This window comes from Hylobates moloch, unplaced genomic scaffold, assembly GCF_009828535.3.
Source record: "Hylobates moloch isolate HMO894 unplaced genomic scaffold, HMol_V3 SCAFFOLD_11, whole genome shotgun sequence".
Classification (NCBI taxonomy): Eukaryota; Metazoa; Chordata; class Mammalia; order Primates; family Hylobatidae; genus Hylobates; species Hylobates moloch.
Window position 1 is genome coordinate 46420071 of NW_026652286.1, and position 144179 is coordinate 46564249.

Consider the following 144179-nt stretch of genomic DNA (forward strand, 5'->3'; position numbering starts at 1 on the left):
CTAGGCTATATGGTATAGCTTATTGCTCCCAGGCTACAAACCTGTACAGTATGTTGCTGTACTGAATACCGTAGGGGTCTGTAACACAATTGTAAGCATTTGGATATCTAAACATATCTCAATATAGAAAAGGTACAACTTTTGGTATAAAAATTATGATATAAAAATTATAAAATGGCACACCTGTATAGTGCACTTACCATGAACGGAGCTTGCAGGACTGAAAGCAGCTCTGAGTCAGTGAGTGAGTGGTGAGTGAATGGGAAGGTCTAGGACACTACTGTACACTACTGTAGACTTTATAAGCACCGTACACATTAGCCTAGGCCTACACTGGGTCAGGATCATCAAGACATCACTCAGTCATAGGAATTTTTCAGCCCCATTATAATGTTATGGGACCACCATTGTATATGCTGTTCTTTTACTGAAACATCTTTATGCAGCACATGACTGTATTATATTTACTACGTATACATAATATAATATGTTACAAATATTACATATAATGGACCTAATATTTTAGAATCATAATATATATAACTTGCCCTCCAATGATTTAGCAAAATACCACGTGCATGTCTACAAATATTTGTTATTATGTATATATAGAAACATATATATTACATAGTTAAATGAATAGCAAAGGACAAAGCAAATGGAGGAAAATGTTAATAGTGGGTGGATCTGGGTAAAGAATATATGAATGGCTGGGTAAAGAATATATGAATGGCTCACATCTGTAATCCCAGCACTTTGGGAGGCTGAGGCGAGTGGATCACCTGAGGTCAGGAGTTCAAGACCAGCTTGGCCAACATAGTGAAACCCTGTCACTACTAAAAATACAAAAATTAGCCAGGCATGGTGGCAGGCGCCTGTAATCCCAGCTACTTGGGAGGCTGAGGCAGGAGAAATGCTTGAACCTGGGAGGTGGAGGTTGCAGTGAGCCAGGATCACACATTACACTCCAGCCTGGGTGACGAGCGAAATCTGTCTCAAAAAAAAAAAACTACATATATATGAAATACATATATGTGGGCGTTGTTTGCACTATTTTTATTTGTGTAACTTTGACATTATTTTTTCTTTTCTTTCTTTCTTTTTTTTTTGAGACTGGATCCTGCTCTGTTGCCCAGGCTGGAGTGACGTGGCACGATCATGGCTCGCTGCAGCCTTGACCTCCTGGGTTCAAATGATCCTTCCACCTCAGCCTCCTGAGTAGCTGGGACCACAGGTGCCCGCCACCATACCTGGCTAATTTTTTAATTATTTCTAGAGACAGGGTCTTGCCATGTTGCCCAGGCTGGTCTTGTGTTCCTAGGCTCGAGCAATCCTCCTGCTTCAGCCTCCTAAAGTGCTGGGATTACAGGTATGAGCCACCACACCCAGCTGTGAAATTATTTCAAAATAAAAAAGTTTAAAAGAAAAACCTCCACTGTATAAGAAATACACATTTCTTCATTATCAACAAAAAATCTAGCCAAGTGTAGTGGCTCATACCTCTAATCCCAGCATTTTGGGAGGCCGAGGTAGGGGGATCACTTTATCCCAGGAGTTTGACACCAGCCTGGGCAACATGGCAAGACCCTGTCTACAAAACGACAACAAAATTTTTTTTTTTTAGTTAGCTGGGCATGGTGGCTCATGTCTGTAGTCCTAGCTACTTGGGAGGGTGAGGCAGGAGAATCCCTTGAGGCCAGAAGTTCCAGGCTGCAGTGAGCCTTGACTGTGCCACTGCATTCCAGCCTGGGCAACAGAACAGGACCCTGTCTCTAAAAAGAGAAAAAAAAAATTTAATTAAAAGACTGGAATTTCTCATTCTGTTAGGGCAGCAAGAATTTGAATTTTCATTAATATCTGGAATTTTCCTCCCCACCCAGGCCTTATCTGGCACTTGGAAAACAGGAAGGGTCTGTAGCTCGAGTTCATTAAGGTTTCTGCAGGCATCTGCATTGTCCAGAGCCGTAGTGGTCACTGACACTGGAAGTCTCACAGCTTTCTCCCTGCATGCCATTTGTAAGCAATTACCAGGAAACTTAGTTGAGGCTAGGAACCCCAAAGCCTCTGTCTAGGTTTGCCACATAGCCATCCCCTCTAAAATCTTGCCCATTCCTTGAAATGCTACCACCAGGCAGAGCTCAGGGCCTCTCTCTCTCATTACCTGCCTACTTTAAGACTTTAAATCTTGACAAAAACCTATCATTCTGCTCTGTGATTGCTCTGAAAAGAGAAGTATTTTCTTATTGCTAACAAACATATTTGTCATAAACTCTAGTGAACTCTATTAAAAAGAGAGAGCCCAGAAAGGAAGTATCTCACATGCAATTTTCTTCTTTTAGCCCTCTTACATAAAAACCTCTGAGGCAAGGGGATACAACAAGAACAACAAATAAAAAGATGGTTATCTTTGTGAAAGGGGGGATGGAGGCAGAACATACCCAGGAATATAGTGAAGCAAGGCAAAGAACTCAAGGCACAAAATGTGAGGAAGCCTTTGCGCTTAGGTTTGTGAAGTGTAGGGTTGGCACCTGAGAGTCGGTGCCTCATTGCATTTTTTAACACTTCACTGAGATATAAATCACATACTATACAATTCAACCACCTATTTATTTATTTATTAATTATTATTATTATTATTATTTTTTACTGCTCCTTGCAGAGCAGGGCTAACTCATAGGCAGTGTGCCCAGAGCCTGCCCAGTTCAACCATTTAAAATATACAATTCAATAGTTTTTGTTACATTCACAGATATGTACAAACATCACTATAGTCAATTAAAACGTTCATCACCTCCAAAAAAAACCCCGTACCCTTTAGCCGTCAGCCACCTATCACCCTATCTCCCCACTCCCAGGCCTGAGCAACCTCTAATCTACTTTGTGTCTCTGTGGATTACCCTGTTGTGAACATTTCATCTAAAGGGAATTATATCATATGTGGTCTTTTGTGACTGGTTTCTTTCACTTAACATGATTTCAGGGCTCATCTGTGTTGTAGCATATACTTCATTTTTTTTTTTACAGCTGAATAATATATTCCAGTGTATGCATATGCCATATTTGTTGATCCGTCCGTTGGTGGACATTTGAGTCATCTCTGTCTTTTGACTATTGTGAATAATGCTTCTATAAACATTCTTGTATAATTTTTTGTATAAAATGTTTTTGGCCGGGTGTGGTGGCTCATGCCTGTAATCCCAGCACTTTGGGAGGACAAGGCAGGAGGATAACTTCAGGTCAGGAGTAAGAGACCAGCCTGGCCAAAATGGTGAAACTCCGTTTCTACTAAAAATACAAAATTTATCCGGGTGTGGTGGAGCATACCTGTAAGCCCAGCTACTCGGGAGGCTGAAGCAGGAGAATGGCTCAAACCCGGGAGGCAGAGGTTGCAGTGAGCCGAAATGGCACCACTGCACTCCAGCCTGGGCAACAGAGTGAGGGAGACTCCATCTCAAAAAACAACAAAAAAGTTTTCATTTCTTGTCAGTATACGCCTAAGAATGGATTTGTTGGATCATATGGTAACTCTATGTTTAACCATTTAAAGAACTGTCAGATTGTTTTTCAAAGTGACTGTACCATTTTACATTCCCTCCAGCAGTGTACGAGGCTTCCAATTTTTCCACAGATTTGCCAATGCTTGTTATTATCCGACTTTTTTATTCTAGCCATTTTAGTGAGTGTGAAGTGGTATCTCGTTGTGGTTTTGATTTGAATTTCCCTGATGACTAAAGATGTTGAGTATCTTTTCATGTGCTTATTGGCTACTTCTATATCTTCCTTTGAGAAGGAAATTAATATATTTTGTCCACTTGTGATTGGTTATTTGTCTCTTATTGAGTTTAAATGTTCTTTATATTTCTGGATATATGTCCCTGATATAGATCAGATACATGACTTGCGAATGCTTGTCCTCCGTGAATAGAGATTGTTTTATTTCTTCCTTTCCAATCTGGTTGCCTTTGACTTCTTTTTCTTGCCTACTGGCTCTGGCTAGAACCTTCAGTACAGTGTTGAATAGAAGTGACAAGAGCAGACATTCTTGTCTTGTTCCTGATTTTAGGGGGAAAGTATTCAATCTTCCACCATTAAGTATATGTTAACTGTGGGGTTTTTTGTAGATGCTCTCATCAGATTGATGAAGTTCCCTTCTGTTTCTAGCTTGTTGAGTGTATTTATTGTGAGTGTTGGATTTTGTCAAATGCTTTCCCATATGTATTGAGATGATCATAGGAGTTTTTTCATTGTATTGGTATGATATAATTAATTACTAATTTTGGGAAATTAAACCAGACTTGCATCCCACTTGGTCATGGTGTACCATTGTTTTCATATGTTTCTGGATTTAGTTGCTAGTATTTTGTTGAGGATTTATTTGTTCATACTCAATAGAGATATTGGTTTATAGTTATCTTGTTTGTGATATATTAGTCTGGTTTTGATATCAGAGTAATACTGGTCTCACAAAATGAGTCTGGAAGTGTTTCCTTCTCCCTCAATTTTTGGAAGAGTTTGTGAAGAACTGACATTAATTCTTCCTTAAATGTTTAGTAGAATTCAGCAGTAAAGCTATCTGGACCTGGACTTTTCTTTGTGGGTAGTTTTCTCATTATTAATTGAATCTCTTCATGTGTTATAGATCTCTTCATTTGTCTATAGCCAATTTCAGTAGTTTGTGTCCTTGTAGGAATTTGTCCATTTAATCTAAATTATCTAATTTGTTGTCATACAATTGTTTACAGTGTTCCTTTATAATCCTTTTTATTTCTGTAAGGTGAGTAGTAATGTCCTATTTCATTTTTTATTTCAGTAATTTGAGTCTTCTCTCTTTTTCTTGGTCAGTCTAGCTAAAGTTTTATCATTTTTGTCAATCTTTCAAAGAACCAACTTTAGGTTTCATTGATTTTCTCTACTGCTTTTCTATTTTTTAATCTCATTAATTTATACTCTAATCATTATTATTTCTTTTATTCCAGTTTACTAATTCTCTTTCCAGCAGCATATAAGTGACTAAACTGACCCCTTGGTTTTGTTTGTGTGCATGTGTATATTCCAATGAAACTTTATTGGCAAAAGCAGGTGGCAGGCCAGATTTGTCCCATGGGCCACAGCTTGCCCATTCCTGATCCAGAGTAATGGTTTCCAACTCAGGATGCACATCTTTTAAAGGCATCAACTGCTGGGCTTCACTCCCTAAGATTGTGATTTAACTGATCTGGGTTGGAGCGTGGTCATCAGTGGGATTTTTTTGTTTGTGCTTGGTTTTTGTTTTAAGCTTTCCCATGGGTTTCCAATGTGCAGCCAAAGCTGAGAGCCATTGATTTAGAGCAGGGATCTGACATTTGGGTTGTTTGTCTTTAAATCAACAGAATTTTATTATCTTGGAGTTCTGGAGGCCAGAAGTTCAACGTTAAGGTGTCAGCAAGGCCAAACTTCTTTGAAGCCTATGGGGAAAATCTTTCTTTGCCTCTTCCAGTTTCTGATAGCTCCAAGTGTTCCTTAGCTTGTAGCTGCATAACTCCAATCTCTGCCTCTATCTTCACATGACCCTCTTCTCCTCCAACTCAGAAATGGCCAAGTGGAAGAGGTGCATAGGGCAAGGTGTGGGAGCACGGGTGGCGTGGAGCTTCCGTGGTTTCTTAGGGCACACCACCCTCCTAGCAGCTCAATGTGTTCCACCAATCCAGAAGCTTTACTTTTGGGTTTTTAATTAAGGTTATTGTATTTTCTATTTCTAGAATTATTTTAGATTCATTTGTAAATTTACTACAGTACTTTTCATAGTTTCCTATTCTCTACAGAGATCTTCAAACTTGTCTTTCACATTTTAAACCTATAGCCAGCCTCGTTGTTTGAAATCTAAAATCATTATTAGTCTCTTTCCCTTGTCTAATGTTTTTGCTAGCTCCTGCTCTGCAGTCTGGTTTCTTTGCCAACCGTGTGTGTGTGTGTGTGTGTGTGTGTGTGTGTGTGTGTGATGGACATTGTATTTGAAAAAATATTTGTGGGAATAAATTTAGACTTGCAGTAAAAGTTCTGCAGAGAGGATTTGCATTTGCTTCTCTTTATAGAGAAAGTTCTTTTCTCTAGAGAGGAATTGCCAAATACCTAGTATTTCAACTACTTTAAGGCTTGAAATTATCTGGTGCTTGGGTGACCCTATGTTGGCTGTAATTCTATGTAAAATATTTCTCTTCTAGTTTATAGTTTACTTGGATTGCATAGCTCTTTGGAGTTCCAATATTGTGAGAAGTTTCTCCTGTTAGACTCTCAAGCTTACACGGACCTTAGCTTTGCTTTCTGTCTTGCCTGTGACAGTTTTAAAATTAAGGTTCAAAATTTTCAAGATCGGCAAATACTCTCAGGGCAAAAGCCACATCTTGCACAGTTACATCTTTGGGATAACATTTTCCTTTCACTTTTGGCCTGGTAATTTTTTACTGACTTGTCATTTCTTCTTTGTGATTTAAAAGAAGGTTAAAAATAATAACTGACTTTTATTATTTAGTTTTAACAAGAAGGTTAATACAAATAACCTCATCTGCCATTTTGGGAACACTATACTATTTTGATAATCATCTTATGGCTGTAAAATATTATGTCAAGTTGATCTACCATGGTACTTTTTAAAAAATTATTCTCATTTATAGGTTTCTTAGCTTGTCTCTATTTTTCCTATGTAAATAGCAATAACATCGAACACCTTTGTGAATAAAGCCATTTTTGCCTTCTGCAGTATTCCATACCTAAATTCTTTAGAGTACAACTGCTGAGCAATGTACTATAAATGTTTACAGGGTTTGATTTCTAAGGGTTGAACTAATGTCTTATGAATCAAATTGCATGATCTTAATCTTTTTAGTTCCGTCATAGTAATATTAATATTTTTAAAGACCAAGTCCAATAAACTAGTCTTGGTCACCTGATTAAGCAGTTCTCAAGCAGAAGATGAACCTTTATGAGTTTTCTTTTAAAATATTAACTCTTTTATGTAAATTATTTAAGTTCAATTTAATGTGGCAAATACTTGTATGTCTGTCGTGTTACATCTTTCTAGGTGTTTCAGATTCAGGATAAACAAGATAGACAAGCCTTGTTCCTGCCCTTAAGAAGCCCAGGACAAGGAATACAGACAAATAACACATTATTGAAATGCACTGATAAGTGCTTTTCATAGATAATACTATGGAATTACAGAGGAGGGGCACTTAATCCAGACTGGGAGGGGCATAAAATGTATCCTTGAAGAAATCATAGCTAAACTTGGTAAGTCTTGAGTTTAGGTGACCTGCGTTCTCCAACTTTGTTCTTATTTTTCAAGATTCTTTGGGTTTTCTAGGTGCTTTGCGTTTCCATATAAATTTTAGAATAAACTTGTTAATTTCTACCGAAAAAAAGCCCGCTAGGATTATGATTGAGATTATGTTAACTCCCTAGATCAATTTAGAAATAATTGACATCTTTAGAATACTGAGTTTTCCAATCCATGAAAATGATCTGTCTCTCTAATTTAAGAAGATTTTTAATTTCTCTCAGCAATGTTAATGTAGGTTTCAGTGCAGAGGTCTTATAAGTCTTCGGCGTATTCCTAAACATTTTGTTTTTTTATGCACATGTAAATAGTTTTATTTTTATAGTTTAGCTTGGAACTGAAGAACAAATAGGAGTTAGGAATATGGCATGCTAGGCAAAGGAAACAAAACAAGAAGGATATTTGTGTGCTGAGAGCTCAATATTACAAATGTCTGCTACAAACCTCTTTTATCATGCTGACATGGAAGAAATATTGCTGAGGTGAGTAACAAAAACAACAAAGAAGGCATATTCTTCTTTTTGAATTCCAGGGTCTACAACCATACATCTAATAATATTATCTAGTAATATCTATTAGATCGATATGATTATCTAATAATAGAGCAATAATATCTAATAAGTTGCTAAGTTAGTTTAAGCCCTTTTGGGGCAGAATAAAGTTGGAGAATTTACACCATCTGACTTCAAGACTTATAAATATGCAGCAATTCAGTGTGCAGTATTAGTATTAGGATAGACAAATAGATCAATGGACTATTTCTGCGGGCGCAGAAATAGACCCACATTCATTTGATTTTCAACAAAAGTATCAAAGCAAGCCAATGAGAAATGGAAAATTCCTTCGACATATGATATTGGAAAAACAGAATATACATCTGGAAAAATATCAACCTCAACCTCTATCTTACACCAAATATAAAAATTAATTTTAGCCTGGGCTCAGTGGCTCAGGTAATCCTAGAACTTTGGGAGGCCAAGGCAGGAGGATCACTTGAGGCCAGGAGTTCAAGACCATCCTGGGCAACATTGCAGGACACTCTCTACAAAAAAATCTAAAAATATATATATATATTAGCTGGGCCTGGTGGTGCACCTGTAGTCCTAGCTACTCAGGAGGCTGAGGCAGGAGGATTGCTTGAGCCCAGGAGTTTCAGGCTGCAGTGAGCTATGATTGATTGTGCCACTGTACTCCAGCCTGGGTGACAGAGTAAGATCTCGTTTCTAAAAAAAATAAATAAATAAAATAAAATAAAATAATAAAGTTATACAGCTTCTAGAAGACAACCAAGTAGAATATATTTGCAACTTGGGAATAGGTAAAGATTTCTTAGGATAGAGAAAGCATTAATCACAAAAATATAAAATTGATAAATTAATTGTCATCAAAATTAACAACTTCTGCTTATCAAAAGACAGTCTTAAGAATCTAATTTGGTAAGCTATAGGTTAGGAGAAATTGTTTTCAAAATATATATCTGATAAAGAGGTAGTATCCAGAATATATATAGAATTCCTATAACACAATAATAAAAAGACAAAAACGAACCCAAAAAATCTACCATTTTTTAAACTGCAAATGACAACACAAACTTAATCTAGCTTAAGTAGAAAATTGAATTTTGGTACAACAATGTGAATGTACTTAATGCCACTGAACTATACACTTATTTTCAAATATCTATTTTTATATATAATTCAAAATTTAAAAAATTAAATGTCTTGGCATATGTACCTGAGAAAGGCAGGAGTGGAGCTAGCTTCAGGGACCCCTGGATCCTGACATTTTCAGCTCCACTTCTGTTTCCTCCCAACCTCCCTTACTTATTTTTCAAAATAAGACAGTTGTGACTACATAGAGCTCTAGGCAAACATCACCCCAGTTAGCAACCCCAAAAAGAAAGACAAGATTTATCTCTCTGCTTCAGTAGATATAAATTTCAAGGAATAATTGGCCCAGATCGGGTTATGAGCCCACTACCCCTAAGGCCATGCCAGGAGGGTAATATGTTGAACCACCCCATAAAAATCACATAAAATGGATAGTTAAGGAACCGTTCCCCAAAGGAAGAGCAGGGTTCTGTTACTGGGAGATGAAGAAAAGGGATGCTAAACAACCAACCAAACAGGTCGCTTTAATAATGATTTGTTATCTATTCCTTGACTTTAAACAAATTCTTTACCATCTGCCAGTCATTTTTCTCAATTCTTTGTGAAAAAATAAAAAAAAGATCATTTATGGCCGGGCGCTGTGGCTCAAGCCTGTAATCCCAGCACTTTGGGAGGCCGAGGCGGGTGGATCACGAGGTCAGGAGATCGAGACCATCCTGGCTAACACGGTGAAACCCCGTCTCTACTAAAAAATACAAAAAAATTAGCCGGGCGTGTTGGTGGGCGCCTGTGGTCCCAGCTACTCGGGAGGCTGAGGCAGGAGAATGGCGTGAACCCAGGAGGTGGAGGTTGCGGTGAGCCGAGATCGCGCCACCGCACTCCAGCCTGGGGGACAGAGAAAGACTCCGTCTCAAAAAAAAAAAAAAAAGATCATTTATTTATTCAGCAACTTCATATTGTGCACCTACCGTTGTGCTACGCACTGTTCTAGGGATGAGAGAGAAGAATGGTAAATAGATCAAAGTCCTGGTACTCTTGTAGCATGAATGATTTTCCCACTTATAAAAGCAGTATTTACCAGCTCCACATCTTGGCATTTCCAAACATCACCAGTAAAGAAACTTTTTTTCTCTGTTGAAAGAAAAAGTTAAGTCTGCTACATTTGGAAGGTCAAAAATAACCTTTCACTTTTAGGGATAAAGTATTCTGTACCTAGAACCACTTAATATATGTGTGTCATTCTAAGCTTTGATTTCTCCAGTTTTTGTTCATTTTCTTTTCTCTTTCTCTCTCTCTCTTTTTTTTTTTTTTTTTGAGACAGAGTCTTGCTCTGGAGTGGTGGGATCACGGCTCACTGCAACCTCCGCCTCCTGGGTTCAAGGGATTCTCCTGCCTCAGCCTCTCTAGTAGCTGGGATTACAGGCACCCGCCACCACACCCGGCTAATTTTTGTATTTTTAGTAGAGACGAGGTTTCACCATCTTGGCCAGGCAGCACTGGAACTCCTGACCTCGTGATCCACCTACCTTGGCCTCCCAAAGTGCTGGGATTACAGTCGTGAGCCACTGCGCCCAGCCCATTTTCTTTTCTGCATACCTGATAGCTCATTTTGAAATTGTTGCTTTCTATTTTATTAAATGTCTGTGTTTGTGGATGCTAGATGACTATACTATGCTGTTGTAGGGTGTCTTGCTTTCCTATAATTCTTGTGTGTTTGTGTGTGTGTTCTATTTATTCAATAAAAGAACTAGTAGCCTGTAGTCAATTTTCTATCCCTAATAGTTTTTCATTTTCTGATGAAATACAAGATCCCTTTTTTATTATAATGTGTATAAGGCATGGCATATTGTAGACAAAGGGAAATTGAATCTGCTGGAGCCAGCTCTTGGTGAGAAACTATGATTTTATGATGATGTTATATCCTCAGCTATATGCTGGAAATTTTCTAGGATTAGAAGAAAATGACTCATTCTGGACTCACAACAAGGAAAAAACTACATTATTTGGTAAGGTGAGGACTAAAAGATATGATTTTTTGTGGATTTTATTGTTAAAAACACTATGCAAATCATAACTTGGAACAAGTTATAATATACTCATATATACATAGATATGGGTATAGATATAGATAGTATTTATATACATATGAGTTTTATCTTTACTTTTTCTGCCCACCCTTTAGTTAGGAATATTAGTGAGGAGTGAAATGGCCAAAAGTATGTATCAATCTTCATAGCATTCAGCTGCATGTGACTAAAACAAAACTAAGCGGCTTAACAAAGAGAGGTTCATTTTCTTTTCCAAATAACAAGAAGTCCCAGGGAAGGCAGACCAAGCGCAGGTAGTCAAAGACGTCATCAAGCACCCAGCCTCCTTTTATCTTTCTGCTCTTTCTTCCTTAACGTGGTTCTCACCCTCATAGTCAAAAGATGAGGGTGAGAACGTTCCACATTGTACCTGAATTCTAGGCAAGAGGAAGGGGGAAGGGCAAAGGGCAAAAAGTTCACTTCAGCCAAGTCTGCCTGTGCCCCTTCTTAAAATGAGGAAAGCAACTGCCGCTTTCCCACGCTCCGCCCCGCTCTGCACCCCCAGTAGACTTTTTCTTACATCTCACTGGCCAGAACTGTGTCCTATAACCACTCCTGGGAAATCAAGTTTTTGGCTGCATATGCTATTGCCTTGAGCAAAACAGAAGTTCTGATGGTAAGAAAAACAGGAATAATGGATATTAGGTAGGTAATTAGCAGAGCTGCCACGGGTGGCAATAGGGGGAAAAATGCAGCTCAAGAGCTAGAAAATACAAACCATATAGTGTATAATTAAGAATTTATCATAGTAACTTATTTAGGAACTATGGCATGTATCCCATAAAGTTACTGAGCATATCTGCATAATTTATCCAACACTTAGATCAGTGCCTAGCCTGGTCCTGTTGCAAGCACAGCAGTAGATTTCAGTCCAGCAGTGGAAGCCCTGATCAATTACCTTCTCTAGAGTCGAAAGTCTTTGAGGTGTATTCTCAAGGCTGACACAGCATCCAGAACTCCATATTCTCCTTTCTTTCTTCCTACAGTTATGGCTGTTCCTATTTTCACTGCTGACGTTTCTTCTATCAGCCCCTTATTTAAATGTTGGTATTTTTTGGTTCTTTCTGAAGCGCCACCACCCCGCAACGGCTTTTTATTTTTTTATTTTTATTTTTTGAGACGGAGTCTCGCTGTGTCACCCAGGCTGGAGTACAGTGGCGCAATCTCGGCTCACTGCAACCTCCACCTCCCTGGTTCAAGCAATTCCCTTGCCTCAGCCTCCCAAGTAGCTGGGACTACAGGTGCCCGCCACCACGCCCGGCTCATTTTTTTGTATTTTAGTAGAGACAGGGTTTCACCATGTTGGCCAGACTGGTCTCGAATTCCTGACCTCAGGCAATTTGCCCGCTTCAGCCTCCCGAAGTGCTGGGATTACAGGTGTGAGCCACCGCCCCCGGCCTGAAGCCCCTTTCTTAATCTTCACTTAGTCCTTGCCAATTTATTATAGTCCAGTGGCTTCAACTATGAATTAATTTATGATGTTTCTCAAACCATAATACCACTTTGTCTTCTGACCTCCCAACCTTATTAGCTGTTTTCACTTGGATATCTCATAGAGAAGTATTAGGTATTATTTTTAAAATTTTTTAAATTTTATTTTTAAGTATTTATTTATTTATTTATTTAAAGACCGGGTTATGAGACTGGCTATCGTTTGTATTTTTGGTAGGGGTGGGATTTCAGTATGTTGCCCAGGCTGGTCTCGAACTCCTGGGCTCAAGCAGTCTGCCTGTCTCGGCCTCCCAAAGTGCTGTGATTACAGGCATGAGCCACCACACCCAGCCAATATTAGGTATTCTGACTCCATTATTCTAATACTACCATTTTTACACCTCTGTTTCAATGCTAAGGACATGCTAAGTATAAACAGTTTCATCAAAATTAGGTCAATATTGATGATGAAGAAAAGGCTTTATGGAGTAACATCTATCTAATTATTTAATGCCATGATAAATTTTGTGTTTTAAACTATTTCCTTCAAATTTCCCCTTTTATTTTTTAAAAATTATATTTGAAATAAGTTCCTCTGTCTTTACACTTTACAACATAGATTTGATTCATTGATCATATTTTGTTCATATCAAATGGACAAGAAGTCCATTCTGCATCACTATTGTGCACTTTCTTTTGTGGTCAGTATTTTCACAAAATCTGTTTTTTTTCTGGAGTAGTTTTTAAATTTTTTTTTATTTTTGAGAAACAAGTTGCAAGGAAAAAATAGGGAGAGAGAAAACTATAAATCGAAAGAGACTTAAGAAACATGTTAACCAAATGCAATCTGTGGATCTTGTTTGATCTTGATTTGAACAAATCTACCATCAAAGAAAATTATGAGACAATCTGGGAAATTTGAACACTGACAGAATATTTAAGGATATTAATGAGTTACTAATTTTTGGTATGATAATGGTATTTCATTATATTTGTAAAAGAAATATGAGGTCTTGGATTTGCTTCAAAATATTCTGGAGGTAGGAAGAGTGGGTGTGCATACAGGTGAAACAAAATGGCCTTGAGTTAGTAATTGTCGAAACTAAGAGACAAGTACATGGGACATCATAACATTAGTTTCTGTACTTTTGAATATTTTGAATTTTTCCATAATAAAACGTGAGATACATAAGTAAGTCCTGTGAAGCAGATTTGTTTCTCTAAAAATTACAAATTTTACCATGTGCAATTTTAGCCATCAGTTTTATTTGGTGTTATTTCTTTTTTAAAAATATTTATTTTATTAATTAATTAGTTTATTTATCTTGAGACAGAGTCTCACTCTGTCGCCCAGGCTGGAGCACAGTGGTGCAATCTTGGCTCACTGCAACCTCCACCTCCAGGGTTCAAGCGATTCTCCTGTCTCAGCCTCCTAAGTAGCTGGGATCACAGGCATGCACCACCACGCATGGCTAATTTTTGTATTTTTGGTAGAGACAGGGTTTCACCATGTTAGGCTGGTCTCAAACTCCTAACCTCAAGTGATCCACCTGCCTCGGTCTCCCAAAGTGCTGGGATTGCAGGTATGAGCCACCACACCCAGCCTTATTTGGTGTTATTTCTATCAGTAATGTTTCTTACAAATAGGATAGAAAACTGATCATTTGTATTCATTTATTAGCTATCCATGAAAACCTTGTGAGAAATTTTGTTAGGATGTTTCAGCTGCAAGTAACAACCAACCTTAACTCAATTGGTTTCAACCATAGAGGAATGCACTACTTCCCATAACAAGAAGTTCCACATTGGGACCACACCACTCCAGGATTGATTCATTCAATGGCTCAGAAATCTGCCATCCTCAGGACCCAGTGATGTCCAACGACTGAAGAGGATTGTGTGTCTCTACTTATTAGCTTGAGAAACCTTGCCAGAAGTCCTTGGATGCTTTCTACTCACATCTATTTTCCCAAATTAGATATATGGCTATTTAATCCCTGGCAAGGTGAATGAGTGCCTTAGATCAGTCCCAATTCCCTTCTGTAGGCCTGAAGCTAGAGAGACTTAGCAGGAAGATGGAACTTACCCAAAAGTAGAGCTCTGCCAGCATGGGAAAAAGGAAAAGTGCCTGCAACAGGAAAAACAACAAAGAGAGAGAGGTGGAGAGGAACACACCAAAGAAAGAGAGAGAGCCCACAGTATCCTAAGCTCCTGAATGCACTGTGACATCCAGATGTCCTGGGGAAAACATAAACACATCATACAGCACCCACAGGAACCTCAAGAGACTGGAGTTAATAAAGAGATTAAAGAGATTAACAGGGGCTCAATTTTTTCTTTCTTTCTTTTTTTTGCGGGGGTAGGGGGTTAGGGGACTGAGTCTCACTCTGTCGCCCAGGCTGGAGTGCAGTGGCGCGATCTTGGCTCACTGCAACCTCCACCTCCCTGGTTCAAGCAATTCTCCTGCCTCAGCCTCCCGAGCAGCTGGGATTACAGGCGCATGCCACCAGGCCTGGCCAATTTTTTTCTATTTTTTTTGGTAGAGATGGAGTTTCACCATGTTAGCCAGAGTAGTATCGAACTCCTGACCTCAGGCAATCAGCCCACCTCGGCCTCCCAAAGTACTGGGATTACAGGCGTGAGCCACTGCACCCAGCCCTCAATTCTTATATTCGAGTGCATGAACTTTTATGTTAGAAGCAATAATAATCTGGCCTGATGAAGTACCTTTCCAAATAATTGATATAAAATCTGTCCCAAGAGTATAGTCCATTCTCTTTACAATATTTGCTCATTAAACAATTGGAGAAATTGTTTCTATGTTTGATCTCAATCATGGCAAAGTAAGCAAGGATGGATCTCTATGGACAACCTGCTTTTATGCAAAGCAGCCTTCTTATGAAGAAATGGGGGCTGGGTGTGGTGGCTCATGCCTGCAATCCCAGCACATTGGGAGGCCAAACTACCTACCAAGATGTGATGTAGGTAGTTTATCCTTGTTTCTCTTGAGTCCAGAAGTTTGAGACCGGCCTGGGCAGCATAGGTAGACCTCGTCTCTAGAAAACATTTAAAAATTAGATGGGCATGGTGGCAAGCACTTGTGGTCTCAGCTACTCAGGAGGCTGAGGGGGAGGAATGCTTGAGCCCAGGAGGTTGAGGCTGCAGTGAGCTGTGATCATGCCACTGCATTCCAGACTGGGAAACAGAGTGAGACTTTATTTCAAATAAATAAATAAATAAAATAAAAAAGAAATGGAATATTATTTGTCTGAAGTGATTGGAATTTAATTAAATTATTTTGTAAGTCACTTTTGAAGTTTTTTTTTTCCATAAGGTCTTTAAAAACTTGAGGCAATTAAAGCAGGCAACCTTAAAGGCTGCCAAGAAGCCTCTTTAAAACACGTTGAGCCGGTTTTTCTCTACCTTTTTAAACTAAGCATGTTAAACCGTTAAAGCTAACCACAAAGACTGTTGCTAATTTATTACATGTTTTCAAGATGAAAAGAAATGTGGTCTCAGCCAGTTATCTGGGGATAATCCAAGTTTGCATCTAGCCTTGCTATGTATTTTTTTTCTTTGTACCTGTCTTTTAGTTACCATGACAGCTGAGAGGTCATGGGGGAGAAAAGATGTTTTGACTGCTGGATTGAGGGCAGGAGGAAGGTTTGGGAGGGTTTACAAACATGAAGTGGCTGAGTAGATTCAGGTCAGGGAACAATGAGAGCCAGGGGCTATGTGGATGTCTTTATGCTGAGCATTAGCTGTAGAGAAGACAGGCCTGATGCTAAGAAATAGATCACAATGCAGAGTACACGAGTAAGGTTGGAGAACCCAAAGGCCAGTGGGGCAGAAAAGTTTTGTGTAGACACAGTGTCCCCCACTCTCACCCACTACAGATTCTGTGCAGCTGTCCACAGAGTATGAGTGCTGGATCCATCCAGTCCATCAGCCAGGCATGGACTGGTGACCAACCCATATGTTCACCGGCCCCACTCCCTATTGTCAGGGTGTCTTGAGTAGAGCACAACCACTTCAACAAGTGGCCTTAATAGGTCCTGTCTGAAGGGCAGAAGCTAGCCGACTCCCCAGCTCATGGAGCAGCCAAGGGGTATTGGGGTACACAGTCTCCTATGGTGACCCTGGGGATAGGTACTGACAATTGGCAAGCCAAAACTAATTTAGAAAAGGGCTGTTGTTGCCCAAGTTGGAACTGGCCTAATTTGAAACATGCTAGTAGTGACTAGGCCTTATACAGGATGCCCTTCTAAGCAGTCTGCTGTGTCCAGTTCTGCTCTGGGAACAGCCATATTCTGCCTTAGGATCCAGCTGCCAGCCATAAGCAGAATTTTAGAACTGATTCTGGTTTCTACCTGTCACAGATGCAGAACTACTCCCTCATATTTTATTTTTTACTTTTTGAATTTTAAAAAATATTTTCATATTTTAAAAATATGTTTGTACGTGTTACTTTTTATCTGTTGTAATACTGACTTGAAGTAGGGATAGGGCAACGTACTTGTCCCCCCAAATAAGAATTGGAAAATTTTACTGCTTAAAATGGATGATGACTCATTTGACCCTCAGGAACTGTTTCCTAATGAATCACTGACTTGAATTATGTCATTTATTTATTCTGTCTCTCCTTTTGTGTTAGTTCCCTGGCCTCATGTTGGTGAAAAGGGAGTTTGGTGATGTGTAACCTTTAAAAAGTGCATTTATTACACATTTCCCAGCACCATGTAATTTGAGCATTGTGATTCTGGCTTTTTATTATGTCTCTTTTGTGCTTATTTTCAGTTTTTTTTTTTTATTCCTGTATGTTCTGCAATCTCTCTTTACTAAATGCTTGAATTACAAGTATATGCAAAAAAAGGTGGCTTTTATGACTTGCTAAGGCAAGGATGTTGTGTTCCGGATTTATAATTATAGCATTGGGGGAAAATATTTTATTTCAAAAAGACGAAATTGGTTCTACTTCAAAAGAGTTTCAGTTAATTAAATGTAGGATGGTGAAAAGCCTAAAGGGTAGTCCTTTGATCCTGTAGTACTTTTATTTAGCTATTAATTAGATATATTTTCTTGTGCTCATGGCCTTACCTATTAATACTTAGTTTTTAAATAGTCAAACAAAAATGGATGTGCATGTTGGGCTGCCTTTATTGTGTTTCATTGTTTCCTTTAGCTACATTATGGGCTATTTAAAGTAATTTCATATTTGCTGATACAGTATTGATCATTCGCATTTATGGCACAGTTCATACGCAAATATTTCGCATCTTGGAGTAGCACCTGGTCATCTGTTCTCCTGCCCCCTCCCCTGCAAACTATCTCCTTTCTCTCATAACAGCTCTACTGTTTACATATTTCACATGCTGTCTTTGATAAAAATTCATTCATTTACTTCCTAAACATCGATATGTCCAAGGCACAATTGAATTTATTGAAAGAAATGTAAAAAATAACATTACATGATATTATGTTTTATAATTTAAAAAATGTTTAATAGACAGGGTGTTGCTCTGTTGCCCAGGCTGGAGTGCAGTGGTTCTATCCTAGCTCACTGCAGCCTTGGACTCCTGAGCTCAAGTGATCCTCCCACTTTAGCCTCCCAAAGTGCTGGGATTACAGGTGTGAGCCACTGTGTCAGCCTTAAAGAAACTATTTTTTACAATGTATGGTAGGTGGGAAGTAGTCAGGGAGGAGGTAGGATTCATTTGAGATGAACCTAGATGGGCAGGATATTGCCAGAAAATTGAGACGGAAGAGATTCTGTATACAGAGATGTGATGTAAGTAGTTTATCCTTGTTTCTCCCACCTTATCCTCTCTTCATTCAAAGCTTATTCCTACCACATCTCCTTATTCTCTACCTGAATGAATATAAGTTTCATAAGGGTAGGCCGGGCGCGGTGGCTCACGCCTGTAATCCCAGTACTTTGGGAGGCCGAGGCGGGCGGATCACGAGGTCAGGAGATCGAGACCATCCTGGCTAACACAGTGAAACCCCGTCTCTACTAAAAAAATACAAAAAATTAGCCGGGCGAGGTGGCGGGCGCCTGTAGTCCCAGCTACTCTGGAGGCTGAGGCAGGAGAATGGCGTGAACCCCGGGGGGTGGAGCCTGCAGTGAGCCGAGATCGCGCCACTGCACTCCAGCCTGGGCGACAGCGAGACTCTGTCTCAAAAAAAAAAAAAAAAAAAGTTTCATAAGGGTAGGGGTCTTTAATCTATGTTGTTCACTGCTGCATACTCAGGACCAATAATGCCTGGCACATGGTTGATGCTTAAGTATTGTGAGTTGTTGAATTAATAAACATGTGAATGAAATGATAATTACCTGTAAGGTTTGGGGTCTCTAGCCTTCTAAAATGTCAATTAGCTCATTATTTCCCTCAAACCTTAGCCAATACAATTTATTAACAAATTTAAAATTGTTTTAATTTTAATTCATATTTTAAAAATTGCAGATGACGTTGCACATCATACTATATGTCTTTCAGCCATGCTTTTAGTTTTTTATTGTTATTAACTTTCTGTTCATGTCTTTTCCCATTTTTATATCAGTAATTTGTCTCATTGATTTGTAAGTCCCCTTTAAATATTAAGGAAATCAACTTTTGTCTGTCTTATATATAGCAAATATTATTTCCAGTTTGTTATTTATACTTTGACTTCATTTATTGTATTACTTACTGTGTGTTATTTTTAATTTTTATGAAGTCATCTATATAAATATTTTATTTTATTTTTTGAGTTTCTCTTTGATTATTTAAGAACGGTTAGGCTGGGTGTGGTGGCTCACGCCTGTAATCCTAGCACTTTGGGAGGTCAAGGCGGGTGGATCACAATGTCAGGAGTTCAAGACCAGCTTGGCCAAGATGGTGAAACCCTGTCTCTACTAAAAATACAAAAATTAGCTGGGCTTGGTGGTGGGCACCTGTAATCCCAGCTACTCAGGAGGCTGAGGCAGAGAATTGTTTGAACCTGGGAGGCGAAAGTTACAGTGAGCTGAGATCGCGGCCACTGCACTGCAGTCTGGGCAACAGAGTGAGACTCTGTCTCAAAAAAAAAAAAAGAAATGAAAAAGAAAAATTTTCCCATGCTGTCTCCTAGCTTTAATTAGTTTGCTTTCTTACTTACATATATGTCTTAGATCTATTTAGGACAGAGAATATTTATTAAATGATCCATCTTTTGTCACTAATTTAAAATGTCATTTTTATCAGATACTCAACTTTGGATCCATAACTGGTCTTTCTTTTCCATTCATGTGTCTGAAACAACATGCTTAGAATACTGTAGCTTTCTTATATACTGTTTTTGTGGGGTAGTGTATGTATAGTTCTATGCAATGTAATCTCATGTATAGATTTGTGTAACCACCATTACAATCAAGATACAGGACTATTTCCTCACCACAGAGGAACTTCCTAGTGCTACCCCTCTGAATTCACACCTTCACCCTGTCCTGTTCCTGACAAGTACTAATTTGTTCTCCATATCTATAGTTTTGTCACTTTGAGAATGTTACTAAGTGGAGTCATACAATGAATAATAGTCTTTTGAAACTGGCTTTCTTCAATAAGCATAATGCCCTTGATGTCCATCTAGGCTGTTGTGTGTATTGCAAGTTTTTTCCTTTTTATTTCTGAGTAATGGTTCACAGAATGGATGTGCTGGAGTTTATCCATTCACCAGCTGAAGGACATTTGGGTTATTTTCAGGTTTTTGCTATTACAAACAAAGCTTCTACGAACATTCCTTGAGGAATGTTGTTTTTCCTAAGTACAAAGTATTGGATTAAATATAATCCTTCGTTTATGGTACACTGTCATCATTGGATCCATGCAGTGCCATCTTACTCATTTTTTTCATTTATCTGTACTAATAAATGAACACCTATGAATCCACCACCTAAGCCAAGAACAAATAACTCACATCTTTCTTTGTTCTCCATCCCTATCCCATCACTTTGCCTTTCTCTCAAAGACACCTACCCTCTTGAATTGTGTTCTTATCATTCCTTTTGGGGATGGGGTGTTTTTATCACATTCATTGTTAGCTTTACAAAAATACTTTAATAATCTGTATTACCTTCTGGGATTTGCTTTGCTGCTAAAGTTTTGTTGCTTGTGACTTAATTTTCTTCCTGTGTAATATTCCATTGTGTGAACACAGTAAGAAAATTTAGATTGTTTTTAGTTTTTGCAATATGATTGGTGCTGTTCTGAACATTCTTTAAGTGTTTCCAGGTACATATATGCTAAGCTTTCTTTGGGTGTATATCTAGGAGTGGAATTGCTAGATCAGAGAGGATGCAAATATTCAATTTCATGAGATAATATCACACAATTTAACAAAGTAGCTGTTCCAATTTATACTCCCTCAGCAATGTGTCAGAGCGTCCTTTGATTCATATTTTCTTTAATGCTTGCTTTTGTTGACATCTTACCTTTTACCATTTGAAAAGATAAAAAATGGCATATCATTGAGATCTCAATTTGCATTTTTCCAATTTCCAGTGAGGTTTATTGTATTTTCATATGTTTATTAGCCTTATGTGTTTCTTCTGTGATATGTTTGATTATGTCTATCGTACCTTTCACTATTGTACTATTTCCTTATTAATTGGTAAGAGTTCTTTATATATCCTCGACATTTGTAGGATCTTTCAGTCTGTTGCTTGGCTTTTCACTTTCTTTAAGGTGCAATCTTGGTTCTTAACCTCAGAACATACACAATGTATTTAACCACTCTCCTACAGATGGATGTTTTTACTGCTTCCAATATTTTACCATTATAACAATGGGACCTTAGATACTCTTGTATCTATATTTTTGGGAACATGTGAGAGTATCTACAGGAAAAACCCCTAGAAATAGAGTTAATGCTGACAAGGGGTATGTGCATTTTAAGTTTTGACAGATACTGTCAAATTGCTCTCCCTAGGAGCTGTGCTTATATTCCTACCAACTGTGAGAGTGCCTCTTACCCTACATTCTCTCCAACATTGTAAAAAATGGTCATCTCGATTTGCATTTCTTTTATAGTCAGTGAAGATGAGTTAAAAGCCCTTTGACATATTTTTATACTGTTATGATATAAAGTTGTATGCAGGAAAAATAAATAATGTTGGAACAGGTGCGTCGGTCTTTTATCTGCAGGGTGAATATACAACCTTTGTGTAGATTTTTGTTTATTGTTCTTTATTTTGGGCCTATAAAATGTAAAGATGGACGATGATGATTAGAGGATTTTCATAAGATCATCGGCTTTGGCGCAAATCCAAGCACATTATGCAGGTAGTTTTAAGAAGCCTTTGAACTCATGTTTTTTTCCTTCTATCAAGCATATATATATTATAATGTATCAGGTAGAATAATGGCCTTCCAAAGATGTCCATATCTTAATTCCTGGAGCCTGTGAATATGTTCCCTTACATGCGAAAAGGGACTTTGCAGATGTGATCAAGTTTAGGATCTTCAGATAAGGAGCATTATCCTAGATCATCCAAGTGGCACCAGTGTAATCACAAGGGTCATTAACAGCAGAAGAGAGAGGAAGAAGAGGTCAGAGAATGAAATATAATGATGGGAGCTGGGCCAGAGTGATGTGCTATGAGAACATATCATTGCTGGCTTTAGAGAGAGAAGAAGGGCCCATGAGCCAAGGAAATCAGGAAGCCTCTAGAACTCGGAAAAAGCAAGGAAGTGGATTCTCCCCTGGATCCTTAAGAAGGACTTCATCCCTCCTGACACCTTGATTTTGACTCTGTGAGACCCATTTTGAACTTCTGACCTCCAGGCATAAGATAATAAATTTGTATTGCGTGAAGTTATTGAGTTCATGGTAATTTGTTACAGCAGCAATGCACAACTAAAACATACAGAAAATAAATAATATAAGCAAAATAAAGAAAATTAAAACTTTATGTGGTCCTTTCACTCAGAGAAGTATTATCAGTATTTTGGTATGTATCTATGGTTTTGTGCTTTTTTTTTTTTTTTTTTTTTTTGAGACAGAGTCTTGCTCTATCACCCAGGCTGGAGTGCAGTGGCGTGATCTCGGTTCACTGCAAACTTGGCCTCCTGAATTCAAGCAATTCTTCTGCCTCAGCCTCCCGAATAGCTGGGACTATAGGCGCATGCCACCACGTCTGGCTAATTTATATATTTTTCTAGTAGAAACGGGGTTTTACCATATTGGCCAGGCTGGTCTCGAACTCCTGACCTTGTGATCCACCTGCCTTGGCCCCCCAAAGTGCTGGGATTACAGGTGTGAGCCACCACACCTGGCCAGTTTTGTGTATTTTTAAATTACACAAATAGTTTTATGCTTTATGCTCTTTTTGTAACTTGCTTGCCTCAGTCAAAATTACATTTATGGGATATCTTTATGTTGATAATGTAGCTCTAGTTCGTTTATTTAAAATTATGTATAATATTTCATGATAAGAATTCACCATGTGCAGCTGCTGGGAACCTGAAGTACTGGGTAGGTGCAGGCTGAACAGACAGGGCTCTGGATGGGTTCCCAAGCAGTGAGGAGAGATGGATCAAAACTACAGACCAATGATTCAGGCCTGGGGAGAGAAGGAAAATAGTATCAAGACAGCATCATTAGGTGACATTATAGAAAATGGCACAGTAGGGTGCTCAAAGAATTGGTGCTTCCACTGAAACAAACATAAGCTATCAAAGACTGACAGAATCAACTTTTTGGGGACCCTGAAATATCCAAAACTTACAGCAACCAGGGGAAGGCTTAATAAGGAAAAGGGCAGTTGACTTTTGGTGAGGGAGCACTATGGTTTTTTTTTTTTTTTTTTTTTTTTTGAGACAGTGTCTTGCTCTGTCGCCCAGGTTGGAGTGCAGTGGCATGATCTCGGCTCCCTGCAACCTCCACTACCCGGGTTCAAGTGATTCTTGTGCCTCAGCCTCCTCAGTAGCTGGGACTATAGGCATGCATGACCATGCCCAGCTAATTTTTTGTATTTTTAGTAGAGACAGGGTTTTGCCATTTTGGCTAGGCGGGTCTCGAACTCTTGACCACAGGTGATCTGCCTGCCTCAGCCTCCCAAAGTGCTGGGATGACCATGCATTCCCAGGATCATGTGCATGCACAGCCAGGCATGGTGGCAGGCACCTCTAATCCCAGCTACTTGGGAGGCTGAGGCAGTAGAATGGCTTGAACCCAGGAGGTGGAAGTTGCAGTGAGCTGAGATCACATCATCGCACTCCAGCCTGGGCAACAAGAGCAAGACTCTGTCTCAAAAAAGAAAGAAAAAGCAAAGAAAAGGCCTTAGAGGATCATAGGCTTGGCACCTCTGGAAGATCTGTGGGCTCCATGCATACAGGAAGTAAAGGCAAAGGCAGACCTGTAGGTGGCCTGGCGTAGGAGTGAAAAAATGTCCCCACTCACAACCAAGCTGCAAAGACCAGAAAAGTCGTATTTTTTTCTCTTTTTGGCTCCGAGTACTTAAGGAAATCTTTGTTAGATCATTTCACTAAGCACTGAGATAATGGAACAGAGGCTTTGGTAACTACACATGACAAGGAATACACTCTTTCCCAAAACAGTTTTAAAGCATCATTAAATAAATGGATGGCTACAGTCCTCAACAATTAACAACAGCAAACTTGGGGAAAGGGGAATATCTGAATTCCAGAGTCACCACATTAATCACATTATATTATTCAAATGATCAGTTTTGTGTGTGGGTTTTTTGTTTTGTTCTGTTTTGTTTTTTTGAGTCAGAGTCTTGCTTTGTCATCCCGGCTAGAGTGCAGTGGTGCCATCTCAGCTCACTGCAACCTCTGCCTCCCAGATTCAAGCAATTCTCATGCCTCAGCCTCCTGAGCAGCTGGGACTACAGGCGTGTGCCACCATACCCAGCTAATTTTTGTATTTTTTGTAGAGATGAGGTTTCGCCATGTTGACCAGGCTGGTCTTGAATTCCTGGCCTTAAGTAACTAAGTTCCCTCAGCCTCCCAAAGTGCTGGGATTACAGGCATGAGCAACCACACCCAGCTGCAAACGCTCAGTTTTCAACAAAAAATTACAAGACATGCAAAGATAAATCAAAGAGTGGCCCATTTAAAGGAACGAAATAGTTAGACAGAAACTCTCCCCGAAGAAGCCCAGACATTGGACTTAGTAGACAAAGACTTGAAATCAACTGTCTTAAATATGGTCAAAGAGCTAAGGGAAACCATGGACAAAGAATGAAAGGAAGCTGGGCACGGTGGCTCATGCCTGTAATCCCAGCACTTTGGGAGGCCGAGGTGGGTGGATCACGAGGTCAGGAGATAAAGACCATCCTGGCCAACATGGTGAAACCCCGTCTCTACTAAAAAAACAAAAATTAGCTAGGCATGGTGGCGTGCACCTGTAGTCCCAGCTACTCAGGAGGCTGAGGCAGGAGAATCGCACCACTGCACTCCAGCTTGGCTATAGAGCTAGATTCTGTCTCAAAAAAGAAAAAAAAAAAAAAAGAATGAAAGGAGGCCAGGAAAACAATGTGTGAACAAAATAAGAATAGCAATAAAAAAAAAGAGTCATAAAAAGGAACCAAATGGAAATTTTAGAGCTGAAAAGTATAATAACTGAGGGTAAAACTTATTAGAGGGGTTCAACAGCAGATTTGAGCAGGTAGAATACTCAGTGAATTTAAGAGGACAGTTAAAATTATCCTATTTGAGGCACCGAAAAAATTAACCTCAAGGTATCCAGTCCTTTATTGATAGACACTCACACTGTTTCCAACTTTTCCCTAATAATAAGCTATGTTACATTGAACATCCTTGTGCACCTTGGGCATATATGCAAGAGTTGCCTTAGGACAATGGTTCTTAACCTTGGCAGCATATTAGAGATTAAAATTTAAACACCTGATTCACATTTCCAAGAGATTCTGGTTTAATTGGTCTGAAGTGGAATCTGAATTTTTTTTTTTTTGAGGCAGGATCTTGCTCTGTTGCCCAGACTAGAGTGCAGTGGTGAGATCATAGCTCACTGTAGCCTCCAACTCCTGGGCTCAAGCAAAATCCTCTTGCCTCAGCGTTCCAAGTAGCTGGGATTAGAGGCAAGAGTCACTGCACCTGGCTATCAGTATGTTTTTTAAAAATTTCTTTCAGGCAACTGAGAACCACTCAATTGGGTATATATGTAGATGTGGGATGATCAGGTCACAGGATAGGCATGTCTTCACTTTGCTAATACTGATAAATTGTCCTTCAAAATAGTTGTATCAATATACACTCCCAATGACAACATATCAGAGTTCCCATTTCTCCACATTCTCACCAACACTCTGTGTTTTATTACTTGCCAATTTGGATGAGTGCCAAATTGTATGTCATTTTTGTTTTAATTTGTATTTTCCTGGTTTTTAATGATGTTGAGCATTTTTTTCCTATATTTATTGGTCTTTGGGGTTCCCTCTTCTGTGAACTGCCTTTTTAAAAACATCTCTTGTCCATTTCATAATTGTCATTTATCTTTTTCTCGTTGATTTGAAGGAATTATTTATATATTCCGGATATAATCTTTATTGCTTTGTTGGTGGCAAATATCTTTTCCCAATTTATGACTTATCTTTTCGCTTGGTATTTGTATCATACAGAAGATTTCAGTTTAATATAATCAGAATTAGGAGTCTTTTCCTTTTGGTTTGTGCACTGTGTTTTCTTTTAAAAAATACTCTCTTAATTCTAATGTCATAAAGACATTTTTAATATTTTTGTTAGAATATTATAATAATGACTCCAACGAATCACAGCAACCTGTATGCACATTCTTATGTAGTTCCCGCCCACATTGACTCTGGACTTGGCTAAATGAACTCTGTGACCTGCTCTGGCCGAACCAACATTGATGTAAATTGATGTAAGCAGAGATTTGAAAAGTGCTTGTGCATTGAAACTTGCATCTTGCATCACAGCCACCTTCAGGCTTGCCTGCTGGAGATGGTGGCCTAGTGAATGGCCAGCACCAGCTGCCAGACATGTGAATGAGGCTATCGTAGACCTCTCTGGTCAAGCTGATCCTCCCAGTGACTGCAGCATGGTGAAAACACTGTAAGCAGCACCCAGCTCAAATTTCTGACCACAGAATTGAGAGCAAATAAAATGGTTGTTTTAGCCACTAAGTTATGGGGTTGTTTGTTACAGAGCAATAGGTAAATAATACAATTTTCTTTTTTTTAGAAAAGAAACACTTCTTCTAAAGTTTTGCTTCTCAGACTTGGATTTATAATTCATCTGCAATTTATTTTTGAGTATGGTAAGAGACAGGGGTCTTATATATATTATATATGTATAAATTTCATATTTTTCATAAGAGTAGCCTATTTTTCTAGCACCATTTATTAAATAATCAATTTTTCCATTTGAAATGCTTTTTTTTTTTTTTTTTTTGAGACAGGGTCTTACCCTGTCACCCAGGCCGGGAATATAGCGGGACGATCTTGGCTCACTGCAACCGCTGCTTCCCCAGTTCAAGTGATTTTCCTGCCTCAGCCTCCTGTGTAGCTGAGATTACATCGTGTGCCACCAGGCCTGACTAATTTTTGTTTTTTGTTTTAGCAGAGATGGGGTTTCACCATGTTGGCCAGGCTCGTCTCAAACTCCTGACCTCAAGCGATATGCTCGCCTTGGCCTCCCAAAGTGTTGGGATTACAGGCGTAAGCCACTGCACCCGGCCTGAAATACTACTTTTATTAAACAGCTAGTTCTAACACGTCTTGGTCTTTTTCTGGGTTCTTTGTTTTATTACTTATTTAGCTATCTTTGCACCAATACCACATTGCTTCACATATTACGGCTTTATACAGTTTTCATATCTAATAGGAAACTTACTAATATGCCCATCCAATATGTCTTCTTTTCTCCCTTCTTCTTGATTAATGGAGTATCAGTTTTGTTTGGTGTAGCAGTGTCTTCAGCTCCAGGCAATGGATCATGATCGGACTAACCTAGGGGTCAGCAAACTATGGTGCATTGGCCAAACCCATTTTACTCCTGTTTTTGTGCGACCCATGAGCTAAGAATTGTTTCTAAATTTTTAGATGTTAAAAAAAAAAGAAAAATAGGATGTGAAAATTATGTGAAGTTAATATTTTAGTATCCATGATAAAGTTTTATTGTAATGCAGCTACATTCGTTTACATACTGTCTATAGCTGTTTTCATACTAAAATGAGAATTGAGTAGTTGTGATAGAGACTGTATGACTCTCGAAGCCTAAAATATTTACTACTTGGCTATTTACAGAAAAAATTTGCCAGTTCTTGGTCTATGCCAACCTTATATGCAGTTAGATGACAATGCACATAGAAGATTCTTCCAGAGGACACATTCAAGGGCTGCCAGATTGGCTAACCAGAGAACTTAGCCCAGCAGGATTTAATGTCTTCTTTGAACCGATGATTTACATATTTTCCATTTTTCCCTTTCTCAAATGGGAACTTTTACTGCGATTATCCTGTTCCTTCTCTGCTACAGTACATTGGGTGTGTTGGGAGCAGATAATTATCTTCTAGCCTTAGGTTGCTGGACCACAGGATCCATATTCAGACCTAGTATAAAGGATTGCACATCACTCAGAGATCTTTCACTTCAGGCTGGTTTATTTTTATGTAAAGTGTACATAGGAGAAGAAGAGTGTGTTTGGATGATTGGTTGCCAAAGAAGTCAACTGGCAGTTAGTGTTAGTTGCTACACAATGCTGATTCCCTCTGACAGAACTCTGTGTTCTGGGCAGTACTGCCTGTCTGGATAATGAATTGTCTAAGTCAATCGTGAAATCTGCCTCTCTCTTATCCCCTCCCTCCCTCCCTTCTTTCCTTCCTTCCTTCCTTTCCCTTCCTTCCTTCCTTCCTTCCTTCCTTCCTTCCTTCCTTCCTTCCTTCCTTCCTTCCTTCCTTTTTTTTTTTTTTTTTTAACAGAGTCTTGCTCTGTCACCCAGGCTGGAGTGCAGTGGCATGATTTCAGCTCACTGCAACCTCTGCCTCCTGGGTTCAAGAGATTCTCCTGCCTCAGCCTCCTGAGTAGCTGGGACTACAGGCACATGCCACCATGCCTGGCTAATTTTTTTATTTTTATTAGAGACGGGGTTTCACTCTGTTAGCCAGGATGGTCTCAAACTCCTGACCTTGTGATCCGCCTGCCTCGACCTCCCAAAGTGCTGGGATTACAGGCGTGAGCCACTGCACCCGGCCCACTCTTTTTTTCTGCTAGGGAAGTCTTATAATCTCATTCTAGCCAATGCAAATATGTAAATCAATGGGGTTTGCTGTGTTCCAATAAAACTTTACTTACAAAAACAGGTGGCAGACCTGATTTGGCCCATGAGCCATAGTCTACCAATCTCTTCCATAGAATACATAAGAAGAAAGTGGGTAATGGGGGGCTAATAGTCTCTGACATGGTATCTAATATGCATTGCTTTAAACTTTATAAGCAGTTAAACACACTTTTGTTAAATTTAGCCAATTGTACAATTTGGTCACTCGGTAAATGGTCAATATGCAAGTCAATTTGTGATCTTGTGAGTGAACTCTCTAAAAATTATATAAGTGGTTGTTTTCTGTACAAAGGAGAGCTATTGATTTTTGTATATTGCTCTTGTATTCACCAATCATGCTCCTATTGTCTCTGATAGGTTGTCCATAAAGTCTGGTGGATTTTCTATATGAAATATTATACTATTTGGAAACAATGTGTTTTGTGTCTTTTCAATCTTTAAATCTTATCTTGTGTTTTCTTACCTTGTTGCATTGGCTAAGGCCTGCAGTATAATTTCAAATAGAAAGTCCTGTCTTTAAGCAATCTTTTTTAAAGTTATCATCTAAAAAGATAATTGATATATGCAGTGTACATACATGTGAATATGTTTTATAAAGGGATTATCACAAAATAATTTATATAAATCAGTAATTATAATATCACCTTAATCATACTTTATCTTCGTTTGACCCTCCCAGCATTTTCCTGTGATTATACAAGTATTGTTATTCCTATTTAACAAAATAGGAAAGTGATACCCAAAGAAATAACAAAATGGTACTTTTAATATTATAAATTATATTATATTATAGTCTCATAGCTGTGTGGGAGACTTTTTCTCTTCTCCCAGTCACATGCCTCAACTTACAAAATAGAAGCTTCCCCAGCTCTCTAACTTTCTTCTCCTCACAGGAGAAGGAGGGACTTAACTGATTGGAGAAATTATGAGAGCACGACTTCCATTGGTTGCATCACTATTAAGTGATGTAACATGTTAGAATTTAACATGTTATAATATGCAAGATGACTAGATCCATTATCTTTTCTCTCTGACCACTTTAAAAAAAACAGTCATAGTGATGTTTATTGATTTTCAAGTTCAAAGTCTAAAAGATCTACTGAATTAATAAGAATTGGACAAGATCTCTAGATCCAAAACTAACACAAAATATTAATCAATTTCTACATGGAGGACAAACATTAAGAAATATGCCTTTTTTTCTGTTTTTTTATTTTTTGAGATGGAGTATGCCTTTTCTTTCTTTTTTTCTTTTCTTTTTTTTTTTGAGATGGAGTCCTGCTCTGTCTCCCAGTCTGGAGTGCAATGGCACGATCTCAGCTCACTGCAACCTCCATCTCCCAGGGTCCAGCAATTCTCCTGCCTCAGCCTCCCGAGTAGCTGGGATTACAGGCGTCCACCACCACGCGTGGCTAATTTTTTAATTTTTAGTAGAGACAGGGTTTCACCATGTTGGCCAGTCTTGTCTCAAACTCCTGACCTCAGGTGATCCACCCACCTCAGCCTCCCAAAGTGCTGGGATTACAGGAGTGAGCCACTGCACCCAGCCAAGAAATATGCCTTTTAAAATGGCATCCAATATAATGTTTCTAGGAATAAATCTAAATAAAGATGTTGAAGGCACTATGGAGATATAAGAAAAACCTAAATGAAAAAGCAAATTATATTCATGAAATGGAAGATTTAGCCATGTAATCAATTTTCTCTAAACAGATTTATAGATTCAATACAACTCCAATTAAAATCCTACCAGGTGTTTGATGAAACTTGGTAATTTTATTCTAAAATAGTCCATATAAAAATTCAAAGACTCAGCCGGATGCAGTGCTCACTCCTGTGATCCCAGCACTTTGGGAGGCCGAGGCAGGAGGATCACCTGAGGTCAGGAGTTTGAGACCAGCCTGGCCAACATGGTGAAATGTGGTGGCGGACACCTGTAACCCCAGCTACTCAGGAGGCTAAGGCAGGAGAATCGCTTGAACCTGGGAGGCAGAGGTTGCAGTGAGCCAAGATTGTGCCACACTGCACTCCAGCCTGGGAGACAGAGCAAGACTCCATCTCAAAAAATAAAAATAAAAATAAATTCAGAGAGTCAAGAAAATCCAAGATGCTCTTGAGAAAGAACAAGGTAGAAGGACTTGGTTTCACAGATATCAAGATTCATTATAAAGCTAGAGGAATAATGACAATATTGTAATGGTAAGAAAATAGGCATAGAGACCTCTCAAACAGAATATGCAGCTCAGCAGCAGACTATTGTCTTAATAAACCAATAGTACATGACAGAGATGATGTTGCAGATCAGTGGGAAAACAACAGATCTTTTCAGTAAGTAGTGGCAGACTAGTTAGTATCCATCAGATAAACTGAAATTGAATTCCTGCCTCACAATATGCACATCACACATACCAATTAATTTCAAGTGTATTAAAGACCTAAATGCAAAAATTAAACCAGAAAGCTTTTAGAAAATAATAAACATGGCTGGGCACATTGGCTCATGACTGTAATCCCAGCACTTTGGGAGGCCAAGTCAGGCAGATTGCTTGAGCCCAAGAGTTTAAGATCAGCCTGGGCAACATGGCGAAACCCTATCTCTACAAAAAGTACAAAAATTAGCTGAGCACGGCAGAACACGGCTGTAGTCCCAGCTACTAAGGAGGCTGAGGTAGGAGGATCTCTTGAGCCTAGGAGGTCGAGGCTGCATCATGCCATTGCACTCCAGCCTGGGCAACAGAGCAAGACTTTGTCTCAAAAAAGGAAAAAAAGAAAATAATAAACACAATGCCTTCATGGTCTTGTGTAGACTCTATGGAAGATTTTTTTTTTTTAACAAACAGGAAAAAGGCACTAATCTAAAGGATGAGGAATAACAACTCTGTTATATCAAGATTCTGTCTTCATTAAAGTCACCATAAAGAGTGAAAAAACAAGCTACAAAATAAGAGAAGATATTTACAACTCAACTATCTGATAAAGGAATAGTATCCAGGACACATAAAGAATTCGTTCAGGGCAGGTGCAGTGGGTCACACCTGTAATCCCAGCACTTTGGGAGGCTAAGGCAGGCAGATCACTTGAGCACAGGAGTTTGAAATCAGCCTGGGCAACATGGGTAAACCCCCGTCTCTACAAAAAAACACAAACGTTAGCCAGGTGTGGTGGTGGCATACGCCGGTAGCCTTAGCTACTTGAGAGACTGAGATGGAAGGATTACTTGAGCCCAAGAGTTTTAGGCTTCAGTGGGCCATGATCATGCCACTGCACTCCAGCCTGGGTCACAGAGTGAGACCCTGTCTAAAAAACAAAAAACAAAAAGCCAAAAGAACTTGTTCAAATTAATTAGAAAAAAATTTTCAAAAGACTTAAACAGGTGCTTCATATTTATTGGCCAATGTTAATGTCCAATAAATAGATTATAAGCACTTAACCTCAGTAGTCATGAGGGAAATGCAAATTAAAACCACCACGAAATATATCCACATAGTTACCAGATTAACAAATATTTTATTTTACTTTATTTTATTTTTGAGACAGAGTCTGGCTCTGTCGCCCAGGCTGGAATGCAGTAGCACAATCTGGGCTCTCTGGAACCTCTGCCTCCTGGGTTCAAGATATTCTCCTGCCTCAACCTCCTGAGTAGCTGGGATCAGATTAACAAGTATTTTAAAAGATTGTCTCCTAATCTTAAATACGGCTAAAATGCTGAGCAACAGGAACTCTCATACACTACTGGGTGGAAGTATAAGAGAATCGATTTATTAAACTGTTTGGTAATATCTTCCAAAGGCGAACATAGGCAGACCATATGACCAAGCAATTTCACTTCTAGGTGTATACCCAACAGAAATGCATATAAAAACATCATTATTGGAAATAGCTCAAAAGTGGAAACACCCCAAATGTCCATCAACAGAAGAATGGATAAATAATTTTGTAGAGTATTTCTAAAATGAAATACTTAGCAATGAAAACTAATGAACCACAGCTGTATATGAGAATATGGCTAAATCTCTGATATGGTTAGGCTTTGTGTCCACCCAAATCTCATCTTGAATTATAATCCCCAGGTGTTGAGGGAGAAATCCAGTGGGAGGTAATTGGATCATGGGGGTGGGGGTTTCCCCCATGCCTTTCTCGTGATAGTGAATGAATTCTCACGAGCGCTGATGGTTTTATAAGGGGCTCTTCTGCTTTCCCTCTCTGGCTTGCTCGCTCTCCTGCTGCCTTATGGAGAAGGTGTCTGTCTCCCCTTCCGCCATGGTTGTAAGTTTCCTGCGGCCTCCTCAGCCATGTGAAACTGTGAGTCAGTGAAATCTCCTTTGTTTATATATTACCCAGTCTTGTGTAATATCTTTATAGCAGTGTGGGAACGGACTAATACAATCTTATAAACGTATATAGTTGTCATAGGGTTTGTCAAGGTTCCCCTCCCAAGAGATCTACAGGTCATTTTAGTTGCCAGACTGTTCTCTAAATTCAAATGGACCTAGTGTATAATTATTTAATTCTAGAGAGTCAGTACCAGCTTGGGATGAAAGCCTCATGAGAAAGTAGATATAGAAGCCACTGCAGGGGTCTAGATGTGAGGGGTGCTCGGTGGGGCCAGGGAAAATTTTAGACCCTGACATAAAGTTCATGGCACAAAGGTTGTGCCCTGTTGGAGGCAGTAAGTTCTGCTGCTGTGGGAATTTACCAAGGGTTGGATGGAGAAGTTACTCAGAAACCCGAGACTCCCCGGGATGTGATTGGCAAAGACGCTGAATGATATTCCTGGCTCACTCCTGTCTGCATGTCTCTGTTCTGTTCTGGTTCCTCAGTGGTCACTATTGCTGCCACAACTGCTGTTGACAGTATTTGGCTCAGCAGTTCTTGAACCACACGTGTACTTTGTGCTTGGCCAAGTTGAGCTTTTTAGCCAGTTTTTCCCCTCTCTTTGGAGCTTTGAGTACAGGTTATCCTCAAAGAGTTTCCCCAACTCTTTCAGATGTTCCGTACTATAGATGGTGCATTCCTGATGCTGTCTATGATAAGGGGAGGGGGCCAGAAGCCCAAGCTGCTTCTTGCATCCTTTACTCTTGCACAGCTCCCTCTTGGGTGCCAGTTGTCTGAGTCCTTAGCTCTGGTCAACACAGCATGAAGCCAGCTTTGGTCTTCCATATGTCTGCTTGGGTAATTATGCTCTGCAGAAATAATGCTCCCCATGTGCAGGTTTAAAGCCTAGTCTTTGAGGGTGATCCAACTCATGTTCTCTAATTCTATTTCCCAGAAATAGATACTATTTTAACTCTTCTCTGACATATATGTCCATTTCCAAATTATTTCAGCATTTAAAAGAGCAAAAGAGGATGGGACACCCATCAAATCTCAGCAATTTTTAAAGGCTGATCTGAGGCTTGAACCTCATTCTCTTGACTCAAAGGCCAGCGTGTGTTCTATTGCACAGGCAGAGCCCGTTAGTTTCTTCCAATACTAGAAACCATTTACAGAGTCCCTTCTATTTATTGCCAGCAATGGTGCTAATCGCTTTATATATATTATCTTATTTAGCCCTCACAACTCTATAAGATCCTAATTATTATCCAAATTTTATATATGAAGCTTAGATAAGTGACTTGCTCAATTTCATGGAGCTGATAAGTGGAAGAGTTGGAATTTAAACTCAGATTGCTCTAATTACAAAGGTCCTGCTGCTAACCATTAAGTTATAATTTAATAATAATAATAATGCTTTAACAGTAATGAAGTAATGTTATAATCTAATAACAAAAGTAATACTGTGGTTGCCCGTCATAACACTGTTGCATTGGACTGAGATGCTTTATGATAGCCTTAGCTTTGTACAGTCCTCCCTTGGTATACACAGGGGATTTTTAAGTGTACAATATAGTACTGTCATCTGTAGGCACAGTAGCAGTGCCTTTACCATATCCAGAGAGCATATTGTTCTCTTTATTGAGCAAATTAAATACTCCCACCTGACTCAGAGATGCTAAATTGCTAACAACCTCCCTAAGGCTTTATCCTCTTCCCTTTTCTTAAGAAACTTCTCTCTGAGCTACTAAGAGCTAGATTAAAATAGAGGCTTTTAGCCAAGTGTGATGGCTCACACCTGTAATCCCAGCACTTTGGGAGGCTGAGGTGGGCGGATTGCTTGAGCCCAAGACTTCGAGACCAGCCTGGGTAATATGGTGAAACCCCATCTCTACTAAAATACAAAAATTAGCTGGGCACAGTGGTGTGCACTTGTAGTCCCAGCTACTTGAGGGGCTGAGGTGGGAGGATCACTTGAGTTGAGCCTGGGAGGTGGAGGTTGTAGTGAGCCAAGATTGTGCCACTGCACTCCAGCCTGGGTGACACAGCGAGACTATGCCCCTCACACCCACCAAAAAAAAAAAAAAGAAAAAAAAATAGAGGCTTTTCTCCACTGCCTTGACAAAAACCAAAATATACAGGTCATTATAATCAGTCAATACAAAAGTACTTATTAAGCACTTTCTGGTGTCTCCTACTGTACTAGACACAAACATAACCATAACAGTCAGTGTGAATTATCACAGAGAAAGCAGGCTTCTGTGCAGCTGAAGATTAGTCAAGCCCCAGGCATTTGTTGTGCTACCTTCAAGGCCTTATGAGAGCTCCTACCAATGTATGGACTTTTATGAGCTGACTGTGATAAGGAGGAAAGCATTGAAGGAAATGATTTTATGGTTAGGAAATTTGGCAAGGTAGGTTTTGTAAGTCGACTGTGGAGAGCTTAGGACATCTGTGAAACTCAGCATTTCTCTTTCCAGCCCCCTGGAGATAAATACCCTACTTTGAGAAAACAGTAGCTGGGTTCAGTTAAATAACAACAGCTTTTGGTAATCAAAATAGCGTGGAGAGATGGAGAAAGAAGCTTTCTCCTGCAACTTCACAAAGCTGTTAAGAGAACTACGCTGAGTAATCTCAGAGTCTAAGGCTATGGTGGTTCTCACACCAACAATGTTTGTAAAAGTTCAGTAATGTTTTCTAAATACATCTCTCTCCTACTCTGTCCCATCCTGAGGTACAGCACAATGAGTAAGGGAAGGGAGGGAACAGGCCTGTGTGTTTTGATAAAAAGTGACACTTCCACAACTTTAAGGCCCACTGGCCTGAGATAATGAGTATGGAGTACCCAGCTTTTTCATGCATTGTTTTCTCCCACTGTACCAGAGAATTTCAAGGAATGAGTCACTTTTTGGTCTACAGCCTTAGAGCAAGTATATAAGCTTAGATCCTGTGATTCTAAATCCAGTTTGCTTTTTTCCCCACTGTTCCATAGCTGCTTTATGGAACATTGTCCCCAGGGCCCCAAAAAGGAGTAGCTGGGAAACATGCATTGCTTTCTATTCTGAAATTCTGAATACTACTGAATTCTATTATGTGTAGGGCCCTATAATAGAGCTGCAAGATAAATTAAACATGTGCAGATGTTTTCACATATGTATGTCTATATTAAGGTCCTTGGTTTTATTAGTAGTTTTAATCTACTTAGGAAGATAGGACATATTCATAAAAGAATTTAAAAAATAAAGTTCTGGGTGCTTAGCCCCAAATAAGAGAAGCATGGCAAGTAATGTGTTGCTAATATGGAAGATGCAAATTTTGCAAATAATTTCCCTTTATAACAAATAAGGATAATAAAGGCATTCTCATTCACTTGCATGTCAGTGTGTGTTCTTAAGTTGGGGATAAAGAGGTAGAATTATGACACCAACTAGACAGAAATTACAAATTGTGCATAACAATAAATAATTTTACATGTAAAGCTAATCTATTAGATTTTTTTTTTCCTGTGGGGATGGGGAAAAGCCTGAAAATAGTTAATTTATACATAGAACTTTGGAATTTCTTAAGACAGACAATTATTGCAAGCTAATAATTTTGAAAAATTGTATAACATGAGACAGGAGAGTAGAGTTGCATCTTGATTGGAGTGAGGGATTTATGTGGACCGTAGAGAGATTATGGGGAGTAAGAGGAAGCTTCACTCCAGGCCCAAGAAATGCAACGGAAACTAACATTGGAAAAAGGGTGGTTGTATGGCAGGAAGTTTTTACATTATCTCATTTAATAATTACATATATTATCTCATTTAATACTTACAAGAGTCTGGGACGATTGGGATTGCTATCCCAATTGTAAAGACAAAGAAACTGATCTCAGGAGAGAAAAAGTAAATTGTCCAAGGTAAACCATCTAGGAAGTGAGATAGATTAAATAAAGCCACAAATTCTTTTCAGCTCCTCTCATCAATACCAATATTTTAAAAAGCTGGTCTAGCCTTTGGGAGGATGACAGTCCACATGGAAGTCACCCTAGTCAAGCAAGGTATGTGAGGTCATGGGCAACCTTCCAGCCCCCCCAGCCCTCCTGCTGAATGCAGCAGTGTAAGCAAGCTCAGGTGATACCAATAGAGAAGCTGCTCAGCCAATCCATGTAATCGTGAGAAACAAGAAATTGCTGTTGTTCTAAGTGGCTGTGTTATAGAGTGGTTTGTTATATAGCAGTTGATAACTGAAACAGCCAGACTTTGACTTTAGGGCCTCCTTGTTCCAAAGCTGATGTTCTTTCCATAACACATACCACTATTTTGTCATCTATAACATAGAAGTCTTTGATAAAATAATCTGTAAGTCTCCTCTGAATTCTTCATAAATTCATATTCCAGACACACAGAATTGGATAAGTCCAAGGTCTGTTTGCATAACAGGAAGAAGGCAGTCTAAACAAGATAGAAGGTTGCTGTAGAAGAAGTAATAGAAAGAAGAGTCTTTTTATTTTATTTTTTCTTTTTTTGAGACAGGATCTTGATATATTGCCCAGGCTGGAGTGCAGTGGCATGATTGTGGCTCTCCGCAACTACTGTCTCCTGCACTCAAGGGATCCTCCTGCCTCCACCTCCCGAGTAGCTGGGATTACAGGCACGTGCCACCACACCCAGCTAATTTTGTATTTTTAGTAGAGATGGGGTTTCTCTGTGTTGATCAGGCTGGTTTTGAACTCCCGACCTCAGGTGATCCTCCCGCCTTGGCCTCCCAAAGTGCTGGGATTACAGGTGTGAACCACCACGCCTGGCCTAATTTTTGTATTTTTTAATAGAGATGGGATTTCACCACGTTGCCCAGGCCGGCCTTGAACTCCTGAGGTCAAGTGATCCACCCGTCTCAGCCTTCCAAAGTGCTGGGAATACAGGCGTGAGCAACTGCACCCGGCCAAAAGAAGAGTCTTACATAGCATAGTGATTCAGAGCAAGAGCTGGGTTTGAATCCTGGCTCCACCACTCGGTTGCTTTGTGACTTTGAACAAGTCATATAACCTCCCTGTGCCTTGATATTCCCATCTGTTAAAGGGTAGTAAAAATAGAACCTTTCTCACAGCCTTGTTGTAAATGAGGTAACACATGGAAAAACTTAGGACAGGGACACCAAGTGGACTGAGACCAGAGGCAGAGTCTAACCTGCCATTGAGGTGAGGGAAATGTCACAAAGGCAATGTTTGATGCTGGTGATGAAGTTTGTCTATGGCAGTAGCACAGCCTTTCCAATCATGTAAGAGTCTGGGAAACTTTTGTGGATGGACTACTGAATTTTTTTTTTTGGCATCTCCAAGCAGAGAAGGCTTATATTATAGTGATAGATGGTATAATGAGTGCTTTTGGGATAATAAATCCTCAACAGCTAAATAATGTCTTCACCTATAAAGTATTTCACATCCTTTTGTCATTTGATGGCTACTATGCAAATAATTAGGAACCACAGAGTCAGTGTTCTAGTCATTCATTCAACAAATATTTATGCAACATTTCCTGGAGGAAATAATGGTAAAGGGAAGAGGAACGACCTCTGTTCTTATAGAAATTATAGTAGAATGAAGAAAAGAGACACAGTAAGCAGGCAATGATTGTCCAGAGTGCTAAATGTTTTATTGGGGGAGGTGTGGAGTACTATGAGTTGCATATAGAAAGTATTCCTCATACATATTTTATATTTTACTGTCTGAAATGATATGGTTTGGCTCTGTGTCCCACCCATATCTCATGTCAAATTGTAATCCCCAGTGTTGGAGGTGGGGCCTGGTGGGAGGTAACTAAATCATGGGGGTAGTTTCTAATGGTTTAGCACCATCCCCCTAATGCTGTCTCGTGATAGAGTTCTCACAAAATCTGGTTGTTTGAAAGTGTGTAGCAGCTCCCCACTACTTCTCCTGCTCGCCATGTGAAGATGAGCTGGTTTCCCCTTTGCCGTCATTGTAAGTTTCCTGAGGCCTCCCCAGAAGCAAAAGCCCATACAGCCTGCAGAACCATGAGCTGATTAAACCTCTTTTCTTTATAAATTACCCAGTCTCAGGTAGTTATTTTTAGCAGTGTGAGAATGAACTAATACATATGGGGTACTATGAGTTGCTTATAGAAAGTATTCTTGGTATACATTTTATATTTTACCTTCTGAAATAAAGTGATCTAAATGGATATCTGGAAGGTAAGTAGGAGTTAGCCAGGATGATGCCTACAATTTTGCTACAAGTTAAGACTAGCTTTAATAGTCAGCTCCTGCTAAAGAGCAGTGAAGAGAATACTGCATCAGTAGGATGGGGTCTCTGGTATTGGAATTTCATTCCTGATAGCGGAGGATAAGACAACTGCTAGCTGACTGGGATCCAGAGGCGACTAAATAGGAGTATAGTGAAACTGACCTCGAGAAGTCCTCTTAAAAAGTGACCCAGAAAGACAAAAGAACCAGAAGAAGGTGAGATTAAGAGGTGAACTACATCTCTTAGGTTATAAACATGCAGAAAAACAAAGGATGGTATAATAGAAAAACCACAAGTCAGATGACCTAGAATCTAATGTTGGCTTGGCCATGGACTCCCTTTTAGTGTATGATGTTAGATAATAAATTTTCCCTCCCTGGGACTCTGGCTCATCCATTTATAAGATATGCGAGTTGGACTGCTTAAAAGGAGACAAGAAGGGGATGCTACAGTACAAAAAGTGAAAGTGGTCAGACATGTAGTTCAGAAACATTGCTGTCAAGCCACAACCTGGCCAAAGCACAGAGGAATTTAGGACCTGACGTTGAGCAGGTGAAGTCACTTGCTATCAATCCTAGGAAGGGAATGAATTTTTCTAGACACATGGCTCACTTCTCTGGTTATTTATTGCAGGTCTGCAGAGGAAAGCAGACTGTGAGTTTACTTAGTTGCTTGTCCCTCTCCTGCACTTGGCACCCTTCTGTTCCCTTCCTTCTATTATAAGGAACTCAGGGTATATGAAAGAATGGTCCTAGAGGAGCACAGTCCAAACCAAAGCTAATTGATTGCTAATGGGAGGTCTCAGTGGGGGAATGATCTTTAGAAAATTGTAGTGGAAGTCCTAGTACCCAGCCTTTCTTAGAACAGTACCTCCCTTCTTTTTGAACAGTGATCCCCCACTTCAACTATGTAGTTCCAGTAAGAGCTGGAAATCATAGAATCTCTCACCCTTGGCACAGGGATGAATATGTCTCTTCAAGCCAGGGCCAAAGAGAAATTTTGCAAATTAGAGGTAAAGGGAGGGGCTCGGTCCCCTTCAGATGGCAAAAGTGTGAGATGGAGCCAGGAGGTATCGGTAGCCACATCCCTTGCTGTGTGGAGGAAGCCAGTCTGTAGCTGGTGGGCTGACTTCCAGAAAGGAGACAGATGGGGTGTGGTAGAGTGGGAGGTGGGGTGGGAATCGCGGGGAGGACAAGCATGCAATCTACCTTGTGGTATTATTGTGCCTATTTCCAGTTGTCCTGGAGGTCCAGCTATAACTTTACCCTTACTTATATGAAACAATAAATGTGTCTTTTGACATTTTGAGGTTTCTACCCTTAGCAACCGAAAAAGTATTGCCTGACCCAAAAATCTTTAGTTTTCTGCCAGAGGTGACTACTTAACTATGTTCAGATGTAAGGTCACTCCTGGTCCTGGACCCCTTGTAGTCCAAGTTTCCTGGAATGGCCTATACTTCCCATGTGTTTAGTATTTTCATAAGTTTGCCAAATAATACTTCTAAATTACTCCTCATAATGGCTCTCTGAGGTGGACAGAGTAGGGTTATCCCTATTTTACATCAAGAATACTGGGGTGAAGTGACTTGCCAACATCATGTAGTAAGCTGGAGGTAGAGCAAGGACCCAAACCCTAGTACTCTATTATGATAAGCTCTCTGTCCACTTAGGCAAGAGCATTGGAATGGCTGAGAATATGTTGCTTATTCATTCAACAAATACCATTGAGCCTGTGCTAGGGCCAAGCACCGTTCTGGGGCCCAGAGTCCAGTGTCAAACGAGACACAGCCTCTGACTCACAAAAGCTGATAATCTGGACTGTGTATACACTAGTAAAAAGGCAATTAAAGTGTGGTAAATACCATGGTAGATGGAGTCCTTCTGGAACAGATAGGAGGGGCACTAAACCTGTTCTGATAAGAATTAGGAAAGGATTCTCGGCAAAGTCACTGCCAGTCCAGTACCTTTTTGTGAATCAGAGAAAAAAAAGTGCTCTTTCCTTAAAACACCAACTGCCGGGACATTTTTATAAAAACATATAAATCTGTAATATATTTTCTGTGATCAGCACACCCTTGGTATGTGTAGCAGGCAACCAGTTCAACTGTGTGTGGCACCCTGCTTCCCAGAGGAAATAACATTGAAGCTGAGCTCCAAATGGTGAGTGTGTGTTAGCAGACAGCCTACCTGTCAGCTCCAGGCCTGTCTGAGAGTCGGGTCTGCTGCCAAACATGCCATTATTTATTTAGGCAGCACAGCCCTCCTGTGGCTGCTCCTGTGTCCTCACTGACACCACAATCCCCCCTTTTTTTTTTTTTTTTTTGCTTCAGTCTGGTCTCCCATGGATCCCAGAGGACTCTCTCCCTGCAGGTTATTCAATCTCCCTAAACCTGTTTGTCTACCAGGGACTAGATTAAGAGTTTGTGTTTCTGGACCGTAGCCCTCAGTGGTGCTTAATTCAAAAAGAAACCCCAAGAGAAAACCTGATCCTCTCTGGGAGGGCCCAGCCTAGAGGATAAAGTATCTAAAGGCCTGGGGATTGTACAGCCTTTTCCTGATTGGCTGCTAATTATGTTCTTCTCTTGACTGCAGTTTTTCATTTCGTTTTGGTTTTTTATCTGTGGCATTTTCTTAGCTCAACGAGAGAAATAAATAAGAAGGAGCCATGCAACCCTGTTGTTGTTAGAATCCGAAAATAGTAGGACTGGGGGAAAAAAAAGCCAGTATGCTTTCCCCTCCCAGCATTCTTCTCTAGGTGAAAACAAACTGCTAATGCAGATTTAATGGGGAGTAGAAACGGCTTTTATAAGAGAAAACTGGAGGAGCGTTCAGGAAAGGACAGAGACAGTTCCATCTCTTTGCTTTAGTGACATTAGGGGTTCATGTGTTGATGGAATGAATATGAAGCTCAGATCTTTTAGAATCAGCTGACAGGTGGGACTATTTTCCTTCCCAACCATCTGCACACTCTATAAAGATAGAACAGCGTCACGTTTCAATGCACTGGATGTCTTGATCATGAAATTACCTCTACTTTAGAGATGTTACTGGCTCGCATTCCCAGATTCCCCTGCCTGTTGTAATGCTTGCTATGATTAGGTTAGGTTATTAGGTTGTATTATATTATATTATTATTTATATTATATTATATTATTGCTCCTGAGTTCACAGGAAATTCTTTTCTATCCTTCCCCCCCACCCCACCCATTTCATACTAGGCTTTTCCAAGATTATTTTAAGGAAGCCTTGTTCAAATCCTAGACTGTTCAAATGGAAGAATTTTAGGTGTCTGGCTTAGCTCTGCAGAATACAGCCAAGGAGCACAGGCCCAGAGGGGCACTGAGTGGCAAAGGTCAGCTGGGGAGTTAGCTGCAGAGCTTAAGTGTCATCTCCACTGTTCTTTCTACCACTGACACTATCTCTTTTTTTGGCAGGTCATTAGCCTGGGATGAATTCTGGCACGGTTCTGAAAAGTGTACTGTCTTTCCTCTTCTAGCTACAAATTCCTCTTTTCCAGTTCCTTCCTCTTCTGTCTTTTCTCCTTATATTTTGAATCTCATCCAGCAGCCACAACAGGTGTTGGGCCTGCCTCTCAACAAATCCTACAGCTTGGCTGGCAGAGTCCCAGGGGTGGAGCATGTCCTTGCACCACCCAGTTGGCTGCCAGATCAATTTCAAGGTCTCTCTGGTAGCCTCCAGGGCCAGTTCTACTAAGAAGCTCCTCCCTCCTTGGAGCATCCAGTGATTGGCATGTAAACTCTTCAAAAGTCTGCTCTGAGTGCCTCGTGTGAGGAATATTTTATTGCAAACTTAAGCTCCCTGAGAATTGTTCTCTCGTACTAAGCTTGACACAGTGTTAATCTACAATGGAGGCTGTTGTTGACAATCATGGTAAGAAAAACTCACTTGTTTACCTGAAACCTTCCCAGACTAGTCCTTTTTCACTTCGATTGTTCCACTGGTGAGGGTGGGGCTGCTGCTGTGCCAAGTGTAACACTTTTTGTACACTCAACAAAAGATTGTAATAAATGTACATTTGTGGCTCCGTTTGAGCTTAAATTATGTCCACTTTTGGAATTCACACAGGTGTGGGTATTCGTGATGTGGCAGCCACCAGGAGTGAGCTGTTCAGGTCTCCCACAGGGAGCCTGCTGGGAGGACAGCAGTTAGTGGCCGGCCTCAGGCGGCAGCACCTTTGGGCTCTCCTGCAGTGTTTACACCCCGGTCATGCTCACCCTGGCCTTCTCCCTGCCACTGACCAAGCTCTGCAGACGTATGAAAGCCAGGCCATTCCTGCCCAACATGGGACTCCTGTAATGGGCAGTCTCTGCTCTAGGGCTCCTCATCAGCCTGGCTGAGACTTTCTCAGAGCTGCATTGAAACCTGAGGCTCCTCCTGCCCGGTCCTTCTTCCTTCCCTCTTTTTTTCACTGGTGTCAGATCTGCATCACCATCTGAGGCTCCCCCATCTACTGCTACCTCACAGGCATTTGCCGCCCCAGTACATTTCTGGCTCTTCTCACTACATTTTGGCATCTGCTTCCTGGAGGACCCAATTGGGCATATTCGACCTAGTAGGCCCAACTCACCCAAAGTCCATTTTTCATGAGGGCTTTGGGTCTCTCCTGGGAGAGAACTCATCTTAAGGAAAGTGAGGAGATAGGCAACATGGATCCAGTAATAGAATCTTCAAAATCAAGGAGGAATGAGCCAACATTTAACATTAGGTTTGTCATACAGATTTGTTTCTTGGCCTTGCTGCAGCTCAGGCTTAGGAATTTGTAGAGGGAAAAAACTGGGGTTAGGAAGGAATCAGCAAAATATAGAAGAGCTGCCTTACTGAAAGCAAAGGACATAAATATTACCCATTAGAAACCCATGTGACAAAGTATAGCACGATGGGGAGAGAGAGGTTCCTCACCCCCATGCATTCCATGTAATAGATGCTATGTACTGGGAACTCCAGAAGTGTCCAAGTCACCTGGCATCTCATCAATTCGGCATGTGAGAATCACTCTCCAGTCCTCTCAGAAATTAAGAGGTGCATTTCTCAGGGAACTAGGGTCCTTGTTTAATAGGCAGAGGCAATAGGTCGCAAAACTGTATATAAATTTGAATCACAGACTATTATAGCTGAGAGGAACTATAGTTCCTTTCCCTATAGATTCTGTATAGATTTCATCCATCCATATAGACTGGATGATCTGTAGTAATCATCCAATCTGCTGATTTTCAAACTACATTCCATAGAGATTCTCAAAGTCCTAGGGGGAGAGTGCTACAGATGAAATAATGGTAGTTCAACAAAGGGAGAAATTAATTTAATTTGATGTAAGAAGGTATTTGATAAAAGTAAAGTGACAAGCTGGTGAATTGATCAATTTAGGTCAAACAGCTAATAAATGAAAGTGCTGAGATAAGAATCCTGATTTCCCAGCTTCTTATGTGACTTTATAGGGGACTTTAGCTATTCCTTTTGCAATGTGGTATCTGTGAGCGAATTACCCAGAATGGAAAGAATTTTAGGATCCTAGTGTATGTTTTGTCTGTGTTCTACTCTTGGGAGAGAGGCATGTTGCATCTACCTTATGGATGCAGCTGGGTGACTCTAAACAAGTGTACTTTTCCTGGAGTCTGGTTTTCATTATCTTTATATCCTCAGGCTCACAAGTCAGCTGGGACAGGGATGCTGACAGAAAGGACTAGTGGAAATAATATATTTGCTTCTAATTTAGAATAAAAACAACCACACCCCACAGATCAAAACCCATGGAAACTTCCATCACCCTGGGGCAGTGTTTAGAGTAGCATTTCTGAAAGAGTTCTGAGAGGCGCTTAATATGCTCCTGCAAAAGGGTCCCACGTCAAATACTTTTGTGCAATGGTCCATATTATATCCCTGTCTTGGAGATTCCTGTTGCATATAAAATTCTCTGAAGAGCTCTGCAAAAGATGTCTGTTTAATCTTAATCCAGTGTTTTATAAACTTACTTGTTGATGGAAACTTTTATACATGGAATATCTATTATCATCATCATATAGAACACACACTTTGGAAATGCTGGGTAAAGACCACTGGCTAGGAACAAAGGAGGTCTGGTTGTGGTCTTGGCTCTGGTACTAAGTTGTGTTTCCAGCCCCGCCTCCCCTGCAAGACGGAGTCTTGCTCTATTGCCCAGGCTGGAGTACAGTGGGGTGAACTCAGCTCACTGCAACCTCCGCCTCCTGGGTTCAAGTGATTCTCCTGTCTTAGCCTCCTGAGTAGCTGGGATCACAGGCACGTGCCACCGAACCTGGCTAATTTTTTTATTTTTAATAGAGACGGTGTTTCACCAGGTTGGCCAGGCTGGTCTTGAACTCCTGACCTCATGATCCACCCACTTTGGCCTCCCAAAGTGCTGGGATTACAGGTGTGAGCCACCGCGCCCAGCCCTGATTTGCATTTTTAAACTCTTCTTTGGACTCCAGTTTCCTCATCTGCAAAAGGAGAGGGTTATAATCAGTGATCTAGAGAGAAAAAAGACTACAATTTATTGCAGACCCACTCTGTGCCAGGCTGTGGATGTGCCATCATGGCCTATGCTTACAAGGGCCCCCATACTTGGTTTAATACTCTGCTGTCACCATCTTTAAATTATTGGTAATTTTTGAACAAGGTGCCAGCATTTTCATTTTGTGCTGGGACTTGCATTTTTGCACTGGTTCCATGTGACATTATCTCTACTCTTCATATTTGTCTAGTGAGAATGTGCATATATTTGTGATATACAGATATGGAGGCTGAGAATTAGGTTAAATAAATTGCTCAAGGTCACATACAGAATGAATAGCAGAGCCAAGATTCCAATCTAGTCCACCTGGTTCTAAAGCTTTGCTCTTCCCACTAGACCAGCTGCCAGTGCAAACATTCTATGATTCTAAGATTCTTTTGTTCTTTAAACTACAACTGTGTCTGTCTCATTGTTTAAGGAACAGAATAACTGTTAATTCTGTTTACTGTCTGAGTGCATATCTGGCTAAACAGATTAGTAAATGATGGATTAGATGTCAGTGAATGAATGGCTAGACAACAGGGAATGAATGGCTATAGAAATTAGACATGGAGTCCAACAAACTTGGTTTGCCATTTACTAACCATGTGACCTTGGGCAACCCACTTGACTTCTCTAAGTCTCAGTCTACCTCACAGGTATATTGTGAGGATTAAATGAAAGAATGCACTGCCTAACACATGGCAACCGCTCAATAGAGTATTACTATTCTTTTATTAACTGGGCCAGGCTAGGTTTGCTATTGCGATATCAGAGCTCCCAATATTGTAACCCATTTAATTTGCTCTATAGCAAGTAGAAGAACATTATATTTATTTACTTCTTTCTGAATCAAATCAAACTTTTATCTGTCTAATTCAAATCCAATTAAACTTAGCTTCACCCCCACCTGCCAGGTTTGTGGAACATCTAATTTCAGAGACTTTGTGGGGATGCAAAAACCCCAGGGCTTACCCAATCCAGAAAACCTGGGGGACCGTCTCAGTCCATTGCAGTTGTGGTGAAGGTGCTCATTGTCCGAGCAGGTGTGGAGCAGCCAGAGGTATCTGGCCCACTTGCACAAGACATTTACTGCTTCCATTGTAAACCTGGCCACCCAGAACTCCTGTATGGTCCCAAAGCTATGGTTTGGTAATTATCCCCCAGGTGTCTTTGTACTCATCACTGCCAGAGATACTAGGAGGGCAATGGGGGAGAGTTCACGGGCTGATTTCCACCACCCCTCCATCCTCCTGGTCTTGTAGAATCCAGCTCTTGTCCCTTTAATCCTCAGAGTTTTCCCTCTCACAGACAATCTAACTCTGACCCTTGAGAAATGTATAGAGACCTCCCAATATTTTCCTCCTGAGGTAAGGGAAGTCCCCCAACCTACAAAGGACTGTCCTTCCAAATAGGGTGCAGAAGAAAATTTCCTTTAAGTCTTTAAATAAATCCATGGTAGAAATAATTCATTAATTCACTCAGTTACACAATGTTCTCAAACTTTTTCACCTTCTGAGAAGGCTCTCATATCCCCTTTCTCCCTTGGCTACTATATTTTGCATCTAAGTCTGTGTGTCTTTATTACAAATTGGTAGGTGGGGGGATGGGGGGGTAGAGAAAGTGGCAGGACTAGACAATATGTTGCTGATTCTCTCCATTCCTAGGTGAGGATAGTCACAACCAATTATTTGGATTTCACATTTCACATCTTCAGAGTCCCTTGGAACAATGAGAACAGTGGGTAGAAAAAACAGGCTTTGGAAGCCTTGATTTCTAGGAATAGGCTCGTATGTAATGGCATGCGGGCCTGGTGCTAGGGTATCGGAACAGGCCAGGACACTGGTGTCTCCAGAATAGGTAAAAGAGAAGGAAGCATGGCCAGCAATGTTCCCTCACTGTGTAGACAATTATGCTGGATGTCTGCCAGATGAAGGGCAAAATTCTGTGCTCTAAAAAGTAGCAGCAGAGCTGTAAACCTGTAGTGCTGGGCCCTCTAGTGGCTAGTTCTTCTTTTTCAATGAATACAGTTGGCTGTTTCCTACACTGCTGGTCTCTCACTGCCTTGTCATCTTTTTGGTTTGCTGGAACCACTAACTGCCTCATCTACATTCTATCATCCCATTGCTCTGTTATCACTGGTACTGACTTTAGAATGGACTCCATGTTAGGGCACAGTTCTTGAGGAAAGGATGGATTCTCTTGGAAACAGACTGAGATGGAGAATCGCATGCAGAAGGTTGTTGGGGGAAGTACTCTTGGGAAATAGGAAGTGAGAAAGCAGGGGTGGGCAGAGGAAGAAGCTAACGCACAGTGTGGTTGCCACTGAAGCCTCAGCTAATCCTATAGGGAATTCTGGAGCTCAGATGGCCCCTCAGAGTTGCCCCAAATCGGGGATGGAATCAGACCTTTGGATCCCTGTATCAGCCCCTCATTGGTTGTGAGCCGCTCCAAGAAGGAGCTGTAACCTTGGTGAGACAGCTCCCTGTGTCCCAGGGCAACACGCAGTGAGGAATTCAGTTGTTCATCAAATATTAATCTTTTTTCCTGTTCATGAATTTCTGACTTTCTTGTTCCCAGGAGCTCATTCTCCATCACAGTTCAACCACTGTCACAAATGGTTCTCTCATTTCATCCAGGGAAATAATGTTCTTGGTTTCTTAGCAGCAACTGAAAGAAGATTCTTTTTCTATACAAGGTTGGCTGAAAGCCTTGCTTTGTCTATTTCTCCGATGCCTAAACAGAAATCTTGGATATTATTCCAATGAGAGGAGAGACCAGACTCACCTGTGCCAGAAAAAAAAAAAGAGCAAAAGTCACACTCCCAGGATAGGCTAAGTTATACTCAAAAGGCTCCCGTCTTCACCCCCTCCCTCCAAAACATGATCTAATCAGAGTAACAGCACTTCTTCCTTCCCAGCAGGGTTATAAATGTTTTTATCTTGACTAATCCTGCAGGGGAGACTTAGGAGGGTGGGGTGAAGACAGGAGCCTGTGGAGGAGAGTGAGGAGGGTGGGGTGAAGATTTCTGGGGCTGTCCACCAGAAACCATTCTCTCCTTATTCCATAGTGATAGATGTTTGGCTGGGACTTGACTACTCAGATAGGCAGCTCCCCTTGCAGCCAGTTTGTGGCCATGGTGTTTAAGCCCTTGTCAACGGAGCTGAGCAGAAGAGACGTATGCAGCTTTTGCCTTGCTTTCTTGAGAGTAAGTCCCTGGCCCTGGTATTCTGTTCTGTTTCTTTCCTCACTAACCAGAAAATGCTTTGACAATGAGTGACCTTGGAAGCTACATGTTGAAGACGGCAGTTGCCATCCTCAGTCTCTGAATGTTTGAGTAGAACAAAGCCATCCACCTACTTTGAACACTGAGCTTGCATCATACTATATTGGACCTTCATTTTTTATTTTAATTAATTAATTAATTAATTAATTTTTTGAGAGCTGGAGTGCAGTGGCGTTATCACAGCTCACTGCAACCACTTGACTTTCCAGGCTCAGGTTGATCCGCCCACCTCAGCCTCCTGAGTAACTGGGAGTACAGTCACACACCACCATGCCTGGCTTTTTTAAAAATTATTTTTAGTAGAGATGGGGTTTTACCATGTTGCCCATGCTGGTCTTGAACTCCTGGGCTCGGATGCTCCCGTGATCCTCCTGCCTTGGCCTCCCAAAGTGGTGGGATTACAAGTGTGAGCCACCACACCCAGCCTACATTGGACTTTCTTTTTTTTTTTTTTTTTTTTTTTTTTTTTTTTTTTTTTTTTTTTTTGAGACAGAGTTTTGCTATTGTTGCCCAGACTGGAGTGCAGTGGTGCAATCTTGGCTCAATGCAAACTCCGCCTCCCTGGTTCAAGCAATTATCCTGCCTCAGCCTCCCTAGTAGCTCGGATTACAGGTGCCCACCACCATGACTGGCTAATTTTTGTATTTTCAGTAGAGATGAGGTTTCACCATGTTGGCCAGGCTGATCTCGAACTCCTGACCTCAGGTGACCCACCTGCCTCAGCCCCCCAAAGTGCTGGGATTACAGGAGTGAGCCACTGCACCTGGCCCTTCATTGGGCTTTCTAAGCAAATCCTACCAGTTCTTCATATTCCACCACAAATTCTACTTCTTCCCAGAAACATGCATGAACTTCCCTCTCCCCCTCCCCATACCCCCCGCTTTCTTTTTTTTTTGAAACAGAGTCTTGCTCTGTCACCCAGGCTGGAGTACAGTGGTGCCATCTCAGCTCACTGCAACCTCCGCCTTCTGGGTTCAAGTGATTCTCCTGCCTCAGCCTCCTGAGTTGCTGGGATTACACGTGCATGCCACCACACCCAGCTAATTTTTGTATTTTTGTTTTTAGTAGACAGGAGATTTCACCATGTTGTCCTGGCTGGTCTTGAAATCCTGACCTCAAGTGATCCACCTGTCTTGGCCTCCCAAAGTGCTGGGATTACAGGCGTGAGCCACTGTGCCCGATGTCCTCTCCTCTTCTTGACCACCACATTAGTATCTGTCCCCCACACTTTCTGATGCTTAATGATACTGTTTCCTACTTAGTTCTATTTGGTATTGTCTTATTTTTGTTCATTATTTGGTGTGTGCTTTTCGTCTCTTAAACTCTTAAACTAGCTCCCAAGATGTGATACTCTGCTTCTACTTTCGTTTCCCCAACAGCACAGCTATCATGGATGCTGATGGGGCCCCAAAGGCCCCCTTCACCAGGCTGCCTTCATCAGTCTAGAGCTGTCCCCATCCCCAGAGATTTGGCCTGAGTCAAATATGAGCACACCCTGGGAGAGTAAGTACCCCTGTCGCAACTAGCAGCCAATGACTGATACGGGGTAGTAAAATAAGGTCACAAAAGGTGGGGCCAATTCTGTGTGAAAAAAGAGCTTCAGAACCTTCTCAAGGAACGAGGCTATTGCTAGTCTCCAACCAAGAGCACTCCTTTGCTTACCTTTCTTCCACAGCTCTATTCTGCAGTAGCTCACAGCTGCTCCCTTCCCCTCAGCTGATGGGAACCTCCTCAAAACCCTCTTGTCCCTCTTCTCTGCTAGGGTGGCCCACAACCAATGACTGACTGCTTTGGGGATAAAAAAGTCCAGCTGCCTTGCCTCAAGGGAGTGTAATTCTGCTGTGGGACTTATGCCCCCATATATAACAGTTCCCCGTGGATCAGGCCAAGGCTAGATGTGGCCGAGACACACTTTGTATGGTACTTTCCCTTTCCTGTCTACTCCACTCTCTCCCTTGCAGGTTTTTCCTGAAAAACACTTCCCATCAATAAATGTCTGTTGGATGGCCAGGTGTGGTGGCTCACGTCTGTAATCTCAGCACTTTGGAAGGTTGAGGCGGGAGGACTGCTTGAGCTCAGGAGTTTGAGACCAGCCTGGGCAACATAGCGAGACCTCATCTCTACTAAAATAAAATATTAGCTGGATATGATGGAACACGCCTTGTAGTCCTAGCTACTTGGGGAGCTGATGCGGGAGGATCACTTGAGCCAGGGAAATCGAGGCTGCAGTGAACCCTGATTAGGCCACTGCACTCCAGCCTGAACCACAGAGTGAAACCCTGTCTCGAAAAAAAAAAAAAAAATTCTGTCTCAAGGTCTGTTTCTAGGAAACCCAACTTCAGGCCACTGGTGTCAGTACTCTGCCATCCTTTTCCCAAATCACTTTCTCATTCATTTCTGGAGACTGTTCAGATCCATGCTCTGGGCTGTGTGTACCATGGGACCTAAATTGGGCTGAAAGTACATGAAGGTGCTAGGTCAAAAACAACTGGGCTCTGTGGAAGTACTTGTAAGGAATACCTACTTACTACATAGGGTTGTTATGAGGGTTTTAAAAGCTAAATGAATTCAAGTGCGTAAAACGCTTAGACCAATGCCTGGCATGGAGTAAATGCTCTTAAGTATTATTGCAGGGATTCCTGGGATGTTTTGGTTTACTTATGTATTCCAAGTGTGCCTAGGTGAATGCTTGGCACATAGTAGGCACTCAAGAATACCTGTTGAATCCATGATTGGTTTTGCTTTGAGGGTTTAAGGCGATGTGCCGGGATTTGGCCAGCAGAGGGCAGAACCCGTGAAGACAAAGCTCCTACAGGCTTTGACCTATACGAGGTCGCAGGACAGGCTCCCAGACAACTGGGTTGGAGGGAGGGCTGCGTGAAGTGCCTATAGGATATGGATATAGATATAGATGTGGATATAGATATGGATATGGATATAGATATATAGATTTTGAGATGGAGTTTCACTCTTGTTGCCCAGGCTGGAGAGCAATGGTGCGATCTTAGCTCACTGAAACCTCTGTCTCCCATGTTCAAGAGATTCTTTTGCCTCAGCCTCCCACGTAGCTGGGATTACAGGCGTGCACCACCAAACCTGGCTAATTTTGTATTTTTTTTTTTTTTTTAGAAGAGATGGGATTTCACCATGTTGGTCAGGCTGGCTCGAACTCCTGACCACAAGTGATCCACCCTCCTCGGCCTCCCAAAGTGTTGGGATTACAGGCCTGAGCCACTGTGCCTGGCCACCACAGGATATTAGAATGTTTAAATTTTATTCCCTTCAAATCCTAGAATTTTATTTAGTCCAACCTGGGTGTGTGTAAGGAAACATGCCAAGTTCTTAGTTTGTGAATTCAGACAGATCCATTGTTCCAGGCCCCGAGATCCCTGGAGTTGCCCTGGTGTCTGCAGCTCCTTCTTTAAACTTTGAGCTACCCCATACACCTCAGAAATTCCCTTTTGTACTTATGCTAATATACATCGGGTGCCTGTAACTCACAACCAAAATAATTTGTATCATTTTATGATTATGCCCATGGAGTGTGAGGACTGTGTGAAGGGGAGCCTTCTCCACTGGGGACACTGAAGTCATGGAGTAGCCCCAGGAGGCCTGCTTCCTGCTGTCTCCCCAGCCTATCTGCCCTTTCCAGGAGGGAGCTCCACAACATCTGCCTCCAAGCTTCCCTGATCTTGATCCCTTCATTCACTCTGCCCATTTAGCTCTGTCCTAGCTTTCAAAGCCCAGTTCAAGTTCTACCTCTCTCAAGTTCTACCATGGGACCTAAATTGGTCTGAAGGTACATGAAGGTGCTAGGGCAGAAACACCTCTGTGGAAGTACTTGTAAGGAATACCTACTTACTACATAGGGTTGTTATGAGAGTTTTAAAAGCTAAATGAGTTCAAGTGTCTGACTCCTCCTAGTCAATTTCATTTTTCAAAATCCTTATGGTATTCATCACCTAACCATTCATTCTTATACCCAATTGCGTTCCATATTTTATTTGGAAGTTTGGGCTGGGTGGTGTCTAAAGTCCTATCTGCTGTAAATTTCTGAACCTGTTTTCTTCCCATATGTCACATCTCCTTAAGGAAGTCTCCACCTTCTCCCTCAGGAAGAGATGAGGAAGTGCTTGAGCAACAGGGCTCAGCACAGGTTTGCAGAGCATCAACATAACTGTACATGGCAGCAAATGTGTTCCATGATCCTCCATTCAAGAACCCAAAGGCTTTTATTTTTATTTTTTCAAGATAGAAGTACCTTTTTTCCTTTTATTATACAAGTAACATACTTATGGTCAAGTCAGTCAAATATTACATAAATTTATAATGTGGAAAGGGAAAATCACCCATAACCCAATTCCTCAGAGATAACTGCTATCAAAATATTATTTCAGAGTTCTTCTATACACAAATATGCATGTTTCAATGGGTACTTCCAGGGACCACGTGGAGATCCCTTAAGTTGAAACTAGACAAACAGTGGATGGTTCTAGCTGAGATTTGGGATAGTTTCTGAATTCAGAAGCATTTATCAGCCACATTGCATGTATTAGCTGGAACCATATATGAACTACGATACTCAGCTGTTTCTAACCTACAAACACAGTGATTACATATGGCTCAACTTAATGTATATGAAGCCTAGAATGTCAGAACTGATACAGCCTTAGAGACTTTCAAGTCTATTTCATTATGTTGAAGAGGAAAACGGATGAGAGAGAGAAGTGTCCAGCCTAAGATCATACATCACCTTAAGTGGTAGAATCAGGGCTGCTTCTCTTCCTACTGGACCAGGTACCTGTCTCTCATACTCTGCTTCTTTTAATACAATAATATTTTAGGTGCGATATCAGTCTTTTTTGTTTGTTTTTTGTTTTTTTCTGAGACAGAGCCTTGCTCTGTTGCTCAGGCTGGAGTGCAGTGGCGCAATCTTGGCTTACTGCAACCTCCACCTCCTGTGTTCGAACAATTCTCCTGCCTCAGCCTCCCAAGTAGCTGGGAATACAGGCACCCGCCACTAGGTCTGGCTAATTTTTGTATTTTTTTTAGTAGATGGGGTTTCACCATATTGGCCAGGCTGGTCTCGAACTCCTGACTTCAGGTGATCCGCCCACCTTGGCAATATCAGTCTTTTAGAAGCAGATTCAACATGACATCAGAAAACTTCTCTCAGATAGTCGTGGTGGTTCACACCTGTAATCCCAGCACTTTGGGAGACCAAAATGGGCAGATAACTTGAGGCCAGGAGTTGGAGACCAGCCTGGGCAACACGGTGAAATCCTGTCTCTATATATATATATATATATATATATATATATATATATATATATATTATATATATATGTGTATATATGTGTGTATATATGTGTGTATATATGTGTATATATATGTGTGTATATATGTGTGTGTATATATATATAAATAAATTAGCTGGGTGTGGTGACAGGAACCTGTAATCCCAGCTACTCAGGTGGCTGAGGCAGGATAATTGCTTGAACCTGGGAGGTGGGGGTTGCAGTGAGCCAAGATTGGGTTGCTGCGGGTGACGTAGGGAGACTGTCTCAAAAAAAAAAAAAAAAAGAAAAGAAATTTCTCACATCACTCAATCAAAACTGAAAAGGCTGCTTGCTTTGGAGGTAGTTTAGTCCTGTTGGCCGGCAATGTGGCTGGGAAGTGCCCTGTGACTTGGTTCAAGAAGCATATGAACCATAGAGCTAACGAGGCCTAACATTCAGGGTCCTGACTCACAGAGCTCCTTCTTAAGGTCCTAGCAGGGGCCCTAGCAACATATTAACGTGGCAGTATATTTTCGTAATGTTTGCAAAAGTAAGATATTTTAGAATTCTTTTTCTTAAAGAGAGTCCCCAGAATTGTATGACCTTCAGGCCTGGATCCACTCCTGTGTGGCACAGAGTTTTGAAAAGCACTAGGCAAGGAGGCCAGAGTTCCTGAGTTCCAATCACGGCACTACTCAGGCCCAAATGGGCGGCACAGCACTTGTCCTGCTTTCTTCATGGGAGCGGGGGCAGGGTGGTGGTAGTAAATCATATCTGTGATATGGGATAATCATCACTGCTTCTCATGGCTGAAGATAACACACAAAAAATGTGTACCCAGAGCATCTTCCTGTCTCATTTCCCTCTGCTACAACTTCTTCTCCTTTCTCCAAACTCCAGGCCCGCAGTACTCCAGCCACTGAGCCAGTTATTGGTCATTATCTGTTGCTACTTTTATATATTTGTTCATGGGCTCCCACTGTTTATAAAGTCTATCTTTTCCTGGGAAAAAATCCTTATGCACAAGGCTTCAGTCTACCAACCCCTCTTCTTCCACCCCAGTGATGACCTCCCTTAGCCCTGTTTCTTGTTGATCTTACAGATAGGGACACTGAGACCCGATGCAGTCCACAGCAGAGTTCTGGAGGCACCAGACGCAATCCCCAGGTGTCTTGGTCTTCCACCATCCCAGCCTTCTCGTGTTAGATCATAGACACGCGGTTCTTGATGTACACATGATAGGGGTCACTACGCTTGTCCACTTTGCGGGAGCGGGTGTATCCCAGGATGAGGCTGCCCACAGTTACAGCAAATAGAAACATGACAAAGAGAATGTACATATAGGAGTTGTCATCACGGCCAGGTAGGCTGGCCCGCCGCTCTTCAGTCTGGTTGTCTGGCCCCAGCCCTGGCCGGCAGAGCAAATTGCTGTGAAGAGTGGCATTTAGAGCCTTCAGCACGGCATGCAGGCTCTCATACCAGGTCTCAGTTCCATTGGTAGTCTCCATAGCAACAGAGATTGAGGTGGGGGAAGACTCGGTAGACACTGTGGTGGCAAGAGAAAAGAGAGAGGGGATGGCTCTGTCACCTGTAGCTCAAATGACCTCCTTCCTTCAGATCCCAGGTAGAATCCTAGCATCATGGCTGATATGGTTTGGCTGTGTCCCCACCCAAATCTCATCTGGAATCATAGCTCCCATAATCCCCATGTGTCATGGGAGGGACCCAGTAGGAGGTAACTGAATCATGGGGGTGGGTTTTTCCCATGCTGTTCTCATGATAATGAGTAAGTCTCACAAGAGCTGATGGTTTTATAAAGGGTGGTTCCCCTGCACCTGCTCTCTTGCCTGCCACCATGTAAGATGTGCCTTTGCTCCTCCTTTGCCTTCTGCCGTGATTGTGAAGCCCACCCAGCCAATGTGGAACTGTGAGTCCATTAAACTTCTTTTTCTTTACTAACTACCCAGGTTTGGGTATTTCTTCATGGCAGTATGAAAATGGACTAATACAATAGCTTATTCTAGCTACTTGATTACATGTTTGTCTTCTCCACTAGACCATACACTAAACAATAAAGGCAGGGCCTATATTTGTTTTACTCACTGCTATATGCAATCACTTATGACAGCATTCAATAAGTAAGTATTCAATAAATAATTGTAGAATAAAGCCTTCCCCGACCATCAGAACCCATCTTAATCTCTCCTTTCTTTGGATTCTATAAATCACTTAACTTTAGGTTAGAAGGACCTTAAGGATTATTTAATATAACTTCCATTTTATACACAGGGAAACTGAGGCCTTGATAGAATAAGTGGCTTGTCCATGATCATAGAATATTGGAGGTAGAGCCAAGACAGAAAGCCCTGCTTTTTGTGGCTAGCTTAGAACTGCTTCCACTTCCATGCTAGCTCTCAGCAGGACTGTGCAGCACCATTAGAAGACATTCGTCACAACTCTCCTTCAGCGCAGTTCTCTTTAGACTCCACAGACAGGTTGGGCACAGTGGCTCACGCCTGTAATCCCAGCACTTTGGGAGGGTGAGGCGGGTGGATCACTTGAGGTCAGAGTTGGAGACTAGCCTGGAAAACATGGTGAAACCCCGTCTCTACTAAAAATACAAAAATTAGCTGGGCGTGGTGGTGAGCGCTTGGTAATCCCAGCTACTTGGGAGGCTGAGGCAGGAGAATCACTTGGACTCAGAAGGCAGAGGTTGCAGTGAGCCAAGATAGAGCCACTGCACTCCAGCCTGGGCCACAGAGCATGACTTTGTCTCAAAAGAAAAGAAAAAAAAGACTCCATGGACACCTTTTGGAAGACACTTGGGGATGGTTTAAATTTCATCCTACCTGGAGGCCAGAAGCTGGATCATTTGCCCTCTCAAGCATCCTGTCTCCCAAAGACTAGATATTCCTAGCTATTTGTAGAAATTCTGTTGGAAAGGAGGTGGTCAGGGAAACGGGAACAGGTTGGTAACCACTGCAGGCACTGGAGAAGAGAAGAACAGCTTGAGCCTGAGGGTGGGAGAGTGAAAGGAGTTCTCAGTCTGGCTTGGGGTTTACCTGCCCACAAAAAGAAGACACAAGCACGCCAACTATCTTGTCTCCTGAAATAAAGTCATTATGTACCTGGCATATAGTAAGTGATTATAAATGTTCCTTTCCCCTCTTCTCAGAGATCCTTAGTCTATAATATAGAAAACATCTTTTTTTTTTTTTTTTTTGAGATGGAGTCTCGCTCTGTCGCCCAGGCTGGAGTGCAGTGGCGCAATCTCTGCTCACTGCAAGCTCCGCCTCCTGGGTTCACGCCATTCTCCTGCCTCAGCCTCCCGAGTAGCTCGGACTACAGGCGCCCGCCATCACGCCAGGCTAATGTTTTTGTATTTTTAGTAGAGATGGTTTCACCATGTTAGCCAGGATGGTCTCGATCTCCTGACTTTGTGATTCGCCCACCTCGGCCTCCCAAAGTGCTGGGATTACAGGCATGAGCCACTGCGCCCAGCCAGAAAGAACATCTTAAAACAGACTTGCATCCTTGTCTCTGAAAAACCATATGTCATTCCCTGTAAACAAAGCCCCACACTCACTTCCTTTAGGAAGCCTCCATTCAGTGCTCCCCACCTCTCAGCCACACTACACCACCTTTATCATCACAGCCTTCCCTTCCCCCCCAGCACTTACATATAAGGCAATATGTGGCTGTCCTCTTGTTTTTGATAAGGATATCATCAGACCACATGTGTCTGGTCAGCAGGGTTATGTCTCTTCCCCCAATCTGGAGGACTACCCTGAGACTGGGTGTTCTCCTTTCCCTGGGTACTACCCTGAGACTGGCTGGGTATTCCCCTTTTCTAGATTGGCTGGGTGCTCTCCTTCTCTCAATAGTTTCTAGTAAAGATGTTCACTTTAAGGAATTCTCTATGGGCCAAGCATTCAGCCCTCCATCATATGGGTAGAACTGTTAACAAACTAATGTTAACTAATGTGACTATTAACCATAAGATCTCTTGACTGGAAAAGATGATCATTCTGACCATGATAAATATTCATCAATGGCTCTATGAACGCAATCAGCCAGGACTGGGCAGCATTTTATGCAAGGCCTTTGGGGCCCTCTGCCATCTAGTACTTGTGCTGTCTTGTCTGGATGGAGGAGGGGAAAAGAACAAGAGCTCACTGAGTTAAGATCCAGGAGATATACGTTCTCATCTACTACCCCATGTGTCAGGCAAGAACTCTGTGGCTGCTGCTTCCCTCGTGTGGGCCAATACCAAGTAGGAGTTGTATGATGAAATAAATAACTCAAAAAATCATCCAGATAGTTATCACCAATATGGGCCAGGCCCTGTGATGGGAGTTTGGGGTGGCTCAGATCCAGTGCCTTCATCCAGGGGCTCTGATACAATGCAGGGGACAAGCCAGGAGCTACTTAGGCTGAAAGGAATAAGTGATGGATACTGATCAAGGCTCAGAGAGTGTCCACAGTGATGGAGGCATTTGAGTTGGACCTTGAAGGGTTTTTAAGAAGCAGAGAAGACCAAGGAAACATGAGCAAAGGCAGAACAAGAAAGTGTAAATGTTTAGAAGAATGGAAAGTAGCATAAAGAGGCTGGAGTGTAAGATGTGTGGAAGAATAGCATAGGATGTGGGACAGGAGAGAGAGGATCCAGATCATGGGGGTCCTTGAGTGCCACGCTGTAGAGTTGGAACTTTATTCTGTAGCTAGGGAAAAACCATGGAATGGTATTTTAAAAGAAGATAAAATGGTCAGATCTGTGCCTGGAAAGGATACTCTGGCTGTCATGTGGACTGGAGGGAGCTGGAATTGAGGCAGTGATCCCAGCTACAAGAGTCTTGAAATAGTTTAGTGCAAGATGCTGAGTCATGAGTTGGGGCAGAGAGGATAAAATGGGGAAGTAGGGGTAGAGACAGACGTGAGACCTGAGGAGGAAATCGCTAAGTGACGGTTGAAGGAGGAAGGGGCCTCAGGCAATTTCATAGGTAGACAACAAACAAACAGTGTAAGTGTCTGGAGGAGCCTACTCTGAAGGAAATAAGTTCCTTTCCCTGGTTGGGCTTTGGTTTCCTCACCTACCAAAAGAGATTATCATGGAGTTGTTGTATGGCACGTATAGAGTTTCAGTTTTACAAGATGAAGAGGTTCTGGGGATCTGCTGCACAACAGGTGAATCTAGTTAACACTACTGAGTGTACACTCAAGAATGACTAAGATGGTACATTTTTATGGTGTGTGTGTGTGTGTGTGTGTGTGTGTTTTAAGCACAATTTTAAAAAATAGGCCAGGTGCGGTGGCTCACTCCTTGAATCCCGGTACTTTGGGAGGCTGAGGCAGGTGGGTCACCTGAGGTCAGGAGTTCGAGACCAGCCTGGCCAACATGGAGAAACCCCGTCTCTACTAAAAATACAAAAATTAGCTGGGCACACACCTGTATTCCCAGCTGCTCAGGAGGCTGAGGCAGGAGAACAGCTTGAACTCAGGAGGTGGAAGTTGCAGTGAGCCGAGATCACGCCACTGCACTCCAGCCTGGGCAGCACAGCGAGACGTCTGTCTCAAAAAAAAAAAAAAAAAAAAAAAACCCACAAAGAAAGATGATCATCCTCTTCCTCCTCCTTCAAGGCTTGCTATGAGCACATACTTGTATTATGTAGAAGAGGATTAAAAACTTTTTTTTAATTTCAAGAAGCAAATATGTGCACATAGGTTTAAAAAAAAAAAAAAAAGAATGGACGCAGCACATACAGTGAAGGTGAAAGCTCCTAGTCGTCCCAAGCTCCATCCCAGGGCAGGGCAGTTGCCATTCAGTTTTCTTAGGTATCATTGGAAAGGGGTTTCAACTGACAGGGAGAGGGAGGGAAATCTCAATCTGGAAGACTCACCAGACCGCTGGCAAATCCGCTGGCTCTCAGTCAGTTTCAGGAGTCTCTTTGTGGACACACTAAGGCTCCTTCACCCCCGAGCCTCTTCAGGATGTCTCTGGACACATCTGGGATCTCAGTATTGACTTTGGAGCTGGGAAAGCCCAGAGCTAGAAAGCAGGAGAGAAGGCAGAAAAGGAAGGAACCAGACACAAAGCACAAACTTCAGAACCAGGGTGGATTGCCCAAGGCCAGGCCCCAAGGATTGTGCAATAGTCCTGCTGTGGGCTCTGACCCCCTCGCACGGCCCCTCCCCTTCCTGCAGCAGCTGGGTCAGGCCAGCCTAGGGTTGCAGTTAAAGGAACTGTGCAGTGACCAAAGGGCCTCTGATTGCTGTCCCCCACCTCCAGACTTACAGTGTCTTCACTGGGTGACTTCATGAGAAACCTGTTTAACATGTGGACTCCCACCCAGGGACCAGCTGATGGTGCGGCCTAAAACATTCCCTTTCCTAAGGGTTACCTTAGCAAGGTCCTTTTCAAATCCCAAGGGAATTGACATGAGTGGGAGAATGCCAGCTGGCAGCTGGGTTGATATTTTACATAGGAACAAATGATGTGTTACCACCCAATCTATTCAGATAGACAGGATATGAACACGATCACAGAATGAACACTATCTGTAGCATAGCTTTGTTGTGAAAGTTAAAGAACATCATGTAGTGCTTGGCACTAGATACTGCACAGATGGTTGTTTTTTGTAGAGCAAGGCTGGAAGGGCCTTCAGAGCCCATCTAGGCTATATGCCCTCACTTTACGGTGAAGGAAATGGAAACCCAGGGAGTTGTCCCAGCTCAGCTGCTCCTTGTGTGACTTTGGACATAAGACTTCCCTTTTCTGGGCCTCAGCTTCTGTCTGCATCTGTAAAATGAAGGGGTCCCAGTTGGTTCTAACGTCCTGTGATGATACGAATCATGAAACTATGCTGTGAGACCATGGGAAGTTAGAGAGGCTGATGGGAGAGGCATTTTGGGGGCTTTCTAGAGCTTCTCAAATCCCAAGTTAGAGAAGGCTGTGGACCTTTTCCTCACAGGTTAAGATGCTTCTGAGCCCTGGGACTGACTTACATCTAATATCCCAGCCGGGCCAAACGGAGGGATTTACTCACTTTTCCTCTTCACAGCTCACCTGCCAGGACGGTCTAGCCTGAGGAGGAGATAGACTCTGCAGAAGGTGGGGGAAGGGGACAGCGTGGAGGGTAGGGTGGGCTTTGAGGCACGGTTCCATGAGGGGAATAAAGATTCATGAGACCTTTCATGCCTCAGGGCCTCTCTGGATAGACTAGGATGTTTGTGATTCTGACAGGAGGAGGAAAGAGGCCATAGTTCCACATCTCTAGGTGCTGGGTTTGTATGGGAGAGAGGGCCTGGGTGCGAGGGCCTCCTGTCTGAGTTAGGAGAGGCAGAAAGCTGATGAAGGCACAGGTTGGTTCTCTATGGGGCTCTGGGGCTGCCTCTGGGGCTCAAGCTGGGGACTGGCAGTCAGCAACAGGGGAGTTTTGCCACTGTTTCTGAACTCCTTGGCTTCCCTGTTCAGGAGAGTCCCTGATTACCAAGATCCTTGGATGAGAGAGACAGAGCTCCTGCCTTGGAGAGGTCTTGCCTTGAAATAGAAGATAGGCCAGTGAGGAAGGAAGGTGAGCAGATGGCCAAGCTGAGAGGGACTTTAAGGATCATCTAGAATCTAGATTCCAGGCCAACCCCTCCATTTCGCAGATGAGGAAACTGAGGCTCAGAAGGAAGAAGTGACTAGTCCAAAATGACATGGCCCATAAATGGCAGCACTCAGACAAGAACCCAGGTGTTTGGGGTACTGTGCAGGTGCTCTTTCCACTACAAATGGCAGTGTTTCCTCACACCTAAGCTTCACATCACACCAGACACAGCCTCTTAGTGTCATGGGGCATCATCTCCTCTAACTTCGTTGCTACGGCCTTTTCATGCACCACAGAGTCTCGCCAATCTTAGTCAATGATCCAGTGAGATGGAGGTTGGTAAGCTTGGGAGGAGGAGTTAGCCTTCGTTTATGCTCTCATCTCCCATGCACCCCGCTGCTCCAGACCTACTCCCGATTCCCCAGATGAGCCAGGTTCACTCTCTGTTCCTCCTATTTCCCACACATTAACAGGTTCTCACAAAACGCACTTGCCTTGCGCTTGTCCAACCCCTAACTTGGAAGTTGGGGAATAAAGCTGTGATCTGAGGGATGAACTGGGGATCTTAGTGGGGTTTTCGTTCAGGTTGCTCTGGGGAAAAGTGAAACTCTACCCTTGGGTCTTTCTTTCTTTCCTGTTGCTCCGTTTCAGAATGAGCGTCTTCAGTGTCTGGAAATTAGCACAGAGAGGCAGGTAGAAAAAGTCACATAGAGCAGGTAGGCAACCCAAAGACAGTTCCTGGGGTGCACAGTTTTACCACTGTCCCCTCGGTGGTCTTACCACTCCTGTGGACTGGAGAGCTGGTGGAGTGGGAGAGGAGTTGAAGGAGTCGCCCTTAGCATCCAGTTGGAAGGACAGAGGAATAGAATCTGAGCTGGAAGAGATCTTCATGATCGTGTTGTTGGTGCAACCCCCTCATTCGACCAGTGGGAAAATAGACCCTCCCCCCCAAGGGAATCACCTGCTTAAGATCTCACAGCCCAGTAGTGGCAGAGTTGGAGCCAGAAACCAAGTATCTTGACTTCCCCTCCACAGACCTTTCCACTATAAGTTCCCTTCTGCCAGTAGGGCAGACTCTCAACTCTTCTGATTACCACTGAAGCTCCTTGAAATGTGACTCTGACACTGGCCTCATCTCCCCACAGCTCTTCTCAGTGGCCCGCACCCATGACACTGAACTACAGGCCACTCTCCAAATATTCCTTGCACTTGCACATCTCTTGCCTTTGCTCATGCTGTTTTCTTAAACAAGAATGCCCTTCCTCTTTTTACCTGCCTGGCAAACTCCTACTCATCCGTCAAGACCCAGCTCCAATTCATCTCTGTAGACCTTCTCCTGGGACTCCTCCTTCCTCACTCCCTAGCCAGTTAGTCTCTCCCTCTTGTTTTTTCCCAAAAGTGCTTTGCACGAAGACTTATTAGAGCACTATACTCTGTGTGTGTGTGTGTGTGTATGTGTGTGTGTAACTGTGCGCTTTGAGGTAAGAGGGCAGGGTCCTGTGCCTCATACATTTATTTCCCAGCCCTGATACCTAGCAGGCATTCAAGAATAAATGAATCAATGCCTCTTCTCTAAGAGCATTCCCCCACTCTGGCACACGCATATACATTCATGAAAACAGCTTACAATATTTAAAAAGCAACCTCCAGGGCAGGGCAAAACAGATTTCATTTGGTCTGGGGAAGGGATGGCTCAAAGAAAAGAAGCCATCTCAGTCAGGTGGGGTGAGTCAGAGGAGGAGGAATTCTAAGCCTTCTTTGGAAGCCCCGATGCTCCCTGCACCTGGACCCCATTCAATCCAAAGGGCAAACATTCTTGGCCTCAAAACACCAGCAATGGCTTTGCAACCCTTTTCCCTGTGTACCTACCCAGGGTGTGGCCACATACACCCACCCACTGCACACACACACACAATCCAACTCCCCAGTCCCTCAGCCTGTGATCTTGCCGTTCAAGTGTTCCTTTCATGATTCTAATCTTGGCTGTATGCTTGGCTCTGTGTCCTTGAGCACTGCATTTACTTCCTCTGAACCTCATCTATAAGGTGGGGATAATGATCCCTGCCCTGCCTACCACACATGAGAACTAGAGGAGACAAGAGATGAGAAAGTTTTAGAAATTGCAAACATACAAGATCATTATCAGGCAGCCTGGTCACACTGTTTCCTTTTCTGTCTCCACATCTTTCCTTTCCCCCCATATTACCAAGAACAGCCATCTCTGTGTCTCCTTTCCCACCCCAGGTCTCCTAGCCTCAGAGGCAGCCAGGAGGTTCTTATTATTATTCTTGATTCCCAGGAACCTCACCTTCTCCAGAAGCCTTCCTTGTTTCCTACCCTCTCTGATCATTCCCGCAATCCCTTATCATTGAGGGGTACCATTCTGTAGTCCTGTAGCTGGTGGAGAACACATCAGAGGGGGAATCAGGAGACCTGGGTTCCTGCCCCTACTAGGCCAACACATCTAGCTGTGTGTTTTGGTTAAGTAACTTTATCACTCTAGGTCTATATCCCTCTAGGCCTCATTTTCCTCATCAATAAGATGGAGTTTCTTGTCTTGCTTCCCTCTTAGAAGGTATTTTGAGTACTCACACATTAAGTTTATGGACGCGCTTTGAGACGTATAGAGTGAGTGAGGGATGGAGAAGGTGATGGTTATCATCTCAAGGAGTCAAGAAAATCTGAAAGCAGTTTCTAGGCTCCCAGCATGGGTCTTCCTCCATCAGGAACAGACAAAGTGGACGGATGCAAGGAAATAAGGAGGAGCTCACACGTTTACAACATGCCTTTGTAGGTGAAGTGGAGAGAGCCCTGAGCTAGGACTGAGGAAACTTGGGTTCTAATTCTGTTTGGTCTCTGTTGTAACCTTAGGTAAATCATCTTCCCTGGGGCATCAGTTTCCCTATATGCAAATTAGTGGAGAGTCCGGAGAGGATTTTAGGAGGGGATACTCTGGTGGGCTTTCACGCAAGGACTAAACTCATTTATTTTCGAGATAAGAGACTCCGAGTTCCAATCCCCCTTTCCCCTTCTGTCCCATGGGGTATGCAGCCAACAGGAGCAGGAGGCCCGTTTTACAAATGGTGACCAGGAAAAGCGAGCACAAGACGCAGAGCTGAGGGATGACTGCCCGGGTTTACACAGCCTGTAAACTAGAACTCAAGTCTCCCGACTCCCAGCCTCGACCTATGTTACTGGCAGCAGAAGATGCTTTTGGGAGTCACCAGGTTTCCCGGGACTAGGTCAGACAGGGTGAAGGACACAGTGAGGTGTAGAGGAAATGGGCAAGTCAGCTCCGCAGAGCCGGTGGCTCCGGCCAAATGAGACTGTGCTGGGTCCTGAAGTGTCGTTTCTGCGTGTGCACTGGCTGCCAGCTGCAGGTGTTCGCTTGCACGTCTGTGGGTGTGGAGGAACTTTTCTTGTCGCCGTCTTGAGGGCTGGGAGTAACGGCGCAAGTCCCCACGGTTTCCAGACGGGGCGCGCAGAGCCCAGCTCTCTACTCCCACATGCTGCTCCGCGATCCCTGCGCTCGGGAGGGAGGATCGGGGAGGATCCGGGAAGACGGGCTTGGTATTTGCAGCGCCCACCCCTCCCCCACTCCCCCTCGGTTCCACAGTCTCACGGAGAGCGCGCCGTGGCCCTTGGAAGGGAGGCGGGAAGACCCCTCATTTCCACCCCAGGCTGCAGCTCAGCCTTCCCAGCTGGGTGGGTGCCTTACCTGCCTCTCAGCAAGGCTCCGGGGCGCCCGTTTGCTCGCTGGACACGGCGCCCTCTGACCGAGGGTGGCCCAGGGGCTGAGACCCTGTGCATTCCACTAGCCCCGTTCCACTCCGCGGGTGCCCAGCACCGCCCAGCGCGCTCTCTGGCTCTGGGCTCCTACCCGCGCTCGGCTCCCTTTTCCCTCCCCCGGGCGTCCCCTCCCCCGGCCCCGCCCGGGCCCCAGCACACCCACTTCTCCCTGGGCTGGCCTGGAGTGCCTCCGCCCAGCTCCTTGGCCTCCCCCGGCTGTGGGCTCCGACCCTTCCGTCCCATGCAGCGCCTGCTTCCTGGACCAGAGACCGAAAGCCTCTCGCTCCGCTGGGCCTCAGCAAGCCCAGCGTGAGGCCGATCTCCAGGAGTCGACTTTGCTCCACTGTGGCTGTGTGGTGGTGGGCGAGTCGCTGCCCCTCACTGGGCCTTGGCCTCGCTGTAAAGTTGGTACAGTTCCTCCATGCATTCTTCACAGGCTTGTGGTTGGGGTCAGATGAGACCTTTGAGTCCAAAGTATTAAAACCAAAGGGTCAACAGGAAAATAATATGATTCTTACACAAACTGTTTTCCACACAGGACGCAGAGGCCCAGTTGGAGAAGGGATTTGCCCAGGTAGCAGAGCCCAGATCCAAAATCCGCTACACACCCCTCTGTCTCCGAGTAGCACCAGCAAATGTTTCCTCCACCAAGCCTCAAAAGTTCCTGACAGTGCCTGACCAACTTGTGTTCAGCCACGCCTTACTCATCTCTGTCCCAGAACAGTTTATTTTCCCACCACCATGCCCTCACTCAAACTGTTGTTTCCTTGCTGGTGACATTGCAGGCTTCAGAGAACTGGGGCAGCCAGGGGCAGCTGGGGAATAAGAGCCAGGAGGCTAGTGGCAGAGGAAGGGACAGTTGCAGAGAATTTCTCCCAGGGACCCTTTGGGGCGCCCTTTTATCAGCTCACTGCCTCAGAATAATTAATAACAGCCTCAGGCCAGCTCTCTCACTCCCTTGCAAAAGTTTGCTCCAGGATATCTGAAGCACATACTCTAAATTACAGAATCTCAGAATATATCTAAGAAGTGCTATCGTTTTAAAAAGGCCTACTACAAGGTGAGTATATTGTATATTGTATACAATATACAAAGTGGGTATATTGTACCCACCTTGTTTTGACCCAACTATTCCTTTTTCTCAGTCTGGAAATCACCTCTCAGAAAAGTCATCCTGATCACCTAAGCATGCAATCTCAATTGTCTTTCTTTCTTTCCTTCCCTCTTTTCTTTTCCTTCCTTCCCTTCCCTTCTTACTTACTTCCTTACCTTTCCTTCCTTCCTTTCCTTTCCTTTCCTTTCCTTTCCTTTCCTTCCTTCCTTCCTTTCCTTCCTTCCTTCCTTCCTTCCTTCCTTCCTTTCTTTCTTTTTCTTTCTTTCTCTCTCTCTCTTTCTCTCTTTCTTTCTTTTTCTTCAGGATCTCACTGTGTCACCCAGGCTGCAGTGCAGTGGAGTGATTATGGCTCACAGCAGCCTTGAACTCCTGGGCTTAGGTGATCCTCCTCCCTCATCCTCCTGAGTAGCTGGAACACGCCACTATGCCTGGCTAATTTTTGTATTTTGTAGAGATTGGGTTACTCCATGTTGCCCAGGCTGCTCTCGAACTCCTGGGCTCAAGTGACCTACCCACCTCCACCTCCCAAAGTTCTGGGATTACAGGCATGAACCACTGTGCCCGTCCTGCAACCTCAGTTTTCAATCTGCCTAAGAATTCCCTGGGGAGCTTGTTTTACTAAGTAGACTTTTGGGCTCCACTCCAGAGGTTCTAATTCAGGAAATCTGGAGTGGAGCCCAGAAATCAGCATTTTAAACAAGATTTCCAAACGACTCTGATGCAAATCGTTCTTGAGACTAGCCATGAGGAAGCAGTCCTGGCTTGGTCAGGGTTCCTTCTCAGATCCTGCCCACGGCCTTGCATTTACTCTGTAGGACTGTCTATGACAGTTATAGAAAGTAACCATTTGTCCACCTCATCTGCTAGGTTGTGAGTTCTTTGAAGATAGGGATTGTCTTTTGTTCTAATAAAATCTTAGAACCAAAGTCTTAGAATCGTATCATCTTAGGGTTCTGGAATGTAAATTGGAAGAACTCTCAAGAGTTTCCTAGTCAAATCCCTCATGAGCCTAACAGATTCTCCCATTTCTTTATTTTTGGAAACATATCACCTAGGCTGGAGTGCAGTGGTGCGATCTCAGCTCACTGCAACCTCTGCCTCCCAGGTTCAAGCAATTCTTGTGCCTCAGCCTCTTGAGTAGCTGGAATTACAGGTGCACTACCACACCCAGCTAATTTTTGTATTTTTAGTAGAGACGGGGTTTTGCCATGTTAGCCAGGCTGGTCTCGAACACCTGACCTCAAGTAATCTGCCCGCCTTGGCCTCCCAAAGTGTTGGGATTACTGGCATGAGCCACCACACTCCACCTCTATTTCATTTTTGAAATGAGGCTATCCAGCTTCTCTTGCACACGTCTGGGGAGCTCAATGCCTGCAAGGCAGCCAAACAGCTCTGATTGTTAGGATGTTCTCACATTTTAACAAAAACTGCCTCCCGTTGACTTCTACCCTTTGGTCCTTGCACCCACTGGAGACATAAAATAGAAGTCTGATCTGTGTTCCCTTTTACAGTCCTTCAAGAATTTAAGGTCGGCCAGGAGCAGTGGCTCATGCCTGTAATCCCAGCATTTTGGGAGGCTGAGGTGGGTGGATCACTTGAGCCCAGGAGTTCAAGACCAACCTGGGTAACATAGTGGGACTTCATTTCTACAAAAAATACAAAGATTAGCTGGGCATGATGCTATGTGCCTGTAGTACTAGCTACTTGAGAGGCTGAGGTGGGAGGATTGCTTGAGCCCAGGAGGTTGAGGCTACAGTGAGCCGAGATTGTGCCACTGCACTCACTACAGCCTAGACAACAAAGTGAGATCCTATCTCAAGAAAAAAAAAAAATTTGCCGGGCGCGGTGGCTCACTTCTGTAATCCCAGCACTTTGGGAGGCGGGCGGATCACAAGGTCAGGAGTTCAAGACCAGCCTGGTCAATATGGTGAAACCCCATCTCTACTAAAGATTTAAAAAAAAAAAATTAGCTGGGCGTGGTGGCATGCATCTGTAATCCCAGCTACTTGGGAGGCTGAGGCAGAAGAATCGCCTGAACCCGGGAGGCAGAGGTTGCAGTGAGCTGAGACTGTGCCACTGCACTCCAGCCTGGGTGACAGAGTGAGACTCTGTCTCAAAGAAAAAAAAAAAAGAATTTAAGGTCTATCTTCTACTCCCCCTTCTCTGGGGTGAGGATAAGGCAGGAACCATGTCAGGGAAGGCAGCTGGCCACTGGAAAGGGGGCTGAGCTGCCTCATGTTCCCCCCCTGTGCCCTGGAGCCTTGCCAGGAGGCTTAGATGAAGTGATGTATATAATATGCCTAGAGCCAGGCCTAGCATGAGGCATAGGCTTAATAAATGGCAACTTCTATTGTCACTGGATGAGAAAGAGCAGGAGGAAACAGAGTTCCTGTCCCTGGGGATCTCTAGTCTGACAGGGACTTCAAGGAGCTCCCTAATCCAAAGACATTGGAGAAATGGCCCTGACCCTGGGATGGGGAAGATGGGGGAGTGGGGTGGATGGAGTTTGAGGGTAGGATGAGCTGACTGATGGGATGAGGGGAAGACTCACTTAAGAGATATGCCGCAAACAAGTCTTGGCTTAAATGTCACCTTCTTGATGAGGCCTTCCCTGAGCATCCGATTTATAAATGTGAATTCCTCCCTTCTCCTGCCTCCCTACCTCCATCCCCTGCCTTGTTCTTCGGTAACACCCTACCAGATGATTCTGATATATTTCACTTACAAAAAAAAAAAGTCTTTTGTTGTTCTTGCTGCATCTTCAACTGAGGCTCACAGCTCCGGCTGCCCTCAGCCCTATCTTAGAGCTCTCCCTGAGTCTGGATTCCTGTAACCACCTCCTTCTCTTTCCTCTTCAGGCCTAGGGGTGGTAGTGATGCCCAGGTGCTTTCAGCTCCAGGATACCTCACAACCCCTGTGGTTTTCTCCACTCTCTGCCCATCTCTGAATAGAGCCTTCTTGAATTATCCATATGAGATGGTCATCTTCTTTCTGCAGGACCTGACTGGCACAGAGGCCCACTTTCTCTGCTCCTACAGCCCCTCGGGCTTTCCTCTCACACAGCACTTACCATTCTGTGTTACAATTGTCTCCTCTATCGGTTGACTCCACACCTAGAACATAAATTCATCGAGGGCACTAAGCCATTCCCAGCACCAAGCCTAGCACAGAGGAGATCTTAGTAAAAATTTGTTGAATATATGAGTGAGTGAATAATGGTCATGAGAGGGAAGACCCTTAGGAATTATGTTATCAGAGAAAGCTTCCAAGAAGAGATAGAACCTGAGAAAGCCTCAAAGGTCAGTAGGAGACTTTTTCAACCTCTGGGTCAAACCTTTCCTCTGAGCATTGAAATCCCATATCCAACAACCTCCCTGATGTCTTTGTTTGGATAATGTGGGGACTGGAACTCTTGTCTTCTTTCCCTTTCAATTTCCTATGTCTCAGTCAATGGCACCATCATCCATCCTGTTCCCTGTTTGTTTTCTTCATAGAACTCAACCCAATCTTCTGTTTATCTGTTTGGGGCCTGCCTTCCCCATTGGACTGGAAACGCTATGAGAACAGAGACCAGTTGTTTCTTTTCCACCATGGTATCCCTTGAGTTACATCTTGATTTTTCAGTAACACCTAACCAGATGACTCTGATATATTTGATGTTCCTAACTTAAGGTCTAGGAAGTGGGGGGGAAATGTTGAGAGGTAGGGTGAGTGTGGATGGTACTTACCAACAGTTTCAGAAGCCTGGGTCACCAGGGGAAAATGCAGTGTGACTCACAGAGGAAGTTGAACAGTCACATCAAGTTACTTTATTCTATTACTCATGAGGAGCCCGTGTCTGTGCCTCCAGGGTCTTATGTCCTCCTGGCTTTTCAGTTTGGTCCTTAATCCCTTGCATTCCCAAAATCTGAAATGCTACAGCCCAGAAATCAACTCGTTCCCTCTTCTCTATCCCTTCTTCTTCTCTTTCTTCCAAATCCCTCTCTAAGGGGAGTGCTACATCTTTCTCACTGATGTGTTTATGAGGTGTCTGAAGATGTGCGTTCTGGATTCTCATTCTGATTCCAACAGCAAATATTCATCTTTGGCGGAACTACTTGTCCTCTCTGGACCTGTTTTCCTCTCTGCACAGGATGGTGTGAGACTGTCTGTTCTCTAGGGTTCCTGCCAGATCTGACCTTCTTCAAGACTCAGCCTTGTGGGGAGGGTCAGGCACCACACCACAGTTCTTAGCTCAGACAGGTATGGTGGCTCTTCATAATTGCGAAAGCATCTTCGCACTTGTTGTCTCATTTGGTCCTTTGGAGTCTAGACTGGAATTCAAACAGTGGACTTGCCTCTAACTACGTGAATTTGGGCAATTTCTTCTTCTGAAACTCAGTTTCCTCTTCTGAAAACAGGGTCAGTAATACATCCTTGTGGATTTGTTATTTGCTGCAAATATTGTGCTTAGAACAGCTCTGGACCCTCGTGAGTTGGGCTGGAGAGAGGCAAGTGAGGGGCCGGGCACAGTGGCTCATGCCTGTAATCCCAGCACTTTGGGAGGCTGAGGCAATTGGATTACCTGAGGTCAGGAGTTCAAGACCAGTCTGGCCAACATGGTGAAACCTGTCTCTATTAAAAATACAAAAAATTAGCCAGGCATGGTGGCGGGCACCTGTAATCCCAGCTACTTGGGAGGCTGAGGCAGGAGAATTGCTCAATCCCAGGAAGTGGAGGTAGCAGTGAGCCGAGATCATGCCATTGCACTCCAGCCTGGGCAACAGAGCAAGGCTCTGTCTCGGGGGAAAAAAAAGGATAGGCAAGTGAGGTGGAATTGAGCTGAATACCAATAACTCAATAACTCCTCCCAGGTTCCCAGCATTTTGCAGGGCTTAGCACACCCCGTCCATCCTCTAACTGTGGATTAGGGCTGTGTGTCACCAGGGTCCAGGTAGGAAACAGATGGCACCCTGAAAATGGGTAATTCAGAGTGTGGCAAGGGTTTAGGAAATCAAGACAAAACAGTGCAGTGTGTCTGGCTAGCAACAGTGAGGATGGAAACGACCTGGGCTGACAGGGCGAGGGGAGGAAGGGGTTACTGGAACTCAGAGAGGGCAGTGGTGGGGAAGGCATCCGGGCTGGAGCTGTGGCCTTTGGTAGAGGCTAACCTCTCACAGGGAGAGAGCCAGGGGAACAAGCACCTTTCCCTCTCTCCCCTCCCATCCTGTGGTCTTCTACCACTGCCTCCTGTTGGCTCAACCCAGATGGAAGCTCCAGAGGCAGGTGCCCTACTGTGGGTGGAGAAGGGTGGTGAGCCCATGCAGGGACAAGTGGAAGGATCCAGCACAGGCAGTGCATCTGTCAGATGAGTAGGGTCCTCCCCTGTTCCTTTTCAGCGTGCTCCAGGCAAGGGGTGGGAGGAAGGAGTAGAAGAACTAAGGAATGTGGGTGGAGGATGCGAGCTTGGGTTTTCACCCCAGAAAGGAGCAGGAGGGGACAATCTCAGTTCCTCAAATACCCACATGCTCTCTGTCGTCTTCAGGCCTTTGCCTATGCTGTTCTCTCTGCCTGGAACGTAATTCCTCCTGGGGCCGGCTAACTCACCCTTAGATGCTACTTCCTCCCGGAAATCTCCCCTGCCCTAAATTAGATGCCTTTGTCTGTGTCCCCTGACTGCTCCCATCCCACGTATCTCCCCTTTTTCATATGTATCATCCTTGTGTAAGTCCGTGTTCTTGGGGAGGGTACAGTCTGAGATGGGAAGAATGGCCCTGACTGCATGGAAAACGTTGCTCTCACTGGGAGAGCCCCTAGTTCAAGAGGGGGCAATAGATGAAGCAGCCCCCGGGGGGATCAGAATTCTGTTTGGTTTTTGGTGCTTCTAATCTTCTACCTCCAAAGTCATCAATGTTTAGAAAACAGGCAACAGATGTGGGTGTCTTTACTGGAGCTCTGGCTGAACCTATGGAGAAAGGAAGGATTCCCTAATTCTTCTTAGTGATAAGAGACCACCTGGATGGTGCTGACACAGGCACAAGCCAAGAAAGGGGTCAGCCAAGGATCATCGGCCCTGGGACCTGGGCCAAGTCACTGCCCCACTTTGAGCCTCTGTGTTCCTCACTTGCACAACAAGAATCTTGGTCCTGCAAACCTTGCAGAGTTCCAAGGAGCAAATGGACTCATGGCCGAGAAGGCACTTTGAAAGCCATGACATGCTTATTATTGCCTTCTCCTCAGACCAGGAGCTCCTGCAAGGAGGGGCTGTACCTCAGATGTTATACATATTTGTTATCTCACCTAAGTAAATAGGATAATGTGGCAGCAAAACAAAACAAAAACAAAAAGTGTTGACACTGACTTAAGCTTTGTTTTTAGAAGAATGTGTTTGTGGCTATTTTGGATTCTCCCAGAAGCAGGCCCTGGGACATGGATTTGAGTACAAGTGGTTCGTGTGTGACGTGATCCCGGGAAACACAATTAGGAGAGTGGTGAAGTAACACAGGAGTGAATGGAGCCTTTAATAAGGCGTACCCTTAGCAAGCTTAGCCCTGCTAGGGAACCCTAGAGGCCTGGGTAGAGCACACATCCAGAGTTACCCCTCATTAGAGGCAAGGGGGCTAGGGGAGTCAGTCATTAGCCGAGGGCTGCTCGCGGGACATGAATTCTCCAGCGTGTCCAGTCTGACACATGGGTTGACAGCCCTGGTCCCTCCAAAAGTCCTGAGACAAAAGGTACAGATGCTGGCAGGTGGAAATAGACACTGAAATGTCTATTTCTCTTCTTCTTCTTTCTTCTTCTTCTTCTTTTTGTTCTTCTTCCTCTTCTTCTTTTTTTTTTTTTTTTGACAGGGTCTCACTCTGTCACCCAGGCTCCAGGCTGGAGTGCAGTGGTGATGATCTTGGCTCATTGCAGCCTTCACTTCCTGGACTCAAGCAATCTTTTTGCCTCAGCCTCCCAAGTAGCTGGGACTACAAGTGCACGCCACCATGCCTGGCTAATTTTTGCATTTTTTGTAAAGACAGGTTTTTGCTACGTTGCCCAGGCTGGTCTCGAACTCCTGAGCTCAAGTGATCCTCCTGTCTCGGCCTCCCAAAGTGCTGGTATTACAGGAGTGTGCCACTGCACCCAGCCTGAAATGTCTATTTCCAACAGATATTTGAAATGGCACTGAAATGGAAGGGCCAGGCAAATATACATGGAGCACCTAAAACACCTGCTATAGTCTGGGGCAAGACAGGCACTTGAGTTCCCCAGAACAGCTTCACACCTCAGAGACTCTCATGCTTCTTATTCTGCCTGGAACACACCATGTCTTCTTATCTATCCCACAATTCTTTACTTATCTTCTGAGGCCATAGTGGACATCTGATGTCTTGGCCTTTCCAGAATTCCTTCTTTTGGGAATGGAACCTCTCTCTTCCTTTTGGGGAGTCACCCTTCCCTCCCTTGCTCTCAGCCCATATGGTTCAGGTGGGGCTAAGCCCCATCTGTTGGTTCCAAGAGGGTCATGACGCTCCTTGGAGTGATGATTTATCCAGAATCCTTCCTGGGCCTTAGGCTGAATGTATACGGAAGTAGGGGTGGCTAAGCTTTAGAATCTAAGTGTGGTGTGACCAACAGCCATCTTTGGCACCACACAGGAGAGAGTGAAGCCAATTCTGAGGTCAGCAGAGCTAAGGAACAGAGGAATAAAAACCAAGTCTTGATGCCATTGTTTGAGTCCCTGGATCAATCTGTGCCTGAAGTCTATCCACAGACTTTTCAGTTATGAGATTTAAAATATTCTCTTTTCACTTGAGCTAGTTTGAGCTGGCTTTCCTGTTACCTACAACCTAAAGTCCTCACTAATTCAGTGTCACTTTGAGCCTTTTCTGCCCTCATCCTCCCTTTTAAGACTTAGTACTTCTTTTATGTCCCCACAGTTCCCTATGCAAGCTTCGCTCAGTGTGTGTAGCACTTTACTGCATGTGTTTGTTTACAGATGTGTCTTCTCTACAAGGCGGTGAGCTCCTCGAAGATGGACCAAGTTGGATCCATCTCTGTCCTCAGGGTCCAGCACAGGCTTGAACCTGGCCAGACCATACCATACACGTTATCTTCAACTCCAAGCTGCATATATTAAGGGCACATTAGCCAATTGGAGCCTATGGCCATGAGGGCAGTGGAGTGGGGTCTGGAAGCCATGAAGAACATAAGAAGAATAAGGAATGTTTAACTTGAAGTAGAGACCACTTCTGAGACAATCCATTCTCTGATTCCACAGACTGTTTCTGGGCGCCTCCTCTGTGGGAGGCCCAGGACTGGGAGCTGAAAAGGCCACAGATGACACAGCTATAGTCCCTGCCTGGGGAGCTCACGGTCTGGATGGGATTGGGCATGGAAACAAGGAACTATAATAGAGTGTGGTCGGTACCACTAGAAAGGGATGTAGGGCATGGCCAGGGAAGTCCTCTTAGTGCAGGGGGGCAGAACTATGACAATGTTGGTGGCAGATTTTAGCTTTGAGGAGCAACTTTGTAACAATCAGAACTGTGCAAGAATGGAAGGCTGCCTCAGGAGGTAGTAAGTGTTCTGTGTCTGGAGGTGTGTGAGCAGGGCTGGGACAACCACTTAACAGTCTAGATATATACTTTTTTCTTTGTTATCATTTTGTTTTCAAATTGTCTATGTCTTTTAATGTTAAAGTATGTTTTTTGATAATAACATAATTGCTTGCATTTATAAAAGGTCAACAAATGCTGCCTTTTAATGAGAGTATTTAATCCATTTGCATTAAATTAGTGTTTAATGTTTGGATTTATCTATCATGGTGTTTGATTTCTATTTCTGTTTTCAGATTTTCATTCTCTACCTTTAGTTGGAAAATTATTCTTATTCAATTTTATCTCCTATATGAATTATTATTAATTTGATTTGTGTCACCACTATTGCATTTCTGCTTATGTCCATTTGTCTTATTTTTGGTGGTTGCTGTATAGATGCATATGCATCTTCTTTTTATCATAGCCTGCCTGCCAAAAATACTCTAGTACTTACGAATATAAGAATCTTGGCCGGGCGCGGTAGCTCACGCCTGTAATCCCAGCACTTTGGGAGGCCAAGGCAGGTGGATCATGAGGTCAGGAGTTTGAGGCCAGCCTGGCCAATATGGTGAAACCCCATCTCTACTAAAAAAATTAGCCGGGCGTGGTGGCATGCACCTGTAGTCCCAGCTACATTGGAGGCTGAGACAGAAGAATCACTTGAACCAGGGAGGCAGAGGTCACAGTGAGCCGAGATCGCACCACTGTACTCCAGCCTGGGCGACAGAGTGAGACTCCGTCTCAAAAAAAAAAAAGAATCTTAAAACAGTATACTTACTTCTTTTTTTTTTTTTTTTCTGAGACAGAGTTTTGCTCTGTCACCCAGGCTGTAGTGCAATGGCACAATCTCAGCTCACTACAACCTCTACCTCCTGGGTTCAAGAGATTCTCCTGCCTCAGCCTCCCGAGTAGCTGGGACTACAGGCATGTGCCACCACTCTTGGCTAATTTTTATATTTTTAGTAGAGACAGCGTTGGCCAGGCTGGTCTCAAACTCCTGACCTCAAGTGATACGCCCACCTTGGCCTCCCAAAGTACTGGGATTACAGGCGTGAGCCACTGTGCCCTGTCTTAAAACAGTATACTTCTAAATGCCACCCTACTGTCTTCATGGTTATATACTTTACATTCATATATGCTATAAATTCCATATTATGTAGTATTATTTTGACTTTATGGTAGTTATGTTCTATAAAGTTGTTGAAATCCTGAACACTGAACCATGGCTCCTAGAGGAAATAAAGAGTTAGGTTCCTGCTTGTCTCTGGTCACACCATTTTCTTTTTTCTTTTTGAGATAGCATCTCACTGTGTTGCCCAGGTTGGAGTGCAGTGGCACCATCTCAGCTCATTGCAACCTCTGCCTCTCAGGTTCAAGCAATTCTCCCACCTCAGCCCCCCGAGTAGCTAGGATTACAGGTGCACACCACCAAACCCGACTAATTTTTGTATTTTTAGTAGAGACGGGGTTTCACCATGTTGGCCAGGCTGGTCTCAAATTCCTGGCCTCAAGTGATCTGCCCGCCTTGGCCTCCCAAAGTGCTGGGTTTACAGGCATGAGCCACCACGCCCAGCCTATTTTCATCTATTGAAAAATGTATATCCTTGTTTTATGTATGTTTCCATTTAAAAACATCTTATTTCATATATACTGTTGATTCATGAATACTGAACTCACAGCCAACTGCACTATGAGTCCTGCCTGAACAAAGCTTATGTAACACGTGTGTCTTTTCCATCAAGCCCATTATAGTTTTCTTGTGCAGCATTTCAGCACTACTATTGGGAACCACTTTAAATGTGAAATTGCCATTGAAAAGCACAATTTTTAACAGATTGGATGTTGATGTTTATCAACAAAGAGGACCAATGTGGAGGCTGCAGGGAATTCCTCACAGTAAGACAAGCCATTAAAGCTCTGCTTCCTTCTGTATGTCAGGTACTGGGATATTAAGACAAAAACAAAAATAAAAAAGAAACAATCTCTGGCTCACAGTAGAAAAGCTCACAGTTTACAGAAATTTTTAAAATGTAACACTATGGCCTGATACCAGTGTCTCTTGAGCTAGAATAATGTACAGACCCCCCTTTGAAAGGAAAAAAAAATTACTGGGTTACTCATTGTTGACTTAATCTAAATATGTTAAAATTTAAACTCAATATAAACTCCAATGTATGTAACTGTAAAAGCAAATCTTTTATATAAACAATTTTTATTCAGTACAAACATTGAATATGAACAAAACTAAAAAATGAATACAATGCTAATAACAACACTGCTGCTGCTGCTGGTCATGATGAGTTCTTTTGAGCTCATCCTGTTGGTTCTGTAGAAATATTCCGGCCGGGTGAGGTGGCTCACGCCTGTGATCCCAGCGCTTTGGCAGGCCAAAGTGGGTGGATCGTTTGAGTCCAGGAGTTTGAGACCAGCCTTGACATGGCAAGACCCTGTCTCTATAAAAAATACAAAAATTAGCCGGGCATAGTGGCGCATACCTGTAGTCCCAGCCACTTGGGAGGCTGAAGTGGGAGAATCACCTGAGCCCAGGAAGTCAAGGCTGCCGTGATACAGTGAGCCGTGATTGCGTCACTCACTGCACTGCAGCCTGGGTGACAAAGTGAGACCTTATCTCTAAAAAAAAAGAAAGATTCCGTCTGGTAAGTGAAGGAGGGATGATAGAATCTAATAAGATAATGCATCTAAGAAATGATCATTACAAAAAAGAGAGAAAAAAAAGCCTGATATTATATCCCTCTTGCTGTAAGAACACACTACCACCTAGCAGGAGACATGGAAAAAAAAATCATACCTGAATCAGACCAAGCCTCAGGAGCTACCTTTCAATGTTCAGGAAATAGAAGAGATAGAGAGACACGTGAAATGACACCAGGAGGACATGATGAACAAAATCTGGACTGTGGAAAACTTGATAGGACAAACATCTGTTTCCTCAACAAATAACAACAGGGGCAAAGATAAAAAGATGGAGGAGGAACTTATAGATAAAAGAAGACTTAAGAGACATTTGTGAGACACGTGAACCAAATACAGTATCTAGATCTTGTTTGGATCCTGATTTGAATAAAACAACTAAAAGTAAAGAAAAAAGCAATTGGAGAAATGTGAACATTAACTGAATATTTGTTGATATTGAATAAGTATTTTCTACATGTGGTGATGATGTTGTGGTTAAAGAGTTTAAAAAGAGTCAGGTTTTTTTGTTTTTGAGACAGGGTCTGACTCTGTCGCCCAGGCTGAAGTGCAGTGGTGCAATCTCGACTCACTGTAGCCTCGACCTCATGGGCTCAAGTGATCCTCCCACCTCAGCCTCCTGAGTAGCTGGAACTACAGGTGTGCACCACCATGCCTGGCTAATTTTTGTATTTTTTGTACAGACGAGGCTTTGCCATGTTGCCCAGGTTGGTGTCAAACTCCTGAGCTGAAGCGATCCACCCACCTTGGCCTCCCAAAGTGCTAGGATTACAGGCATGAGCCACCATGCCTAGCCAAGAGTATTTATCTTTTGGGAATACATACTGAAATATTTCTGAATGAAATAGTATATTTGTTATTTGCATCACAACAATCCAGGGGGAGGCAGGAAGTGGGTACTGGTTTAGATAAACTTATCTGGCCGTGAGTTGAGGATGGCTTTAGCTGCATGATGGTTCATTATTGAATGTTTAAAATATTTTATAATAAAAAGCTTTAAGGCCAAACACAACACCTGTAATCCCAGCGCTTTCGGAGGTGCAGGAAAGAGGATTGCCTAAGGCCAGGAGTTCAAGACCAGCCTGGGCAAAATAGCCAGATCTCATCTCTACTTTGAAAAAAAAAAAAATTAGCTAGGCATGGTGGCACATGCCTAGCTAGTCCTAGCTACTCAGGAGGCTGAGGTGGGAAGATCGCTTTAGCCCAGAAGGTCAAGGCTGCAATGAGCCATTATCATGCTGCTGCACTCCAGCTTGGGTGACAGAGTGAGACCCTGTTTCAATAACAACAAAAAAAGGCTTTAAAAATAAAAGACACTTGTCTTTTAAGTCGCCCACTTGGCCCTCTTCCAAGTGTACTTTCCTTCCTTTCATTCCTGCTCTAAAGCTTTTTAACTTTTACTCCTGCTCTACAACTTGCCTTGAAAAAAAAAAAAAAATGAAAAAGCATTCTAAGGTGCTGGAAATTTAAAATTCAGGCATTACATCATTACATTGCTGACAGGAGTATAAATTGGTATAACTTTTATGGAAGGCAATTATGACAATGTCTACTAAATTTAAAATACACATATCCTTTGACTCAGAAAACCATTTCTAGAAATGCAGCCTCTGTACTCACCATGTGTGAAACACACACAGACACACACACACACGACTTCTTATTATAGCTTTGTTTGTAAAAGCCTAAGATTAGTAATAACCTAAATGTCCTCAATAGAGACTAAAAAAGTCATGGTAAATCATTCACTGGAATACTACATAGTCACTAAAAAGAATGAGGATGCCCTTTATAAACTGGTCTGAAACAATCACCCAAGTGCAAGGCTGTGCATAGGGTATGCTACTATATAAAAAAGAATGTGTATAGTCATGTGTGCTTATATATGTATAAAATAACTCTGAAGTATATAAATAAAACACTTTTCATTATGTAGGCCTCCAGGGAAGGGATCTGGGTTTACAGGGGAGAGGGGGAGGAGCAAGACTTACATTTCAATGCCACTATTCTGTGTCTTTTAAACTTTATTCCATATGTATGGATTATCTCTATTAAAAATTGATCAAAGTTAAAATTAAATTAAGGCATTCAAAAATATAGTTATAAAGACTAGCAATGTGGGAAAATGTTCGTAGTATGATATATGGTTTAAAAGATTACACAGAGAGGGCTGGGCGCAGTGGCTCATGCCTGTAATCACAGCACTTTGGGAGGCCAAGGCAGGTGGATCACGAGGTCAGGAGATTGAGACCATCCTGGCTGATACGGTGAAACCCCTTCTCTACTAAAAATACAAAAAATTAGCCAGGCGTGGTGGCGGGCACCTGTAGTCCCAGCTACTCGGGAGGCTGAGGTAGGAGAATGGCGTCAATCCGGGAGGCGGAGCTTGCAATGAGCAGAGATCGTGCCACTGCACTCCAGCCTGGGCGACAGAGCGAGACTCCGTCTCAAAAAAAAAAAAAAGAGTACACAGAGCGGGACATCCAGCTTCTGAGTGGGAACCTTCCTAGCGCCAGCGACAAAAGAGAATTAAATATGGGTGATATTGGAAAGGCAAGAGGATTTGTACTGAGAAGTGTGCCCAGTGCTACACCGTGGAAAACAAAGGCAAGGACAAAATGAGGCCTAATCTCCACCGTCCAGGCCATTGGATTCTCTTACACAGATGCCAGTAAGAACAAAGGCATCACCTGGGGAGAGGATACCCTGATGGAGCATTTGGAGAATCCCTAGAAGTACATCTCTGGAACAAAAATGATCTTTGCCCACATTAAGAAGAAGGCAGAAAGGGCAGGCTTGATAGCTTACCTCAAAAAAGCTACTAACGAGTAATAATTGGCCACTGCCTTATTTATTACAAAACAGAAATGTCTCATGACTTTTTTATGTGTACCATAATTTGATAGCTCTCATACACCAGAATTCAGATCATGAATGACTGACAGAATATTTTGCTGGGCAGTCCTGATTTAAAACTAAGACTGGGTTGTAGTTAAATGAATATGTTTGTTTTTTTTTAATTTTAATAGTAATTGTGATTCAGTAAATGCTATCACTGTTTACCCCTTCTAAAGCTATGATTAGACTTTGTTAGTAATGTTCAACTTTCCAAAGGTGATGAATGCCATCTTAAAACCTACTGAAGATTGGTCCAGGTGTGGTGGCTCACACCTGTAATCACAGCACTTTGGGAGGCTGAGGTGGGCAGATCACTTGAGGTCAGGAGTTCAAGACCAGCCTGGCCAACATGGTGAAACCCCGTCTCTACTAAAAATGCAAAAATTAGCCGGGCATGGTGGTGCACGCCTGCAGTCCCAGCTACTCTACTCAGGAGGCTGAGGCAGAGGAATCGCTTGAATCCAGGAGGCAGAGGTTGCAGTGAGCCGAGATTGCACCACTGCACTCCAGCCTGGGCAACAGAGCAACACTCTCTCAAATAAAAAAAAAAAAAACTTATTTGAGATAGGTTTTATATTTAGATTAATATAACTGGATATGTAAATATATTTAAATACTGGGGAAATTCCTTCACTGTCTCAGAACCAAGCAAGGTTCACCTGTGTTTTGTGTTCATTTGCTTCTTAAAGGCAAGGGTTGATGATAAGGTAGCAATGTATACTTTAAATTTTTGGCCTTAACTATGCCAATCTAATTTGAATTCCCTGTATCTAAAATGGTTCCTTTTACTTATTGAAAGGCATTTTAATGTGGTTTATGTGTAATATCAAATAAGGATTATTTAACACTTCTCACATTTTATAGATGATCTATAAGGTCAAATGCTTTAAAAATAGTAGCAAGTTAAACCTCACTCGAATTCTTTACAATCTAAGTCAGACTAAGTTGTAATTTTGGATTGTTTTTAAATAGCCATTCAGAAACCTAAAACTGTAGAACTCCTGTGTATTTGTGATTGGGAAAGGTGCTTTTGCCAACTTAAAAGGATTAAAGTAGAGGAGATATACACAAATTTAAAAATTATGTGTGATCATAAGACTTAATTAAAAACAAAATCACAGATGATGAAAAAAAGTATACAAAATTTTGTCCACATATTAGAAGTATATAAAAATATGTCTGCTCATGATCAAATACTGAAAACACACATAAGTGAAAAGGATTGTGTTAGGTGGGAGTACAAGTTTTTTTTTAACTTTATAGATATTATAAAATGGTATGATAATATGATAAAAATTTGATAAAAAAATCAGATTTAGATTACAAAAATCTGGTTTCCATGGTAGTTTTCAGAGAGAGACTTTTTAAAAAATCACTTAATAAATCATTTATTTGTAAATCAACACGTGTAGTATAAAGAACCTAAGAATTTAGACAATTTTAATAACCCATAAGCATGTTGATTCTATTTGCAGATTTAAATTTTGTATAAACAGCAGTCATTGCATACATACATCTTAACTGTACTTTGTTTATAATCACATTTATGCTGATACTCCTCAGAAAAAAACAGATTCTACTTGGTTCTAGCTGAAGTATTATCAACTCCAAATAACGCTTTGAGGACCTCCAAAGGTAAAGTACTAATCCCTTTGGCCATTTATTGAGAGAGAGAGTTTTGAAGCAACAATGTACCCTTAGTAAAGCTGCTGTGCAAAATTACCCCTCAGTCCTATTCTAAGCTTACAGTTCAGTTGATTTTATTGTCCCCACCTAAGTATATACAATTCACATATGGGAGAAAAACACTAAATCAAGATGATTATTTTCACTATTTTGCTTAAGATTCATATTTAAATATAAAGAAGTTAATCTACAGTTTGAGAGATACTTTTTACATTAGAAATGTTTTTTAAAATGTTAAGCTGATACATAATTGTAAATATGGTGTATGTACTGTTTCACATACAATGTGTATCAATCAAATCAGTGTAATTAGCATGCCCATCAACTCAAACATTTATCATTTATTTGTAGCAAGAACATTCAATACATTAACTGTACTCACCCTACTGTGCAATAGGGCATACAAACATATTCCTCCTAATTTAACTTCGTACCCACTAAAAGTGGCTTTGTGTGCAAATAACAGACAGATGTTCTACCCATACACTGTTTTCCAAAATTATTGTGTGGCTTTTTAGAAGAAAACCACACAACAAATTTTAAAAGGCACTGAGATAACATCTGCTTCTAGATCACTGCTAGGCTCAAAAAATAAAGCTTGTTCTACCAGGAATCACAAGTTAGAACTGAGTATTTGCCAAAGCAGAAATTATATAGTGTCAGTCATTTCAGGCAAACACTATTCGGCTCTCATCCCCAATTATCTGTCAGAACAATTAAAACAGGTCAAAACAGTCCAGCATAACTGGGCTTCATTATATAAGCCCATTTTGTTCTAAGATGCTAATAAACCAAAATAAGAAATACTAAAATCAAAATAGAAGATATTATTTGAGCTATTTTCATACAAACTGTTGGTTCCTTATATCCTCCCTTCTATAACAATAAAAGGCATATTTTACTGCAAAGAAAATTTTACTTTAGATATATCACTAGCCATAAATTTTTGAATGTCATTAATTACAGAAATGTTACCTAGTACCATTAACCAAATAGGATAACCATTTTATGTCCACATTTCACTTCTGTATTTACAAACATATCTATCAGTAAAGAGTTAACAATGAGATGCAATCTAACATCCATATTGTCTGATGTTTTGTAGACAGCAATGTAGATATTTTAATCACCTTTCATTTGAGTGACCTTATATAAAAAATAAGTCAATAATTTAGAGGTTGTAAGTCTCCAAAGGAGATTTTCAAATGTAAATATAGAAACAGTTATAGACAATGAGATTTTTAGGAAACCTATTCCATGTCTACATCCTGTTATAACTGTTGTATCATCTTTTCTTCTAGCTGCTTTCCTTTGCCTGCGAGAGGCGTCAAGATGAGTTTTGCCTGACTTCTTTGATGTCCTGAACTTTCTGTAGTCCTTTATTTTTCTTCAATTTGTTCATTATAAATTTAGCTTAGCATTTGTTTGATCTTTTTAACTGTCTTCATTGCATCAGTAGTTTTATTCCATAGTTCTTGCCGGTATTTGACAGGCTAATTTCCGTATTTTTCAAATTCAAATGAATTATCTACTGTAAGCTCATTATTACCAGTTGGTTTACAGAATGCTTTAGTTCGCCTAACCTTTCGAGAATTGCACTTCTTTTAAAGTTTTTATGCCATTTGTATTTACACAATCTGAACACCTTGCAATAGCTGCAGATGAACATCATGATGTGGTCAGGGTAGATGGGCCCCAAAGAAACTAACACTTCTCAGTACACATGCTGAGCTCGCATGGGCCTCCACTGACCACACACACAGCTTGAGAGGAAGTCAAGAGGTATCTTGGAATTCCACATTCTGACCCTGTCATTCTTGAAGGAAAATGATGCATAATTTCTGAATATTCAGAAAGAATATATAATCTTTCCAGTTAGTTTTTAAATAGTTCTGTTTATCAAATTTCTGAATTAACTTTTCTGAATTCAAGGGTTTCTAAAACTGGCCTTAAGCAAAAGTCTGAAACCTAGGCTGGGAACCATGTAACCCAGCCCAAGAAGGTACTTTAAAGTGTCTTAGAGTTGTTTTTCAACGTAGGGGAAACAACAGATTCCGTTAAATCCCGAAAAGGATTTTTTGTGTGTGTGAAAAAGGGCCTGATATACTAGGTTAGACTCAGGAGGCTTTAACAAGTTTTGTCTTGTGGGTAAATGGTGGCTATTTTCACAGATAACATCATTACTCCTATCCCTTACTACAGTTTATACAAAAGAGGCTGGAGAATAAGGACATTTTTACAGCCGGGTGTGGTGGCTCGTGCCTGTAATCCTACTTCGCACTTCGGGAGGCCGAGACAGGAGGATCTCTTGAGCCCAGGAGTTCGAGACCAGCCTGGGAAACACAGGGAGACCCTGTCAGAGACTTTTACATAAAGCGAGGTGTCTGATACCTGATCACACTGCCAGAGCTGGCTCTGTTCAGTTTCCTGCCAGTCTCGGTGGGGGAACAAGACACTGGACTAGTAACTGCAGTTGGTCACGTCCTCACCCTCAGCACTCATACACCAGACTCTGGACAATCTGTTTATTTTGAGGAAAAGACTCTGAACAAACAAGAAGAGACTTTTTCAAAGGAGGAAAGCCAGGGTGTTAAATATCCTCCTTCATACACTCAGCTTCCTTCCTTAAGGCAAGGCTCCAATGGGAAACCGGAGGTGGGATCTGTCCGAGCAGGAAGGAGAGCCAGGAACCCGCAGCAGTAGCCTGACCTGACGCCACAGCTAGACCTCAGCCTAACTCTGGCCTCCTGCTCTACATCCTCCCGCTTTGCCTACCCACGGACCACCTGTTCCTGGGGGCTCCTCCTGCAGGCCTGCCTCACTTGCCCTTCAGAGCCCACACTGGGAACTCAGACTCACCCTGCCCTTATCAACAACATGACCTCTCACAAGACACTTGGCCTCTCGGAGCCTCGGTTTTCTCATCCATAAAATAACCTTGCCTATCTTGCTGGGTTGCCGGAGGAAGAGACTGCCAGAGGATGAGGCAGTCATGATGTCCCATTCTGTGTCCCTGCACCACTTATTCTCTACTTCTCAGTCTACTTGGCCTACTCCTCCTTGCCAGCCTGTGCCTCACACAGCCCATGTCTCACACTTACCAGTCCTCTGCTCTCCTCTTAGAGCTTCTGCACCTTAACCTTCACTCATCCCACTCATGCTCCAGACCCAACTGCCTCTCTGCTTGCCTCTCCCATGAGTATCTCAAACTGGATTTATCAAAAACTGAACTCATCATCTTCCTCTCCAAACTTGATCCTTATCTGGTGTTCTCCATCCCAGCAATATCTTTAGCATCCATCCACCCAGCTGCTCAAGTAAGAAACCTTGACTCTACCCCAACATTCATGGATAGCAGCAGCAGTGGCAGGAACAGCAGCAGCCATTTTCCACCAGGTAGCCTGGGAAATAGAAAAAGCTGGACTGAAGCGAGACAAAATGAAGTGAACACATGCCACAAAGCATGACAGAGAGTGGGAGGGAAAAGACTACCTAAGTTCCTAAAGAGCTTCACACTCTGGTTCTGTTCTTCAGCTGCTGCCTTACTCTTGGATTCTATGAGACTCCAGTATCTTTTCCAATAACCCCCACCCTTGTTCTTTTTTTTTGGCTTACGTTAGAACTGGGTTTCTACACTTACAAATATAAGAGTTCTGATTAATATAAACAATTACATTAGTTATAGCAGGCTAGGTTGTGCTGTGACATGTAAGTGGCTGAACTCCAATGCATGTCCATCGTCAGCAGAGGGCTCTGATCATCGCAGTCCCTCAGGAAGCAGCCACCATCTTCAATGTTGTTAGTCACTGTTCCAGAGGGAAATTCTGAAGGGCCTGGCACCAGCTAGTCAATGCTCCAGCTCAGAAGTGACATGCCACCTCCATTCATAAATTAACCAGAAGAAGTTAACCTTGCCCCTACTCACCCATGTTGGGGCCACAAAGCACAATCCTGCCATGTGTCCAGAAAGCAGACAGCCAGAAATATTTGGTGAAGATTAAAAACTATCATACATTTTCTGCTGCCTATTCTGTGCCAGGCCCTGAGCCAGGGGCCAGGGACTTCTTTAAAGGGCTCCTCATGACTACGGTATAAAACCAATACTGTGATGGGTCCACTGAGACTCTGCTGTGTCTCAGAACAAGGAAATGTCTAGATTAGGGGTCACCAACTCAAATGCCTACAGGGGCCAGGAAGCTAATGTCAACAAGTGGGGAAGAGAGGGGAGGTGCTGCAGGTAACTGGAAAATGCAATTTTAAAAACATACCTGCTTCTGGCTGGGCATGGTGGCTCATGCCTGTAATTCCAGCACTTTGGGAGGCCGAGGTGGGTGGATCACTTGAGGCCAGGAGTTCAAGACCAGCCTGGCCAACATGGTGAAACCCCGTCTCTACTAAAAATACAAAAATTAGCTGGGCATGGTGGTGGATGCTTGTAATCCCAGCTACTTGAGAGGCTGAGGCAGGAGAATCGCTTGAACCCAGGGCGACAGAGTGAGACTCCGTCACACACACACACACACAACAACAAAACCATACCTGCTTCCAATTGTCAGGCAGATGGCCCAATGTTTCCAGATCTCTCTAATTTTCATGAGAAGCCAGAAGACCAATTTTTTACATGACAATTTCCCATTTTTTAAATGTTGGCAATTACTAAACTTAATCAGATACATACACACGTACATAAAATCCCATAAGCCAAAGAGAACACGTCTGCAGGCCAGCACCATGAGGGCCAGTTTGTATCCCCCAAGTCCAGCACAGGAAGCAACAGTTTCCTGTACTCTGTGCTGGTCTGTCCACACCAAGACTGCTGTGCTCAGCCGTGAGTGCTGCACCTAATGGGACACACATGAGCTGGGGCTGGTGCACAGACAGGTGGGCAGGATGGGAGGAGACTTTAAATAGTTCAATCCCCCTTAATTGATATTTTCAAATAGCCTTCTGTATGTCAAGCCCAGTGCTACATGCTGGAGGTGCAGAAGGAAACAAGGCAGAAGCAGCTCTACTCTTGCGGAGCCTATTGCCTTGAAGGGAACTTGAAGGATCCGGTGATAATTTCCCTGGAGAAGGCTCATGGAGGACAGACGGTAACAGTAATGATAAGATTTACTGAGCTTTGACTCTGGGCCAACATTACCCTCAATGCTATATGCTACAATGATATAATTATGTCACCTAATTCTTACCACTATCCTTGTTTCATGTAATGAAACAGGTTCAGGAAGGTCAAGCAAATCAGCCACTACAACTGTGTACAGATTCTCTATGGTCCAGAAGAATGGAACAGGCTGTCAAATGAGAGTATGTACTTAAGAGGCTAACACAGTATGACCGTATGTGGCATTATAAATAAGTGCTGAGTACATGTCTATTTCTTTTCCAGTCTCTGGAAGCATTCAAGAACAAGTTGTATGGTCACTTGTTAGGGTTGCTAGAGAGGGAGGCTGAGTATCAGATAGGTAGAAACACTGTGCACGGCCTTCCATCTATGAGAATCTAACTCCACTTTTCCTGGAATAATTATTTTCTTTTTCGGCAAAAATAACACGAAGTAATTATCAATGACTCCTCACTCCCACACCCCTACAACAGCAGCAGTAGCCCTGTGGATGGGAAACTAAGGCCCAGGAAGAATATGGACCAAATTACAAGTGATAAACCATCAATCAAGTAATATTGATGGACTGTCCATGACACGTAAACCATATTGTTCCAAGCTCTAAATCAGTGTGCACAGCAGGAAAAGAGCATGAGAAAGGGGCTTATACCTAAGACTCAGTGCTGGCTTTGGCATTAATTTACTTTGAGAAGGTTTTTCCTAAGCCTTGCTTTCATCTCTTTACAATGAGGGGGTAGGAATATATCTGTAAAGTCCTTTTCAGCTTGAATAATTGATATAAATTATTTGCATTAAAAAAATCAGACCTCAGATGTAGGAGGATTCACCTTTTTTCCTAAAAGCCAGTGAGACCACAGAACCCTGGGAACTCAAAAGGACTTTAGATGTGAGAATGGTCGGTCCTCACGTAACCAATGAGCACTTTTAAAATGTGGCTAGTCCAAAATGAGGTGTGCTATAAGTGTAAAATACACACTATATTTTGAAGACTCAGCATGAGAAAAAGAATATGAAATATCTCAAGAAAACATTTATATTGCTTTATATTGATATTTTTGTATATTGGGTTAATTAAAATATTAAAATTAACATCATAGACCAGGCATGGTGGCTCACACCTGTAATCCCAGCACTTTGTGAGGCTGAGGCAGAAGGATCCCTTGAGCCCAGGAGTTTGAGACCAGCTTGGGCAACACAGTGAGGCCTCATTTCTTAAAAATAAAAATAACATCACCCATTTATTTTACCTTTTTAACATGGATCCTAGAAAATGTCAAATTACAATGTGGCTTGCGTTGTATGTCTACTGAACAGCACTGGTTTAAGGAGAAACAAGACCAGAGAGTAAACGACTTTTCCACAGAGCCAGAACTGGAACCAGGGTCCCCTGACTTCTCATTCGAGGCTCTTTCCATTCTTAATAGGCTGTGGTGGCCATTCTTCAAGATGGTCCCTAATAATCCTCACCTTTTGTCACCCTAGTGAAGTCCCTTCCACACTGAACAGAGCTCATCTGTTAGAAGACTACAGAAATGCCTATGTGACTTCTGAGGCTGGGTCATGAAAGACATTGTGGCTTCCAGCTTGTCTCTCTTTGGCATGACTTGCTCTAGGGGAAGCTAGTTGCCCTGTCATGAGAACAATTAAGCAGCCCTATAGAGAGGTCCACATGGTGAGGAACTGAGGCCTCTTGTCAGCAACCACAACTAACCAGGCAAGTGAGTGCACCATATGGGGCGCTGATCCTCCAGCCCAGCCAAGCCTTTGAATAAGTGCAGTTCCAGCTGACATCTTAACTGCAAGTTCGTGGGAGACCCCAACCTAGAAACACCCAGCTAAGCTTCCCCCAAATTCCTGACCCACAAACAGGATAATTAATGTTTACTGTTAAGTCACTAAGTTTTGATGATTTGTTACACAGCAACAGATAATACGCAGCCTTACAAACTTAGAGGTCTCATATAAGAAAAACTCACTTCTATCTTTGGCATTTGTACAGTGTGAGAAATTATTCTTATCCTTCGTCCAGTCTTTGGCCTAGCTCAGGGTAACCCAACTAAAAACTGCTAAATTATCAAACTTGTGGAATCAAACCCAGGAAGGTAAGATCCCATTTTATTCTTCGAAGGTTCTTCCCTTTTCCCTTTATTGCAGAAAGAACCCAGGTCTCTTGAGAATGAAAAAGCTCTACATCACATCACTTTCACCTGGGCCATTCAGAGATTTGATTCCCACAAAATCAAAGGAACTAGAGCCCAGAATTGCTCAGTTAGACACAGTACTGAGGAATCAACAATCGAGAAATGACAATCTGTGGCATCAACATCGAGAAATGACAATCTATGACATCTGAATTTCTCTAAGCTGAGACTGCTGTCAATAGCAGTGCTAATGTTTTATATAGCGTGTGTTGCTTTTCACAGTGTTGTCACATCTAGTATCTCTGAGGTAGGTGGGGAAGATATAAATAAAATAGGATACATATGAAAACAGTGGCTCAGAGCTCATGGTATGTTCTTAGTTTCATGATCAGTGAATGACAGGCCAGGTCTAAAATCTGCGTTTCAGTAGGTGACTCGAGTCAGACTTCGTGCTTCCCAAAGCAGGAGCATCCTGGCTGTTATAACATGAGTACTCTTCAGCTGGGGCTGTCCTCTGAGATCAGTGTGCACTTGTAGATCTCCTTAAAGGCCACAAGGAAAGGTGACATTACTTCATCCACGGTGACGTGCCTCTGGAGCTCCTTACTCAAGGAAGTGACGCCTGTCCCAACCAGTCCACAGGGCACGATGTGCTCAAACCACGTGAGGTCGGTAGAGCAGTTGAGAGCCAGGCCGTGGGATGTGATGTGCCTTCCACAGCGGACTCCTGCAGGGCAAGCCAAAGGGTCTTAGAGTGGATACCCTCCACTCTCCGGGCTTTGGTGTCCCTCTCAGGGTGATGGGAGAACTGGAATAGATCACTGGTTTTCAAATTTTGTTTCTGGAGAAACAAGGGATTGTACCCAGATGGGAAAAGGAAACAAATGAAAGGAAGGGGTGCGTGGCTTCAGGACAGCTGCATTCATCATGAGGATTCCAGGAAATGTCTTTTAACAGATTCCAATACTTAAAAAAAAAAAAAAGTTTGGGGACGGGCGCAGTGGCTCACGCCTGTAATCCCAGCATTTTGGGAGGCCGAGGCGGGCGGATCACGACGTCAGGAGATCGTGACCATCCTGGCTAACACAGTGAAATCCCATCTCTACTAAAAATACAAAAAATTAGGCGGGCTGGTGGTGGGCGCCTGTAGTCCCAGCTACTCTAGAGGCTGAGGCAGGAGAATGGCGTGAACCCGGGAGGCGGAGCTTGCAGTGAGCAGAGATTGCGCCACTGCACTCCAGCCTGGGTGACAGAGCGAGACTCCGTCCCAAAAAAAAAAAAAAAAGTTTGAAAATTAGCACCCTTATTTGCCATGACATTGTGATTTGCAGGAAGTAACCTGGCAATTCACTTCTCTTGTCTCTCCATTCACAGAAATGTGTGTTGGACTAGATGTGAGGAGCCTTCTGCTTCTGAATATACGATACCTGAGAAGGGGCTTAAAAACTCAAACGCAGCGGGTAGTTGTGATTCAAAACCCGCGCTAGATACGCCTCCTTCCGGCCCGAGCTCTACCCTCACCTCCATTGGTCCAGCCCCGTCAGACCCCGCCCCCAGGCCTCAAGCTCCGACCCCGGCTCTCTGGTACCGCCCTGCGCCGCGGCGCTCACCGATCGCGCAGATCTTGCGATCTTCCAGCCAGACGCCCGTGTACGGCGGGGGCCGCGCGCGGGCGTCCTGCAGGCCCTGGAGCTCGCACAGGCGCACGGCGCACGCCTCCAGCGACGCTACGTGCATGCGCAAACGTAGGCCGAGACGCCGTAGGTCAAGCACTGGGTGGCAAAGCAGCTGGCCCGGGCCGTGAAAGGTGGCCAGGCCACCGCGGCCTGTGACGCGCACCTCGGCGCCCAAGGCCCGTAGCCGCGCAGTTTCCTCGGGCGTCAGGCCGCCGCGCAGCCCGGCCGTGTACACGGGTCCCGCGGGCTCGCAGAGCAGGAGCGCGCCCGCCTCAGTCCCCGACGGGGCCTCAGTGCCTGGCTCGGCCTGCAGCCGCCGCAGCCAGCGGTCCTGCAGCCCCAGTAGTTCGGCGTACGGCACCCGACCCAGGCGCACCAGCCGAACAGTGGGTTGCCGCATCGTGCCCACCGCTGCGTCCGCGGGGCCCCGCCTTCTCCCTGGGCCCGGGGGCGTGGCCTGAGGGGCGGGGACTCAGGGGCACACCCCGAGCCGCAGCTCCCAGGTGCGTGTTAAAAGCTGGAGGTGGGATGTGTGATCCCACGACCAAAAGCGCAGGGCCGGCCTCATCGGTTCATTCAACAACCAGTATTTAGTGCCTGCTGTGTTCTGCAGGCCCTGCCCTAGGCGCTTGATACAGCGGTGCATAGCGTATGAGAAAGATCTGTCCTGGTAAGCTTACATTCTTACAGAAGACAATAAGTATTTTAATTATTAAGTAAATAAGATTATTTCGCGTATAAGGTGTTAAGTGCTATGAAAAGAAAAATAAAACAGGGTAACGTGGTGTGTCCTGTGTTGAAGCCCTGGGGGACGCAAGAGGGAGATTAGCTTGCCTACAAGGTTATTGGTGGAGGTAGGGAGAACTTAAAGATCAGCACCTGTGAGAAAGTGAAGGAAGCAGGAATTTGGAGGCAGAGGAAGAAGTTGGCCTGCAAAACAGTTGCAGCAGAGGCCTTGACCAATCCCAAGGCATGCTTGGCGCCTACGATGACCTTTCAGAGTAGTTCCACATTAAAGCAAGGGGGCCAGAAACTCGTATCCTTGCATTGACCAGTCAGGGATACAGGCTATACCTGGGGAGGAGCTGTGATTTTTTTTTTTTTTTTTTTTTTTGGCAAGACTGCTTCCCTTGGTGGAGGGTGGCCCCCAGAGAAGGACTCAGTTGTGAATCGTCAGCAACCAACTCCAGAAGCTGAGGGAATGACTGTCTAGGCCCTGAGGGGGTGTCTGGACCACAACATCAGCTATGTTGCAGTTAGAATATCATTTAAACAAGTCTGAATTCAATGAACTTTTACTGAGGACTTTTCAGACACCATAGGTGTCTGAAAAACATTTCATAAACATAGACATAAAAATCCTAAGCAAATATTAGCAAATCAAATCCAGCAATTTATAAAAGTATTAATACATCATGATGAAGTAGGGTTTATCCCAGGAATGCAAGGTTGGTTTTGCATTCTGAAATCAAACAATGTAATTTACCTTAAAAGAGAAAAGCTTTCATTAAAATAATAAAACAAAAATTTTTTTAAAGAAAAGCTATGATTATTTTAAAAAATACAGATAAATCTGTTGGCAAAAATAAACACCTCTTCTGACCAAAATACTTAGCAATCTAGGAATAGAAGAGAAATTTTCCAGTCTGATGACGGGTTCAAATTATCAATCAGGGTTTGGACAAGAGAAATCACATATGTACTATTTTAATTAAATGTTTTATTTGAGAAAATTGGAGACTCATATGCAGTTGTAAGGAATAAAACGGACAGATTATATGTACCCTTTACCCAGCTTCCCCCAATGGAAACACCTTGCAAAACTGTAGTACAATATCACAACCGGGATACTGACATTGATACAGTCATGATACAGAACATTTTCATCACCACAAGGATCCCTCATGTTGCTCTTTGTAGTTACACTGCTTCTTAATTCCTTTCAAACGTCTGTGTGTATAGATGGAATCATACAGAATGCAACCTTATAGAATTTTTTTTCACTCAGCATAATTATCTGGAGACTCATCCAAGTTGTTGCATGTATCAATAGTTCATTTCTTTTTACTGATGAGTAGTAGTCCATAGTATGAATGTACCACAGTTTGTTTAGCCATTCACTCACTGAAGAACACCTGGGTTGTTTCCAGTTTTCAGATATTCTGAGTAAAGGTACTGTAAACATTTATGTACAGGTTTTTGTGTGAACATAAGTTTTCACTTCTCCAGAATAAATGCCCAGGAGTGCAGTTGCTGGGTTGCATGGTAGTTACATGTTTTGTTTTTTAAGAAACTGCCAAAATGCTTTCCAGAGCGGCTGTACCATTTTACATACCCACCACCAGTGTATGAATGATCCAGTTTGCATCCTCATGAGCATTAGCTTTTATTTTAGCCATTCTAATAGGTGTGTGGTGGTGTCTTATTGTGATTTTAATTTTTATTTCCCTATTGACTAATGATGTAAGACATCTTCTCATGTGCTTATTTTCCATGTGTATATTCCCTTCAGTGAAATGTGTGTTCATGTCTTTTGCCCATTTTCTAATTAATTGTTTTTTGTACTGTTGAGTTTTGAGATATCTTTATATATTCTAGATATTAGCCCTTTGTCAAATATGTGCTTTGTAAATAGTTGCTCACAGTGTATGCCTTGTATTTTCATCCTCTTAACTGTATCTTTTGCAGAGCAAAAGTTTGTCATTGTGATAAGGTCCAATTTATCCACTTTTCCTTTTATTGATGCTTTTGGTTTAATAACTCTTTGCCCAGCCCTAGATCCTGAAGACATTCTACCGCCTGTTTTTTTTTAAGATTTTTTATTTTACATTTAAGTCTATGATACATTTTGAGTTAATTTTTAAAACAGATGTAAAACTTTGGTTGTTGTTGCTGTTGTTCTTTTTTGTTTGTTTGCGTATGCATGTTACATTACGCCAACACCATTTGTTCAAAAGGCTATGTTTCCTCCATTGAATTGCTTTTATGCCTTTGTCAAAACCAGTTGGACATATTTGTGTGATCCTATTTCCAGTTTCTGTATTTTGTTCCATTGATCTATGTGTTTATTCCTCTACCAATACAGGCTGAGCATCCGTAATGTAAAAATCTGAAATCTGAAATGCTCCAAAATCCTAAACTTTTTGAGTAATGACATTATGCCACAAATGGAAAATTTCATACCTAACCTTATGTGAGTTGCAGTCAAAACACAGGTGCACAACACACAGTTCATGCAACATCCCCAAAGGGAAAAAGACCCTCCCAGCTCTCTTCTGCTGCAGTTTTTCTGCTCACACCTGGATTTCCCCCATGCATTCCCACAAAGGGTAATTAAATGGCATGTGTGCAGGCTGGACACTCCAACAACAGGTTTCCCCCAATGCCCCACATGGGGCCAAGACCTATGCGCATTACTCACTGCATTTGTTTGCTTATTCTCTGCTGTGTGGTGTAAATATATTGTTGAAAATGTCAAAAAGACCTAAAGATACCCCTGTGAATGTCAGTGATAAGAAAAAGAGGAAGCATTTGTGTTTATCTATAGCACAGAAAGTCAAGTTGTTGGAGAAACTGGACAGTGGTGTAAGTGTGAAACATCTTACAGAAGAGTATGGTGTTGGAATGACCACCATATATGACCTGAAGAAACAGAAGGATAAACTGTTGAAGTTTTATGCTGAAAGTGATGAGCAGATATTAATGAAAAATAGAAAAACACTTCATAAAGCTAAAAATGAAGATCTTGATCGTGTATTGAAAGAGTGGATCCGTCAGCGTCGCAGTGAACACTTGCCACTCAATGGTATGCTGATCATGAAACAAGCAAAGATCTATCACAGTGAACTAAAAATTGAGGGGAACTGTGAATATTCAACAGGCTGGTTGCAGAAATTTAAGAAAAGACATGGCATTAAATTTTTAAAGATTTGTGGCAGTAAAGCATCTGCTGGTCATGAAGCAGCAGAGAAGTTTACTGGCAAGTGCAGTAATGATGATGAACAAGATGGTAACTTTGAAGGATTCTGTGTGTCAAGTGAGAAAAAAATAATGTCTGACCTTACATATACAAAAAATACACATCCAGAGACTGTCAGTAAGCTGGAAGAAGAAGATATCAAAGATGTTTTTAACAGTAATAATGAGGCTCCAGTTGTTCATTCATTGTCCAATGGTGAAGTAACAAAAATGGTTCTGAATCAAGATGATCATGATAATAATGATAATGAAGATGATGTTAACACTGCAGAAAAAGTGCCTATAGATGACATGGTAAAAATGTGTGATGGGCTTATTAAAGGATTAGAGCAGCATGCATTCATAACAGAGCAAGAAATCATGTCAGTTTATAAAATCAAAGAGAGACTTCTAAGACAAAAGGCATCATTAATGAGGCAGATGACTCTGAAAGAAACATTTAAAAAAGCCATCCAGAGGAATACTTCTTCCTCTCTACAGGACCCACTTCTTGGTCCCTCAACTGCTTCTGATGCTTCTTCTCGCCTAAAAATAAAATACAGTGCACAGTAACCTTTTAGTTAAAACACAGCATTATACTTGGAAACTGAAAGCCTACTGTTATTTGTTATTGTTGCTTAACAGCTGATACAGGTATTCTGGTGACACTACTGTGCTGGCTTACTTAACCAGAATACACTATTTTTTTTCATTGTATTACTGGTATGTCATATTTTTTACTGTTAAGTACTTATGTGTGAATAAGTGTGAAAAAAGATTGCTTATCAGTAACATATAAATTCAGAATCAGGAATGATGGTGATGCCAATCACAGATCGTCCACATGGGTGGCGGAGATGTTAACACCTTTGCTTTCTGATGGTTCAGTGTATCCACACTTCGTTTCATGCCAAAATTATTTAAAATATTGTATAAAATTACCTTCAGGCTATGTGTATAAAGTGTATATGAAACATAAATGAACTTTGTGTTTAAACTTGGATCATATCCTCAAGCTATCTCATTGTGTATGTGTAAATATTTCAAACTAAAAAAAAAAAAAAAATCTGAAGCACTTCTGGTCCCAAGCATTTCTGTTAAGGGATATTCAACCTGCCCTGCAGTCTTGATTGCTGTAACTATATAATAAATCTTGAAATCAGGTAGCCTGATTGATCCCACTTTATTTTTTCCTCAAAATGGTTTCAGTTATTCTAGTTCGTTTGCCTTTCCATACAAATTTTAGAATGCTATGTATGTCTAAAAAATACTGTTGGGGCCGGGCGCGGTGGCTCATGCCTGTAATCCCAGCACTTTGGGAGGCTGAGGCAGGTGAATCACAAGGTCAGGAGATCGAGACCATCCTGGCTAACACGGTGAAACCCCGTCTCTACTAAAAATACAAAAACAAAATTAGGCGGGCGCCTATAGTCCCAGCTACTTTGGAGGCTGAGGTGGGAGAATGGCGTGAACCCAGGAGGTGGAGCTTGCAGTGAGCCGAGATTGCGCCACTGCACTCCAGCCTGAGTGACAGAGCGAGACTCCATCTCAAAAAAAAAAAAAAAAAAAAAAAATACTATTGGTAGATCTGGATTGGTGGCCACAAAAAAAATCTTGTTGGGATTTTTAAAGGAATTGCATTAAACTTTTATATCAACTTGGGGAGAACTGATGTATTTGCTACATTGGGTCTTCCAGTCCATGAACACAATATCTCTCACCATTTATCTAGATCTTCTTTGACTTGTTTCATCAGGACTTTGTAGCTTTCAGCACACAAATCATGTGTGTGTTTTGTTAGATTTATACCTAAGTATTTCACTCTTTTTTGAGTGATTGTAAATGGTATTTAAAATTTCTGTGTCCACTGCAAGTATATAGAAATGTAGTTGATTTTTTGTATATTTATCTTGGGTCCTACTTTAGTCCTATTAGTTTTTTATAGATTCTTTAGGATTTTCTATGGAGACCATCATGTCATCTGCAAATTGGGACAGTTCTATTTTCTTCCTTTCTGATGTGTATGCCGGTAATCCCCCCCGCCTTTTTTTTTTTTTTTTTTTTTTTGCCTTAGAGCACTGACTAAAACTTTAGTACTATGTTGAATAAGAGTAGCAATAGCAGACATCCTTGCCTTGTTTCCAGTCTTGGAGGGAAAACATTCAGTCTTTCACCATTAAATATAATGTTAGCTATAGGTTTTTGGTAGATGCTTTTTATCAAGCTGAGGAAGTTCTCCCTTTACTGCAATTTTTCTCAGAGTTTTTATCATGAATGGTGTTGAAATTTGAGAAAACTTTTTCTGTACTGATTGATAGAATCATGTGGTTTTTCTTTAGCCCATTGTAATGTGTAAAATTGACCTGTTTACATTGACTGATTTTTGAATGTTGACTAGCCTTGCATAGCTGGAATAAATCCCAGCTGTATAAATCTTTTACTACTTTGTTGCATTTGATTTGCAAATATTTTTTAAGGATTTTTTGCATCTAAGTTTATGAGGGATATTGCCTGTAGTTTTCTTTCTTTTGTACTTCTTTGCCTGATTTGATTAGAAGGGAAATACTAGCTTCATAAGATGAATTTTTAAATCTTCAACTTTTAAGTTCAGGGGTACATGTGCAAGATGTGCAGGTTTGTTACATGGATAAAATTGTGCCATGGTGGTTTGCTGCATAGATCATTCCATAACCTAGGTATTAAGCCCAGCATCCATTAGCTGTTCTTCCTGATGCTCTCTGTCTCCCCACTCCACCCCAATAGGCCCTGGTATGTGTTGTTCCCCCACCCCATGTGTCCATGTGTTCTCATCATTCAGCTCACACTTGTAAGTGAGAACGTGTGGTGTGTGGTTTTCTGTTCCTGCGTTAGTTTGCTGAGGATAACGGCTTCCAGCTCCATCCATGTCCCTGCAAAGGACGTGATCTGGTTCCTTTTTATTGCTGCATAGTATTCCATAATGTATATGTACCACATTTTCTTTATCCAGTCTATCATTGATGGGCATTTGGATTGATTCCATGTCTTTGCTATTGTGAATAGTGCAAATGAACATACATGTGCATGTATCTTTATAATAGAATGATTCATATTCCTTTGGGTACATACCCAGTAATGGGATTGCTGGGTCAAATGGTATTTCTGCCTCTAGGTCTTTGAAGAATCACCATACTGTCTTCCACAGTGGTTGACCTAATTAACACTCCCACCAACAGTATAAAAGCGTTCCTTTTTCTCTGCAACCTTGCCAGCATCTGTTATTTTTTGACCTTTTAATAATCACCATTCTGACTGGCAGGAGATGGTGTCTCATTGTGGTTTTGATTTACATTTCTCTGATGATTAGTGATGTTGAGCTTCCCCCACCTCCCACTTATTTATTTATTTAAGAGACAGGTTCTCAGTATGTTGCCCAGGTTGGTCTTAAACACCTGGCCTCAAGCTATGGGCACTTTAAAAGAACGTGTATTCTGCTGTTGTTGGATGCAGTGTTCTATAAATGTTGATTAGAATCAGTGGTTAATGATGTTGGTGAGTTGTTCTATATCCTTGCTGATTTTTCTGTCTCATTGTTCTACTGATTGTTGAGAGAGGGGTGTTGAAGTCTCCAACTGTTGTGGATTTATGTGTTTCACTTTTAGATTCTATAAGTTTTTGCTTCACATATGCATCTCTGTTGTTTGATACATACACATTTATGATTGCTATGTCTTCCTGGTGAATTGACCCTTTATTATTATATAGTGTCTTTCTCTGTCTCTAATAATTTTCTTTCCCCTCAAGCTTACTTTATCTGATATTATTGTAGTCACTCTGCTTTCCTTTGGTTAGTTTTGCATGATATATCCCTTTTTACCCTCTTACTTTCAACCTGCCTTTATTGTTATACAGTCACATACCACATAATGATGTTTTGGTCAACAACAGACCACATATATGATGGTGGTCCCATAAGAATATAATGGAGCTGAAAAATTTCTGTTGCCTACTGACAACCTGATGATTCTGATGCTGTGTAGGCCTAAGCTACTATGTGTATGTCTTAGTTTTAACTAAAAAATTTTAAAAAATAAAAAATTTAAAAATAGAAAAAAGCTTATAGAATAAGGATATAAAGAAAGAAAATATTTTTATACAAGTATACAATGTGTGCTTTAGGTCATTATTATAAAAGAGTCAAAAAGTTTAAATATTTAAATGTTTATAAGATAAAAATGTTACAGTAAGTTAAGGTTAACTTGTTTTTGAAGAAAGAAATATTTTAAAGGTAGTGTAACCTAAGTGTGCAATGTTTACACCTACAGTAGTGTGCAACAATGTTTTAGGCCTTCACATTCACTCACTGTTCACACACAGACTCATCCAGGACAGCTTCCAGCCATGTTAAGTGCCCTATATACCACATTTTTACTCTCCCTTTACTATGTTTTGATATGTTTAGATACACAGATACCATTGTTTTACAGTTGCCTACATTATTCAGTACAATAGTGTGCTGTATAAGTTTGTAGCCTAGGAGCAGTAGACTATTGCATATAGCCTAGGTGTGTAGTAGGCTTATACCATCCAGGTTTGTTTAAGCATGCTCTATGATGTTCACACAATGATGTAATTACCTAACAGCTCATTCTCAGAGTGTGTCCCTGTTGTTAAGCAGTGCATAATTGTATTTAAAGTGAGTTTTTTGGGAGCCCCAGGTGTAAGGATTGCTTGAGGCTGGGAGTTTGAGAGTAGCCTGGACAACAGAGTGAGACGTTGTCTCTACAAAAAAAAAAAAAAAAAAATTCGCTGGGTGTGGTGCTATTCACCTGTAGTACTAGCCACTTAGGAGGCAGAGGCAGGGAGGATTGCTTGAGCCCAGGAATTTGAGATTACAATGAACTGTGATCACCACTGCACTGCAGCCTGGGAAACAGCAAGACCCTGTCTCTTTATTATTATTATTATTATTATTATTATTATTATTATTATTATTATTATTATTTTGAGACACGGTCTCACTCCATTGCCCAGGCTAGAGTGCAGAGGCACGATCTTGGCTCGCTGCAACCTCTGCCTCCCAGGTTCAAGTGATTCTCATACCTCAGTCACCCAGGTTGCTGGGATTACGGGTGTATGCCCCCATGCCCAGCTAATTTTTGTAGCTGTAGTAGAGATGGGTTTTCACCATGTTGGCCAGGCTGGTCTCGAACTCCTGGCCTCATGTGATCCACCCATCTCGACCTCCCAAAGTGCTGGGATTACAGGTGTGAGCCACTGTGTGAGCCAAGACCCTATCTCTTTGAAAATAATAAATAAATTAAATAGTGAGTATTTTATAAACAACATATAGCTGGGTCATTCTTTTTTCCGCTCTGCCAATCTGTCTTTTGATTGATGTATTCTGACCATTTAGGTTTAAGGTAATGTTGATATATTAAAGCTTAAGTCTTACCTTTATTTTTTGTTACCTCTTTGTTCTGTGTATTGTTTCTCTGTTTTCTTTTTCTGATTTTCTGTGCTCAGCATCAAGGAAATGTAAATTAAAACCACAATGAAATTCCATTACATACTTATCTGAATGGTTAAAATGTAAAAGACTGACAACATCAAATGTTGGCAAGGTTGTACTGCAACCAGAATTCTCATATATTTTTTATGGTAGTGTAAAATGGCACAAACACTTTCAGAAATGGTCTGGCATTTCTTATAAAACTAAATATACACTGACCCTATAATTTAGTTTTAATCCTAGGAATTTATTCACAATAAATGAAAACACTTATACCACAAAAACGTTTGTATGACAATGTTCACTGCAAATTTATTACTAATACCCTAAACTGGAAACTGTTGAAGTATCAATAAAATAATGGATATACAGTGATATTTTCATGAAATGGAATATTACTTAGCAATTAAAATGGACAAGTTATGAGTTCCATAGTGTGTTTGCTCACAACAGTCTCAAGTACTGTGACTAAGCTAAGCACTTCATGAATTTTATCTTATGAATCCTTCTAGCCTTATGAGATAATCACTATTATTATTGCCAAGTGCTTTGTGTTTATTTCCTTAACTTTTACTACCCTCTGAGGTAGCATCCTCACACAAACTGGTGTACAGAAATACAATTTAATTCTGATGCTAACCACCCAGTGTTGGCATTGGACTCCACAGGTTTAATGGCACAATCCCCAGTAAAACTATTTTCACTTCAGATGCCAGCTGCATTTTGGGGGGTCCCTAAGCCACATGTGCTTCTGACCAACTGGCTATAAATTCAAAGTTTCACATGACCCCTAAGGTACAATAATTTTCTAGAATGACTCACAGAACTCAGGAAAGCACTAATGATACAAATCAGGACCAGCTAAATGAAGATCCACATGGGTGGAGTCTGGGAGGGTTCTGAATGGAGAGCATTCATGACCTCTCCCCGTGGCATCACCCTCCTGGCACATTGATGTGTTCACCACCTGGGAAGCTCTACTGAGCTTTGGTGTTCAGAGTTTTTTTGGGGTCTCATTACATAGGCATGATTGATTGGATCATTGGTCACATAACTGGACTCAATCTTCAGTCCTCCTCCTCTCCTAGGAGATTGACCCAACCCTCTAATTACATTGTTGGTCTTTCTGGTGACCATTCTCACCCTGTGTCATCTCATCAGTTAGCATAAACTCAGGTGTAATCTAAGGAGCTCATAAATAACAAAGACACTCCTGCTACTTAGGAAGTTCTAAGGGTTTAAAGTCTCTTTACCAGAAACCAGGGACAAAGGCCAGTCAAGTTATTTATTGCACAATAGGTAGGCACTATTATTATTATTTTATTTAATAGAGACAGGGGGCCGGGCACAGTGGCTCACACCTGTAATCCCAGCACTTTGGGAGGCCAAGGTGGGTGGGGATCACTTGAGGTCAGGAGTTCGAGACCAGCCTGGCCAACATGGTAAAACCCCATCTCTACCAAAAATATAAAAAATTAGCTGGGTGTGGTGATGCACACCTGTAATCCCAGCTACTCAGGAGGCTGAGGCAAGAGAATTGCTTGAACCTGGGAGGTGGAGGTTGCAGTGAACCAAAATTGGGCCACTGCACTCCATCCTGGGTGGCAGAGCAAGACTCTATCTCAAAAAAAAAAAAAAAAAAAATAGAGACAGGGTCTCACTATATTGGCCAGGCTGGCCTCAAACTCCTGACCTCAACCAATTCTCCCACTGCAGCCTCCCTAAATGTTGGGATTACAAATGTGAGCCATCATGCCTGGCCAATAGGTAGGCATTATTATTGTCCTCATTTTAGAGGTAAGTAGGGACCTATATTGATTGCTGAAAGTTACACAGTAACTAGCAGAGTTAGGACTGGAACCTAGGTATGTCTGAATACAGTCTTGCTATTCTCTATATATTGTCTGAAAATTACTGCCACATGCTATTTATTGAATGAATAAATTGACAAGAAAAGATCACAGGTGATTCTGAAATTTCTACCTTGTGGAACTGAGAATGATCAAGGCCCTTTTGAGAATTTCATTGATGCTAGATACATTTATATTTGTAGGTCCTATCCCATATTAAAGTCTGTCTGTATCCCACATCAAGTGTTATTTTTTTGCTGAAAAAAATATTGAAAGGATTTTAAAAATTTTTCTTTAGAAATCATTTGGCTACATGCACTCAAGTTATTATAGGATTTGATTTCATGGCGATTGCAGTGCATGGGTGGAATGTTTCCAAAGGGAGAAACATGAACTTACAAATTATTTTCAAATGTAATAAAATGTTTATAAATACCAGTGTATTACTTCAGTACAGCCTAAGCTGCTATAACAAAGAGACTTCTTAGTGCAGTGAGAGTACAGGGCTGGTACACAGGCTTCCACCTCAGCATCCACTCCAGCTCTTGCCTTAAGGTCTGCATCACAGGGACAAAGCAGCCACATTCACAATGACAAAGAGCATCATTTGCACAGACTGCAGTGCTAATGTGCCCCCTGGAGTTGTCCATAGTAGTAGCTCTCGCAAGTGTGTAGGGAGAAAGATGAAGAGCTCATCCCCTACTGCACAACCAGAAGTGGCAGGTATCACTTGTACTCACTTCCCATGTTCAGAACTTAAGTCACATGACCACACCTAGCTTCAAAAGAGGCTGGAAGTATAGTCTTTTACTGAGTGACCCTTGCACCTACCTAAAACCTACTTCTACTTATAAAGGAAAAAGGGGATATACGGTAGTCACTATCATAATTAAATTACATAAACAAGTAATAAAATCGGTATAAATTTATGTTGGTAATTAAAAGTTATTTAATTAAAAGTTTATTGCTTTTGACTTTATAGTTTTTTGTATTTTAGTTCTGTTAAAAAAAAAAAAAGTGGGAGGGTTGTTCTTAAACGTTTTCTTTTAGGCCCCTGAAAAGTCTGTCAGCTCCAAGTGCTGTGCCTAATGGATACAAAATCTCTGTGAATCATGAGGCCACTAACCAGAGAAGGAATGCAGGGTGGCTGTGATTGCTCTCTGCTTGGTCCCCATTCTGGGTAGGAAGGCAGCCCTTATGAAGCGGGTAGGCTAGATTCAGTATGCAATTTGTGGGGCTAAGGGAGTGTGGACACTCAAACAAATATTAACTGATCCTTATGTAGCTGGGGTTATAGTCCGCGGGGCTGAGGGTGGGACAGGAAGCAGGGAGAGGAGGGGAGAAGGGAATAACAACTAGAATGAGACTCAGGGCCAAGAAATTGGTAAGGAAGACAAAATAACATGAACAAACATGCACAATGATAGGTTTCAGAGCAGATTATGAAAGTCATTGTGAGTCATCGGTGGTAGTGCTGTTGTTTAAAAAGAAACAGTATCGGCCGGGCGCGGTGGCTCATGCCTGTAATCCCAGCACTTTGGGAGGCCGAGGCGGGCGGATCACGAGGTCAGGAGATCGAGACCATCCTGGCTAACACGGTGAAACCCTGTCTCTACTAAAAATACAAAAAAATTAGCCAGTCTGGTGGCAGGCGCTTGTAGTCCCAGCTACTCAGAAGGCTGAGGCAGGAGAATGGCGTGAACCCGGGAGGCGGAGCTTGCAGTGAGCTGAGATCGCGCCACTGCACTCCAGCCTGGGCGACAGAGCAAGACTGTCTCAAAAAAAAAAAAAAAAAAAAGAAACAGTGTCTAGATAACGCTGGGCTCTGAAGGAAAAAGAGGTTGGATTACACAAGGTCCTGCCTCAGGACATCTACAGTTTATAAATAAATATGTCCAAAGTGGGGAAAGTAACTCAAATGACCTGTTTCCTATAGAAGATGCTCCAGCCCGAGAACTGTCCTGGCATGAAGTAGGAGCCATTAGCAGGGAGGCTGGAAATCTAGGTTCATGTTCGGCCTCTATCACTATTTATTTGAGAATGTGAGCTCCTTTGGAGTAGGTAATGCATAGTTTCATCTTTGGATCCTCGCCTAGCCTAGTGCCTGGCACTTACTAAGTTCTTAGTAAATTCTTACAGAATCAATGAACAATTTGTTAAATAACTTGCTGTGTATCCTTGAACTGAGATCTTTTACTAGGGATCTTAAACCTAAAAGGAAACAGTGGGTCAAGGTGGCCTCCAGGTCCCTAGTAACCTCAAATTTTCAGGATATGAGGACTGATAATTGGCTACTGTCACACTAAGAAGTGCACCTCATAGCGTGCAAAATCCAATCTGAACTCAACCCACACGTCTCAGCTTAAAGACTGCCTCCTCCACAATGCCTCCCGTACCCCTTCCCTCAACAAACTGTGCCTCTGCTGACACTCTTCTACCTTGGTTATTCTCAGTTGAGTTTGTTACATTTCCTTACCCCCTCAGGCCTGTGACCTGAAAACACAGAGTAAAAGCTAACACTTAGGTAGAATTTACCATGTGTCAGGTGCTCTAAAGGGCTTAAAATCGTCAGTGCATTTAATATCTTGATGACCCAGAAAGTAGGTGCTATGATTATCCTCATTTCAGAGATGAGAAAACTGAGGTACGGAGTGAGTAACTTTCTTACCATTAGGCTGCTAGTGAGTGGCAGGGACAAGATTCAAATCTGGGTAATAAGTCTCCAGAGTCCTTAACCAGTTCCCTGTCTTGTTCATCTTTAAATACCCCATAATAAACATCCCATGGTCAGCACATAGTAGGTGTGCAGTAAATGTTTGCCAAACAAATGAATAAGCAAATGCAGTAAACTAGGAAGCAGGGTATCAGAAGGGCATGGAGTTTCCCCGAATACCCATCTGCCTGTTGGGCTTCTCACACCTTTCCCCAACATACTGAGTTAGTTTGTTGGTCCATCCATCCACTCACTTTTCCATCCATCCATTCAATGAATAGTTACTGTCCTAACCCACCTCCCCACCATCCCACATTGGGACCAGGGATACAAAACTGAATTGGCACAGACAGAGATGGACTTATTCACGGGCAATGGCAGTCCAGCATCACATAAGCTACACAGAAGACAGAGCCACTAACTGCCCAGGCAGGGTCAGAGAACACTTTTTAGTCTATGGGACAGAGATTCGATCTGGGTTTTAAAAAATCTGTCTCCAGGTCCCTGGTGGGCCACTGTCCTCCCTGACCCCAGCCTATATAGCTAGAGACAGAACAGCCTGTCCTTCCAGCTGCTGGCTGCAAACTTGCCTTGGGGAGTCCATAGCTCTGTCCATCGTCTGAATCCTGGTGCTCTTGCCAGCTGCCATGGCCCTAGATTGAGCCACGTGCTTTGGACCCTGGTTCTGAGTGTTGACCCTGAGCCTTTAGTGCCAGGCTCACAGCCAAGCATAGCCCACTTGCCAGATCCTTTCAGGTCTCCCCCTTTTAGCTGGGGGTGCGAGGGGTAGGGTGAGGGTGGGAGGATGTATGGCATATCCCTAGGCATGTGCTAAGATACAGACCTGGGACCTCTCAGTTACATGATTGCCAGTTTCACTGACCCCTTCTTCAGCCTCTAAGGAAATTCAGGCCAGACTAAGAAAGGACTCAGGCTGGAGCAGGTCCCTGAGGGTTCAATCACACTTGTGTATACTCTGCCTGTCAGAGCTGTCCTGGCCTCAGATATCATCTAGGTCCCTGCCTACCCTGAGGCTCTGGAATGGGCATACAATGAAAGAGACAGACCTGGACTTCAGGGCTCTTGATCCCAGTCTGACGTTCGTTCCACTACAAAAAGGCAGTCTGGAATTCATTTTCAGTAATGAAGCCTTTCTCCATGAAATCTTAGCCGTTATATAAAGCAGAACAGCTCTGCCTGAAGCAGAGTTAGGGCATCCAAAAGATCACCGTCTTGGCCTCTGCCTCCCTATCTCAGCCTTTAAGTCACTTCTAATAAACCTGTCTTATTTTTTACCATTAGATCTCAGCAGGGGAAGTTGGTCCAGTGAGGTCCTAAGCCCATGCAGAAATGGCAGCTACTTCCCTCTGGCCTGTTTCACCCACTTCCTTCACCTTCCTCACTACAGCCAGAGACCTTTCAAAAACCCAGGTCTGTCTTTGCTACCCTCCAGTTTAAAAACATCCATTTGGCAGGGCTTGGTGGCTCATTCCTTTAATCCCAGTGCTTTGAGAGGCTAAGGTGGGAGGATTGCTTGAAGCTAGGATTTTGAGACCAGCCTGGGCAGCATAGTGAGACCCTGTCTCGACAAAATTTTTTTTTTAATTAGCCAGGTGTGGTGGTGTATGCCTGTAGTTCCAGCTACTTGGGAGGCTGAGGTGAGAAGATCACTTAAGCCCAGGAATTTGAGGCTGTGGTGAGCCATCACCACATCACTGCATTCCAGCCTGAGTGACAGAGCAAGACCCTATCTCAAATAAACACCAAAAATAAACAAATTCATTTATCCAACAATATTTACACAAGGACTATTATATTCATTGTACTTCTAGCTGCTTTCATTGTGGCAGGAATTGAAGTAGGAGCTAGAAGTGCAATAATTATAACAGTCCTTGCCTGTTTGTGATGGTAGGGGAGCCAACAAACCTGGTGACAATAAAATAAATTACTAAACAGAGTCTGGTGATAGAGCCTAAAACAGGAGAGTGGTCTGAGGAGGCTGAAGGACAAACCAGTGCCATCCAGGAGAAAACCATTCAGCCAGAGAGAAGAGCCTGTGTTAAGGTTTAGGGTGGCAGCTTTAGGAAAACAGAAGGCTCAGTGATGGTGCTGTGAAATGAGGCCAGAGAGATGCAAGAGGCCAGGTCATGGAAGACCCTAAAAATCACTTCCAGTTTATTGGTCTGCATCTTAAAGAGCAAAGGGAATGCAATTGAATGGTTTTAAATAAGAGAGTGACACAATGCCATTTTTGTTTTAATATCAAGCTGGCTGTTATGTGGAGAACAGGCTGGAGGAAAGCAAGAATAAAGGCAGAGAGGCCTGTTAAGAAGACATTGTTGGCTGGGCATGGTGGCTCATGTATGTATAATCCCAGCACTTTGGGAGGTGGAGGCGAGAGGATTGCCTGAGTCCAGGAGTTCGAGACCAGCCTGGGCAACATAGTGGAACCCCATCTCTACAAAAAATAAAGGTAAAAAAATAGCCAGGTGTGATGGTGCATGCCTGTGGTCCCAGCTACTTGGGAAGCTGAGGCAAGAGGATCTCTTGAGTCCAAGAGGTTGAGGCTGCAGTGAACTGTGTTCACACCACAGAACTATAGCCTGGGGCAACATAACAAGACCTTGTCTCAAAAAAAAAAAAAAAAAAAAAAAGATTGTTATAGTCCAAGTGAGAGATGACATTGAGAAGTTGTGCTAAGTATGGGTACTGTGTGCTCCATACACCTAACACTCCTTCTTCCAACCTTCAGGCCCCAGGGAAACACTTTCCCACATATCTTGCCCTACATCCTCAAAACAAAAAATCATGTATTTTACATACAATGAAATGCTCACATGTAAGTGCCTAGTTTGTTTGAGGAGCTTGCACAAGTGTATACACCTCTGTAACCACCACCCACTCAAGCATGGGTAGAGACCATTTCCATCATTTCCACCACATGACCGTGTCTAAAGTTCTATGGGTTGTGCTGCTGTTCACACCAGAAACAGCCACTGCTCTTGAGTAAGGAAAGCAAGTGAGTGGCAGAAGCGCCTGTGTAAGAAAAGCACACATCAATTAATCCTGTGAAGTCTTTTCTGTCCCATAACATGAATGCCTAATGGGGTCTCATTTTCCAGAAAAGCGTAGTCCATTTTCTTGCTTCTTTTTGTGTTGTAGGTCTAGTTATAGACCTACATATACATGATATTGATTCTTTATGGACTTAGCTATTGTGTTAAGGAATGATGAAAATTATTACATGAGTGGTAGTGATTTATATGGTGAAATAAAAATAGAATGTATTATATGTATTTACCATTTTATAAATCTATTTTAACGTATAAATATAGTTTGTATTGTGTAATTATGTGTTCCTATATTTGACCATAATATATAAAATTCATGATACTTTTAAAATCTAAAGTTACTTTAAGAATTTTATTGACAATCCCTGTTGCTACTGCCTTAGCAGAGCAAACTTTTTCCAAATTGAAATTAATGACTAAAAAAAACCTCTAAAACTTACAGTGTCCCATAAAGGTTATTTTGTTTTTGACCTTATTGTCCAAAAGTTATGAAATATATAATTATTGATGAACCATATATTTCCTTTTACTCACATATTCCTGTCCATGAGCCATTCCTTTCCATGACATCCATTAAATTCAGTCATCTTTGATATTTTGCTTACTTTCAATAAAAAGTACCATAGAAGGTGGTGCAAGGTGGAAGACTAGAAGGTCCCATCAATTATTCTCCCTGCAGGAACAAGAAATTCAACAACTATCTACACAAAAAACCACCTTCACTAGAACCAAAAATCAGGTGAGCACTCAAAATATCTGGTCTTACTTCATATTATGGAAAGAGACACTGGAGAGGATAGGAAAGACAGTCTTGAGTTGCTGATGCCACCCCTTCCCCATTGCCACTGCAGAGAAATCTATGTGCTTTGGAGACAGCACAGCAGTTGTGAGACTTTACATTGAATTCAGTCCTGCCCTCTCACAGCAGAAAGCAAAACCAGGCTGGGCTCAGCTGACGTCTGCCTATGAAGGGAGCATTCAGACCAACCCTAGCCAGTGGGGTATCACCCATCCCAGCAATAGGAACTTGAGTTCCAGGAAGGCTCACCACCATGGGCTGAAGTTCTCTGGAGCCTAAAATAAACTTGAAAGGCAGTCTAGGCCACAAGGACTACAAATCCTAGTGCTGAGCTGGGCTTGGGGGGCATGACATACTTAGACATCAGCAAGGGCAGCTAAGGGACTGTTTGTACCACCCCGCCCCCACTGCCAGGCAGCATATCCCCTGGCTCCAAGAGAGACCCCTTTCTCCTGCTTGAGGAGAGGAGAGGGAAGAGTAAAGAGGACCAGCTCAGCCACAGCAGGATAGAGCATTGGTCAGCGTAGTGAGATCCCCATTCCAGGCCCTAGCTCCTGGACGACATTTCTAGACACACCCTGGGCCAGAAGGGAACCTGCTATCTTGAAGGGAAGGACCCAGTCCTGGCAGGATCCATCATCTGCTGACTAAAGAGCCCTTGGTCCCTGAATAACCAGCAGTAGTAACCATGTAGTACACACAGTGGGTGTTGGGTGAAACTCTGAGACTTGCTGGCTTCTGGTGAGACCCAGCACCTTCCCAGCTGTGGTGGCCATGGTGAGAGACTTCTTCTCCTTGATAAAAGAAGAGGGAGAAGTAAAGGGGATTTTTGTCTTATAGTTTAGATACCACCTTGGCCACAGTGGGGTAGAACACCAAGCAGGCTCTTGGGTCCCTGATTCCAGGCCTTGGCTCTTGGACAGCATTTCTGGACCTGCTCTGGGCCAGAGGGAAGCCAACTCCCTGACGTGTGAGTCCCAGGCCTGAAAGCATTCACCATAAGCTGATTGAAGAGCCCTTGGGCCTTAAGTGAACATTGGCAGTAGCCTGGCAGTAGTCTTTGCTGGCATGTGGTGGTGGTGGCCACAGGGTGAGACCCCTCTGCCTGTGGAAAGGGAAGAGAAGAATAGGAAGGACTTTGTCTCATGGTTTGAGTACCAGCTTAGCTACAGTAGTGTAGAGCACCAGGTAGACTTCTAAGATCTTTGACTCCAGTCCCTAGCTCCCAGATGGCATCTCTGGACACGCCTGGGGCCTGGGGAACTCACCACCCTGAAGGGAAGGACACAAGTCTGGCTGGCTTCATCACCTGCTAATTGTAGAGCCCTAGGGCCTTAAGTGAACATAGATGGTAGCCAGGTAGTGGTTACAGTGGGCCTTGGGCAAGACTCAGTGCTGTGCTACCTTCAGGTCTGATGCAGCCCAGTCCCAGTGGTAATGGCCATAGGAGTGCTTATGTCACCCAACACAAGCCCCAGGCAGCTCAGCACAGGGAGGGAGACTCCATTTATTTGGGAGAAAGTAAGGGAAGAAAACAAGTCTCCACTTAGTAATCCAAAGAATTCTTCCTGATCATATCTAAGATTACTAAGGTGGTATATTTATGAGTCTGCAAAAACCACAGCATTACTGGCTTGGGGTGTTCCCTAATGCAGATAGGGTCTAGATCAAAACACCCAAATCCTTTTGAATACGTGAAAAGCCTTTGAATACTTGAAAAGGACAGGTACAAACAAGCCCAGGTGGTAAAGGCTACAAGAAATACCTAACTCTTCAATTCCCAGACACTGATGAACATTAACAAGCATCAAGACCATCCAGGAAAACATGACCTCACCAAACAAACTAAGGCACCAGGGACCAATCCTGGAAAAACAGAGATAAGTGACCTTTCAGGCAGAGAATTCAAAATAGCTGTTTGGAAGAAACTCAAAGAAATTCAAGATAACATGGAGAAGGAATTCAGAATTCTATCAGAGAAGTTTAACAGAGAGATTGAAATAATTAAAAAGCAGAAATTCTGGAGTTGAAAAATGCAATTGGCATACTGAAGAATGTATCAGAATCTCTTAAAAGCAGAATTGATCAAGCAAAAGAAAGAATTAGTGAGCTTGAAGATAGGCTATTCAAAAGTACATGGTCAGAAGAGATGAAGGAAAAAAGAATAAAAAAGAATGAATCATGCCTACAAGATTTAGAAAATAGCTTCAAAAAGGCAAGTCTAAGAATTATTGGTCATAAAGAGAAGGTAGAGAAGGTGATGGGGTACAAAGTTTATTGAAAGGGATAATAACAGAGAACTTCCCGAACCTAGAGAAATATATCAATATCCAAGTACAAGAAGGTTATAGAACACCAAGCAGATTTGACCCAGAGGAGACTACTTCAAGGCATTTAATAGTCAAACTCCTGAAGGTCAGTGATAAAGAAAGGATCCAAAAAGCAGCAAGAGAAAAATAAATAATGTACAATGGAGCCACAATACAACTGGCAGCAGACTTTTCAGTGGAAACCTTACAGGCCAGGAGAGAATGGCATGACATATCTAAAGTGCTGAAGAAAAGAAAAACTTTTACCCTAGAATAGTATATCTGGTGAAAATAGCCTAAAAGCATGAAGGAGAAATAAAGATTTTGCCAGACAAGCAAAAGCTGAGGGATTTCATCAACACCAGACTTACCCTACAAGAAATGCTAAAGGAAGTACATCAATCAGAAAGAAAAGGATGTTAATGAGCAATAAGAAATCATCTGAAGGTACAAAACTCACTGGTAATATTAAGAACACAGAAAAACACAGAATATCAGGCCGGGTAGGGTGGCTCATGCCTGTAATCCCAGCACTTTGGGAGGCTGAGGTGGGCGGATCGCGAGGTCAGGAGATCAAGACCATCCTGGCTAACATGGTGAAACCCCGTCTCTACTAAAAATACAAAAAAATGAGCCAGGAGTGGTGGCAGGCGCCTGTAGTCCCAGCTACTCGGGAGGCTGAGGCAGGAGAATGGCATGAACCCGGGAGGCAGAGCTTGCAGTGAGCCGAGATCACACCACTGCACTCCAGCCTGGGCAATAGAGCGAGACTCTGTCTCAAAAAAAAAAAAGAAAAACAGAATATCATAACACTGTAATTGTATGTGAACTGCTCTTATCCTAAGCAGAAAGGCTAAAAGATGAACCAATCAAAAATAATAACTACAACAACTTTTCAAGACATAGACAATACAATAAGACATGAACAGAAACAACAAAAAAGTTTAAAAGTGGGGAGATGAAGTTAAAGTGTAGAGTTTTTGTTAGTGTTCTTTTTGCTTGTTTGTTTATGCAATCAGTGTTAAGTTGTCATCAGTTTAAAATAATGGGTTATAAGATAGTATTTGAAAGCCTCATGGTAACCTCAAATCAAAGAACATACAGTGGATACATAAAAAATAAAATGCAAGAAATTAAATCATACCACCAGAGAAAATCACCTTCACTAAAAGGAAGACAGGAAGGAAGGAAAGAAGGAAGATAAAACTACAAACAATCAGACACAAATAACAAAATGGCAGGAGCAAGTCCTCACTTACCAATAATAACATTGAATGTAAATGGATTAAACTCTCCAACAAAAGACATAGAGTGGCTAAGTGGTTAAAAAAAAGAAAAAAAAATCATCTGTTGCTTACAAGGAACACACTTCACCTATAAAGATATACATAGAACAGGGGTGTCCAATCTTTTGGCTTCCCTGGGCCACATTGGAAGAAGAAGAATTGTCTTGGGCCACACATAAAATACACTAACGCTAAGGATAGTTGATGAGCTAAAAAAAATTACAAAAAAAACCTCATAATGTTTTAAGAAAGGTTATGAATTTGTGTTAGGCCATATTCAAAGCCATTCTGGGCCACATGTGGCCCTCGGGCCATGGGTTGAACAAGCTTGATATAGACTGAAACTAAAGGGATGGAAAAATATAACTTATGCAAATGGAAACCAACAAAAGGCAAGAGTAGCTACATTTATATCAGACAAAATAGATTTCAAGACAAAAACTGTAAGAAGAGACAAGGAAGCTTTCTGTATAACAATAAAGGGGTCAATTCAGCAAGAGGATATAACAATTGTAATTATACATGCACCCAACACTGGAGCACTCAGATATATAAAGCAAATATTAGTAGAGCTAAAGAGAGAGATAGATCCCAATACAATAATAGCTGGAGACTTCAACACCCTACTTGCAGCATTGGACAGATTTTCTAGACAGAAAATCAACAAAGAAACATCAGATTTAAGCTGCACTATAGACCAAATGGACCCAATGAATATTTATAGACCATTTCATCCAATGGCTAAAAAATACATATTCTCCTCCTCAGCACATGGATCATTCTCAAGAATAGACCATATGTTAGGTCACAAAACAAGTCTTAAAACATTTAAAAAATAAAATTAAGCATCTTCTCTGACCACAATGGAATAAAACTAGAAATCAATAATGAGGAATTTTGGAAACTATACAAACACATGGAAATTAAAGTGTATGCTCCTGAATCACCAATGGATCAATGAAGAAATTAAGAAGAAAATTGAAAATTTCATGAAACAAATGGTAATGTAAACATGACATACCAAAACCTATGGGATACAGTAAAAGCAACACTAAGAGGGAAGTTTATAGCTATAAGGACTTAGATCAAAAAAGAACTAAAGATCAGAGGTGAATTAATTGAAATTGAAATGAAGAGAACAATACAAAAGATCAATAAAACAAAAGGTGGGTTTTTTGAAAAGATAAACAAAATTGACAAATCTTTAACCAGACTAAGAAAAAAAGAGAGAAGATCCAAATAAATAAAATTAGAGATAAAAAAGGGGACATTACAACTGATGCTGCAGAAATTCAAAGGATCATTAGTAGATACTATGAGAAACCATATGCCAATAAATTGGAAAATCTAGAAGAAATGAATAAATTTCTAGACACCTACAACCTACCAAGATTGAACCATAGAAATTCAAAACCTGAACATACCAATGACAAGTACTGATACTGAAGCCATAATAACTCTTCCAGCAAAGAAAAACCCACAACTCATTAGCTTCACTGCCGAATTCTACCAAACATTTAAAGAACTAATATCAATCCTACTCTGTTCTGACAAATAGAGGAGGGAATACTTCCAAATTCATTCTATGAGGCCAGTATTACTCTGATACCAAAACCAGACAAAGACACGTCAAAAATAAAAATAAAAAGCTACAGGCCAATATCACTGATGAATATTGATGCAGAAATCCTCAGCAAAACACTAGCAAATCAAATTCAATGACACATCAAAAAGATCATTTATCATGACCAAGTGGGATTTACCCTAGGGATGCAAGGATGGTCCAATATATGCAAATAAATCAGTGTGGTACATCGTATCAACAGAATGAAGGACAAAAACCATATGATCATTTCAATTGATGCTGAAAAAGCATTTCATAAAAATAAAAAACTCTTAAAAAACTGGATATGGAAGAAACATACCTCAACATAATAAAAGCCATATACAACAGACTTGCTGCTCATATCAAACTGAATGGGGAAAAACTGAAAGTCTTTCCTCTAAGATCTGGAACATGACAAGGATGCCCACTTTCACCACTGTTATCCAACATAGTACTGGACATCTTGGTTAGAGCAATCAGACAAGAGAAAGAAATAAAGGCATCCAAATTGGAAAGGAAGAAGTCAAATTACCCTTATTTGCAGATGATATGATCTTTTACTTGGGAAAACATAAAGACTCCACCAAAAAACTATTGGAACTGATAAACAAATACAGTAAAGTTGCAGCATACAAAATCAACATACAAAAATTGATAGCATTTCTATATGTCAACAGTGAACAATCTGAAAAAGAAATCAAGAAAGTAATCCCATGTACAATAGCTACAAATAAAATTAAATACCTAGGAATTAACCAAAGAAGTGAAATACTGTTGCAATGAAAACTATATAACAATGATGCAAGAAATGGGAGAAAACACCAAAAAATGGAAAGATATTCCATGTTGATGGATTGGAAGAATCAGTATTGTTAAAATGTCCATACTACCCAAAGCAATTTACAGATGCAATGCAATCCCTATCAAAATACCAATGCCATTCTTCACAGAAATAGAAAAAAACAATTCTAAAATGTATATGGAGCCACAAAAGACCCAGAATAGCCAATGCTATCCTAAGCAAAAAGAACAAAACTTGGAGGAATCACATTACCTGACTTCAAATTATACTACAGAGCTATAGTAACCAAAGTGGGATGATACTGGAATGAAACAGATACATAGACCAGTGGAACAGAATAGAGAATCCAGAAATAAATCCATACATCTACAGTAAACTCATTTTTGACAAAGGTGTGAAGAACATACATTGGGGAAAGGACACTTTGTTCAATAAATAGTGCTGGGAAAACTGTATATCCATTTGCAGAAGAATGAAACTAGACCCCTATCTCTCACGACATAAGAAATCAAATCAAAATGGATTAAAGACTTAAATCTAAGACCTCAAACTATGAAACTATTAAAAGAAAATATTGGGAAAACTCTCCAGAACATTGAAGTGGGCAAAGATTTCTTGAGTAATACCCCACAAGCACAGGCAACCAAAGCAAAAATGAACAAATGGGATCACATCAAGTTAGAAAGCTTCTCCACAACAAAGGAAACAATCAACAAAGAGACAATCCCATTGAATGAACCCCATTCTGTGGGTTGTCTCTTTGCAAACTATCTGTCTGACAAAGGACTAATAACCAGAATATATAAGAAGCTCAAATAACTCTATAGGAAAAAGTCTAATAATCTGATTTAAAATGGGCAAAAGATCTGGATAGATATTTATAAAGGAAAGACATATAAATGGCAAACAGGTTTATGAAGAGGTGCTCAACATAATTGATCATCAGATAAATGCAGATCAGAACTACAATGAGATACTATCTCACCACAGTTAAAGTGGATTTTGTCCAAAAGACAGGCAATAACAAATGCTTTTGAGGATGTGAAGAAAAGGGAACCCTTGTACACTGTTGGTAGGAATGTAAATTAGTACAACTACTATGGAGAACAGTTTGGAGTTTCCTCAGAAAACTAAAAATAGAGCTATTATATAATCCAGCAATCACACTCCTAAGTATGTTATCTAAAAGAAAGGAAATCATATAATGAAGCTATATCTGCACTCTCATGTTTATCGAAGCACTACCCACTATAGCCAAGATTTGGAAGCAACCCAGTTGTCCGTCAACACATGAATGGATAAAGAAAATGTTGTACATATACACAATGGAGTACTATTCAGCCATAAAAAAGAATGAGATCCTGTCATTTGCAACAACATAGATGGAACTTAAGGTCATTATGTTAGGTGAAATAAGCCAGGCACAGAAAGACAAACATCACATGTTCTCACTTATATGTGGAATCTAAAAATTAAAACAATTGAACTTATGGAGATAGCAAATAGAAGGATGGTTAGTAGAGGCTAGGAAGGGTAGTTGGGGGTAGAGGGGAGGGAACTGGGGATGGTTAATGGGTATAAAAAACAGAAAGAATGAGTAAGGCCTAGTATTTGCTAGCACAACAGGTGACAATAGTAAAAAATAATGTAATTGTACATTTTAAAATAGCTAAAAGAGTATAATTGGATTGTTTGTAACACAAAGGATAATGCTTGAGGTGATGGATACCCCATTTACCCTGATGTAATTATTACACATTGCATGTCTGTATCAAAATATGTACCCAATAAATATATATACTTACATGTATATTTATATATATACTTATATATATTCATAAATATATACTTATAGGTATAATTATACCTATAAGTATATATAAATACAAATATACAAAAATGTATAATATATAAAAATAAGTATATATAAATATATATCTACTATGTACCCACAAAATTTAAAAATTAAAATTAAATTTAAAAAATCTGTAGGTATCTTTCTTTTCTGAGACAGGGTCTCGCGTTGTCACCCAGTCTGGAGTGTAATGGCACTGTCTTGGCTCACTGCAGCCTTGAACTCCCAGGCTCAAATGATCCTCCTGCCTCAGGCTCCCAAGTAGTGAGGACTACAGGTGTGTCACACCACACCCAGCTGATAAAAAGTCTACAGTTTTTGGTGAAAGAAGCCAGACACAAGAGTACATACTATATAATTCCATTGATATGAACTTTTAGAACATTGATATGAATAGGCAAAACTAACCTATAGTGATAGAAATTAGATGGGTTGTTGCCTGGGGTGAAAGGGAGGGGAAATTGATTGCAAGTAGGCATAAGGAAACTTTCTAGGGTAATGGAAATATTCTATATCAATAACTGATTGGGGCAGTGATTACACAGATATATACATTTGTTAAAACTCCTCAAAGTATGTACTTAAACTATGTGCATTCTGCTGTATGCAAATACACCTCAGTACCTCAGTAAAGTTAATTAAGAAGACTTTATCTTTTTTTGTGTGTTTTTTAATGTTTTTTTCTTTTTGGGAAGACTTTATCTTTTTTTTTTTTTTTTTTGAGATGGAGTCTTGCTCTGTTGCCAGGCTGGAGTGCAGTGGCAATGACCTCGGCTCACTACAACCTCTGCCTCCTGGGTTCAGGCGATTCTCCTGCCTCAGCCTCCCAAGTAGCTGAGACTACAGGCGCACGCCACCACGCCCAGCTGATTTTTGTATTTTTAGTAGTGACAGGGTTTCACCATGTTGGCCAGTATGATCTCAATCTCTTGACCTCATGATCCACCTGCCTCGGCCTCCCAAAGTGCTGGGATTACAGGCGTGAGCCACCACGCCAGGCTGACTTTATCTTTTAATAAATAATTTATTTAACTTGATGCATAACTTTTAAATATTTAGACATCACATGTGGGCCCTACTGTATTTCCACCCTGGGCCCCAAAGATAATGCCTTGGTTTCTTGCAGGAGTAGGTAAGTGACAGATGCTGGTGCCATTTACAGAGATGAGGAAAGCCCAGGAGGATTAGGCTTGGTCGGGGCAAGGCTGGTATTCAGCTGGTGCATTCCAGGAGTGTAATACTGATTTAAAAAAAAAAAAAACCGCTGCTACTCTGAGCCTTCTTGCCACCAAGCTACCTGGCCGTCACCCTGGGAACCTCAGATCCTCCCACTCTCCAGCAACTAAATGGTTAATACTGGCACATCACTGGCACAGTAATGGGTCTTCAGGATGCTGATCCAAATCCAGGGGGACTTGCTAGTGCCTGTAACCCTCAATATTTTAAATTTCACCGCTGATAGAATTGGGGAAGGAAGCATGTGAGTCAAAGGTTTATGGATAGAAGTTGAAAGGGGAGGTCTGAGCTGGAGATGGAGCTTGCTGACTCTTGTTGCCTGCGGAATCAAGTCCAAACTCCCTTAGATTGGCCCTGCAGTTCCCTTAGGTTATCATTCAGCTTCCACGTGGCTCCCTCCAGCTCCCTGCCAGGATCCCTGATCACTCTGTGTTCCAGGACCCACTATTCCCTCTATCTGGAATGCCCTTTCATGTCTTCTCCACTGGCCACCCTCCTCCTTGTCCTTCTGGGCCATCTTGCATGTCTCTGCCTCCTGAGGCCTCCCACCCTGTTTTCCATGGCTCCTCTAAACAGAGGAGAGCACCCTGCCTTGTGCATCTCTGTTTAGATCCCTGCTTTCTGCACTAGGCTGTGAACTGCTCCCGGTCAGGGACAGGGGCTGGTGGCTCTCTGGGCCAAGCAAGGCTCTGGCATGGAGCAGTCCTAGTAAACCTTAAAGGACTAGATGGTGAGGCAGCATCCTGACTGGATTTACCACAGCCTCACCCTCACTCCATGACTTCTGTGCATGTGGACCAAAGTTAGACAAACTAAACTTGGTCTTCTTGAAAGAATAGGCTCTTTAACAGCAAAGACCACTCTTTCCACATCACTTCTTGCTCCTTCACAGCCTGAGAAAAAGCACACAAATGAAACGCAAGGGTGAGCCTGGTCAGGCAGAATGGAATTTCAGCCTGGAGTCTTGTGAGCTGGGTGACCTCAGAGAAGTTGCTTCACTTTTCTGAGCCTCAGATTTCTCAGGTGAGAGAATGGAGATAACAGTACCTGCTTCACGAGGTGGATGTGAGGACTGAATGAAATAATGTGTATAAAAGTGTGTCAGGGAGAGGGGAGAGGGAGAATGAGGGTTATTGTTTAATAGGTACAGAGGTTCAGTTATATTTTATATGATAAAAATATTCTAGAGATGAATAGTAGTGACAGTTCATAGCAATGTGGATATACTTAATCCCACTGAACTGTACACTTAAAAAGGTTACAATGATACATTTTATGTTGTGTATATTTTACCACAATAAAAATAAATTAATACTCTGAATGAAAGATCTTCCCTCATTGTCCCCTGCCCAAAAAGGGTTCAGCATGGTTCCAAGTACACAGCAGATGATCCATACGTCTGAGCTTCCTTCCTCCTCCCTTCTGGATTTCTCTCCACCTGGGTTCCAGGGCCATGGCCAAGAGGCAGGATGAGGGAGAGCAGGACGGGTGTCAGGAGCGGAAGTGATTAAATGTTGAACGAGGATATGGTGTTTGTGGGGTCAAAGCCAGGACTGCCCTCTGGAAAGGCCAGGCATGTGGAGGCGAGCTGCCTCTCCGCCTGAAAGGAAGAAGGATGTCCGGGGGTCAGGGATGACACTGGTGTTTTTGGCCATGGGAGAGAAGTAAGATATCTAAATTAAGGGGGAAAGGCAGGCGGGAGTTGCAGGATGTCTATATTGGCCTATGTTGCAAAAATAAATGCGTCTAGAAATAAATACATACGTAAATAAATAAGTACAGATTTTTTTAAAGCCCTCAACTCCACCTTCTTGCTCTACTTCACCAAGGACAAGGGCAGCATAATAAGCTGAGAAGGGAAACAAGAGACTGTAGATTCCGGCTGCTATGGGGAAATTACAAATGAGGTCTGACGCTATCTTTGTTTCTTTTTCATTATGAAAAATACCTTGCCTGACATGGGCACCCTGCCACCATTGGGAAAACCGTGAGAATCCAGTTTGTTCCCAAAACACTGCCATGGGGAGCTGAGGTCACAAGGGAACATTGCTTTTCCCCAAGGCAGCTGTGACCAAAAATAAATAAATAAATGAATAAATGATAAATAAACAATGTCCTGGAAGAAACACTGAAGTGGATATCGTCACATGGCTTCTGGCCTGGTGTGTTCACATCCTAGCTGGGTGACCTGAGACACGTCACCTTCCCTCTCTGCACTTCAGCTGTTTCATCTGCAGAATGAGGGGAGCCACCAGATGACCTCTGAGGGTGCTTCCATCTCAGATAATATCTCTAATACTCATGATTCTAGGATATACTCTTTCCAAGCCCTTGAAAGAACAACAATGGGAGTTGGTGAGGAAAGAAAATGCTGAGCTGGATGGTGGAACTGAATGTCTCAGAGTTGGAAAAGAATCTGAGAGATCACCTAGCCCATCCATCCATCCATCCATCCATCCATCCATCCATCCATCCATCCATTTATCCATCTACCCACTCAGTATTCCTACTTGAGCCTGGCTCTGTGTAGGGAAGTGAGGACCAAAAATGGATCAGACTCATTCCTTACCTTCCTGGAGCTCTCAATCTAGGGAACCTGGGGGTGAGGCAGGAAGGTAACAGTGATTATGTTACCAAGGGCTATGAACTGGGGTCTGAACATGCAGGGTATGGTAGGGGTGCAGTGTGGGTGAGACCTGCTCAGCTTGAGGAGGCCAGGAGAGGCTTCCAGATGAGGAATCTACTCAATAAGTAGAAGCTCTTCAGATAGAGAAAGGGGGAAACAGCAGAACAGCATATCCACAAGTGCTGCTGTATGATGAAGTCATTCCAATCTCAGGGCACCAACGTCCTGCCTTACAGCAATTCAGGTAAACACATCCCAGGGTTTTGGAAATGATTAGATCAGAGTTTCTCAGACCTGGGACTATAAACCCCTCAAGGTTAATAAATAAATATATTGTCAGGAGCCTGAAATGTGTCTATGAAAACTTTTAAATGTTATGTTTCATTTTGATGGTAATCCAAACAAAATCAGCATGTTCTGAATTGTCTGGAAGGCTACCACCTGCCATGGCATTTGGGCACTGACTTTGGGTTTCTGATCACTTTGAAGCCAGATAGTGCTTTACGTTAACTGTTATAGCCCAACCAAGGAAAATAGAGGTGGGCTTAATGTAAATGATACTTCTATGCCAAGTAAAAGTCAAGTGGGGACTTGGTGCACGGTCAAAATGAAGACTTTCCAGGAGTTTGACCAGAGAAGCACAGTGGGAGCTGCCTGCAGTCCACAGTGCTCTGGGTGTGCTGTACTAAAAAAGCCTGTGCCATAGCAGTCTGCCCCATACTCAGGCTTCAAATGGCAATTTAACTTCAGTAAAACATCTTCTGGCATACTAAGTTAGAATGTTTGTTTGAATTTTATAGGGTTAGTAATTGTGTTTATTTTCCATTTGTCTTGGTTTAGAGTTACAGAACAGCTATTAGCATAAGGAATTTATACTGAATTTTGTGCTTGTAAGTATACAAGTGATATTAAAATAATTTAAGTCGGCTGGGCATGATGGTTCACGCCTGTAGTCCCGGCACTTAGGGAGGCCAAGGTGGGCGGATCACCTGAGGTCGGGAGTTCGAGACTAGCCTGACCAACATGGAGAAAACCCGTCTGTACTAAAAATACAAAAATTAGCTGGGTGTGGTGGCGCACGTTTGTAATCCCAGCTACTCAGAATGCTGAGGCAGGAGAATTGCTTGAACCCAGGAGGTGGAGGCTGTGGTGAGCCAAGATCGCGCCATTGCACTCCAGCCTGGGCAACAAGAGTGAAACTCCATCTCAAAAAAAGAAAAAAAAAATTTAAGTCAACTTTGGGGTGAATCTGTAAGAATTTTGAACAGGGGCACCTCCATTACTTGAGTTTGAGAAACATGCTGTTAGTTGCTTGGTTAGCAATCCTCATTGTTTAGAATCTCTTCCTTAAGTTTAATGGGAGTCCTTCTTGCTGCCACCTTAGGTCAAAATTACCTCCAAAAAGAAGAACCATAACCTATTATCATGTAGCTAAAAAAAAAAAAAAGTGCACAGGGCCTCTAGGAGGTAACTGCATCTTCCAGGGTTAGGCACAGCTGACGTGTACTTTACCGCTTTCCACTGCCCCCCAACATACACCCTCTGCTGCAGCTATGCAGTTGATACCTTAGCAGGGTTGACTAAACAACTTGAGTAAAGTTCTTAATCTCTCCAAACTCCAATTTACTAATCTGTAAAACAGTCATGCTAATAATACTTTACCTCTCAGAGTTGTTGTGAATATCGAATGGGTAAATGCTGGGATACAACAATAATAATTCCAGGCCAGGTGAGGTGGTTCTTGCCTGTAATCCCAGCACTTTGGGAGGCCAGTGCAGGAGGATCACTTGAGCACAGGAGTTCAAGACAAGCCTGGGCCACATAATGAGACCCTGTCTCTACAAAAAAAAAAATTTTTTTTTTAATTAGCTAAGCATTGTGTCACATGTTTGTTGTCCTAGCCACTTAGGAGGCCGAGGAGGGAGAATTGCTTGAACCCAGGAATTCGAGGCTTCAGTGAACTATGATCATGCTACTGCACTCAGCCTGGGCGACAGAGCAAGACCATCTCTTAAAAAAAAAATTAGAATAGTCACCATTAACACTAGACACATTTCCTACTTTCTTTCATTTAATCCTCCCAGTAAGTCTACACAGAGATAGTTTATCCCAATTTTATAGCTCAAGAAACAAGTTTACAGAGGTGAAGGGAGTTTGTCAGATAACTGAACTGAGATTCAAACCTAACTCTCAAACACGCAAACTGCCTTTGCTGTGACCATTGCACATGTGTTACTCATGCCCTGCCAGCTTCACCTGTGAAAATATTGCCTGCCTTTTAAGACCCTTACCAGAATTAAGCTCTCCTCCTGTGTGTTCATTCATACATTTTGCTTGGCCTGGTGGATTGCAGGAATTTAATGTAGCTTTGCCTGATACAGGGTCAATTTACCCAGGACACACCCTTTTCAGGGGGCAAGGGATGAAGGCAAATTATCAGAGGTCGGGGAACAATCAAATGAGTCCCCACCCAGTGAAGTCACCCACATCCAGAGCCTCTTCCCTGAAAACCCCCACCACTCCTTTTCCTTGGCCAGATCCCCAGGGGCTCACTTGGATGTTTATTAAATTGAATGAATTGAATGGAGCCAAGAGATCTGGCCTCCAACCCCTGTCCTGCAAATACAGTGTCTGATTTGAACAAGTCATTTTGCCTCACTGGGCCCCACGCTCTGGAAAATGGGGTAGGGGGATGTGTGGATTGGGTGCTTGGTGAAGTCCTACCAATCTTTAACATTCTGTGTCTCGAAAGCTGTAGCAAAACATCAGCATGAGACTTGTGGCCAGATTAAGTTTCTTGGAACAGGGTACTTCTTGAGATTATTTTAGTATATGTTCATACATTGTAGCAAGAAGGGGGAAAATGGATATTGGAAACAAAATTTACCATAGTTATGTTTGTCTTCTAGGGAATGTCATATTCATCAGTAGAGACAAGATTTTTTTTTTTTTTCTAAAAAACACCATAATCAGCTTTTTTGTATGTGGAAAGTGAGCCTGAGAATCCTCACTCTTCTTTTGGTGTAATTAAATTTTTTTATGATTCCATTTTATCTTCTTTGTTAGGTTATCAGCTAGAATGCTTTGTTTTGTTATTTTAGTGATTACTTTAGGGTTTAGAGTATACATCTTTAACTTTCACAGTCTAGGTGACATTATGCCATTTCACATACAATATAAGAATTGTAAAAGAGGATACTTCCATTTCTCTTCTCCAGCCCTTTGTGTTTATGCTGTCACACATTTTATTTTTGTTAGTTAATTTTCTGTTATGGAAATGTAAATAATAAGAATTCTATTATATTTACCCAGATAGATAGCATTTCTGGTGATTTTTTATTTTTTTGACAGGTTCTCACTCTGTTGTCCAGGCTAAAGTACAGGCTGGAGTGCAGTGGGGCAATCACAGCTCACTGCAGCCTTGAACTCCTAGGCTCAAGCAATCCTCTCACCTCAGCCTCCAGAGTATATAGGACTACAGGGATGTGCCACCATGCCCAGCTAGTTTTTTAAATTTTTTTATAGAGACAGAGTCTTGCTATGTTGCTCAGGCTTGTTTCAAACTCCTGGGCTCAAGTAATCCTCCTGCCTTGGCCTCCAAAAGTGCTGAGATTACAGGTGTGGGCCACAGCACCTGGCCTCTGGTGTTCTTCGTTCCTCTGTATAGATTCATATTTCTGTCTGGTATCATTTTACTTCTTGCAGAAGTACTCCCTTTAGCATTTCTTACAAAGTTTGTCTCCTGGTGGTGAATACTTTAGTTTTTATATGTCTGAAAACAACTTTGTTTTGATTTCTTCAAATGATATTTTCATAGAAACATCATTTTGGGTATAGAATTCTAGGCTCACAAGTGTTTTTTTCGTTGTTGTTGTTCAATATCCTCAAGATGTTGCTGCACTGTCTTCTCACTTGCATTGTTTCCAACAAAAAATCAATCAGTTGTCATCATTTATTTCTTTGTATGTAATGCCTTTCTTCTCTGGCTGCTGTCAAGATAGTCATTTGCTGCATAACACACTGCATATACAATGGTGATTCCATAAGATTATAATGGAGCTGAAAAATTTCTGTCACCTTGTGAAAATTTTCTATCACTTTATCCTATCAATGATATGATGTCATGGCCATCATAATGTTGTAGCACAATTTAAAAAAAAATTAATTTAGAGTAACCTAAGTGTACAGCGTTTATAAAGCCTACAGTAGTATACAGTAATGTCCTAGGCCTTCCTACTTAATCACCACTCATTTACTGACTCACCTAGAGCAACTTTCATTTCTGCAAGCTCCATTCATGGTAAGTGACCTATACAGGTATACCACTTTTAAATCTTTTTTTTTAGACAGGGTCTTGCTATGTTGCCCAGGTGGTCTTGAACTCTTGAGCTCAAGCAATCCTCCTGCCTGAGCTTCCTGAGTAGCTGGGATTATAGGCATGCACCACTGTACCTGGCTCCATTTTTAAATCTTTTACATATTTTATGTGGTATTTTTACTATACCTTTTCTATGTTTAGATATATTTAGATACACAAATACTTATCTTTCTATTACAGTTGGCTACAGTATTCAGTACAGTAACATACTGTGCAGCTCTGTAGCCCAGGAGCAATAGATACACTGAGGGAGGAGACCACCCCTCATATTGTCTTATGCCCAATTTCTGCCTCCAAAGAAAGAAAAAATAAAAACTAAAAGGCAGAAATGAATCACAAGCAGACAGCCCGGCGCCACACCCTGGGCCTGGTAGTTAAAGATCCACCCCTGACCTAATTGGTTATGTTATCTATTGATTCCAGACATTGTATAGAAAAGCACTGTGAAAATCCCTATCCTGTTTTGTTCCCATCTAATTACCGGTGCATGCAGCCCCCAGTCACGTACCCCCTGCTTGTTCAATTGATCATGACCCTCTCATGCGCACCCCCTTGGAGTTGTGAGCCCTTAAAAGGGACAGGAATTGCTCACTCGGGGAGCTTGGCTCTTGAGACAGGAGTCTTGCCGATGCCCCCGGCTGAATAAACCGCTTCCTTCTTTAACTCGGTGTCTGAGGAGTTTTGTCTGCGGCTTGTCCTGCCACAATACCACGTAGTAGAGGTGTATAGTAGGCTATACCATCTGGGTTTGTGTAAGTATGCTCTATGATATTTACGCAACAAGGAAATCACCTGATAACACATTTCTTAGACTGTATCCCCAGATTTAAGTAATGCATGATGTATTTTCTCTTTATCACTGATTTAAATCATTTGGCTGTGATGTGACCGGTACAGTTTTCTTCATGTTCCTTGTGCTTGGTGTTTGTTGAGCTTTTTGTTCCATGGGTTTATAATTTTAATCACATTTGAAAAAGTTTCAGCTATTATTTCTTCAAATATCTCTTCTGTTGCCCTCTTTGGGGGCCTCTTCTTTGGGGACTCCAATTACATGTATATTAGACTGACTGAAGTTGTCTTTTTCTTTTCTTTTTTTTTTTTTTTTTTTTGAGACAGAGTCTTACCCTGTTGCCAAGGCTGGAGTACAGTGGCGTGATTTTGGCTCACTGCAATCTCTGCCTCCTGGTTTCAAGTGATTCTCCTGTCTCAGCCTCTAGACATAGCTAGGATTACAGGCCTGTGCCACCATGCCTGGCTAATTTTTGTAATTTTAGTAGAGACAGGGTTGTGTCATGTTGGCCAGGCTGGTCTTGAACTCCTGGCCTCAAGCAATCCACCCATCCCGGCCTCCCAAAGTGCTGGGATCACAGACATGAGCCACTGCACCCAGCCCATTAATAATATTCTTAATTCATTTTTATTTCTGTATTTCTTTTTTGTATAGCTTATATTGCTAGAATTTTAAATTAACGAATCTTTTCTTCTGCGGGCTTAATCTGCTATTAATCCCACCAATGTGCCAGCATAGACATTGAGGTTTTCATTTGTAAAAGTTTGATTTGTATCTTTTATGTTTTTCATGTTTCTATTTAACTTTTGAACATATGGAATAAAGTTATAATAACTATTTTCAGATCCTTCTCTGATAATTCTAACATCTGTGTCAGTTCTGGGTCAATTTCAATTGGCAGATTATTCTCATTTTGAGTCATGATTTCCTGCCTCTTTGCATGTCTCCTAACCTTTAATTAGATGTCAGACATTGTGATTTCTGCCTTCTTGAGTGCTGGATATTTTTTAATTTCTATAAATAATCCAGCTTTGTTTTGGGATACAGTTTGAAACAGTTTGATCCTCTTGGGTCTTGCCTTTATGATTTTTAAGGTGGGTCTAGAGTCGTGCTCATTCTAGGGATAATTATTTGCACTACTGAGCCAATACCTTCCTGATTCTCCATCCAGTGCCCTGTGAAACATGTTTTTCCAGTCTGGCTTGCGGGAAGAGACACTATTCCCGGATAGCGCTGAGCATTGTCACCTCTAGTCCTTCAGGATGGTTCTTTCCCTGGCCTTGGTAGTTTCCTCACACATACGCACTGATCGTTAATCAACTGAAAGACTCAAATAAGACCTGAAGATCTCTGGAGTTCTGTTTGGGTGAAGTTCTCTCTCCTCTCTGTATGGTGCCCTGTGAATTATTGTTGCATGTTACTAGTGATGAATAAGTAAAGAGTATTTATTAACATGTATTGAGCAGTTACAATTTCTGAATGAGGAAACTAAGCTAAGAGAAGTTAATTAATCTGTCAAAGGTCGTTACAAGAGAGGCGGTCTGTCTCCAAACACCCACATCTTTAATCATTAAATTGTACTGCCTTATCATATATTCAATGTGGCATTATTTCTTTATCTTTAGGAAAAGCTGATATTAAATCTGTGGTCTGGTTTATAATCAATGGCAGGTTAGAATAGAGAAAATTTAATGATTTAAAAAACTGAGCACAGAGAATAAGAGAATATGAGATCAAATGTGTGTCACTTGACAATAAGTATCACTAACATTTATCAAGCACTTATTCAGACCAGGTGTTTTTTGAATGCTCTGCATTGCACCACGTATTTGTATTAGTCTGTTCTTGCTGTAAAGGAATACCTGAGACTGGGTAATTTATAAAGAAAATTGGTTTATGTAGGGTCTTGGCTCTGCAGGCAGTACAGAAAGCATGGTGTTAGCATCTGCTCCTTGTAAGGGCCTCAGGAAGCCTTCAATCATGGCAGAGGGTGAAGGAGGAGTAGGCATATCACATGGCAAGAGCAGGAGCAACAGAGAGAAAGGGGATGTCCTAGACTCTTTTAAACAACCAGATCTCGCATGAACTAACTGAGGGAGAATGCACTTATCACCAAGGGGATGGTGCTAAACCATTCATGAGGGATCGGTCCCGTGATCCAATAACCTCCCACTAGGCCCCACCTCCAACATTGGGAGTCACATTTCCACATGCAATTTGGAAGAGACAAACATCGAAACCACATCACTACTGTAATCCCAGCACTTTGGGAGGCCGAGGCGGGCAGATCACCTGAGGTCAGGGTGGATCACCTGAGATCAGGAGTTCAAGACCAGCCTGGCCAACATGGAGAAACCCCGTCTCTACTAATAATACAAAAATTTGTCGGGCGCGGTGGCTCACGCCTGTAATCCCAGCACTTTCAGAGGCCAAAGTGGGTGGATCACGAGGTCAAGAGATCGAGACCATCCTGGCCAACATGATGAAACCTCATCTCTACTAAAAAATACAAAAATTAGCCAGGCATGGTGGCGTGCCCCTGTAATCCCAGCTACTCGGGAGGCTGAGGCAGGAGAATTGCTTGAACCCCAGAGGCAGAGGTTGCAGTGAGCCGAGATCACACCACTGCTCTCCAGCCTGGCAACAAAGCGAGACTTTGTCTCAAAAGAAAAAAAAATTAGCTGGGCATGGTGGCACATGCCTGTAATCCCAACTACTTGGGAGGCCGAGACAGGAGAATCACTTGAACCCAGAAGGTGGAGGTTGCAGTGAGCCAAGATCACACCACTGTACTCCAGCCTGAGCAACAAGAGTGAAAGTCTGTCTCAAAAAAAAAAAAAAAAAAAAATGCAGCTGTGGTAAGTGCTGTGACACAAAAAACAGCAGGAAATGGTAGGAATGCAGAGGGAGGCACCTAATCCAATTGGAGTAGTCAAGACATGGCAAAGTGCTCCAAAGGAAGAGATTCCTGAACTGAATGTTAAAAGACATGGGAAGTTAGGCACTGGGAGAAGGCTAGAGGCAAAAGAGATCACGGAGCTCAAAGTGCAAAGTAGCAAGAAAGTCTGGAGTGGTATAAACTAAGAAAAGAAAAATAATATGATCACACACATGTGCTCCCGTGTTGAGCCAATGAATTAGTGCAGCCAGCAATGAATTGGCTGTCAGAGCCAATTGTGTTTATGTCAATAATTTGAAATTAGCCATGGTAGCAGTATTTACACCATGGGAATCAGCAAAGCTACAAACGAGGGACTTTTTCCCTCAGAGATTTACCAGTGTAGCAGGACGAGCCACAGACAAAACTCCTGACACTGAGTTAAAGAAGGAAGTGGTTTATTCAGCCAGGAGCATCAGGAAAGACTCCTGTCTCAAGAGCCGAGCTCCCCGAGTGAGCAATTCCTGTCACTTTTAAGGGCTCACAACTCTAAGGGGATCCGCGTGAGAGGGTCATGATCGATTGAGCAAGCAGGGGGTATGTGACAGGGGCTCCATGCACCGGTGGTCAGAGTGAAACAGAGCAGACCGGGAAGTTTCACAATGTCTTTTCTATACAATATCTAGAATCTATAGATAACATAACCTGTTAGGTCAGGGGCCAATCTTTAACTACCAGGCTTAGGTCAGGCAGGCCCAGGCCTGGTTTCGGGTCTGGTTCCTAGGCGCCGGGCTACCTGCCTTTTGTTTCGCTTTTCTTTTCTCTTTTCTTTTCTTTTCTTTTCTTTTCTTTTCTTTTCTTTTCTTTTCTTTTCTTTTCTAGTATAAAACAATATGAGAGGGTCTGTGCCTCTTCTCTCACCAGCACCGCTGGTCCCAGGCTATAAACACCTGAAGATGACTTTTTTTTGTTTTGAGCCTGACTCTTGCTCTGTTGCCCAGGCTGGAGTGCGGTGGGGTGATCTCGGCTCACCGCAACCTCCACCTCCCGGGTTCAAGCAATTCTCCTGCCTCAGCCTCATGAGTAGCTGGGACTACAAGCGCACGCCTCCACGGCCGGCTAAGTTTTTGTATTTTTTTTTTTTTAGTAGAGACGGGGTTTCACTGTGTTGCCCAGGCTGGTGTGTAGCTTCTGAGCTCAGGCGATCCGCCTGCCTCTGCCTCCCAAAATGCTGGGATTACAGGTGTGAGCCACTGCACCTGGCCCAAGATGACGTTTATATCTTCTCCTGATGTTGTCTCATAGAGGCTAAAATATCTTTATTATAAAATTTCCCTTGCAGATTGTTTCTGGCCTTGAATTATTTTTCCCTGAAATTTCATTCACTCCACAAACCTATCTACATGGTGCCATGTTTGTGGTGGGTGCTGCAGATATGACCCCACCAGGAAGTCATGGCACCTCCTGTCATATACTCCCAGGAGCCCAGGGCCAGCTTTCTTGTTCTCCATCTGAACTTTGTAGGGCATTTCACCAGGAACTTTAAAGTAGCCAGATGGCTATCAGGAAAGAATGGTTCCTTAGCCTGTGGCATTGTTTTTTTTTTTTTAAATTGAATAATCCATTAACATTGATGGAGTCATAGCTGGCTCCAGGGTGCCTCCTGTCCGGCTCCCACAGGAGGTTACAATAGGAGTTGGCAAACTTTCCAAAGTTCTCCATCAAGTCCATGTGTAACTATTCTCCCATTCAAATTTTCTTCACCCTGCAATGGTAGGTTCAGACTATCTTCACTATCAACAATTATTTTCAAGTAGCCACTGAGCTAAGCTAAGATGACTAAGAAGACATACATGTCCGTGAGGGAAGCCAGGACCCATTCATAAATAAAAATAAAAACAAAAATAAATAAGAATAATACTTAGAGAATCATAAAAGTGGGAGGAACTATTTAATGGCTCCATTCTGTGTGTTGTATTTTCACTTTCTTGATGGTGTCCTTTGAAGCACATAAGTTTTTAATTTTGATAATGTCCAGTTTATTTTTTCTTTTGTTTGAACTTTCTGTGTCATATCTATGAAATATATATATATATATATAGTTTTATACAATTGCTTTTTCAATCATTTAACAAAGGAGAAGTAATATACTATCTTTTATAATTACATAATTACCTTTACTGGTACTCTTTGCTTTTTCATTTGAATTTGAATTACCATATAGGGTCAGTTGCTTTCAGTTTGAAGAACTTTCTTTAGCATGTCTTATAAGGCAGGTCTACTAGCAAAAAATGATCTCATCTTTTGTTCATCTAGGAATGTCTTTATTCCACCTTCATTTCTGAAAGTTAGTTTTGCTGGATATAACTTCCTGATTGACAGATTTTTTTAATTTTAGCACTTTGAATATATCATCCACTGTTTTCTTTTTTTTTTTTTTTTTTTTTTTTTGAGACGGAGTCTCACTCTGTCGCCCAGGCTGGAGTGCAGTGGCGCAATCTCGGCTCACTGCAAGCTCCGCCTCCCGGGTTCACGCCGTTCTCCTGCCTCAGCCTCTCCGAGTAGCTGGGACTACAGGCGCCCGCCACCACGCCCGGCTAATTTTTTGTATTTTTAGTAGAGACGGGGTTTCATTGTGGTCTCGATCTCCTGACCTCGTGATCCGCCTGCCTCGGCCTCCCAAAGTGCTGGGATTACAAGCGTGAGCCACCGCGCCCGGCCTCATCCACTGTTTTCTAACGTCTTTTTTTTTGAGACAGGTCTCACTCTGTCACCCAGACTGGAGTGCAGTGGTGTGATCACAGCTCACTGCAGCCTCAACATCCCAAGCTCAAGCAATCCTCTCACCTCGGGCTCTGGAATAGCTGAGACCACAGGTTGCACCATCACACCTGGCTAATTTTTTTAATTTTTCTTAGAGACAAGGTCTCACTACGTTTCCCAGGGTGATCTTGAACTCCTGGGCTCAAGTGACCCTCCTGCCAAAGCCTCCAAAATGCTGGGATTACAGGTGTGAGCCACCATGCCTGGCCTGTTATTTCTTATAAGGAATCATCTGCTGATCTTACTGAGGTTCTCTTGTATGTGATAAGTCATTTGCTCTTGCTGCTTTCAAAATTAATCTTTGTTTTTCAGCATTTTTGCTATGATATATAAGTGTGCACCTCTTTGTTTTCATCCTACTTGGAATTCATTGAGCTATGTGAATATGAAGATCAATATTTTTCACTTAATTTGGGAAGTTTTCAGCTATTATTCCTTCAAACCTTTTTTCTGTTCCTCTCTTCTCCATTTTTTTTTTGTTGTTGTTGTTGCTTGTTTGTTTGTTTGTTTTGAGATGGAGTCTTGCTCTGTTACCCAGGCAAGAGTGCAGTGGAACGATCTCAGCTCGCTGAAACCTCTGCCTCCTGGGTTCAAGCAATTCTCCTGCCTCAGCCTCCTGAGTAGCTGGGACTACAGGCATGCGCCACCATGCCTGGCTAATTTTTGCATTTTTAGTAGAGACAGGGTTTCACCAGGTTGGCTAGGCTGGCCTTGAACTCCTGACCTCAAGTGATCTGCCCACCTCAGCCTCCAAAGTGCTGGGATTACAGGTGTGAGCCACCGCACCTGGCCATCTTCTCCTTTTGAAACTACCATCACTTAATGCACTTGATGATGACCCACATTCTTTGAGGCTGTTCGTTTTTTTTTAATTCTTCTTTGTCTCTGTTCTTTAGATTGCATAATCTCTATTGATCTATCTTCAAGTTTGCTGATTCTTTCTTCTGCCAGTTTAGACCTACTGTTGAGCTACTCTAGTGAATCTTTCATTTTAGTTATTATATTTTTCAGCTCTAGAACTTCCATTTTGTTATTTTTTTTCTATCTCCTTATTGACATTTTTCATTGGATGCAACATTATCATTGTCACGCGCGTCCATATGAAGAGACCACCAAACAGGCTTTGTGTGAGTAACAAGGCTGTTTATTTCACCTGGGTGCAGGTGGGTTGAGTCCAAAAACAGTCAGTGAAGGGAGATGGGGTGGGGCCGTTTTATAGGATTTGGGTGGGTAGTGGAAAATTGCAGTCAAAGAGGGTTGTTCTCTTGTGGGCAGGGGCAGGGGTCACAAGGTGCTCAGTGGGCAAGCTTCTGAGCCAGGAGAAGGAATTTCACAAGGTTAATCACTCAGTTAAGGTGGGGCAGAAACAAATCACAATGGCGGAATGTCATCAGTTTAGGCAGGAACCAGCCATTTTCACTTCTTTTGTGATTCTTCACTTGCTTCAGGCCATCTGGATGTATACGTGCAGGTCACAGGGGATATGATGGCTTAGCTTTGGCTCAGAGGCCTGACAATCATCATATCTTTCTTTACTACTTTAAGCATGTTTATTTTTCTTTGCGATCTTTGAAAAGTGAATGCATGAACATAATGGTTGCTTTGAAGTCTTTATTAAATCTGACATCAGAGCCCTCTCACAGGCAGCTCCTGTTGCCTAAATTTTACCTGTGGGCTGATCACACTTTTCTGTTTCTCTGCATGTCTCATAATTTTTTGGTGAAAACTAGATGCTTTCAGTTACATACTGCTGTAGGCACTGATTCCCTTCTCCCTCTGTGGGGCTTGTTTTTGTTGTTTGCTTAGTGATTTGGCCAGAATATTTTAGTGAAGTCTAATTCTCCCACAGTGTGAAGCCTCTAGTGCCACTCCTTAAAGGATACAGGCTTAGGTCTGTGCCCAGTTACCCTTGAATAACAGGGGTTTTAGCAAGACTCTCTTTCCCTGACCTGTTAAACTGTCTGCTTCATTTGGTATCACACCCAGCTTTTAGGCTCTACCAGTTGCTGGCTGATTGCTCATTTATGCTACAGTCTGATTTAATTAAATCCAGATCTCTGCAGGAGTAGATTTTGAAGCTAGTCTTTGAGGTTTGTTCAAACCCCAGGAAGTCTCTTTTTGCTCTTTCCCTGGTTCTCTCAAATAAAATAGCAGGCCTATGGCTTAGCTTGTTGCTCTCAAGAATTACCAGCCTCCTTTTAATTGCTTACCCCCCAAACTCACAGGTCCCCCCGCCGATGGGAGGAAAGGGGGTCCCAACGAGTGACACGCTGACAGATGTGGGTAGATTTGATTTTGGCTGGGGTTGACTGAGAGAAAATTAATAAGCAGCCCAATGAAGTTGTCAAGAGCACCCTAGACTTGAACTTCTCACACTTTGTTTCAAGTAAAACCAGTCCCTTTGGGAAGAGCTTCAGAGATTTCTGTTCTTATAGACTGCCTCTTCTCCTGGGCAAAATCTCTGAGCCATGGCTTCAGACTCTTGGTGGAGGTGATAGCCTCTGGTCTTCTAGGCTTGCTGCTTCCTGAATGGAACCTCCTCTCTATCAGCAAGGTGGAGTGAGAGTGATCAGAGTCCCAGTATTCTCAGCCTGCTGCATCTGTGGAGGGGCCTCTTTTTACGAGTGAGGACTGGGTGGAAGAAGAGAGCCCCCAACCTCTTGGCTGCACTTGCCATGAATTTAGCTTCTGCAACTCAGAGCTGGAAATGTTAAAAAATGCTCGTGACCTTTTCCTCATAGTAATGTACTGTATCCCTTTACTTGGAGCTGAGGGAAGTGGGAGCCCCATCTTCCTGGCCACACCTTCTGGATGGAGCTTCCATCACTCTGAGTTGAAGGCAGGGCAGGGAGCAATGAGAAATGGAGGGGGTCATGGCTCAAGTGCCACAAATTCTTGTTATTATTACTGAGATTTAGTAGATTTTCTTGAATAAGCATTTCTTCATTTGTTGTATGTCTTGGGACAATTCACAGAGACTTTATTTTCTTTCCCTTTTCTTTTTCATTGTTTTAAATTTAAAATTATAGTGAAAATAGAGATAGGATCTCACTATGTTGCCCAGGCTGGTCTCAAACTCCTGGGCTCAAGTGATCCTCCCACCTCAGCTTCCCAAAGTTCTGGGATTACAGTCATGAGCCAACATGCCTGGCCAATTTGCAGAGACTATAAATGATTGCTTAATAATTTTTACCAGTTAAAGTTGTTTCATTGGGGAATGGGTCTGTGGGGGCTCCTTACTCCACTATTCCAGAAGCAGAACCTCTTTCATTTAACATGTAAAATGTACTTTCCACCCTTTTCTACTCTCTTCTTTTTCCTAGGAAGCTGAAATGTATGGGCTACATCAAGAAGGCTCCATGCCTTCAGGCTTCCAGTTGCCAATAAATGCCCCAGTAGGAGACCTGAGGGAGGAAGGAGGATGAGATCAGAGTGTTTATTCCCTTGGCTCCCTTCAGTTGTGCAGCCTTCTTTGCTTTTTCATTGTTTTAAGTTTCCTTCTCTCCTTCTCATTTCCAATTGCCATTCCCTTCCCTTTCTCTTCTAGCTAGAAGTAGTTACTTCACTATCCCTTGCGACTCCCCTACACATTGCTTATACCTTTATGAAGGGGAATGGCTGCACTTTAGTCAGGAATAGGCCAAGGCAGCCTTTTGGCACAGCGTGACTCAAACAGGTTTGGAGCGCAGGCACACAACTCCGCACGTTATGTAGCCACACCACGTGAGGTGCTTTAGGTAACCACTCACATGTGCTCGTGCTTGACTGAGCCACTATTGTTTGTAAAAGGTATAACTACCCAGCTGATGCTGTACATATGGCTTGTGCCCCTGGCTTGTGCCCACGGCTCGCACCGAGGCTGGCGCCCAAGATCGCTCGCGCCCAGGGAGACAGAGAAAATGCTATGTCAAAACTCGCTACGATTCCTTAGTGTTCTTTCAGCTGGCCACCACTTGTCCACTGACTCCCCTCAGACCTCAGTTAGAACATGACAGTTGGCATCATGAACACGATCCCAGAGTGAGTGAGCCTTTGGTCCCCAGAGTCCAGGTCGGCCATATGGCCGCAACGTGGGTGGTGGTACCCAGTGGCAGCTGTGCTGCTCAGATGGGCTCTAGTAGAAACCTGGGCAGCAGTAGATAGGGTCCCTGCGAGCATGGAGAAGGCGCTGAAGCATCTGGAAGCACAGAGCACTGAGAAGGAGTGAGCCTTTCCCGACAGAGTTGAATGGGTGTTTTTGATTGCACTATGAGAGGTACACACCCAGTCCCTGAGGGATGCAGCAGAGGTAAGGGCCCCCCAGGTGCCAGAAGGCCTGGTTACACAGCTCAGAAAAAGTGTTAGAAGCTGCCATGAATGGGGACCTCCAGGCATAGGCGTAGTGCCTGGAGACCTGGCCACAGAGCTCAGAAAAGGAATTAGAAGCTGCCGTGAATGCTATCCTGGGTCCGTCATCTTGGCGGGAGAGACTCCCACTTAGTCTGAGTTTGCACCATAAAGAAGGAGAAGATGCCCCACTCACAGGTCCCCCCGCCGATGGGAGGAAAGGGGGTCCCAACGAGTGACACGCTGACAGATGTGGGTAGATTTGATTTTGGCTGGGGTTGACTGAGAGAAAATTAATAAGCAGCCCAATGAAGTACTATTAACTTTGTGGAGACAGTTGTCTCCAGAGCAGCAATTCCAGAAAATGTCCAAGGGGAAAAAGGACATTGCTGCGTCACCTGGTCCCATCTGGGTGCTTCAGCTTAAAGACTACGTGCTGCAGCCAGACAGGGGTGTAAAGCCTTTTCTGTTTGGTGAGGGAGCTGGCCGAGGTGCCCGGCTTGGGGGAACACCGGATGACGGGAGGCCACATGTGAAATTAGCAATTCACTGGTCCACCACCAACATACAGCAAGTGCTGGTGCTGGTAGACACCAGTGCAGATATATTCTGCGGGTGGATGTTTTACACAGCTTGGCAGCTATGCCATCAATCATGGATTTCATGGACTGTTTGATGATAGAACTGGAACCGTACCACTATGTGGTGGACTTGGCTAATGCATTCTTTTCCAGAAAGCCAGGAACAGTTTACCTTCACGGGAAGGCGACTGTGGACTTTCACAGTGCTGCTGCAGGGCTATACGCAGAGCCTTACCATATGTCATGGTCTCATTAACAATATTATGCTAACCTCTGATTCTCTTGCAGATTTAGAAGTAGCAATGCTCCCCTTTCCTAGAATTAAGATGATGAGGCTGAGACAGCCTTTCTGGCAGCCAAGCAGGCTATTCAGCAGGCACAGGCCCTACTGGTAATTAACCAGGGGCACCTATTTAAACTTGATGTGCATGTGACCACAGATAGTTTTGGCTGGGCCTATAGCAGCACATGGAGAGCTTGAGAATGCCAGCAGGCTTTTCATCCCAAGTATGGAAAGGAGTTGAGCTCCAGTATTCATTGATAGAGAAGCAGTCAGTAACTGCATATGCTGCCCTTCAGGCTCATGAGAGCATGGTAGGACAGGCTACAGTCATCGTGCAGACAACTTACCCGATAGTGGGATGAGTGTGTTCATGGACAACAACCCCCTGGATGGGGAAAGCAGTTAGTAACTGCATATGCTGCCCTTCGGGCTCATGAGAGCATGGCAGGACGGGGACGGGCTACAGTCGTTGTGTGGACAACTTACCCGAGAGCGGGATGGATGAGTTCATGGATAACAACCTCCCGAACTGGGACAGCGCAGACATCCACTTTGGCAAAGTGGGGCGCCTACTTGGAGCAGTGGAGTACGCTGAGCACAAGTCCCTTAGCAGTAGAGTTGCAAGAGATCTTGGGACCTGTAGTCCTAATGCAAGATAAGGCCATGGGGCCTGAGACACCCTTAGACCTTGAACCTTCACCATTTAAGGAAGGGTGTCCCCCTATTCCCAATGGGGTATGTTACACAGATGGGTCTAGCTGAGGTGCTACTGCTGCTTGGACGGCTCTTGTGGTCCAACCTAGTACTGACACCATGTGATTTGAAACCAGGTGTGGACAGAGTGGTCAATGGGCTGAACTTAGAGTAGTATGGATGGTGATCACCAAGGAGGTGACACCTATGGTAATCTGTACCAATAGCTGGGCGGTCTATCGAGGCTTAACCTTGTGGTTAACTACCTGGAAAATACAGAAGTGGCTAGTCGGCCACCGACCCATATGGGGCTAAGCCATGTGGCAAGACCTCTGGGAAATGGGTCATCAGAAAGAGGTAACTATCATCTGTCAGGCCATATGCCTTTGGCCAGCCCTGGCAATGATGAGACAGATGCTTTGGCCAAGGTCTGATGGTTAGAGACAGCACCTACTCGAGATGTGGCCTTGTGGCTACACTGGAAACTGGGGTTAAACTAATGCAACAGGTCAATAAGTGTTGGGGTCTGTTTCTGCCCATGCAAGATATTTGGGAGGCTTGTAAGAAATGCCCAGCATGTGCTCAGGCATACCCTAAACGGAGACCACTACCCAGTGTTACACAACAAGTAATGATACGGCGAGTGCCTTAACCAGGTAGCAAGTAGACAAGATCAGGCCCCGATGGATTTTGTGCCCCCTGGGAGTTTATGGGTCTGTGGTGACACAGCGTGTCCTTACCTACCAGTGGACTAGACTGAATATTGTATTTACGGGTGGCCTTACGTACCTGCCACTGTTCTCCCCAGATGTCCATCCCACATAATGGGGAGGCACTAATTCTCAATTTTTGCCAGTGCAACGAGCCCCCTGGTGGTTCTACCCCTTGGCAATGACTATTCTTAGAGCGGGTGTCATAACTGTAGAAACACAAGTTACTGCTCTTGCAGAGCACACTGCTCGGGCTCTGAATCACACCCGAGTGGCCTGCCTCCTGTTAACAGGTGAGGTTGATCAGATCAGAGAGGTGGTGTGCAAAACTGAATGGCCTCAGACTTAATGACTGCTGTCCAAGGAGGCACCTGTCCTTTTTTAGGAACACAGTGTGGTAACTTTGTCCCTGACAATTGGCAGAACATAACAGCAGCCCTGCAAGGAGTCTCACAGGAGATTAAGGTAGTCAAGAGCCTTGCTGACAACCCCCTGCAGGGTGGGCATCCCTGGGCTCTAGCCTATGCTGAGCCCTAATAGTCAAAAGTAGCATAGCTGGGATCCTAGTAGTGAACTATTGCTCTCTGTGTGGTTGTTGTGGGTTATAGATTCAGGGCTCCAGTCTCTGGGCATGTGTCCCTGCCTGGAGGATGGCCTTGGTGTAGGGGGTACAGTATAAGGGTAATGGCTCTGCTTTAGTCAGGAATAGGCTGAGGTGGCCTTCCAGCACAGCATGACTCAGCAGGTTTGGAGCACAGGTGCACAACTCTGCACATTATGTAACTGTGCCATGTGAGGCACATTAGGTAACCAGGTGTGCTCGTGCTTGGCTCAGAGCCATTATTATCTGTAAAAGGTGTAACTATCCAGCTGATGCTATACATACAGCTTGTGCCCACCGCTTGTGCCCAAGCTCATTCGTGCCCAGAGAGAAAAAGCCACGTCGAAAATCTCTATATGATTCCTTGAGTGTTCTTTCAGCTGCCCGCCACTGGTCCACCAACTCCCCTCAGACCTCAGTTAGAACATGACACTTTAAAATCATCCCTGGCCAGGTGTGGTGGCTCACACCTGTAATCCCAACACTTTGGGAGGCCGAGGCAGGCAGATCATGAGTTCAAGAGGTGGATCACAAGGTTAAGAGATCGAGACCATCCTGGTCAACATGGTGAAACCCTGTCTCTACTAAAAATACAAAAATTAGCTGAGCATGGTGGTGCATGCCTGTAGTCCCAGCTACTCAGGAGAATGAGGCAGGAAAATCGCTGGAACCCGGGAGGTAGAGGTTGCAGTGAGCCAAGATTGTGCCACTGCACTCCAGCCTAGTGACAGAGCTAGACTCCATCTCAAAGAAAAAAAAAAATCATCCCTTTGTGAAAAACAAAGCAAAACCCGAAAAAACACGTCCTTGAATTATCCTAATTGTGCTATTTTCTGTTGTGAGCCTGATCGGTACATTACCCGTTTCTTCTTCAAGCACTCTATTAGATATTCTTCAGAAATCTATATTAATATATGAAATAAGATGGACATAGGTTCTAATACCAGTTCTGGAAGCTAATTATTGGGGAAAGTTCTTTAGCTTCTTTGAGCTTCAATTTCCTTATCTGTACTATGGATGTCTGATAGTTATTGTAAGGATTAAATGAGATGATGTATATAAAATTACTGGCATGTTATCTGTGGTAGACCCGAATATGCTGCACTATATCCCTCTTCAAGGAGGACTCGTTGCCCTAATTGATGGGGGTGTTGCCAGCAGACAAATTCTAGCTGTCATCTCCTTTAGGATTTGCCCTAGTTGTTTAGCGAGCTGCCTTACCCAAGGCCTTGCCCTTCTTGGAGCAGCCCGTGTGAGGTGACTGAGCAAGGCATGGGTATAAAAGTTTGGCCATTTTGGCCCACTGTGGGAAACACTGATGGTTTATGTATGTTCCAGAGGTCCCCATGGATTGGCTGAAGCTTTGTCAGACCTGTATAGCTTTTGGGCTTTCCCTCTGTTCAGTGTTTCTTCCTTCTAAGGAATTGGTGCCAGGAGTAGCCCAAAAATGCAGGTGGTAAGATGGGATTTTAAACCTGGATCACTCACCACATTGTTGGCCATAGGGACCTCATCACTGGTAACAGAAGGAGCAGAGACAACACCTGGCACAAGATGGAGGTCCGATTGTTAAAACTTTTACCAGTGGCTGGGTGCGGTGGTTCACACTTGTAATCCCAGCACTTTGGGAGGCCTAGGCAGGTGGTTCACCTGAGGTCACGAGTTCGAGACCAGCGTGACCAACATGGTGAAATTCTTTCTGTACTAAAAATAGAAAAACTAACTGGGCATGGTGGTGGTGCATGCCTGTAATCCCAGCTACTCAGGGGGCTGAGGCAGGAAAATCGCTTGAACCCAGGAGGCAGAAGTTGCAGTGAGCTGAGATCACGCGACTGCACTCCAGCCTGGGCGGCAGAGTGAGACTCCGTCTCAAGAGAAAAAAAAAACAAAAACCTCTTACCCTTGATGAATTAGGGTTGTATAGACATGGAGGGGAATTCACTAGCTGGTTCAATGTATTCAGCATTTGGGAGGTATAGGAGAAACAGTAACTATTTCTATTGTGGAAATTGAGTGACTATAATGGAATTAAGTGACTATTGCTAAATTCATGGATATGTTAGAAAAAGGCAGTAAAAAGCTGCAGGCATTTAACAGGCAATGAAAGCCAAATGTGAAAGCTTACAAAGAGGCTTTCATTTCCTACAGCAAGAAGGCAGAAAAAGCTGAAGACCTGAGCTGGGAATCAATACAGCCGCCAAGCTCCAGAGAAAATTAAATGACCACGATAGGTCCAATACGCTAAGGTTAGTAGAACTCTGGCACTTAGGATGGGGACATGTGGGTATATTTTGAACTCCCAGACTCCTCTAAATCCTCTGAGCATTCAGAAGTAGTGCGCTTCTCCTCTTAAGAGCTAGCACCCCCACCTCCCTCGCTTGTTCAAAGGCAATGCAGAGAACTCAGACCCTCAAGATAAAATGTGCCTCCCTCATGTTGTGCCAAACCCCTATCAACTCCAGTGGGGATGGCACCAGGTTCAAGAGGCTGAAAAAGAGACCCGGAGCCAGCAAATGAGACATAGGGTTTTACTGGGGGCTTACATACAGGGGAGAGTCCAGCAGCGGCGGGCTGGACAAGAGAACAGGTCCAGTAGTGGTACACTGGGCAGGAGAATTGCAGCTGCTTGCAAAAGGCCTGCAGTTTCCATAGCATGTTCACTTAGTACCCTGCCCCTAACAACCTCCACCTGACAACCTTCATTTACCCCAAAACCCAATGCTTTGATCCCCTGTATGGCCCATGTTCCACGGGATGCACCAGAGGCTCAAATGTTCCTCATTGACAAGAAACGAGTCTGTGGTTTGGCCACTTCCCAATTCCCTAGCTCAGAACACACATTCAGGTGTGTTTGCCATACAGGGTCATTCTCAGGGTATGCTTAAGTTATTGCTATCAGGTGTTCTTACCATACACCTCAGGATCTGCCCCACCTCTGTTCCTAACCACAAGGACTGTAACTAGAGTTAAGTCATGGGCTGGGCCACAGTGGCTCATGCCCATAATCCCAGAGCTTTGGGAGGCAGAGGCAGGAGAATTGCTTGAGGCCAGGGGTTTGAGACCAGCCTGGACAACATAATGAGACCTTCATCTCTGCAAAAAATAAAATAAAATTACGTGAGCATGGTGATGCACCTCTGTAGCCCTAACTACTTGAGAGGCTGAGGTGGAAGGATCCCTTGAGCCCAGGAGTTTGAGGCTGGAGTTATTATTGCACCACTGCACTCCAGCCTGTGTGACAAAGACCTGATCTCTTTAAAAACAAATAAAAAACCCAGAAATCGGCTGGGTGCGGTGGCTCACACCTGTAATCCCAGCACTTTGGGAGGCCGAGGCGGGCGGATCACAAGTTCAGGAGATCGAGACCATCCTGCCTAACATGGTGAAACCCTGTCTCTACTAAAAATACAAAAAATTAGCCAGGCGCGGTGGTGGGTGGCAGGCTGAGGCAGGAGAGGGTGAACCAGGAGGGATTACGATGAGATGTCCACTGACTCACCCGTCTCAAAAAAAAAAAAAAAAAAACCCAGAAATTTATTTTCACACAGTTCTGTTGGTCAGAAATCTGAAATCATTTTCACTCAGCCAAAATTAAGGTGTCAGGGCAAGGTCACATGTAATGCGTGTGATTACATTTAGGGCCCACCCAGGATAATTTCCTCACTGCAAGATCCTTAATTACGCCTGCAAAGACGCTGTTTCCATATAAAATAACATTTACAGGTTTCAAGGATTGGGATCTAACATCTTTAGCGGCTACTAGTCAACCTACTACAGGGGCAAATCTGGGTTTTCCTTCTCTCTTGTCTCAACAAGGAAGTGTGGTCTTTGGAAAGGAGTAAGGAGACAAGAGACTTTGTTTGCATAGTGACACAATGAAGAAGTTGTGTTTTGGGTGGTAGGTATTTATTTATTTATTTATTTATTTAGAAATAGAGTTTCGTGGCCTGGCGTGGTGGTTCACGCCTGTAATCCCAGCACTTTGGGAGGCCAAGGTGGGTGGATCAGGAGGTCAGGAAATTGAGACCATCCTGGCTAACACGGTGAAACCCCATCTCTACTAAAAATACAAAAAATTAGCCGGGCGTGGTGGCGGGTGCCTGTAGTCCCAGCTACTCGGGAGGCTGAGGCAGGAGAATGGCATGAACCTGGGAGGCGGCGCTTGCAGTGAGCCGAGATGGTGCCACTGCACTCCAGCCTGGGCGACAGAGCGAGACTCCGTCTCAAAACAAAACAAAAAAACGAAATGGAGTTTCACTATTTCATCCAGGCTGGAGTGAAGTCACGCCATCTCAGCTCACTGCAACCTCTTTCTCCCGGGTTCAAGCGATTCTTAGGCCTCAGCCTCCCAAGTAGCTGGGATTACAAGTATGCACCACCGGGCGGGCGCGGTGGCTCACACTTGTAATCCCAGCACTTTGGGAGGCTGAGGCGGGCGGATCACGAGGTCAGGAGATCGAGACCACGGTGAAACCCCGTCTCTACTAAAAATACAAAAAATTAGCCGGGCGTGGTGGCAGGCGCCTGTAGTCCCAGCTACTCTGAGAGGCTGAGGCAGGAGAATGGCGTGAACCCGGGAGGCGGAGCTTGCAGTGAGCCGAGATTGCGCCACTGCACTCCAGCCTGGGCGACAGAGCGAGACTCCGTCTCAAAAAAAAAAAAAAAAAAAGAAAACAAGTATGCACAACCATGCCTGGCTAATTTTTGTATTTTTAGTAGGGACAGGGTTTCTCCATGTTGGCCAGGCTGGTCTTGAACTTCTGACCTCAGGTGATCTGCCCGCTTCAGCCTCCCAAAGTGCTGGGATTACAGGTGTGAGCCACCACACCT

At 42.6% G+C, this 144179-nt stretch overlaps 3 protein-coding genes and 2 pseudogenes across 5 annotated transcripts; 2 read left to right on the forward strand and 3 right to left on the reverse strand.

The window, feature by feature from the left end:
- Positions 1-54514: 54514 nt before the first annotated feature.
- On the reverse strand, positions 54515-60439 carry KCNE3 (potassium voltage-gated channel subfamily E regulatory subunit 3). Its single transcript, XM_032166932.2, has 2 exons — positions 60289-60439; positions 54515-55937 (listed from the first exon to the last, which is right to left on the reverse strand). Exon 2 carries the CDS (start codon positions 55897-55899, stop codon positions 55594-55596), a length of 306 nt encoding a protein of 101 aa, XP_032022823.1. The 5' UTR covers positions 55900-55937; positions 60289-60439; the 3' UTR covers positions 54515-55593.
- A 20263-nt stretch (positions 60440-80702) lies between these two features.
- LOC116476680 (cytochrome c-like) lies at positions 80703-80991 on the forward strand (annotated as a pseudogene).
- A 3002-nt stretch (positions 80992-83993) lies between these two features.
- Positions 83994-85747, reverse strand: LOC116476681 (probable ribosome biogenesis protein RLP24; annotated as a pseudogene).
- On the reverse strand, positions 84315-92106 carry LIPT2 (lipoyl(octanoyl) transferase 2). 3 transcript variants are annotated; one of them, XR_009215667.1, is made up of 3 exons: positions 91620-92106; positions 89845-90736; positions 84315-86144 (listed from the first exon to the last, which is right to left on the reverse strand). XR_009215667.1 is itself a non-coding variant. In XM_032166934.2 (2 exons), exons 1-2 carry the CDS (start codon positions 92083-92085, stop codon positions 90507-90509), a joined length of 696 nt encoding a protein of 231 aa, XP_032022825.1. In that variant the 5' UTR covers positions 92086-92106; the 3' UTR covers positions 88895-90506. The 3 variants fall into 3 exon arrangements, 2 of the variants coding, with proteins under 2 accessions (XP_032022825.1, XP_032022826.1); XM_032166934.2 differs by lacking the exon at positions 84315-86144 and having other exon boundaries at positions 88895-90736; XM_032166935.2 differs by lacking the exon at positions 84315-86144 and having other exon boundaries at positions 90617-90736; positions 91582-92106.
- On the forward strand, positions 92032-97546 carry LIPT2-AS1 (LIPT2 antisense RNA 1). Its single transcript, XM_032166933.2, has 2 exons — positions 92032-92355; positions 94771-97546. The coding sequence occupies exon 2, from the start codon at positions 95028-95030 to the stop codon at positions 96213-96215; it is 1188 nt and encodes a 395-aa protein (XP_032022824.1). The 5' UTR covers positions 92032-92355; positions 94771-95027; the 3' UTR covers positions 96216-97546.
- Positions 97547-144179: the final 46633 nt, after the last annotated feature.

Coding starts and splice junctions, on each gene's coding strand:
- KCNE3 (XM_032166932.2), bottom strand. CDS start 55,899: ATGGAGACTACCAATGGAACTGAGACCTGGTATGAGAGCCTGCATGCC.
- LIPT2-AS1 (XM_032166933.2), top strand. CDS start 95,028: ATGTGTGCAGGCTGGACACTCCAACAACAGGTTTCCCCCAATGCCCCA.
- LIPT2 (XM_032166934.2), bottom strand. CDS start 92,085: ATGCGGCAACCCACTGTTCGGCTGGTGCGCCTGGGTCGGGTGCCGTAC. Junction 90,737..91,619: donor TCGCAAGATCTGCGCGATCG/GTGAGCGCCGCG, acceptor CTTGCCCTGCAG/GAGTCCGCTGTGGAAGGCAC.